The sequence below is a fragment of the Triticum urartu genome, chromosome 3 (assembly GCF_003073215.2).
Source record: "Triticum urartu cultivar G1812 chromosome 3, Tu2.1, whole genome shotgun sequence".
Classification (NCBI taxonomy): Eukaryota; Viridiplantae; Streptophyta; class Magnoliopsida; order Poales; family Poaceae; genus Triticum; species Triticum urartu.
In genome coordinates this window covers 74,700,414-74,844,592 of record NC_053024.1, presented here as the reverse complement: position 1 = coordinate 74,844,592, position 144,179 = coordinate 74,700,414, and the positions used below count along the sequence as shown (strand labels likewise).

The 144,179-nt window shown below is 45.5% G+C and overlaps 2 protein-coding genes and 2 long non-coding RNA genes across 12 annotated transcripts; 1 reads left to right on the top strand and 3 right to left on the bottom strand.

Annotated features, from left to right (window-relative positions):
• Window positions 1–5,263: 5,263 nt before the first annotated feature.
• LOC125548013 lies at window positions 5,264–6,200 on the bottom strand. The gene is made up of 4 exons (XR_007300869.1): window positions 6,118–6,200; window positions 5,909–5,978; window positions 5,744–5,831; window positions 5,264–5,647 (listed from the first exon to the last, which is right to left on the bottom strand). It is a non-coding gene; the product is annotated as an uncharacterized LOC125548013 (long non-coding RNA).
• A 77,623-nt stretch (window positions 6,201–83,823) lies between these two features.
• Window positions 83,824–86,600, top strand: LOC125542968. Of its 3 annotated transcripts, none has more exons than XM_048706203.1 (4): window positions 83,824–84,539; window positions 84,610–84,718; window positions 85,050–85,195; window positions 85,898–86,102. In XM_048706203.1, exons 1-4 carry the CDS (start codon window positions 84,492–84,494, stop codon window positions 85,904–85,906), a joined length of 312 nt encoding a protein of 103 aa, XP_048562160.1. In that variant the 5' UTR covers window positions 83,824–84,491; the 3' UTR covers window positions 85,907–86,102. The 3 variants fall into 3 exon arrangements, 2 of the variants coding, with proteins under 2 accessions (XP_048562160.1, XP_048562158.1); XR_007298210.1 differs by adding an exon at window positions 86,182–86,600 and having other exon boundaries at window positions 83,825–84,539; window positions 85,050–86,102; XM_048706201.1 differs by having other exon boundaries at window positions 83,825–84,539; window positions 85,676–86,102.
• A 4,660-nt stretch (window positions 86,601–91,260) lies between these two features.
• LOC125542966 (extracellular ribonuclease-like) lies at window positions 91,261–93,776 on the bottom strand. Of its 4 annotated transcripts, XR_007298209.1 has the most exons (8): window positions 93,294–93,776; window positions 93,126–93,190; window positions 92,972–93,036; window positions 92,775–92,861; window positions 92,482–92,612; window positions 92,012–92,117; window positions 91,724–91,848; window positions 91,261–91,554 (listed from the first exon to the last, which is right to left on the bottom strand). XR_007298209.1 is itself a non-coding variant. In XM_048706198.1 (7 exons), the coding sequence occupies exons 1-7, from the start codon at window positions 93,711–93,713 to the stop codon at window positions 91,334–91,336; spliced, it is 1,095 nt and encodes a 364-aa protein (XP_048562155.1). In that variant the 5' UTR covers window positions 93,714–93,776; the 3' UTR covers window positions 91,261–91,333. The 4 variants fall into 4 exon arrangements, 3 of the variants coding, with proteins under 3 accessions (XP_048562155.1, XP_048562156.1, XP_048562157.1); XM_048706198.1 differs by lacking the exon at window positions 91,724–91,848; XM_048706199.1 differs by lacking the exon at window positions 91,261–91,554 and having other exon boundaries at window positions 91,575–91,848.
• Window positions 93,777–108,083: 14,307 nt separating this feature from the next.
• On the bottom strand, window positions 108,084–137,284 carry LOC125542965. Of its 4 annotated transcripts, none has more exons than XR_007298207.1 (4): window positions 135,106–135,708; window positions 134,733–134,984; window positions 110,419–110,486; window positions 108,084–108,155 (listed from the first exon to the last, which is right to left on the bottom strand). It is a non-coding gene; the product is annotated as an uncharacterized LOC125542965 (long non-coding RNA). The 4 variants fall into 4 exon arrangements; XR_007298208.1 differs by lacking the exons at window positions 108,084–108,155; window positions 110,419–110,486 and adding an exon at window positions 137,011–137,280 and having other exon boundaries at window positions 134,494–134,984; window positions 135,106–135,355; window positions 135,493–135,541; XR_007298206.1 differs by lacking the exons at window positions 108,084–108,155; window positions 110,419–110,486 and adding an exon at window positions 137,011–137,284 and having other exon boundaries at window positions 134,494–134,984; window positions 135,106–135,541.
• Window positions 137,285–144,179: the final 6,895 nt, after the last annotated feature.

The window sequence follows — 144,179 nt, the reverse complement described above, 5'->3', positions numbered from 1 at the left end:
CATTTGCCGTCATAGGACGTAGTAAGCCGAGGCCTCTTTCGTTGCCGTGTGTCTTGGCCCTAATACTCGGCTTACACCATCATAAGCGGAGTAACCGATAAACCACACCCGGCTTGCAAAGAAACAGAAGAAACATATGTTTTTCCTATAGTGCTACAAGTCACTACACGCATGTGTGGTTCCACATCACCCCAGTTATTATTAGCCATTCGATCTAAATTGATGGCATCAATTGAACCAATTACCCTTTGTCCTCCCAGGGCATGCATGTCGGTCCTCGGTGAAACATGTCAACTAATTCATTTCCTGCCACCTCTCAATTTGATTGATTGATTGGCCATTAATTCTTTACTGCGCATTATTTATTTTTGGAAGAGAATCTCACAAAAACTTGTCAATGCAATTCGAAGCTACTCAATGCATCTGGTGTGCCTAAGTTCAACCACTTCCTTGACAACACAAAGCGATGTGATGTTATTTATTTTTTGTGTTTCACTTTGGGAACTATAAATTCTAGAGACGGGACTTCCAATGCTCTTTGCAGGGACTGTACTGGTAAGTACTTGAGGGCTTCTGTATGGGTGTCCAACCCGGCCACACTCGAAGCCTTCTCAATCTGGGAAGCATTGGGTCTTGCACAGGATTTGTCGTTATCACATGTGATAATTTTCTCTGATTGTCAGGGAGTGATCAGTGATATACCCAGAGATACAAGAGGGTGATATGCTACAATCATCAAGGGGATTCAAGCCACGTCAAGCCAGTTCATCAAGCGTACCTTCATTTGTGAAGGACGTGAGACCATAAAGGCACATAGCCTTGCTAGACACGCTTTAGGACTTTTGACAGGATGTCATCTTTGGCTCTTAAACCCACAGATATGAATTGTATCCTAATGAATCTTAATTTTGATCAACAATAAAGAAAAGTGCGTTTAGATTAAAAAAAACTTTAGGATACTAAAAATTATTTGAAAAATGATATTCCTTATTAATCATGTGTCTACAAATTATCTATATCATCGTTTTTACTCGGCACAAATTCCGGCAACAACGCCCAGGGCATGCATGTAATTTAGAAAACGCACCTGAAACATCCACCGTCTCATTCATAATAACCTTATATAAAAATAAAAAACTCAACACAAGTAGGCGATTACAAACCATGGACATCAGGTTGTACTAGAACTTAATAATAATAGTAATTGGTAGAGCAGACATGCAGAAGCTCTATATACCTACATATACTTATTTTGGACCGGAGGGAGCAACAATCGTCTTCCAGCCTCAACCTCCATGCATCATACATTCCTGCTGAATCTTCTAGAACCTTAACAATAAATAAAATTAAGATTCTGACTAGTTAACAAGAAAGCACAAGCAGACACTCTCTCCACGTTCCACCTGGGTACTTCTCGGATGGTGGGTTGGCATGGGCTGAAAGCAAAGAAACCGTAATGATGGTATGGACCTCGAAGGCAGTCATACCCAAACAAATCACCTACTGTGAGTCCAGTCCATGGCATCCCCGACATCACTCTTCCCCCCTTGAGCTGGGTTAGTGGTGGCAGGCTGCTGCTGTGGCCTCTTGCAAGAGTAGGATCCCAGAGACACCGGAGCTCGTCATTTCATATTCTCCTTTGAAACTGCACAAAGAAGAACATATTTTTGGTGTGAGAAAAAAACCCTTGCCCTTATCATTTAAAATCACAACCAACAAAGTCCGGCAACGCGATAAGAGTCTAGAACAACAATGGCAGCATATCTCGTGAATCCGATCTTATTGTGTATCCATGTATCCCTGTGATCTCAGCCATTAACACTAAATCATGCGCCTCCCGTGCAGCAACAGGAACATTTACAATTAGCCGCCCGCTTTTGGACCTAACAACCATTTATTTTGCAGCAAACTCCCGAAAGTCCGTCCTCCACGATCCTCAACCGAGGTCCCCATGTCGTTTCGTGCTGCCCCAAATCCTCTGATCCTCTGCAGCCAAATCCCGCACGCCGTCGCTCCAAAATCTAAATCCCAACCCAAAGGCCTCGTACGATAGAAACCTTGGGCTAGACGGCCCCCATGAAGTCCTTTGGCGACGGCAACCAAGAAGCGACGACAACAGCGACCAGCGACAGCAATGGAGATCCGGTGGCCGTCTCAACGATGAAGCCATGGCGAATTGATGGTTCCGCGACGGTGACAACTCGTCCCAAATGCGGCGCCAACACCCCCTGGATAGCCTCCTACAACCACGACAGTCCCGATGTTGTAGCATGACGTCTGTAGGAAGCTGTTTGTTGACTGTAGCAGATGTATTAGTGCGATGCTTAATGGCATGCCATGCTTAATTGCTTTGCTTATATAGCCTGTAGCCTGTAGAGATGTAGGCTGCCGAAGATGTACTAGTGCAGTGCTTGTATCCTATATGGAGTCAGTTTGCTTATATCCTGAAGCTGTAGGCTGTAGTAACAGATTGTACTAGTGCAATTCTTGCTCACATGGTCATATTAGTGAAATTCCTGTCAGTTTGCCTGGCATTTGAAAAAAAAAACCCTTCGCTGCTACTGTGAAATAATTCTGTGACTAGTTCAGTTATGCATTGAAAAAATTGGTGACTTCATGTGGTCAAAACATGTAGTGATCAGTAACCTTTTGACTTAAAGGAAGTGGTCTGCAACAGCATTGTCCGGTTTTGAGATCAATGCCATAAGCAAAAAGTCAGTATGAGAGGTTCCCATGAAGTGACTAGATCCATTATGTGTTGAAACTTTCTGAGTTATCGTGGTTGAAGCAAATACTGTTCAGTAAAGCTTCTGAACTATGAGAAGTGGCTTGCGATGTGTTTGTTCAGTTTTGAGATCAAACATATAAGCGATGCGACACTATGAAAAGTTTATTGAACATTTGCCCTAGGTCTTGGTTGATCAAATAAATTGACAAAACTGCATTGTTTGTCCTTGTACGATGCTAGTCTGAGGAAAAATATTGGTGCAACAGCAAGCATGGTCAACATTTGAAATCCTGAACTTCAGCTTCATATTTAACCATCTAACGGATATGAAGGGGCAATAAAAATGCATGTACTGCCACTATACAGCCTCTCAAGTTACATAGAAACCAGAAATGTCATCATGCTTCACTTGGTAGAAAAACATTAAGTGGATACATATGTTCAATATTCTATAACAATTTGACAAGCATCAAAACTTGTCAGAAATCAACTAAACTTTAATTGGATATAACACAAATTCTGATCCATTATATGACTTCAGTATATCAAATTGCAAATAATATAACATAGATTAAATCATTATTTTCTTGGACAATTTTTCATATCAGGAAGCACCATTTGGTTGCACATCTTCCGCAATCAAGCTCCTTTTCCCTTGAATAGTTTTGCTTGGACAATTGCGACTATCATGAAACACCATTTGCTTGCATGTCTTGCACAAGCGTGCAACCTTTAACTTCGCTTCTTAGTCCTTCCTTTTCCTATCACCCTCCTTGATCTCCTTTCCACTCTTTATTCTTTTGCATCTCCCCACGGTACGAACATCAGTTGGTGGATGTATATCAACTTCTGTAGGAATATTACAACCAATAAAAGCCTCATATTCGTCTTGCCTAGTGTTCTGTGTGGCTGCAGGGACCATTTGGTCTAAAGGCGCCTCAATGCTCAACACACTTGATGTTAAGAAGTCCATGCCTTCATTTGAGTGCTTTGCCTTTTGAATCAACTCTTCCATCTTATCACGTACAGTCGAAATCTTCTTTCTCGTGGCTGCATCTAGTGAATCTGTGGGCTTTTCTTCTAGTAGGTTCCCCTGTTCATCATAAACATTCTCCCTGCAAAGGAAATAAGATATTGTTAGTCCTATGATTTTGAAATTAGAATAAGAAATTGATTGGCATGCATTTTTTACCTCTTGCACCGTTTCTACCATCTTTTCATAATGTAATAGTTGGGAAGTTCATTTTGGTTCTCAATCCTCAACACTTGGATAATATGTCGACATGGAATACCGATTGACTCAAATAACTTGCACGGACAATTTGCTATCATGGTTGTAGTGTCATAGGAGACCTCCCTAACCTTACCAGATCAACCTCTCAGGGTCACCGTTTTTAACCCCACACCTTGTGTAATACCCTGAACACAACAATGATCTCTAGCAGCAATAACTTGTAGCTGAAATTTCTCGAATACCTCATATGTGAATACCTCACTACCTTGTTTCTCCATTGTCCATGGCGTAAATAGTTGTGGGGTGGTATGCATGCTTCTGTTGTCTGCCATTAATTCTTCCTCACGTTGGCATTCTAAAGCTGTGTCGAACCTAAGCCAGAACTCAACAAAAGCAAGCCTACGATGAATGAAACGGTTGAAAAAAGAATTTGCACTTTCTGACCTTGAAGTGGTTCGGAGCAAGCCCGCAAGAGATATATCCATAAAGTAGGCTGGTATCCATGTATCTCTAATGGTAAACCTCTTAGCTAACCACTCGTTATCCTCCAACCCAAAATCTGTAATGATGGAATTCCATTGTGACTCAAACTCACTTGTAGTTTCTGAACCCCAAACACATGAGTTCAACCTCGGCCAAAATTCAGAATCTTCCCTAATCAAAGGTCCAACTTTTTCAGGCACCTTTTCCATTATATGCCACATGCATAACCTATGCATAGTGGCTGGAAGAACTTTGTCAATACCATTCTTGATGCTAGCAGCTTCATCAGTTATGATGAGTCTAGGTGCTACCCCTCCCATTGCTTTTAGGAAGGTCTGAAATAACCAAATGTATGACTCATCCTTCTCATTTGATAAGAATCCAGCACCAAAAAAGACACTTTGTAAGTGATGATTAACCCCTATAAATGGTGCAAATATCATGTTGTACTGATTAGTGGTGTATGTAGAATCAAAGGATATCACATCACCAAAGTGACTATAGTTCTTCCTGCTTGTGGCATCCGCCCAGAACACACGCACCAGGTTCCCCTCATCATTCACCTCAAAATCATAGAAAAATGTTGAATTCACTTCCTGCTTTCTAGCTAATTGGGCCACAAACATTTGAGCATCTGCGTCTCTGATTTTATACCTGAGTCCGCGATAGTAATTTTGCAAGTCCCTCTTTGTGCACCCAGCATTCGGAATTCCACCCTCGCTAACTTGCAGGAGCCTGTATGCCTGGGAGGTTCCAATGCTTGCCTTATGACATGTGTATAAAGTATTCTTTGCCCTCTCACCAACTCTACGATTGGATCTGATCAAATGACGCTTATCAGGTGATACAAGACCATGAACATGATGCTCAATCCATGAGTCTATCTTGTAGGTGTTCTCCCCACAAAGTCTAACAAATATATGAGCATCACAACCGCATCGCGTGTCTGTCTGCTTACGTCTTTTCCTCAAGGGGTCATTAATCTCCTTAATATCTTTTGACTTGAATCCTTCTCTACTACACATGAAACGCTTAGTCCGGACCACCTTATTCTCAATCTTTTTCTGCTGTCCGATACGAACGCCAAAACCTGATTGATGTGCATATGCCTTGTAGAACTTCTCCACGGCCTCGAGTCCTTCAAATGTCATACCCACTTTAGGCTTCAAATGCTCATCACATTCAGGCGTAAAAGAAGAAGACTGCAATGTCAAGAATAAACGGAAATAAGTAATTTCATGTGTTCAGTATTTTTTGGCAAATGCATGCATAGTTTCAGTTAGTGCAAACTGACTTACAAAGAGAGGTATGGTTGTGTTCTTTTTGGGCGTACTAAATCCCCCGGGGCTCATATGCATTTGAATGTTATTGATTGGATCCATACTTCTGCACATGTAGCTACACAATTAGCCTTGCAAAATACACTATGTATACACAAGGACTGAATTTGTCGGTTGTTTTACCTCAAAGTTTTGATGCCCACGTGTCTCTGATTGCAAGGGGTACTTGCTACTTGTCCGTGTCTAGTCGCCGCTGCAGCAGAATATTTCAGTTATACATGAGATGGATCAGATCGGGGAAGTACAAGCATGGGGCACTTGTTGGTGCTTATCTGGTTTGTGTTAAGTGTTAACATGGGAGTAGAGGAGCACGTAAAGGATTGGGATGCTACCTGCATGGGGGCGGCCGGGTGGGTGCCGGTGCACGTCAGGATCAAGTCGATCCAGATCAGACGTATGTGCAGTTCGGCGGCGGCGCCGGCGCACGACGCATACAGAAGTTGGGGTATTGTTGCAAAATTAAGTTGCTGCTTTTAGTCGAAGGGCGGGCGTGTAAGTGTAAAATTACCGCGAACTCTGATAATTCGTACGATTAAGATCGTGGGGGTGAAAAGAAAAGGGATACACGGACACACAAATAGCTCGGATTCACTAGATATGCTGCCAACAACAATTTCTAGTTCTAGAATGTAGTAGTAACATCCATGCTAAGAGCATCTCCAACAGCCGCGCTAAACAAGCATAGTGCTGCAAATTTGGCCATTTTAGCCAGCGCGCAACCCTCCGGGTGTCTCCAGCGGGCGCGCAATAACCACGCGCACGGTATAAGGAGTTGGGCGCGCTGTCCGATTCGCTATCTCGCGCCATGTATTTGAGGTGCCCGCTTCCGCGCGCGGCACACTCGAGCGCTCGCGCCGCACTCTCTCCTCTCCGCCTCCTACACCCCGCGCGCGTCGGCGCCGGCGAACTGCACCCCATGGATGCACGCGCCGGCACCCCGCTCACCTCATCCTATTGCCGCGACCCGTCCACCGCCGCCGCCGCCGCCGCAAACCCTAGCACCGGCACCCCGCTGGAGCTCCTTCGACCATCGGCCTCACGCGCGGCCTCTTCATGCCGCCGCGAATGACCTCGACGGCGGGTGGCGTCGCGCCGCGTCGCCTCGAGCCGCCGTCCCCCTCCCCCCCTTGAAGCTTCCCAATGCGGTGCGGCCGAAGAAGGGCAAGGCATCGGCGAAGAACAAGGCGGCGGATGGCTCCGGCACCTCGAAGGCGAGGAGGAAAAAGCTTGCAGGGCGTGGGACGGGAACGGCGGCTACCGAAGCGCCGGCGAGCTCACTCGTTAAGCCAGCGGCCGAGGCGCACAACGTGTTCAACGAAATGCCCCCAAGGTAAAAAAAATCAACGTTTCTTTTCTTGTTATTTTTTGAATGCATTCATATAGATAGCTTATTCGCATTGTTCAAAAACTTTGTAGTCTCAACGATGATGCATACATGTCAACTATGGGTGTTGGCTCCAACAATTCACATTGGTCTCAAACCAATGACATGCATTTTGAAGACCATGAGTTCGAGGTGGACGAGGAGGGTGAGGGCATTGTCGACGCGCCAAAAGGAAGAGCGGGCAATTACACCAACTCCGATGACATCTTACTATGCAATACTTGGTTGCAAGTGTTGAGGGATCCATCCGTTGGAGGTGATCAAAGTAGAGATGCTTATTGGGGGCGGATGAAAGAACACTATGATGTTCACAACGTCAGTGGAATTGACCGCTCCGAGAAACCACTTCGGTCCTGGTGGTCGACAATCAACTCGGATTGTCAAAAGTGGGCGGCTTGTCAAAAGGCAGTTGACAAATTGAACCCAAGTGGCACAAATGAGGACGATAGAGTAAGTGGCATTTCCATACATGTTCATCATACTTGTTGTTGGTGTTCGAAGTGCTAACTTGCTTTGTTTTCATGTAGTACCACATTGCACAAAACTTGTTCAAAGAAGAGGAGAGGAAAACCAAGAAGGGGAAGATCAAGAAAGGAAGGGTTTTTACCTTGCCTCATTGCTATAACGTGTTGAAGGATGATGAGAAATGGAAGAAGCGTGAAGATTTGGATGATTTGAATTTGAGCAACAAACGCAAGCGAACAATTGAGTTGAATGATGATGATGATCAGGAGGAGGATGATGCATCAAGTGACGGCAAGAGAAGCCATACACCCAACTCGGTTTCATACTCGAAGCCAAAACGACCGGATGGGTGCAAGAAGGACGCAAAAAAAAAAGAAGAAGAGGAAAGGAGATGATGAGCTCAAAAATGCTATGGAAGCTATTGTGAAGGCAAGAAAAGAAGCCAACGAGGTGAGGAAAATGGTAAGGAACCAAGATGTCGCGGCCGAGGAGAGGAAGTTGGCGGCCGAGGAGAGGAGGGTGGCTTTGGAGGAGAGGAAGGTGAGCAATGAGGAGCGAACTAGATTGTTGGAATGGGAGAAGCACTTGTTCTTCTTGGACACATCTATCCTCAATGAGGTGCAAAAGGAGTAGTCAATCTTGCCTGTGAAGAAGTCTTGATCCAAAAAAGAGCCATGATTCGCACAATGGGTGGCGGTGGCCTTGGCGCCATGGGTGGCGGTGGCCTCGACGCAATGGGTGGCGGTGGCCTCGGCGCCATGGGTGGCGGTGGCCTTGGCGCCATGGTGGCATGGGTGACTTCGGAGGTTCCGTGGGAGGTTTATGTGCCATGGGAGGCATGGGTGGCTTTGGAGCACCCCCCGATGTTATGGCCGCCATGGGAGGCATGAGTTTTGCTTCTCTCATGGGAGGCATGGGTGCACCTTCGGCCGCCATATGCGGAATGTCTTTCGATGTGCCTCCTCACACACATTCCCATGACGGTGCCGTTGAAAATCTTGCCAACACCGTCGGAGCTTCACGTGATTCGGTGCACGATGAGGAGAGGGAGGAAGAATCATCTTCGGATGAGGCAGAATCGTCTTCCGAAGATGAGGACGAAGACGAGGAGGAGGATTGATATGTCTTTCGTTTGTGTCTTGAACTTGGTTTGCATTTTGAACTTGGTTGGATAAACTTGTGGGCATGATTTTGAACTTGTGGGCATGAACTTTTATTTATCAACTTGTTTGTGTGAAAATTTATATGCCATGTTCATTGCATTTTGAATGTTTTCAAATCCATTTTGTGTCTAAAATGCCATATATGCAATGCCCCAGCGATTCGCGCGCGTTGCATTTTTTGCACGCTCCTGGAGCGGCACGCGTGCTGCATTTTAGCGCAGCGCTGTTGGAGCCAGCGCTGGCGGCCGCGTAAAACCAGACGAACGGCGCGTGACAAATAAGTTTTTAGCACGACTCGTAGCGCGGCGGTTGGAGATGCTCTAAGAAAGGAAATTTTTTAACAGGAAAATCTTGTGGTCACCAAGTTAAGGTTTCGATTTTGAGGTCATATATATATGAACCTGTTACCAGCTATGTTTAATTAACCACCAGATTGACCCCAAATGATAAAACTACAATTCATGTCATGGTCTACATCTCGAATGACTTTGAGCAAAGCATATCGCCGTAGTATATTTATCATCAGAGCATCTCCAACAGGCGTCGAACGCACCGCACGCAAAAAATAGCTTTGCCGCGCGCCCACCGCCTAGTTTGGCGCGGCACGCAGCGCTGGCTCCAGCAGCCGCGCTAAAATGCAGCGCGCGCGCCGCTCCAGCAGCGCGCGCGCCCATCTTTTACAACATTTTCAGAAGCATAGATAATAAAAAACGATAAATTTACATAGATAAAACGATAGAGTGCATAGATAATAAAAAACGATACGAATGTATTTTACATCGGTGCAACTAGATAGATATTTCGAAAGCATAGATAGATAAAACTACGATGCAATTACATAGAAACTACTATGACATACATAGGTAGAAACTACTCCAAGTCGCTACCATCATCACCATCATCATCCTCGTCGGTGTCGTCCGAGGTATCGAGCCACATGTCCAACCAACGTTCATCGTCTGACGTGAAGATGGACCTCTCACCTGCTGCAACGATATCGGACAGCGCATTCGCCAATGCCTTCCGCCATCGCCGGTCCGCCATGGCTCGTCGATGACGACCTCCGGGTGGCGACGGCGCCACTCCGCCATGGCTCGCTCGTCCTCCTCGGCAATGAGGAGGCAGCGCTGCCGCCGAGCGTGGTCGGCAGGGTCCATGTCGGTGATGAGACGCGGCGGAGGGGCGACGCGCTGCGCCTGCTCGCGCGTGAAGACGTCCCGGAAGTTCATCTACGACCGGGGCCTGTCCAAGCGCCACGCCGCCGCGTCGTACGCGTGGGCCGCCTCGTGCGCGCTCTGGAACGACCCGAGGCCGAGCCGGACGTCGCCGGACCGGATCTCGGCCGAGTACCAGCCGTTGGGGCGCTCGCGGACGCCGCCGTAGCCCGAAGAACCCCGGCGGCGCGGCGACATGGTGGCGCGGTGGTGGCGCGGAAAGCGGTGAAGCGGCGAGGTGGCGAAGCGCCGAGGTTGCGAAGCGGCGAGGTTGCGAGGGGAGGGCGCGTTGCTGTGTTCTATGCGCGTGGCGAGCGCAGGATTTTATAGGGAGGCGCGCTTCGGTACAACCCCCCTCCCCCAAAAATGTATAAAGGGTAGGGCGGTCATTTCACACGCCGTATGAAAATACCCGCCCGTCGTACGCACGCCCGCGTCGCCGTACGGCGCTGTCGCGTACGCCCGCCCGTCCGCGCCCACGTCCGGTGTACGCCTTCACGCATGCACGCCCGCCCCACTGCCTACGCCCGAGTGATTAAAAAAACCGGTCGGGCGAACCCTATCTTCACGTCGCCTCAGGCGCCGCCACCGCCGCCGCCATCTCCGGCAGTACCTGGCCGATCGGGCGATACCGGACGCCGAGAATCGCCCGTCGTCAGCCCGGCGTGCTGTTCGCCCTCGCGTTGTGTGTGACTAGACGCCGACAACCGCCTCGGTCGGGCAGACGCCTCCGTCGTTGCCAGCTCGTAGCTGTTCACCGTCGAGTCTTCGGCGAATCCCAACACTATTCTCATGTCTGACGAAGGCAATGAGGTACGCGAGGCGCTGGCATAGTGATTTAAAAACGGATTTTAAATGCAAAGATGTTACGTGAAGTTTGAATGAATCTTTGATTATATATGAACGTGTATAGATTGAGGCTGAAATAGGATATGACGGTGATGATGGCGGTAGCGAGGACGGATCATTGTCATTGGATGAAGACGAACATGACGGCGAAAATTATATGAGTTTGGATGAGTCTTACAGTGGCAATGTAAGTGGTCTGCATGTTGTCTTACATATTAAATACAAGCATCCGCGATGACAATAACATGTTTGAATTTTCACAGATAGGAGGGGATGATGACAATGAGGATATGGATATAGATGATTCATATGGTGAAAGCGGAAGCCATGTAGGTTTAGATTTATGTATTGTAGTTTTTTTAAAGTGACATGAAAAACGCATCAAATCTTACATATCATATTTACAATTTGCGCAGATGGAAGTGGAAGGGTACTATGAATGGAATTTTTTCGGTGATGCCAATGATGAAAACGATATTGATGCATCTTATAATGACAGCTCGAGCAAAGTAAGTAGTGGAAAGTGAATACATATGATAGTCCTTATACAACTACTTACTGACATATAAGGTTGTTTGTAATTTTTTCCAGGGAGAGGTTAGTGGCGCGTGCAAAAACGATGATGATGCCGATGGTGATGAGTGCAATTTTGACACTGGGTACGATGAATACCAGCAAGAATCACTGGACAGGCATTGGACGGTGATGTCCACGACGTTCAGGACAGACGAGGAGGCATATGATTTCTATAACGATTATGCGAAAAAGCGTGGATTCAGCATTAGGAAGGACAACTTGAAATATGCAAAGGGTATCTGCGCACCTAGGCGCTTGAGGAGGTTTCTGTGTTTAAGGGCTGGGAAACGACAGGCCAAGTTTTGTACCATGAAAGGGAAGAAGCGCAGGTTGAGAGCGGAGACTCAGTGCTATTGCGAGGCCCATCTAACTGTGAAGCTTGACAGGGAGCGCTCCATTTGGTATGTCAGTAGTTTCAGCGATGATCATATTCACACTCTTGCTAGACCGGATGAAGTTATATATCTTCGATCCCATAATCAGATAAAGGAATAGCAAAAGCTCGAGATCTTAGCAATGGCTGGTGCTGGGCTCAAAAAACATTGGATTTATGACAACTTCGTTAGTAGGTATGGATCATATGCACGGGCTGGTTTCGGCAGGAGGAAGCTTTATAACATGTGTTATAGGGAGAAAATAAAGTTGCTAGCAAAGGGTGATGCGGACACTGCGATTGGTATCATGATGACGAGAAAGGCAAGGGATCCAGACTTTTTCTTTGAGTACACTGTTGACGCAGAAGGCAAGCTGAAGAACATGTTTTGGTGTGATCTCAGTCACATCGGGATTACCCTGACTTTGGTGATGTAATCGTATTTGACAACACTTACAAGATGAATAGGTACGGAATGCCATTCATACCTTTTGTTGGTCTAAACAATCATCGTTGCACCACTGTGTTCGGTTGTGCTGTTGTGTCAGATGAGACGGAGGATACATATGTTTGGGTGTTGCAGACCTTCTTGAGAGCTCATTGTCAGAAGAAGCCGAGGTCTGTTATTACAGACGGAGACGCTGCCATGATAAGGGCTGTCAGGAAGGTCCTTACTGACGTGTGGCATCGACTTTGTTCGTGGCATATAGAGAAAAACATGCAGAAACACCTCCACCACAAGTCCCTTAAGGAGTTCAGAGCTCTTATTTACTATGCCACTACACATGATGAGTTTGAGGTGAGATGGACAGCTTTTACAGCTAAATGGGAGTCGGAGAAAACTGAAACATGGTTGCATAGGATGTACAGGAAGAAAAGGCTTTGGGCTGCATCATATCTCACCGGTGGGTTCTTCCTTGGTATGCGGAGTAACCAGAGGAGCGAGAGTATGAACTCTTGCCTTCATATGCATCTTGACTCTGGCATGACAATTGTTGATATGGTTGTGCATTATGAGAACTGCATTGTTCGGCTCCATGAGAACGAGTCACACGACGACTGCTTGTCCACACAGACACTCCCTGTACCAGTACTCGACGAGTTCAAATGCATTGAAAAAGCCGCTGCCCGTGACTTCACTGCGGTGAACTTTTACCTCTTGCAGAAAGAAATGAAGAAGGCAGCGGATCTTGAGATCATAGATATACTCGGTGGAGCCGTCAGTAGGAGATTCATAGTGGCATGGAAAAATAACAGGCAACTGAGATTCAAAGTGGACTATACACCTACTAATTCAGAAGAAACAGTGAGGTGCAGTTGTAATTGTATGAAACGTAAAGGTCTTCCATGCAAGCATGTTCTTTATGTTTTAGCCAGGTTGAACGTGAAGGACTTACCTAACTACTTAGTGCTGCGAAGATTCACCAAGAATGCTAGAGGTGGACTGCCCGTTGAGGGAGTCATGGATTAGGGGGTCTCCGGACAGCCGGACTATATCCTTTGGCCGGACTGTTAGACTATGAAGATACAAGATTGAAGACTTTGTCTCATGTCCGGATGGGACTCTACTTGGCGTGGAAGGCAAGCTAGGCAATACGGATATGTATATCTCCTCCTTTGTAACCGACCTTGTGTAACCCTAGCCCTTTCCGGTGTCTATATAAACCGGCGGGTTTTAGTCCGTAGGACAACATACAATCATACCATAGGCTAGCTTCTAGGGTTTAGCCTCTCCGATCTCGTGGTAGATCAACTCTTGTAATACCCATATCATCACGAATAAATCAAGCAGGACGTAGGGTTTTACCTCCATCAAGAGGGCCCGAACCTGGGTAAAACATTGTGTCCCCTGCCTCCTGTTACCATCCGCCTTAGACGCACAGTTTGGGACCCCCTACCCGAGATCCGCCGGTTTTGACACCAACATTGGTGCTTTCATTGAGAGTTCCTCTGTGTCGTCGCCGTTAGGCTTGATGGCTCCTACGATCATCGATAGCGATGCAGTCCAGGGTGAGACTTTTCTCCCCGGACAGATCTTTGTGTTCGGCGGCTTCGCACTGCGGGCCAACTCGCTTGGCCATCTGGAGCAGATTGAAAGTTACGCCCCTGGCCACCAGGTCAAGTTTGGAAGCTTAAACTACACAGCCGATATCCGCGGAGACTTCATCTTCGACGGATTCGAGTCCCTGCCTTGTGCGTCACACGGTCACGATGAGTACGATTTAGCTCTACCATCGGACAGTGTTCAGGAGATCGCACCAGTTGCGCCGTCCATGGACGGGTGGATGGACTCCCCACGGAGGCCTTATCCTCAGCGGCGATCGAGCCGAATATCGACCTTACCCTGCACGAGAGCCGTGTTGTCAGACTGTCGGATCCTTCTCCGGCCACGTACTCCGAACCGCCTACGCCCGTTCCTAGAGAATGCAATTGGGCGCCGATCATGGAGTTTACCTCCGCGGATATTTGTCAGCACTCGCCCTTTGGCGACATACTGAACTCATTAAGGTCTCTCTCCTTGTCAGGAGGATCCTGGCCGAACTATGACCGGCAGGATTGGGATGCGGATGACGAAGAAATTCGACGCCCACCCACCACCCACTTAGTAGCCACTGTCGACGACTTAACCAACATGCTCGACTTTGACTCCGAAGACATCGACGATATGGACGACGATGCGGGAGACGAAGAGGAACCACTGCCCACAGGGCACTGGACAGCCACCTCATCATACGATATATACATGGTGGACACACCCAAAGAAGGCAATGGCGACGAGACAACGGAGGATGACCCCTCCAAGAAGCAACCCAAGCGCCGACGTCAGCGGCGCCGCTCTAAGTCCCGCCGAAGCAAAAGTGGTGAAACCTGCACAGGAGATAATAGCACTCCGGATAGGGACGAAGATGGCAATAATCCCCTCCAGCACGATTTAGGGCAGGAGGATGGAAAGGCCAGCCCTCCTGAGAGAGCGGCAGACGAGGAGGAGGATAATTACACGCCTCCCTCCGAAGACGAGGCAAGCCTCGACGATGACGAATTCATCGTGCCAGAGGATCCCGTCGATCAAGAGCGCTTCAAGTGCCGGCTTACAGCCACGGCAAATAGCCTTAAGAAAAAGCAGCAACAGCTTCAAGCTGATCAAGATCTGCTAGCTGACAGATGGACTGAAGTCCTGGCGGCCGAGGAATATAAACTCGAACGCCCCTCCAAGAGTTACCCAAAATGAAGGTTGCTACCCCGACTGGAGGAAGAAGCGTATGATGCGGCTGATCGGCCACCCCGTGGCTGCGACAGAGAGGCATTCCAGCCAAAAGCTCAGCCCGCACCCCGACACCATTCAAATAAAAAGGCATGGGGAAATACGCCAGACCTTCGAGACGTATTGGAGGACAAAGAAAAACATGCAAGATCAATCTAAGGATCACGAGGGCGCGCCACTACGCGAGACGATAATCGTCACGCCGGATACAGTAAAAGTAAATCCGGCCGGGCCGGGCACAGCAGATAAGACTCATTGGAGTTGCATCGCGACATTGCCCAGTACAGAGGCGCCGCACACCCCTTATGCTTCACAGATGAAGTAATGGATCATCAAATCCCAGAGGGTTTCAAACCCATAAATATAGAATCATACGACGGCACAATAGATCCTGCGGTATGGATCGAGGATTTCCTCCTGCATATCCACATGGCACGCGGTGATGATCTACATGCTATTAAATACCTCCCACTCAAAATCAAAGGACCAGCTCGGCATTGGCTCAATAGCTTGCCAGCAGGGTCCATTGGCTGTTGGGAAGATCTGGAAGCCGCATTCCTCGACAACTTTCAGGGCACTTATGTGCGACCACCAGATGCCGATAACTTGAGCCACATAATTCAGCAGCCAGAGGAATCGGCCAGACAATTCTGGACACAGTTCCTAACAAAGAAAATCAAATCGTCGACTGTCCGGATGCAGAAGCCCTAGCAGCTTTCAAACATAACATCCGCGACGAGTGGCTAGCCCGGCACCTTGGTCAGGAAAAGCCGAAATCTATGGCAGCCCTCACAACACTCATGACCCACTTTTGTGCGGGAGAACACAGCTGGCTGGCTCGCAGTAATAACATATCAAAGAACCATGGTACTTCGGATACCAAGGATGGCAATAGCAGGTCACGTCGCAACAAACATAAGCGCCGCATTAACAGCGATAATACTGAGGATACGGCAGTTAATGCCGGATTCAAATGCTCTAAACCCGGTCAGCAGAAAAAGCCATTCAAACAAAGCACTCCGGGCCCGTCCAGTTTGGACCGTATACTCGATCGCTCGTGTCAAATACACGGCACCCCAAACAAGCCAGCCAACCACACCAACAGGGATTGTTGGGTGTTCAAGCAGGCCGGCAAGTTAATTGCCGAAAACAAAAATAAGGGGCCACATAGCGATGACGAGGAGGAGCCCCGACAGCCGAATACCGGAGGACAGAAGAGGTACCCCCCACAAGTGCGGACGGTGAACATGATATACGCAACCCACATCCCCAAGAGGGAGCGGAAGCGTGCGCTCAGGGACGTATATGCTTTGGAGCCAGTCGCCCCAAAGTTCAACCCATGGTCCTCCTGTCTGATCACCTTCGATCGCAGGGACCATCCCACTAGTATCCGTCACGGCGGATTCGCCGCACTGGTCCTAGACCCAATCATTGACGGATTTTACCTCACTCGAGTCCTTATGGATGGCGGCAGCAGCCTGCACCTGCTTTATTAGGACACAGTGCGCAAAATGGGTATAGACCCCTCAAGGATCAAACCCACAAAAACGACCTTTAGAGGCGTCATACCAGGTGTAGAGGCCCATTGCACAGGCTCAGTCACACTGGAAATGGTCTTCGGATCCCCGGATAACTTCCGAAGCGAAGAGTTAATCTTCGATATAGCCCCGTTCCGCAGTGGTTATAATGCACTGCTCGGGCGAACCGCATTTGCGAGATTCAATGCGGTACCGCATTATGCATACCTCAAGCTCAAGATGTCAGGACCTCGGGGGGTCATTACAGTTAATGGAAACACAGATCGCTCTCTCTGAACGGAGGAGTACACTACGGCCCTCACAGCGGAAGCGCAAAGCAGCCTCTTAAGGAAATCCACTAGTTCGGTGTTTAAGGACCCGAACACCTTCAAGCGCGCCCGGAGTAATCGGCAATAGGACCGCCTGGCACGTTCTGAGCTCGCATAGCAATGCGGCCCCCACCCCAGTCCCAGCCAAATGGCGAAATCCGTGCCACGCGTACATAATTACGCATTAAAAATACCATGGGCACAGGCGGGGAGGGGGGCACGACTGCGGCACGCTCCAAGATGGGCTTAAACCGCACTAGGGGCTTCCCGCTTTGGTATTTTTCTCTTTCAGGACTTTAATCTCTGGAAACCCTGTCCGGCAGTATGATTGCCAAACACATGATGCAGCAACCAAGGAGGCAGAAAGCTACGTCACACCATGGAACTCCCAGGTGGATTACGATAACGAGTGAGATATTTGCTTTAATATTATTCCTCAGCTTTCCCTTAGAAGGGACATGTCAAACAGTCCTACTTTTTGCTTATCGCACTACTTGTATCATTCTGCTTTAACGCACCTTTTTGAATAAACAATGCATAGCATTAAGATTATTATTGCATTCTTATATATATATATATATGTTCATTCGTGACATCCAGCACCCGTACACTCTGGTACGGCCAATGCGCTAGGGGCTTAAGCATACCCCATAATACGGCGTGAGAAGTCTGAACACTTTCAACAGTGCGGCACCCCAAACTTATAGCATTATATGCATCAGCTCTGAATCATGTCTTGGGTCAATAGTTGGGTTTGCCCGGCTCCCATGTTTTGGTACCTTACGTTCCGCTATATCGGCTAAGGTAGCACTGGGAGAACTACTGCGATTGTGCCCCGGTTCTGCTGGGCTAAGCACCTCAGTAGAGAAAGCTAAAACTGACTGTCATGATAAGGCGAGAGACTGGTCGCTGTTCGAGAGGTTTTCGAGTCCTTAAAGACTTATGCCGCTTAGAGCGAGGAGTCGGCCCTGTCCGGCTTAAGGCGTGTATCGCGCCCCAGATTCGGCCTTCCGAATACTAGGGGCTTCGCCGAAATTTAAAATTATAGAATTCTATGGCTAAGTGAGAGTGATAACGCACTATAGTCTGATTCCCTTGTTCGTTGTGCTGAGCACCTCCCTCGAAGGACCCAAAAATGGGAACAAGAGTGCTCAGGTTTATCCCGAACACTCCGGCACTCGTGGCATGGGGGCAGAAGCCGACGACTAGCCATCTCTCAGATTTGATAAACGGCCAAACAGAAGGTAATATTTTAAATTCAAACAAGCGTTGCATAGCGCATATGAACAAGTTTTCATAAATACAGGATTACACGGGCGACTTTACTCAAATATTGTATCTTTGGTACACTCGTCCGCTACGAGACGGGTACCCTTCAAGACACCCTCATAGTACATCTCGGGGTGGCGATGCTCCTTGCCCTCTGGCGGCCCTTCCTTGATCAGCTTCACGGCATCTAGCTTGGCCCATTGCACCTTCACACGGGCGAAAGCCCGGCGTGCACCTTCGATGCAGACGGACCGCTTGACGACTTCCAGCCATGGGCAGGCATCCACAAGCCGCCTCACGAGGCCGAAGTAGCTGTTTGGAAGGGCGTCGCTAGGCCACAACCGGACTATAAAGCCCTTCATGGCCTGTTCGGCCGCCTTGTGCAGCTCGACCGGTTGCTTCAGCTGGTCGCTCAGAGGCATCGGGTGTTCGGTCCCAGTATACTAAGACCAGAACAGCTTCTCCGTTGAGCTTTCCTCCTCGGCCTGGTAAAAGTATGCGGCATTCGACACGCTGCGGGGCAAATCTGCGAATGCTCCTGGAGAGCTCCGGATCCGGGTAAGTAACAAGTAATTTACTTTCACATGCTTGCTTTGCATATAGAATGCCTTACCCGCCGCTATCTTCTTCATCGCATCAATCTCCTGGAGGGCCTTTTGGGCTTCGGCCTTGGCATTCTTTGCGCTCTCAAGGGTCGCGGCAAGCTCGGACTCTCGCGTCTTCGAGTCAAGCTCCAACGCCTCGTGCTTCGTCACGAGAGCTTGGAGCTCTTGCTGCACCTCGCCCACCCACGCCTCTTGTTTTTCCCGCTCGACGCGCTCCCGGGCCGCTTTGTTTTTGGCCTCGGACAGCGCTTGCTTCAGCGCTGCCACTTCGGTCGTGGCCCCTGGAAAATTCATGATGATCCTGTCATTTTGCAATCGCATCTTTTTTATATATATAGCTATAGACTAGGTATTACTTACCTTTGTTCTCCTCGAGCTGCCTCTTAGCAAAGCCGAGCTCGTCCTTGGACCCTTTAAGGTCCTGCTTCAGTACGGCGACCTCCATAGTCAGTGCGGCAGAGGCCAACAGCGAAGCCTGCATACGCATATAGACATACTTATATTAGACTCCTGCGATATTGTTTGATCCTCTGTTCGGCTTTTCTTTGTGAACACCGAACAGAGCATCAGGGGCTACTGTCTATGCGGTAATATTTTCGTATATTTTAAATACTAACCTCAAAGCCTGCTAGAAGGCTCGCACATGCTTCAGTCAGTCCGCTTTTGGCGGACTGAACCTTCTCGATCACCGCACTCATAATAGTGCGGTGCTCTTCGTCGATGGAAGCGCTGCGAAGCGCTCCCAGCAGATTGTCCGGTGCCTCTGGATGGACAGAGGTCACCGGCACAGGCGTCTTGCCCCTCTTGGAAGGAGGCCGCCTGCTCGGGTCCGGAACCACTGGAGGTTCCGGCGCGGTGTTCGGCTGAGGGCCGAACTCGGAGCCCTCGGGGGCTTTGCTCCCTCTGTTCCCGGAGTCCGAAAGGTCGCCTTGAGGCGCCTCCGGGGCTGTCTCCCCTCGACCCGGTGCCTATTGAGACAATACCTCGGCGTTGTCTGTAGGGCAAGGGGAGGTGGCGGTCGGAAGAGGATCGCTATCCATATCCGACGAGCCCAGGGAGCCGTCCGACGATACGTCGATACAGGCTCGTGGCGGTCTGCATAGTCATAATTCGGCGTTAGGAGAAGCAGTTCGACAAAGGAATGCTAGGAGTTACTCTGGTACCCAAATACTAACGACTTCGCCAGGGGCTTGTCCCTGAGCAGCCACTCATCGTCGCCTTCGGCGGTGGTGGTGGAGTGGTCCGGAAGGAGAGTCCTTCCCTTCTTGGACCCTTCGGCCTCCCCAGATGGGGCGGCCTTCCTTTTCTTGTCTCCCCCGGCTGGAGGGGGAGCATCTTCATCTTCCTCCTCGTCTTTTGGGGAGGAGTGCTTCGTGGAGTTATCGGGCGATGAGTCCGATACCACCTGGTGTCGAGAACTCTTTCGGGTTTCCTTGGCCTTCTTGGTCTTCTCCGGCACCTTGTAAGGAGCCGGAGTCAGCATCTTCGTCAGGAGAGCGTCTGCTGGGCCTTCGGGCAAAGGAGCCGGACAGTCGATCTGTCCGGTTGTCTCCTGCCAGTCCTGTCAAAGGTACGGGAGCTTAGATCCCGCATGGAGTCAAACTATGAAAAACAAGTATCCCGTGAGAGGTAAAACAGCTTACCGCGCTAGCTTGGCGCTTCGCGCAGAATCCGCGATCCTCGGTAGTGGGAGGGGGAACCTCGGCACCCTTGAATAGCACCTTCCAGGCATCCTCGTGAGTTGTGTCGAAGAGCCTGTTCAGAGTTCGGTGCTGGGCCGGGTCGAACTCCCACAAGTTGAAAGCCCGTTGTTGGCACGGGAGGATCCGGCGGATGAGCATGACCTGGACTACGTTGACGAGTTTGAGCTTCTTGTTCACCATGTTTTGAATACATGTTTGGAGTCCGGTCAGCTCTCCCGAACTACCCCAGGACAGAACCTTCTCTTGCCAGGAGGTGGGCCACGTGGGGATGCCAGATCGGAACTCGGGGGCCGCTGCCCATTTAGGGTCGCGCGGCTCAGTGATATAGAACCACCCCGATTGCCACCCCTTTATGGTCTCCACGAAGGAGCCCTCGAGCCATGTGACGTTGGGCATCTTGCCCACCATGGCGCTTTCGCACTCCGCCTGGCGGCCGCTCACTACCTTCGGCTTGACATTGAAGGTCTTCAGCCATAAGCCGAAGTGGGGCTTGATGCGGAGGAAGGCCTCGCACACGACGATAAACGCCGAGATGTTGAGGATGAAGTTCGGGGCCAGATCGTGGAAATCCAGGCCGTAGTAGAACATGAGCCCCCGAACGAATGGGTGGAGAGGGAATCCCAATCCGCGGAGGAAATGGGTAAGGAACACTACCCTCTCATGGGGCCTGGGGGTGGGGATGAGCTGCCCCTCATCTGGGAGCCGGTGCGCGATGTCGTCGGGTAGGTATCCGGCTCTCCTCAGCTTCTTGATGTGTCCCTCCGTGACGGAGGAGACCATCCACCTGCCTCCCGCTCCTAACATGGTTGGAGAAGGTCGAGGTGGGAAATGCGGACTTGGGCGCTGGAGCTCGAGTGTGCGAAAATGGATGAGCAAAGGAGGAAGAAGGCGTGGATGAAAAGGTGAATCCTTATCCCTTTATACAGTCGGCCAAAACTATGCGCCCCCACTAGCCTGGTAAAACTCGCTTATCCCCCAAGCATCGTAATCGATGGCGCGGTTGGGTTACCCATGCCCGTATTGATGAGAATCCCGTAATAAGGGGAACACAATCTCTACTTTGACAAGACGTGTCAAAAAACTGCCTCGCGTTATGTGCGGGGCTAGTTAAAGGAAACGGTTCGAATAATCACCGGGTCATGGCATAACGTTATGTTGCAAAAACAAGTCAGCAGATTAGATTTGTGGAAATATTATTCTCTCTACGATGGAATGTGGAACTTATTTTGCAGGGTCGGACACTATCCTTGTATTCAAATTTTTCTGTGGTGTATTCGGAGGAGGAACCCGCCTTGCAATGCCGAAGAAAATACTGCGCGCCAGACTCATCGTCATTGAAGCCTGGTTCAGGGGCTACTGAGGGAGTCCTGGATTAGGGGGTTTCCGGACAGCCGGACTATATCCTTTGGCCGGACTGTTAGACTATGAAGATACAAGATTGAAGACTTCGTCTCGTGTCCAGATGGGACTCTACTTGGCGTGGAAGGCAAGCTAGGCAATACGGATATGTATATCTCCTCCTTTGTAACCGACCTTGTGTAACCCTAGCCCTTTCCACTGTCTATATAAACCAGAGGGTTTTAGTCCATAGGACAACATACAATCATACCATAGGCTAGCTTCTAGGGTTTAGCCTCTCCAATCTCGTGGTAGATCAACTCCTGTAATACCCATATCATCAAGAATAAATCGAGCAGGACGTAGGGTTTTACCTCCATTAAGAGGGCCCGAACCTGGGTAAAACATCGTGTCCCCTGCCTCATGTTACCATCCGCCTTAGACGCACAGTTCGGGACCCTCTACCCGAGATCCGCCGGTTTTGACACCGACACCCGTGAAACGCACTAGCGATCTCTTCGCATGGGGATGGGCAGGTACTGAGGAGAGAACTAAGTATAGTGAGTTGACTATTTTGTCAGCGGAAGCAAATCATGCGGCATGTCATAGACCATTCCTATTTGATAAACTGAAGGCTGCTCTGGAGGATGTGATAGCAAACAAGGACGTTGAGGAGGAAGATTATGTGAGACAGCATAGGGTTGCACAAGACGATGCTTTTGTGCCGGATCAAGATCATGTTTTTGTTGGTGATCCAGAGAACATCAATACGAAAGGAGCACCGAAAGGGCAGAATAACAAAGGCCGTGATAAGGAACCTGGCGTGACTAAAAACGGTAGACCTAAAGGTTTCGATGAGAAACCTCCTGTACGCCTATGCGGTTTATGCAGAATAAAAGGTCATTTCAAAAACAATTATCCTCAGAATCCTAAGTATGTGCATACATTTTTATTAATGTTCTTTTCTTGTTAAGTTTATTCTTTACAAAATTATGACGTATATTATGATCATTGTATGCAGGAACATGGCATGATGATCATAGCAAGACTTGTTCGAATAAGAAAAACAACTTCTGAATAGAGTTGACGATTTATTTGGTTGTATTGAATAATAGTACTTATATATTTGTTTCGGAACATCGATACAGGGGACTTGTAATCGCTGTTTACTTATGTCATATTTGTTGGCACTATACTCGTTGTTCTTAATATGATATGTGGCATACACATTTTACGTTATAATATATATTTTTTGGTGTTATAGGAATTGTTTTTAATACGATATATGATGTATACATTATTTTCGTAGAAATATATAATTTTGTATATAAAACATGCATGTTGGGCAATTGGAGGCGTTGTACGGCCGCCCATTGCTCTATTTTAAAATAAAAACATTTACAGCCGGGGGGGCGAGTGGCGCCAGCGGGCGCAAATGGGCGGTACGTACGAGGACGATTCTGCTGCCGCCGCACATGGCGATCCCGAGGCAGACGCCGCCCTCGGGCGCAGAGGGGCGCATGCGGGCGGAAAGGGAAAGAACCTCGGGCGCGGCATAGGCGAACCATGGAGCGACGCACGGCGCGGGCCGGCTGGCCAGATAACGCGGCGCACGTGTGCCATGTCGCGCCGATCACGTGGTGTGGCGCGGGCGACGGTCGCCTCGAACGGCGCGGGCGAAGCTCGCCTCTATACCATATATCAAATTCGCGAGAACACTCATTCAATGTAAAATATAAATTAAATTCTAAAAAATCAAATGATTAAAATATACTTTAAATAAATCTGTCAGTCTACATAATCTGGACATGCGAAATATATTTGGAACTCACATAAAAAAATAAAATCATCCACACTCAATCCTCACTCATGAATATATCATGTTTCGAAAACTACGTAGAAATCTCGTATGAGATTTTTATTTTTGTTTCCTCTTTGCAGGTCGAATTACTTTGTTCTTCACTTCTGTAAGCTTATTTTCTAGGGACAAAATAATTCCAGATATCATTCTTTCTCTCGAACTGTCAATAAATTCCTGAAAAGGAATAAAAATAATTTTAATTTCATCACTTATATATAATATGATGAACTAATTTTTCATACTAAAAATTTACCCACCTGAGAAATAGCAGTAATAAATTTTTCTCCGTCCCAGTATTGAAAACAGTGAAGGACGAATAGCCCACATGAATTCCTGTGTTTGAAAATCATAAGTGTAATTTAAAAATCACGTTAAATAAGATAGCACTAATCAATTAATGTATTTCAAAAGCACGTGCAATATGTAACTCACCCATCTTCTTGTTGAGGCATGTCATACAGGACTATAGGCCATACAGACACATCCGGGAATGACATAATTGCACTATCATTTGCATCTTGGATATCTCCTGCAAGTTGCTCTTCTGACAAAAAAATTATAAACCCGTTGACTACATACGATAAACAAATTATACGGTTAATTGTACACACATGAATACAACTTACAAAATTTTCAACAAATTTCCTGGTAGCTTCAGAGATATTTTCTTCCCCCCTCAAAGAATCAAGAATTTGGAACTCTTTCTTTCTAGTGTGCATAACACACGTAATCCAATGTTTTTATCCTTATTTAAAGCAAAATAACCCTATTTCATAAGTTAAATATTGTTATTAAGCTCGCATATGATAATAATGAAAATACAATTCTGCAATACAAACGGTACTTTCGGTTTTGCAAAATATTCTGTCATGCATTTGTTGAGAGGTTCATTTGCATGTGCTAAACCTTCTGGATCATCTACCGACTTCCCTCGTCTTACTAACTTTGGACGAGTGTTTAATAACCAGTAAGACCTACGGGTGGGTACAAGATACTGTCCTTGACGATACTTGAATCCGATATGTACGTCGCATATGCGTCAATTACCTGAAATAGATGACTAAATTTAACATGGATGCAATATACTTAACACATGAAAATAAGCATGACAATAAAAGAACATACATCACCGGATAACCATGCATGGTTAAGTATCTGGCAAACTCTTGCCGCAGAAAGTCCTTCATGTTTACCGTTGTTGAATATTTCATGGTTCTTGTGTTTTGGTGAGTGCTCGTACGCTTTCACGTGCTGCACAGCGGCACGCACCGTATCATCCACAGAATGATCGAACTGAGGGGTTGTTTCATTAAACAGTTCTACAACAGAAGTCAATATAATTATCATACAAATTTGTAATATATAAGTATCAAAAAAATATTCATACCATGTTTAACTTACTCGCTTTCGCGCAATGTTTCGCACGTTTTCTCAGAATCTTTTTAATATAAGGATATTTCTGCCACTTTGATGCACTCCGCTTTCGCTTCCCTGGAATCACCTCCATCTTCTCTTCTATCTCGCTATTACCATCTGACACGCCCTGTGACACTTCTTGCTCATTTTGTTGCACTTGCCATCTTGTTGCTTCTATTTCATCGGTTTTTAGAGATGATACTTCTTTTTTTTGAATGCTGTGGGACATCTATAGGATCATCCTTCTCACCTTTATAGCTACTCAAGTGACCAGTACTTAGTTTGAACGAACCCCCTCCTTCAGAATCCAAATCATAATGTCCACTGCCATTTCAGCCATTAGGTGTGTGTATGTCATCATATTGAAATTCTTTTTTAGGATACTTGTTTTCATACCTGGACTCACTATTCTGTCCAAACAAATTTTCTTCCTCCTCTGCCATTGTGCCTGGTTTGTACCGTACACCTGTTTTATTCATTTTCTCTAACAATCTCTGCAAAAGTAAGCCCAATTACATGTTATATCTTTTTGTCAATTTATCGAGTTTAATAGAGTGCATAATAGAATTGCTACATTTTTACCTGTGCGCATAACTCCGGCATACGAAACAATTCCTTACGAATTTCCTTCATATTATTCATAACCCGGTCCATAAAAGGCTTTAGGTTAGCAGGGACCTCGGACACACAGTCCACTTTTTTCTTTCCGTAACGGATGACTTTCGGCTGCTATGTTTCTTACTGCTTTCAGCTTGTTCATCTGCAAGTTTTTTCATTCTATACTCTTTCGTAATGCAGTCATCTATCTACAAAGTGAGTATGCAATGAAAACATGAGTACATGACATTATCAATAGATAATTAATGTATTGTTAAAGAAACATTACAATATTACCAATCCATGACCACGACCATTTTCCAGGTCGTACTTGTCTCGTTTCTCCGCTTTAGATTCAGTCCAGTTTTTCATTAGGGGAACTTGCAACGACAACGGGTCATTTTTCGGGCCGGTGGTTGGCTGCACCTTCTCGCAATACAAGTACTACAAAACAAATCACATAATAAATTACTAATGCATAACATGAAGGAATATTAAATAGCATTAATTAATACCATACCTGGAGTAGGGCTAGGTTACCACATGGCCATTGCCTCACACGGCCGTCCTGCTTGAGTTTACCAATCTCCGTCAAACAAGTTCGCAAAGTGAACATGTTAAAATTCAACGTGCTTATCCGCTTCATGTCATGCACCAACGCGTAGTACTCCTTTGGTATGGAGACAGCCAACATCGGTACAATAATAGTCCCCAACAAAACAAGAACAGCCATCCGAAGAAACTCATCATCAGCGGATTTATTCCTCACAATTTTTTGAATCAAGTCATCTATCATCATCTGACCATTTTTTTTGTGAACGTACTGAGTAGGAATTTTCTTTATTAACTCTTTTCCTTCCGTCGCAAGAATGCCAAAAACATCCTCACCTTCATTCTTAAACCTAAATATTGAAAACACTTCGTCCGGTCTAAGTGAAATAAGGCCTTTACTGCCACTATCTTCTTGTACCATGAATTTTTTGTTGTTTGGGTTGTAACCTAACATCATAAAATGCAGCAAACAATCCCTCATTTGTACTGACGGAATGATCAACATCTCTTGCAAGTTTGTTTGGTAGAACTTAAATCGCTGAGCGGTTGTTAATTTCTCAACAAGACTTATCCACTTCTCTATGGAACATGGAATCACACCATCGATGTCCATACTGCATGTTACATTTTTCCTATTAATAAATTTAATTACGCAATAGCGTCCGAAGAAATTATACGAGACGGGAAAACGTGACCTTAATCCGGGCGGCGGCCGCCGAAACAACGGCTATGCCGGAAGGTAAGCAAGCAGCCGAGCGTCGCCGATCTGCGCCGGCAGACTCGGGGGCCCAATACGGCAACGTGCGGTCTTGACGTCGACGGCAATGGACGGCGATGGACGGCGCTGCGCAAACGGGGCAATCGTGGTAGGGCGTCTTGGGGGCACGGGGTGGCGTACGGGGGTGACTGGTGGGGTTGGGTAGGGTTCCGCCCGTGCGTGGCGGTATATGGCGATGGAGAGGGAAAACGGGCGTCGGGCGCCGATTGGGCCAGGCCCGATACCGCCCAACCTATCTGTGCGACGGTGGCCACCGCCCGACCTGCTAATGTTTAGCCTTGTTTATTTATTTTTTATGTTTCCATGAAACGTCACAATTTTTTTATACTTCAGTAGGTGTTCCCTTTCGCAAAGTCATGAAACGCCGGGATATTTTTTTTCACACGCTACAGTATGGCACACAAGCACGCCTGCAAAACTTGGGTGCGTTTCGACACTCGATGCATTTACTACGATTTTCTTCGTGAAAATACCCAGAAAACGTCTCCCGACGTGACGCAACTTCCGTTCGTACTCCGATTCCGTCGTAATCTGGCGTGGAAGACCGTGGGGGTCACTGACACGCGCACGCAAAAGTTGGGTGTGTTTTGTCCATGTTGACATGTAGTCACAGTACAAACCGATGATATCGGTTTGGGGTGTGATATGCATTCAGTATGTGTTCCCTTTCGCAAAGCCATGAAACGTTGCCATTTTTTTCACACGCTACAGTGTGGCACACAAGCACGCCTGCAAAATTTGGGTGTGTTTGGACACTTCATGCATTTACTACAATTTTCTTCGTGAAAATACCCAGAAAACGTCTCCCGACGTGACGCAACTTCCGTTCGTACTCCGATTCCGTCGTAATCTGGCGTGCGAGACCGTGGGGGTTACTCACACGCGCACGCAAAAGTTGGGTGCGTTTCGTCCATGTTGACATGTAGTCACAGTACAAACCTCAGATATCGGTTTGGCGTGTGACATGCATTCAGTAGGTGTTCCCTTTCGCAAAGCCATGAAACGTCGCCATTTTTTTCACATGCTACAGTGTGGCACATAAGCACGCCTGCAAAATTTGGGTGCGTTTCGACAGTCGATGCATTTACTACGATTTTCTCCGTGAAAATACCCAGAAAACGTCTCCCAACGTGACGCAACTTCTGTTCATACTCCGATTCCGTCGTAATCTGGCGTGGAAGACCGTGGGGGTCACTGACACGCGCACGCAAAAGTTGGGTGTGTTTCGTCCATGTTGACATGTAGTCACAGTATAAACCGATGATATCGGTTTGGGGTGTGACATGCATTCAGTAGGTGTTCCCTTTCGCAAAGCCATGAAACATCGGGATTTTTTTTGACATGCTACAGTATGGCACACAAGCATGCCTGCAAAATTTGGGTGCGTTTCGACACTCGATGCATTTACTATGATTTTCTTCGTGAAAATACCCAGAAAACGTCTCCTGACGTGACGCAAATTCCGTTCGTACTCCGATTCCGTCGTAATCTGGCGTGGAAGACCGTGGGGGTCACTGACACGCGCACGCAAAAGTTGAGTGTGTTTCGTTCATGTTGACATGTAGTCACAGCACAAACCGATGATATCGATTTGGGGTGTGACATGCATTCAGTAGGTGTTCCCTTTCGCAAAGCCATGAAACGTCGTAATTTTTTTCACACGCTACAGTGTGGCACACAAGCACGCCTGCAAAATTTGGGTGCGTTTCGACACTCGATGCATTTACTACGATTTTCTTCGTGAAAATACCCAGAAAACGTCTCCCGACGTGACGCAACTTCCGTTCGTACTCCGATTCCGTCGTAATCTGGCGTGCGAGACCGTGGGGGCCACTCACACGCGCATGCAAAAGTTAGGTGTGTTTTGTCCATGTTGAATACAAAATATAAATTAGTGCATGAAAAATACAAAATATGCAATGATTTTTTTAACAGTCGGCGCGCGCGGTGCATACTGCCGGGCTAGGCAGGCGACCCACGGCGGCCACTTGGGCGCCGTTTGCGGCGCACACGTTACGAACCATGAAAGCCGAAAATCCACGGCGGCCACCGCCCAACCTGTTAATTGTTTAGTCCCACATTGCTTTTGAACACGCTTATTCATCTATTTATATATCGTTCTCTGTGTACCGTATTAATTCCTTTAATGTTGCGGTCTTTCCTCGTGAGGATAATGTGAATGATGCTATGGCACTCCATAATCATGGAGTGTCACAGCAAAAATTCACATTAATCTTCTGTGGTAAATCCGTCAACACTACAGGAATTTTTATTCTGTTTTTTAATATTTACAAATACAGTACTTTTTGGACACATTATTTTTATATTTATTAAAAAAAAGTTCGCCCATAAAGGCCTGAAAGGCGCGCAGGCGCGACCCACGGCGTGCATGGGCGAAGAGGTGGCGGCCGGCCGTGTGTGCGCCTTTAGTGGCGCCAACCGCCCACAGTGTTGTGTTTTTAGTCCCACATTGCTAGTTTTCACGGCTAATAACGTGTTTAAATAGCTTCATCCATCTACAACATCAAATCTTTAATCGTGGTGGCCATACCACATTATGCTTATGTACGTTCTGCTATGTCACTTAACAATTATTGTGGACTGATCTAGCATGACCTGTATAAGTGTTGTAATGTATGACTATCCGCGCTTAAAGATTTTTTTGTACGCCCCGACGGAGAATTTTGTTACATCCTTCAAATTGCGTATGGTTATTTTGTGTGGGAGTGCTCTTCGTATGGGAGTGGGCATACTAACTCACATGCAAAATTTCAGGCCATTCTAAAGATGTCAAAAAATTGACCTCCTTCTCCGTAGACCGTTCGGATAGGAGCAAAGGCCCTGTCCGAAAACGAGGTATTTTTCGACATCCTTCAAATGAACCCAATTTTTTCCATAGTCTTGTAGCATCATGAATATGATGCATGACAAGTTTCGTGGCTTTTTTCCATTTTATAAATTTTCTATAATTTTTTCGGTCGAAACACTTATAACGCTGACCGGACGTGACGCAACGTGCTCTTCGTATCGAAATACCATAAATTTTTGGATTCTGTGTGTCAGTGTGCTACCTCTTGAGCTTGCGTTGGATTTCTCCGAAGAGGAAAGGATGATGCAGCAGAGTAGCGTAAGTATTTCCCTCAGTTTTTGAGAACCAAGGTATCAATCCAGTAGGAGGCCACGCTCAAGTCCCTCGTACCTGCACAAAACGATAGCTACTCGCAACCAACGCGATTAGGGGTTGTCAATCCCTTCACGGTCACTTACGAGAGTGAGATCTGATAGATATAATATTTTTGGTATTTTTGATATAAAGATGCAAAGTAAAAAGTAAAGGCAAAGTAAAAAGCAAAACAATATTAAAGTGATGGAGATTGATATGATGAGAATAGACCCGGGGGCCATAGGTTTCACTAGTGGCTTCTCTCAAGAGCATAAGTATTCTATGGTGGGTGAAGAAATTACTGTTGAGCAATTGACAGAATTGAGCATAGTTATGAGAATATCTAGGCATGATCATGTATATAGGCATCACGTCCGTGACAAGTAGACCGAAACAATTCTGCATCTGCTACTATTACTCCACTCGTCGACCGCTATCCAGCATGCATCTAGAGTATTAAGTTAAAAACAGAGTAACGCCTTAAGCAAGATGACATGATGTAGAGAGATAAATTCATGCAATATGAAATAAACCCCATCTTGTTATCCTCGATGGCAACGATGCAATACGTGCCTTGCTGCCCCTTCTGTCACTGGGAAAGGACACCGCGAGATCGAACCCAAAGCTAAGCACTTCTCCCATGGCAAGAACTACCAATCTAGTTGGCCAAACCAAACGGATAATTCGAAGAGACTTGCAAAGATAACCAATCATACGTAAAAGAATTCAGAGAAGATTCAAATATTATTCATAGATAGACTTGATCATAAACCCATAATTCATCGGTCTCAACAAACACACCGCAAAAAGAAGATTACATCGAATAGATCTCCACAAGAGAGGGGGAGAACTTTGTATTGAGATTCAAAGAGAGAGAAGAAGCCATCTAGCTACTAACTATGGACCCGAAGGTCTGAGGTAAACTACTCACACTTCATCGGAGAGGCTATGAGGATGTAGAAGCCCTCCGTGATGACGGCCCTCCTCCGGCGGAGCTCCGGAACAGGCCCCAAGATGGGATCTCATGGATACAGAAAGTTGCGGCGGTGGAATTAGGTTTTTGGGTCCGTATCTGTTCGTTTGGGGTACGTAGGTATATATAGGAGGAAGAAGTACGTCAATGGAGCTCTGAGGGGCCCACTAGGCAGGGGGGGTGCCCTAGGGGGGCGCGCCCCCCACCCTCGTGACCGCCTCTTTTGTTCCTTGGCGTAGGTTCCAAGTCTCCTGGATCACGTTCGGTGAGAAAATCACGTTCCCGAAGGTTTTATTCCGTTTGGACTCCGTTTGATATTCCGTTTCTTCGAAACACTAAAATAGGCAAAAAAAACAACAATTCTGGGTTGGGCCTCCGGTTAATAGGTTAGTCCCAAAAGTAATATAAAAGTGGAAAATAAAGCCCAATATAGTCCAAAACAATAGATAATATAGCATGGAGCAATAAAAAATTATAGATACGTTGGAGACGTATCAGGCATCCCCAAGCTTAATTCCTGCTCGTCCTCGAGTAGGTAAATGATAAAAAGAGAATTTTTGATGCGGAGTTCTACTTGGCATAATTTCAATGCAAATCTTCTTAATTGTGATATGAATATTCAGATTAGAAAGATTCAAGACAAAAGTTTATATTGACATAAGAAATAATAATACTTCAAGCATACTAACGAAGCAATTATGTCTTCTCAAAATAACATGTCTAAAGAAAGTTATCCCTACAAAATCATATAGTCTGGCTATGCTCTATCTTCACCACACAAAATATTTAAATCATGCACAACCCCGATGACAAGCCAAGCAATTGTTTCATACTCTAACTTTTTCAATCTTCACGCAATACATGAGCGTGAGCCATGGATATAGCACTATAGGTGGAATAGAATGGTGGTTGTGGAGAAGACAAAAAGGGAGAAGATAGTCTCACATCAACTAGGTGTATCAATGGGCTATGGATATGTCCATCAATAGATATCAATGTGAGTGAGTAGGGATTGCCATGCAACGGATGCACTAGAGCTATAAGTATATGAAAGCTCAAAAAGAAACTAAGTGTGTGTGCATCCAACTTGCTTGCTCATGAAGACCTAGGGCAATTTGAGGAAGCCCGTCATTGGAATATACAAGCCAAGTTCTATAATGAAAGATTCCCACTAGTATATGAAAGTGATAACATGAGAGACTCTCTACTATGAAGATCATGGTGCTACTTTGAAGCACAAGTGTGGTAAAAGGATAGTAACATTGTCCCTTCTCTCTTTTTCTCTCATTTTTTATATGGCCTTTCTCTTTTTTATGGCCTTTCTCTTTTTTGGGGCTTCTTTGGCCTCTTTTTTTCGTCCGGAGTCTCATCCCGACTTGTGGGGGAATCATAGTCTCCATCATTCTTTCCTCACTGGGACAATGCTCTAATAATGATGATCATCACACTTTTATTTTTCTTACAACTCAACAATTACAACTCAATACTTAGAACAAGATATGACTCTATATGATTGCCTCCGGTGGTGTACCAGGATATGCAATGAATCAAGAGTGACATGTATGAAAGAATTATGAACGATGGCTTTGCCACAAATACAATGTCAACTACATGATCATGCTAGCAATATGACAATGATGGAGTGTGTCATAATAAACGGAACGGTGGAAAGTTGCATGGCAATATATCTCGGAATGGCTATGGAAATGCCATAATAGGTAGGTATGGTGGCTGTTTTGAGGAAGGTATATGGTAGGTGTATGATACCGACGAAAGGTGCGCGGTATTAGAGAGGCTAGCAAAGGTGGAAGGGTGAGAGTGCGTATAATCCATGGACTCAACATTAGTCATAAGAACTCGTATACTTATTGCAAAAATCTAGAAGTTATCAAAGCAAAGTATTACACGCATGCTCCTAGGGGGATAGATTGGTAGGAAAAGACCATCGCTCGTCCCCGACCGCCACTCATAAGGAAGACAATCAATAAATAAATCATGCTCCGACTTCATCAAATAACGGTTCACCATACGTGCATGCTACGGGAATCACAAACTTCAACACAAGTATTCTTTAAATTCACAAAAACTCAACTAGCATGACTTTAATATTATCACCTCCATATCTCAAAACAATTATCATGCTTCAATCTTTTCTTAGTATTCAACACACTCAAAAGAAAGTTTCACAAATCTTGAATACCAAGCATATTATTATTAGGCAAATTACCATGCTATTTAGAGACTCTCAAAATAATTTAAGTGAAGCATGAGAGATCAATAGTTTCTTTAAAACAAATCCACCACCGTGCTCTAAAAGATCTAAGTGAAGCATATAGAGCAAAATTACATAGCTCAAAATATATAAGTGAAGCACATAGAGCAAAACTACTTAGCTCAAAAGATATAAGTGAAGCACATAGAGCATTCTATCAAATTTTAATTCATGTATGGCTCTCTCAAAAGGTGCGTACAGCAAGGATGATTGTGGCACACTAACAAACAAAGACACAAATAATACAAGACGCTCCAAGCAAAACACATATCATGTTGGTAAATAAAAATATAGCTCCAAGTAAAGTTACCGATAGAAGTAGACGAAAGAGGGGATGCCTTCCGGAGCATCCCCAAGCTTTGGCTTTTAGGTGTCCTTAGATTATCTTGGGGGTGCCATGGGCATCCCCAAGATTAGGCTCTTTCCACTCATTGTTCCATAATCCATCAAATCCTTACCCAAAACTTGAAAACTTCACAACACAAAACTTAAAGTAGAAAACTCGTGAGCTCCGTTAGCGATAGAAAACAAAAGACCACTTCAAGGTACTGTAATGAACTCATTCTTTATTTATGTTGGTGTTAAACCTACTGTATTCCAACTTCTCTATGGATTATAAACTATTTTACTAGCCATAGATTCATCAAAATAAGCAAACAACACACGAAAAACAGAATCTGTCAAAAACAGAACAGTCTGTAGTAATCTGTAGCTAGAGCAAGATCTGGAACCCCAAAAATTCTAGAATAAATTTCTGGATGTGAGGAATTTATCTATTATTCATATGAAAAAAGAATTAACTAAATAGCACTCTTCAAATAAAAAATTACAGCAGTTCTCGTGAGCACTAAAGTTTCTGTTTTTTACAGCAAGTTAAACAAGACTTTCCCCAAGTCTTCCCAACAGTTCTACTTGGCACAAACACTAATTAAACACAAAAAAAACACAACCAAAACAGAGGCTAAATAATTTATTTATTACTAAACATGATCAAAAATCAAGGAGTAAAAATAAAATTGGGTTGCCTCCCAACAAGCGCTATCGTTTAACGCCCCTAGCTAGGCATAAAAGCGAGGATAGATCTAGGTATTGCCATCTTTGGTATTAGAAAAGGAAAGAGCAGGCTTGTTATTATATAATTAATCTTTCTATTTTGATAAAACACATGGCCATTAATGGTAGAAGATTAAGTATGTTACGGAAGTTTGTATCTAAGCTAGCCTTTATCTCTTTAATAGATTCGTTTTGGTAAGAAAGCAAGAGAGATGTGATTTCAGTTTTCTCATTAATGGGGTGCCCAAATATAGTTTTCATCCTCTCATAGGTATCTATGGGGTCCCCTTCAAGAAAACCCCCCTTGAAAATAGAATCTAAAACTTGTTTGAACGAAGCGGGTAGCCCAACATAAAACTTTTTAAGTAAACATCAATTTGATATTGGGGTACATAGCTAGCCCGGATCCTTAACACCCTATCCCAAGCATCTTTCAAGGATTCATCAAGTAAATAGCGAAAAATTTCAGAATCATCTTCATCAAAATTACTAAGGTTCTCATTGATAACTCCGGCAAGTTGTTCTATAGCATTCCGATTCATGAGTTTAGATAAGATAGCAGGATTGTCTAAAGCACTAGAACTTGGGAGAGAACCCCCAACTCTTTTTGGTTCTGACATGACGAGGGAAAAGGGGCAAACAGAGAGGGAGGATAGAGAGAGAGAGAGGGCGAATAAAACGGCAAGGGTGAATTGGGGGGAGAGGAAAACGAGAGGCAAATGGCAAATAATGTAATGCGAGAGATAGGGATTGTGATGGGTACTTGGTATGTTGACTTTTTGCGTAGACTCCCCGGCAACGGCGCCAGAAATTCTTCTTGCTACCTCTTGAGCTTGCGTTGGATTTCCCCGAAGAGGAAAGGATGATGCAGCAGAGTAGCGTAAGTATTTCCCTCAGTTTTTGAGAACCAAGGTATCAATCCAGTAGGAGGCCATGCTCAAGTCCCTCGTACCTGCACAAAACGATAGCTACTCGCAACCAACGCGATTAGGGGTTGTCAATCCCTTCAGGTCACTTACGAGAGTGAGATCTGATAGATATAATATTTTTGGTATTTTTGGTATAAAGATGCAAAGTAAAAGTAAAGGCAAAGTAAAAAATCAAAGCAAGATTAAAGTAATGGAGATTGATATGATGAGAATAGACCCGGGGGCCATAGGTTTCACTAGTGGCTTCTCTCAAGAGCATAAGTATTCTACGGTGGGTGAAGAAATTACTGTTGAGCAATTGACAGAATTGAGCATAGTTATGAGAATATCTAGGCATGATCATGTATATAGGCATCACGTCTGTGACAAGTAGACCGAAACGATTCTGCATCTACTACTATTACTCCACTCATCGACCGCTATCCAGCATGCATCTAGAGTATTTAAGTTAAAAACAGAGTAACGCCTTAAGCAAGATGACATGATGTAGAGAGATAAATTCATGCAATATGAAATAAACCCCATATTGTTATCCTCGATGGCAACGATGCAATATGCGCCTTGCTGCCCCTTCTGTCACTGGGAAAGGACACCGCAAGATCGAACCCAAAGCTAAACACTTCTCCCATGGCAAGAACTACCAATCTAGTTGGCCAAACCAAACGGATAATTCGAAGAGACTTGCAAAGATAACCAATCATACATAAAAGAGTTCAGAGAAGATTCAAATATTATTCATCGATAGACTTGATCATAAACCCACAATTCATCGGTCTCAACAAACACACCGCAAAAAGAAGATTACATCGAATAGATCTCCACAAGAGAGGGGGAGAACTTTGTATTGAGATTCAAAGAGAGAGAAGAAGCCATCTAGCTACTAATTATGGACCCGAAGGTCTGAGGTAAACTACTCACACTTCATCGGAGAGGCTATGAGGATGTAGAAGCCCTCCGTGATGACGGCCCTCCTCCGGCGGAGCTCCGGAACAGGCCCCAAGATGGGTTCTCGTGGATACAGAAAGTTGCGGCGGTGGAATTAGGTTTTTGGGTCCGTATCTGTTTGTTTGGGGGTACGTAGGTATATATAGGAGGAAGAAGTATGTCAGTGGAGCTCCGAGGGGCCCACGAGGCAGGGGGCGCGCCCTAGGGGGGCACCCCCCACCCTCGTGACCGCCTCTTTTGTTCCTTGGCGTATGGTCCAAGTCTCCTGGATCACGTTCGGTGAGAAAATCACGTTCCCGAAGGTTTTATTCCGTTTGGACTCCGTTTGATATTCCGTTTCTTCGAAACACTAAAATAGGCAAAAAAAAGAGCAATTCTGGGTTGGGCCTCCGGTTAATAGGTTAGTCCCAAAAGTAATATAAAAGTGGAAAGTAAAGCCCAATATAGTCCAAAACAATAGATAATATAGCATGGAGCAATCAAAAATTATAGATACGTTGGAGATGTATCAGAGTGGCATACTAACTCACATGTAAAATTTCAGGCCATTCTGAAGATGTCAAAAAATTGACCTCCTTCTCCGTAGACCGTTCGGGTAGGAGAAAAGGCCCTGTCCGAAAACAAGGTATTTTTTGACATCCTTCAAATTAACCCAATTTTTTTCCATAGTCTTGTACCATCATGAATGGGATGCATGACAAGTTTCGTGGCTTTTTGCCAATTTATGAATTTTCTATAATTTTTTCGGTCGAAACACTTTAAATGTTGACCGGACGTGACGCAACGTGCTCTTCGTATCGAAATACCATAAATTTTTAGATTCTGTGTGGGAGTGGGCATACTAACTCACATGCAAAATTTCAGGCCATTTTGAAGATGTCAAAAAATTGACCTCCTTCTCCGTAGACCATTCGGGTAGGAGCAAAGGCCCTGTCCGAAAACGAGTTATTTTTCGACATCCTTCAAATGAACCCAAATTTTTTCCATAGTCTTGTACCATCATGAATATGATGCATGACAAGTTTCGTGGCTTTTTGCCATTTTATGAATTTTCTATAATTTTTTCGGTCGAAACACTTATAACGCTGACCGGACGTGACGCAACGTGCTCTTCATATCGAAATACCTTAAAATTTTGGATTCTCTGTTGAGTGGGCATACTAAATCACATGCAAAATTTCAGGCCATTCTGAAGATGTCAAAAAATTGACCTCCTTCTCCGTAGACCGTTCAGGTAGGAGCAAAGGCCCTGTCCAAAAATGAGGTATTTTTCGACATCGTTCAAGTGAACCCAATTTTTCCATAGTCTTGTACCATCATGAATAAGATGCATGACAAGTTTCGTGGCTTTTTGCCATTTTATGAATTTTCTACAATTTTTTCGGTAGAAACACTTTAAATGCTGACCGGACGTGACGCAACGTGCTCTTCGTATCGAAATACCATACATTTTTGGATTCTGTGTGGGAGTGGGCATACTAACTCACATGCAAAATTTCAGGCCATTCTGAAGATGTCAAAAAATTGACCTCCTTCTCCGTAGACCGTTCGGGTAGGAGGAAAGGCCCTGTCCGAAAACGAGTTATTTTTCGACATCCTTCAAATGAACCCAAATTTTTTCCATAGTCTTGTACCATCATGAATATGATGCATGACAAGTTTCGTGGCTTTTTTCCATTATGAATTTGAAACAAGTAAAACGCTGACCGAACAAAAATATTACAAAACTTTATGTATTAATAAAACAAACTTTGCGTAAAGTGCTAAACTATCAAAAATAAGATACATAATAATGATGTGATCTCAGTTTACAATGCACTAGCAGCACTACCGCAGCTGCCCGGACAACACTGTCCGGGCAGCTGCGACACAGCTGCCCGGGCAGTGCAAAGTCAAATCACATTATCACTATCTATCTTATCTGCTAGGGTGCATGAATCCGCCTATTTAAGCCGGTCTGGGCGTCCTTCAGCGGGCGAGGTGGGACTAAACGAAACCATCCATCGTACCAACCCCCGCCCCTGCGCCCTCGACCGCTCGCAGGCGCGCCTTCCAGCGACCCACTGGGCCTACTGAAATCGGCCCACCTTGCCAGTCAACGCGCAGCGCCGCGAGAGGCCGCTCGCACGCGTGCCTTACAGCGGCCCACAGAAATCGGCCCACCTAGGCGGTCCACGCGCAGCGCCGGGATAGGCGAGCTCTACCTTTAGTCCCACCTCGCCTGCCGGAGCTCGCCCGCACCAGCTTAAATAGCGCGCCCCACCCTACACCGACATGATCCGAAGAAAAGTAAATAGACCGCCTACTTTCTCTACGCCGCCTGGTTGGGCCGATGGGCCATGCGGGGCCGAAAAGCGTTCCCTTTCGCCGATCGGCTTGATCGGGATCGACTTACTAAGCCTCGCTCGGCTCCAGGGCGGCATTCTTTTTTTAAAAAGAAAATCTTCTAACTTGTTTTGCGAATATTATGTCAATTTTTTATGGTTTGGTTTTATATTTACTTTTCTAGTTTTCATATGTTTTTTTCAATTCAAGTTTAATTCTTTTTAAATTTTTTATTTTTTACAATAGAATTTTTTTAAAAAAAAATCTTCTAACTTGTTTTGCGAATATTATGTCAATTTTTTATTGTTTGGTTTTATATTTACTTTTCTAGTTTTCATAGGTTTTTTCCAATTCAAGTTTAATTCTTTTCTGATTTTTTATTTTTTACAATACAACTCTTTTCAAAACTAAAAATAACAGTATCGATTCAAACACTTGATTCTTCAACAACATTTAAAAACCATCCATTCAAACACTCGATATTTCATTATAGTTTTCATAGCTATTTTACATAGTACTAGAAATAAAACTTAACTAAACAACATTATGAAAATAATTAAACATTACTAAACGACATTTTGAAAGTAACCCTAAACTGCTCGTCCTCCACGCCGCCGAAGTCTGCCTCGTCATGGAGCCTGTCGCTGTTGTCGCTGCTGCTGCTGTCGTCGAGGGGCACCACGGGAATGGCCGGCGCAACCATCGAGTCCTCGAGCGCGGCGTGATACCCGGGAAAGTCCTCCGGGTCCTCCGGGTGGACGGCGCCCGGGGCGACCTGAATGTACTCCTGAACGAGAGGCGGCGGCTGCGGCATGTTCTCCGACTCCCGGAGCGCCGTCAGGTAGCCCGGCATGTCGTCCGGGTCGCCGGCCTCCGCCGCCAGCCGCTTGTACTCTGCCACCAATGCCGGCTCTGGCTGCTGCTGCGGCTTGGGCGGAGGGGCAGGGCTGGACCCGGCGCCGTTCCTGCCCGCAGTACGGCTGGACCTGGCGCCGTTCCTGCCCGCCGTACGGCGATCGCCGGGGCTGAGGCGGACAGCGCCGCGGTCACCGCCTGGGCCTCCGCGGGGCGCGGGCGGGTGCATGGCGCCGAAGTCGATGCGGGCGCGGGTCGAGCGCGCCTCGCCGCGGCGGTACAACTCAAAGCTGTACCCCGGCGGAGCTGGCACGGTGCCGGCGACCGCCTGCGCGCGGTACGGTGCGACCACCTCCTCGAAGGTGCGCCCATCCCAGAGCTGATGCCGCCGCGCGCGGTTATGCTTCATGGGCGGGCGCGGGACGGCGTAGGCGTGGAGGCAGCGCAGGTGATCGTCGGCGAGGCGGTCCGCCCAGTCGGGGTTGTTGGGGGCGTACTGGGGGTCGGCGAGCTCCTCCGATGACAGGCAATCCCTGTACAGGCCGACGGCGCGGGCGAAGAGGTGGGTGCCGACCTCTGGCACCGGCGCCATAGGCACGCCGTCAACGCTCAGGCGCCACCTCGCCGGCAGGCGCACGTCGGGCGCGGCGGGATGACGAAGTGGGCGAGCTCCTCCGCCTCCTCAAGCGTCAAGTTGGGGCGTGCCATCACCGGCGAGAGGGAAAGGTACGACGCGCGAGGGGGGAAGGGTGCAAGAGGGCGATGTCGGCGACAGGTGGAGAAGGAGAGGCAAGGCGAGGGTGGTGTGCGAGCCGACGAAGGGCGCGAGGCGCTCTTTATAGGGCATAGTGGTGGGTGGGTGGGGTGCCGGTGATCAATGCCGGGGGCAGCCGAGCGGGCGGTCAAGGGCGCAGAAGGGCAGGCGGCGGCGTGTGAATCGGCGCCGTCGATTAATGCCTGGTAGACGAGGGAGGCGGCGTGCGCGGGCGCTCAAGCGGTGGCCTGCGCAGGCGCGCGGCAGGCGGTCATGCGGTGGCGTGTGAATCCGCGCCGCCCGCGGACCGATGCGACATATCACTGCGCCGGCGTTAATGGATTCGCCTAATCCGCGCTGAATTAATGGATTAGGGTTTAGTACGTGTGGGCCCGCCCTCCTCCTCACGCGGCGTACACCACCCACGTACGGGCATACAGCGGGCCGTATGGACACGCGCCTCGCTATGCCGCGGTGAAGGAAATATGCCCTAGAGGCAATAATAAAGTTATTATTTATTTCCTTATATCATGATAAATGTTTATTATTCATGCTAGAATTGTATTAACCGGAAACGTAATACTTGTGTGAATACATAGACAAACAAAGTGTCACTAGTATGCCTCTACTTTACTAGCTCGTTAATCGAAGATGGTTATGTTTCCTAACCATAGACATGAGTTGTTATTTGATTAACGGGATCACATCATTAGGAGAATGATGTGATTGACATGACCCATTCCTTTAGCTTAGCACCCGATCATTTAGTATGTTGCTATTGGTTTCTTCATGACTTATACATGTTCCTATGACTATGAGATTATGCAACTCCCGTTTACCGGAGGAACACTTTGTGTGCTACCAAACGTCACAACATAACTGGGTGATTATAAAGGTGCTCTACAGGTGTCTCCAAAGGTACATGTTGGGTTGGCGTATTTCGAGATTAGGATTTGTCGCTCCGATTGTCGGAGAGGTATCTCTGGGCCCTCTCGGTAATGCACATCACTTAAGCCTTGCAAGCAATGCAACTAATAAGTTAGTTGCAAGATGATGTATTACGGAACGAGAAAAGAGACTTGCCGGTAACGAGATTGAACTAGGTATTGAGATACCGACGATCGAATCTCGGGCAAGTAACATACCGATGACAAAGGGAACAACGTATGTTGTTATGCGGTCTGACCGATAAAGATCTTCGTAGAATATGTAGGAGCCAATATGAGCATCCAGGTTCCGCTATTATTGACCGGAGACGTGTCTCGGTCATGTCTACATTGTTCTCGAACCCGTAGGGTCCGCACGCTTAATGTTACGATGACAGTTTCATTATGAGTTTATATATTTTTATGTACCGAAGGTTGTTCGGAGTCCCGGATGTGATCACGGACTTGACGAGGAGTCTCGAAATGGTCAAGACATAAAGATCGATATATTGGACGACTATATTTGGACACCGGAAAGGTTCCGGGTGAGATTGGGACAATACCGGATCACCGGGAGGTTATCGGAACCCCCCAGGAGGTATATGGGCCTTATTGGGCCTTAGTGGAAAGGAGGGGAAAGGAGCAAGGGAGGGGGCGCCCCCCCCAAGCCCAATCCGAATTGGGAGGGGGGTCGGCCCCCCTTTCTTTCCTCCCTCCTTCCTCTTCCTTCCCTCTCCTACTCCTAATGGGAAAAAGGGGAGTCCTACTCCCGCTGGGAGTTGGACTCCCCCCCTTGGGTGCGCCACCCTCCTTGGCCGGCCCCCTCCTCCACTCCTTTATATACGGGGGCAGGGGGCACCCCATAGACACAACAATTGATCATTGATCTCTTAGCCGTGTGCGGTGCCCCCCTCCACCATAATCCTCGATAATATAATACCGTGTGCGGTGCCCTGCGACGGTAGAACATCAAGATCGTCACCACGCCGTCGTGCTGACGGAACTCATCCCCGACACTTTGCTGGATCGGAGTCCGGGGATCGTCATCGAGCTGAACGTGTGCTAGAACTCGGAGGTGCCGTAGTTTCAGTGCTTGATCGGTCGGGCCATGAAGACGTACGACTACATCAACCGTGTTGTGCTAACGCTTCCGCTTCCGGTCTACGAGGGTACGTAGACAACACTCTCCCCTCTCGTTGCTATGCATCACCATGATCTTGCGTGTGCGTAGGAATTTTTTTGAAATTGCTACGTTCCCCAACACGCGGTACGCCTCCCCCACCTAAATTTCCCATCCTACCCCTACTCACTTATCCTCATGAAAGGGTATCTTTTAATCTGGACCGTTGATGTGTCCAGGGGGGTTGTACCGAAGAAGAAGTGTTTTATAGGCGTGCGCGAAGCGGCGCACCAAATCTACCGCGCCGCGTGCCGCTTTCTCCCCCGCGCGCGCAAACGCTTCCCGTGCGCGGTAAGTTCTCGCCACCACTGGAGCGCGCGGAACCAGCCGGCGCGCGCTAAAACCAAAATTTACCACGCGGGCGCGCCTTTTGCCGCGCCTGTTGGAGATGCTCTCAATAACGGGGAGGCGATGGTACGGTACGTGGGGGCTTGAGATAGCTGGAGATGGTAGTGCCCCTGTAGGTGTTGGGTCTTCGCATACCAAATTCGTCCACCTTCAGCAGCTTCTTATTCTTGGTGTCAACAGCGATCACTCGTGAGTTCCTGTCGGTTAAGCTGCTGGCCGTGGTCCAGAGGTACAAGATGCCATCTGTGTGGGAGCTGAGAATGGGGTTGGAAACAAAGACAGATTTGGGCAAATCGTAGTTTTCAATATCACAAGAATGGACTTCATGCTCCGGCTTGAAACACATATCACCCAGGGTTTCCGAATCCCTACGGAGCCCCTCCATTATCCATGTGACCACCGTCCAGCCACTAGGGGTTTCTGAGCAAGGGTCGGGTTCTGCATGGACCTGAAGGTCGACGAACCTGTTGATGCCAGTCTCTTTGACAAGGACAATGTCCCGAAAGGCGGTTGCAATGTCGACGGCAAGAGGGAGCCAATTTGGCAGCTGGCTCGGCTCGGGAAGGGGGACATAGCGGAACAGGTGGAAGGGGGTGTCGTCGGCTAGCACGTCGGAGAGGAGCATGCCACTCCAGAGGTCGACCCAGCCCACGATGCCACCGTTGTTGCCGCCGATGGTGATGGCCATGTCGGAGATAAAGTCGGACGTACGGCGGCGGCAGAGGCTGTGGAATAGCACCTGCCTTGCGGGTCCAGGCCCCGACCTTGGAGTCGTAGATGCACAGGTAGTGTGGGCCATTGGCATCGTCGTGGAAAAAGTCCTTGCCAAGCGCCGCGATTCTGTAGGCATCACAGGCATCATCATCATCCTTGGGAGAAGTTTTGTTGCTGTAAGGCACGACAGCAATGGAAGTGGAATTGAAGCAGTGGGATCTCCTATTTGGCAACATCGTCGGGGCGGGGTGCGGGAGCCGGGTGAGTTCCTCCTCCCCTGCTCGATACACCAGGTATTCATAGTAGTTCTTGTTGTTGTCTATGGCGGAGGGGTGGAATTTCCTGTGGCAGAGGGTGATGAGTGCAAGGTCACCCTCCATGGAGAACATGGACGGCTCGTCGCAAAACAAGCGTGTGTCTTCTTCTCCGTGATCGTCGATGTAGTAGGCGTGGCAGCAGAAATAGGAGACGAGAGGCGGCGGGGCGAGGCACAAGGTGACCCACATTTCCACCTCCCTCTCGTCCAGAACGTCCATCCTGAATCAACAGCGGGAGGAGGTGTGGTTTACCTTGTCGACCATGTAAGCCGCGCGGTCGAGGAGGGCCTCCCCCCAGTCCCACTTTGCCGCCGCCGCAAACACATCATCCGCGGCCGGCCGACGCAACGAGGCTTCGTAATAGCCTTTGAGCGACATGGTGGATCTTGTGTGATTTCACACAGGCGTTCGTACTCCTGGCTAGCTAGGAGCCTTGGACTAGTAGTGTCGGGGATATACCCCGCAGTATGACCCGGCTGGAGTTGTAAACCGGCTGGGATTTGGTAAACCGGCGGATGGTAAACCGGCGGAGAGTTAAGACAGAAAGTCAAGACAGATGGCTAAGGCAGACAATGTTAAACCGGCAGACAATGTTAAACTGGCAAACAATGTTAAACCACTAGACAATGTTAAACCGGCAGACAATGTTAAACCGACAGACGTTAAGAAGCCCAGGAAGGGAAGTCAAAATAGTTTAAGTTAAAGTCCGAGTTGGACTCCACATGTAACCCGCCCCTTCAACATATATAAGGAGGGGCAGGGCTCCTCAAAGGGGGACGAGCAAGAAACAATCTCTAGGGTTAGATACAACTAGAGGAGAGCCGGTTTACGGCGACTCCCTTGTGATGATAATGAGATCTAGCCTCAAACAGTATGTAGGGTTGTTACCGGATGATGTTTCCCGGGGCCCGAAGCTGTCTAAACCCTTGTCTTGTGTTGCGTCTCTCGATTCCGCTCAACCCCTCTCAAGCTACCACATAGATGCGTTGGCCTCACGACTAAGTCCTCACACTAAGGACATCTGACGTGTTAATTCCACGACAGTTGGCGCCCACCGTGGGGCCTACGCACGGTGGTGTTGAGTTCTTGAAGGGATCTCTTTAGGGTTCGAGAAGCTACGGCCCGCCGGTTCAACAAATATCGGCAGGGAAAAATTCACATCAACAATGAGTTAATCAGCAAAGATTGACGAAGCGTTTTGCGGCGGAGGATATGAGATTAAGATTCATAGGGATTTTTTGGTTTTGCGTGCGGTTCCGGCGATACGCTTTCAGTGGGAGGAGACGTTCCCGTCGACGACGAGGCGCCTACGGTGACTTCGTAAATCTCAAGATGATATGCCGGCTCAGTCTCTCGGAGGTGCTCATAGGGGTAGGGTGTGCGTGTGTGCGTTCATAGGGGTGAGTGTATGCACGTGTATATGAGCGCTTGTGTCTGTACTGATGCTCAAAAAAACTAGACCGGACAAGAGTCTGATTCGGCGTCATCAAATAAGCAGGGCTTTGGACAGCTGGGCCCCGGTGCTGACTCGGCCTCGCCATCACCTTAGAGACGACCTCGAGCCGACCGCGCCGCAACCCGCTTTTGCCTCGCATCAATCCTCCGCTAAACCGGTCGTTCTGCTATTAGTAAAACTAGATGATGCCCCGCGCGTTGCTGCGGGAAGTATGAACAAATAATTTGTAAGGAATAAATGCCAACTACATGATATACATGTGAAAGAAAATAAGGTAATAAAGCAGAAGCACCATGTTGTATTATCAATGCATCAAATGGTGTTTCGAAAATTGAGAATAATTCAGTTCATCCAAAAAATGTGGCTCACCCGCAAAAAAAGTGGTTGATAAAAATTGATCTTTTATGTCCATGCTTCAAGTTAGGCTAAAGGTTTCAGTTACATTACATCCTCTCAGCCATTTAGATGTATGTAGATGTTGGTGCAAAATAGATCACTTTTAGATACAGCACATTCACAAATCCTAGTATTACATGACAATAAAATAAGTAACATTTGTTGATATTATGTACACGCATCAATAGATTTTGCCAGTCACTAAATGATACTCCCTCCGTCCAATAATACATATATAATTATGGAACCGAGGGAGTAATCCTGAAGCCTTCGGATGACCAACATTACCAAGTGTATCAGGTTTGTTCTCTCTCTCCAATTTAGTCTCAATACTGCGATATGGAACAAAAAAAAGCAATATACTATCAGTAAGTGTTGGGGAAAGGGGAATCGTCACCTGAAATCAAACAACTTCTACTTATATCTGCTATAACATAACTGTACTACAATAGGTAATATACTTGAGTTACTATCAGTATAAAAATAGCCATTTCATAAACCTGTTTGAACCCCTGTATGATCTAGTTGACGGAATAAGATAGAGGGAATTAACTTGGACAAATCATTGCAGACGTATAACTGGTTAGAGCAAGCAAAAATAGCTACAGCTAGGTGACAAATATTATAAATATTAATAAGGAGAGAAACTTATGTACCTTCTCAAGAATTCCAAATTTGGTTCATTGCAGACTTCTTGCCACACATCATCAGGAAACCTATAAAGCTTGAATCAACAATTTTTAAAATAGAAATGTATAGAATAAGCATCAATTAGTAAATTCTTGAGAACCAAAATCGGAGTACATTCATGTCAGCAGATGCCATGGTCCAAGTTGTAGCATGAGCAGGGAACAAAAACTGTTTTTCGGATTAATTAGAAGTCATCGGAGAGCAAACAACGGTTGTGGGATCAGGCAGGCATGCCATTGATGCCATGCTTGAAGGAGACTGTAAGTGGTGTGTGGTGTCGGCGACAGATGCGGTGATGTTAGCTCTTACACAAAGACCGGTCACAAGAATTCAAATGAACTCCGAATTTGTAGTCAAGGAAACAAATAGTAGACACGAAATGGATCTGACAACACTGGGCAAAGCCTGCACCATTATGTTCTCACGGTTTATTTGATAGTTTTGAACTTCTTTTAAACAAAATTGAGATTATTGAAATTGTACATACTACTGCTGAAAAGAAACTACACGATAATTCAAATGGTCATGCCCTCAAAGTATGCAAAGAGAGGGCATGTGAAACGGTTATAATCTTCTACAGGTGACCTGATGAAAAAGAGATGTTTCATTATCGAATTTGCCATTCATGAAAAAACAAAATTCATATAAGTAAAGCTCACACTAAAGATATCACGTATTAAGCAGGCCAATAATGTTGAAAAGATATCCGTCAGCAACCAAATGTATTGTATTCTGGTGAAATCTCTAACAACAATGACGATCTCTAGAAAGGTACCCCAAACACACAGTACACAGGGTGCTTGTATAGAATGCAAGTTTACATATCCAATCAAAGAAATATTAATTCAGATTTGAATGAAGCAAACAAAAATGCAGAATTAGCAATGGAGAGGAAGTTCCATCTTGATTTTCGGACGAAAAAAACGGATTTCGGCCGAATTTCGGCCATCTCGGCCTGAGGCGAAAAGTATCTTTAGGCCGAAATTGGTCAAATTTTGGTCAAATTTAAGTCAAATTGCAGTCAAAATTTGGTCAAATTTCAGCCGAAATTTTTGAAAATGACCGAATTTCGGCCATCTCGGCCTAGGGCGAAAGAAAGCTCAAACCGAAAATCAAAACACAGGAGGAACTTGGGAAGAATATACCAGTAGGAGACAAAAATCTGCAAAGTATGCATATGCAGTGATCGGGCCGACCAAGATGACTACTTGGTTGTCGTCTAGCACACACCACCTGAGATCATGGGAAGACGAAGTGAAGCACCATCTCGGATATTATTAGGAGAGGGAGCGCCAAACATCAATTACTGAATACCTACAACAAAAGTTATAGATGAGAGAGGTTGTTGTTTCTTCAAAAGTAGGCTGTTAAATATAGAAGGCAGAAGGCGTAAAGCAGTGGGTGTGTACGCCTGTACGGTTCGTCTGATCTCTTTTGAATAAGATTTTTTTTAAGACAAAATACCAAATTCGTACTGAAGAACAGGTACTGAACCTTGCAAATCCATCGCTGATAGAAAGGAGCCAAACTTCCTGCGCAGATGCATGAGGTCAGCTTGCCCCAAAACAAAAAAGGCACCATTGCTGCAGTAGAATGCCACTTGCCAGGAAGGGCCACCATTGCCGCAATCAATGTCGTCTCTGATCAGTCGAGGCGGCACCTGCGGGAGGACGTCGATCTAGCACTCCTGCAAGTCATGGCTATCAATGGAAGCCCTACCCGATGTCACCACTACCCCAGCCCTTTGAGGCCGAAAAGAAAAACGTCCACCGGCTGGAGACCTCCCCGGCGCGACGTACACTCCATGGTTGAGTTGCCGGGAAGAGCGTCCATCCAAGCGAGAGCCCAGCGGATGCGTGGTGGGGAAGTTGAGCGGCACCGAGAAGGGTTGGCCGCACCACGGGGAGCCTTCCTGGCCTTCTGTCGAGGCACCCGACACACGACGGCAAGGTAAACGCCGAGAGTGGTTGGGGTCGATGTCGGCGCAGTGGCATCCGCCGCGAGGCCCTCTTCTTCCAGGGCGGGGGCACCTACGTCGGGGAAGCCGGAGGCAGGGCTGGGACGACCGCCTGTGGATCTCGTTGCAAGGGGGCACGCCCTCGCTATCGCTTACCTTAAGAAATCGCAAGCGCTCCGGAGAGAAATACTACCAGATTGTAAGAGCAACTGAATCGATAGAGTAACTGTGTAGTGGGATTTGATGGAGATTGGAGAAGACAAAGAGGAAGGGGAATCCGCTGCCGTGGGGAATTGATGAGGCGCTCTGTTGGGAAGGATGCGATGGGAATCGCCACAGACGGAAATAGACGTGTGTGGGCAGCCTCTCTCGCAGGTCCTACCCGCATTGACTGAAGCTAACATGGCTGTTTTCTAGTGTGGTTGGTCCCACATGTAATCCTCTAACTAAATGCTGATGTGGCACTGATGATGATGTGGATAGCTTGCATGTCAAGAGAAATAGAATAATGGGGATGAACTATTTAGGTATTATAGATTATAGATGTGTGCAACTCCCGTGGCATGCACCCATGCATACCGGCTGTTAGGTTGCCGCTTCACATGGGCGTGTCAAAACAGAGACAAAATCGATCTAGTAGTAGGAGTATACTGGAGGAGCACGGGAATCAGTGCTACATTAAATAAAAAGGGACTAGCATGAAGTAGTACTTCCCACGTGCAGGCAATGGTCGTGCTTAGTGTTTGGATAAAAAAAAAGTGCTACTAGAAAAAGACTTTGCCCAAGCCTGGGAAGTACCTCCCTCACGTGGAGATAACGGATTCTATCTTGCGAGATGCAAGTACCAGGACCCCAGTCATCAAGGGAAAATTACTATTGAAAAGGGGAGGGTCACGACTTGGAGGTTGAGGCGGATGTGGATTCGGAAAAAACATGCGGCCTGGAAACAGACTTGACCGCAGGCCTCTGCTGCTCACGCCCTCGCGTCGCCTGAGCCGTCGTTGCCGGGCGGCTGCTGCTATTTTCATGTTGGTCAAAACAAATCATCTTAAACCACTGATGTTCAAAGTTGCTGTGAACCGGCCGGCTTGATACAATCACTGATGTTCAAACGTCCAGCGGAGGCTACTGGCTCGAACTCCTACGATTCGCCATCGCCGACCCGCAGCCGCGCCTCTACGATCCGCCGTTGGTTCAGTCGCGCCTCGCCGGCCGGCTGCTTCGAGCTGCCCTCGTCAAAACCGCCCCCGCCTCTACTGTCATCGCTTGCCTAAGCCTATTGGCCTGTCTCGTCGGTTTACCTCCGCTGTCCCAGCCTTGAGTACATGCAGCCGCTGCCATGGCTCGCCTCAAGACCGGCCCTGCTTTTCGCTACTGCTGATGCCACCAATTCGCCAGGGAGCCGGCCCGGTGCTTCGAGTCACCCTCGACTCCGCGACTTCGCTTCGAGCCGCCCTCGGCCTCAACAGACCAGCCCAACCTAAACCGTACTTCAGCCTGGCCGAATCACCTCCTCTGGGTTGTCGCAGGTCGTGGAAGAGTGCCTCTGAGACCGCCCCGGCTTCGCGTGCTCAGCTTCCCGGCCTCGCGCTCAGCTTCAAACCGCCAGGACGGAGGTGCAGGAGATGGGTGTCTTCTCCATGGTGGAGCGCCGGGAGATTATGGAAGCCTCCTCTGAGCCGTCTGCCATAATTCGCCACTTCTTTAGACACGTCGGGCCTTCCTCAGCCTCTTCTGCTGCTGAAGACCGGCGCCGGGTTATTGCCGCTGCAGAACCGGCGCTGCCGTGTCCACTTTGACGCATTAAGCCGCCATACCTTTCCGCTGCCATAACCCACTGCCGTCGCACGGGTTGTCACCGTCCCTGCCGTGGTTGGGTCGCCGCCGACGAACCGTCGACTCCCTGGCCATCCGAGCCACAACTGCTGCCTTCGCTGCAGCAGCAACCTGTTATTGCTCCCGATTGAGTCGCCTCCGTGTGCGTGGAGACGCAGTCCTGGTGTTGAACCGGCGCCAGATCAATTCGACACCAGCCTCATTGCTTTGAGCCGGCACCCCCGAGCTACCATCTTCAAATCGCCATGTCCGCTAACCGTCTTGAGCTACAGCCGCTTCCTACGTTGAACCGGCCATGTCCGCGCGTCATTCCGCCTGGTGCCCTGCTGCCTCGACCCGGCTGCGCCGTTGCCTTCACAGCCTCATTGTGAGTCACCACCCGCATCAACCCGCCGGCGACCCCTGCACTGGCTCCGTCATGCATTACCGCGGCTTTGAACCGCCATCGCCGTTTTTTCCTCATGATGCCCTGGGTCACTACGTTGGACGCCGGCCCGTCTCCGCTTCCTGAACCGTCTTGAGCAGCCGCGAGTCTCCAGTGAACAGTTCTGACTTCCGCCGGTTCACCTTTTCTGCTACGGGCTCGGCCAATGTGACCCGTCTTCTGATTATTGCCCCACCAATCTGTGTTGAGCTATGGTGTTATTCTGTGGAGATAACGGGTTCAAGTGGCAGGAGGCCTGGTGATTAAAATACAAGGTTGGAGGTGGGGATGCTAATAATAAGCTGTGTGTGTATGCGTGCCACATCAAAAAGCAAATCATGTCAAAAGTGAGAGGGAGCAAGCCCTCACACAAAGAAACAAGCTAAAGGATTCACGGTCTGAGCTAAGTGTGCTACTGATTGATGGGAACGACCCATTTCAAAATTTGATGGATAAGTAGTTAGTTGATTGGACGTGAAGGCTTTCACTCGGTCAATAGTTACTACCTTCGAAAAATATATCAGGTGACCCTGTCCTATCTATTTCATCTGTGTACAATAATATGTTTCTTACAATTATTCTGTCTTGCAATGTTTATGCAGGATAGTTATTTGTGACGAAAGTAATGTTATACCACGGATACGGAGCACATACCAATATTCTTTTGTACTAGCACCTGTCCGTGTCGTGATGCTCGATGGATACATACCTTCACCGTGGTGATGATCAGCTCTGTGGTGGATAATTTACTAGCCTGACATATCAGGTGAAATCCATCCAATATCTTTTTTATATTGTTTTCTTTAAAAAGAGCAATCACTCCGGCTTGCAAGGTTATCTAAATGCAGGACCTTAAAACCGCCATATTGGTGCAAATTTAAAGGCCGTCAGAAAATTTCCGGCTTAAAAAGAGGGATTCCGGTTTAATATCTGGTTTAAGGGAAAGTTATCTCCCACCAAGCTTTGAAGCTCTCGATAGCCGGGTCAAAATACCAGTTCAAGAAGAATTTATCTCTTGCAAAAAGTTAAAGGTTGCCAAAGAGGACCTGCTGCTCTGACGCGTGGTTCAAACATGGGTATCCCGCCTTATTGGCTTATCATATTATTTTTTACATGGGGGCTTCAGCTTACAAAGCGGAGTTCTGTCCATTAATCCGGCTATCACGCCACAACAAAGCTTGGGAGCTTCACACCCAAGGGGCCAAAGAGAGTATTGTTGCTCAAGCACAACTCAAACATAGGCACCCATTGAGCACAGCTCACAAAGTTACTTGGAGGCTCTTTGTGCAACGCAACAAAGAGTTTGAAAGGACCCTTGTAATTGGGTATCGACCCACGACTTGGAAGCCTGGTGTATTCACCTAAAACCCCGGGTTAATCTGCCTTCATCAAGTAGCCACTCTTATCCACGTAATCCTGGCATGACCCGCCGAACGTTTGACAGTTACTCTCATTGAGACCCTGAACTTGTCAAAGTTAAAACGATGATTGGTTAGTTGGAGGGCCATCTTAAAAGGCTTTGTCAAATGGTTTAACTCAGCGGCCTGGCAGCCCATGAAAAGCCTCGAATTTGGGCCTGGCAGCCCTTGAAAAGCCTCGACTACACGGTTTTATTTGCCTTTGTCAAGATTTTTCTCTTTTGATAAATTTTATGTTGAACCGGTGTCCATTGACCAGGGATGACTATCAGTTATCAAATTAACCCGGTGTTCGTTAACCCGGCTCGGCTTTCAACTACAAGTTGTCAGTACATAATCACTTATAATCCGGTGTTTATTGACCCGACCTGGCTTTGGACTATAAGTCGCCAGTATATATTTGAATTGCGCCATTGGAATTATGCGCTTATAAATCATTGGGTATATATCATTCAAATAGCCAACATGGCTGGATTTTTATTATGGTTATTAATAACCAGTATTATGATTAAGGTTTCAAAGTCGCTTTAGCGCAAATGGCTATCATCTTATCAATAGATATGATTACAGTTGCTACAGGCTTACGACCCGACACTTGGGGGCTACATTATTTCAGTTGAAATCTTATATATCTAAATAGGAGGCCCCCACTAACTGATTTTCCTGACTTCTCGTGCAGCCACGTCACCCCTATTATTTTTAGCCATTGGATCAACTGCGAACACAATGTACACGTAGCCACCTGTTGAGTGCATGTGGGCTGCCCAAGCCAGGTACATGGGCTTCTGCCCGAGTCAATATTTCGCACGTGGGCTGTATGGCCCATGGGTGTCAACTGGCACACTGGGTCGCTCATCTTCTCCGCGTGACTCCGATCGCCGCTGCCGCGACCGAATCTCTCCCGACGCATTCATCGCCCCTCATTATCTTGCCCTCCGTTACAGGAAGAAAAGCTAGATTAAACTGCGTGGCCACCGCCTTCGCGTCTACAAACCTGTCCATGCTAGCATCCTCCCACACCATCGCTGGTCTGCCTCTGTTCCAATGCATCTCTGGGTGCGGGTAGGGGTAGGACGCGGTTCCGTTGCCGACACCCACATCTTCGAGGGACACGCCGTTGCTCTGCTCCGGACCGCCTCCCGCACGCCCGCCTGTCTGCCTCGCCTCCCTCCAATGTGTCTCTGATCGCGGGAACACAGAACGGGCCGGCGGCCGCCGGCGGCGGGAGGAGAGGTGGGGATTCCTACTCAATCGCCAAACAGGACTTCCAGAAGGACTCCACCTTTGGGGCTAACACATCAGCTTATCAAGTGAGCATTTCCGCACTTACATTTGAATACCATACTTCTGTGTAGTCGGTCATTCCACTTCTACCTTTCCAGTCACTTCCCAGTTCATACTCTGCAGTCTGCAACATCTGTTCATCCGCTCCACACGGGTCCGACACTCCCAAGGCCAGGCGATCAGCTCGATGTGCTTCCACATGGACTTCATGGAGATTCTATTTCACTTGGACATAAGGTAGCAGATATCATTTTAGACAATACATGAGATTTTGATTTAATTTTCCCATTTGTCTCACACAAGTGTTTGATTGCTAATAGATGTCTCTCAATTTCTCATGCCTTCTCAACAATGAAGATGCTCTATCACTTGGACATAAGGCAACATATATCATTTTAGATTATGCAGTGTAATTGTGATTCACTTTTTTCTTTTGTCTTCCACAAGTGTTTGATTGCTAATATATGTCTCTGAATTTCTCATGCCTTTTCAGCAATATTATTGATGTCTAATGCCATCATTCGTACCAAGGGGTTGGAAAAATTGCAAGCAGGTTGTGTTATATATGTATCAGTAATGCCTCTTTTATTGCACCTCGATAGAATTTGTTATCGTGGCAGTCTAAATTTTGTTCCACCCCAATTAAACTTTCACTTACCATCTTTGTTCCAGGTTATGCTACGGCCATTCTGCTACACACGGTCCAGCCGAGTTTGTTTTTTCCCTTTTGATTATTTCGTGAAAATGAAGCATCACGCAATAAAATGTCTTCATGCATAATCAAGATTGGTTCGTTGATATTCCAGTATCTCTTCTGTTCTTATATTCTATTTATTCAGCATCTAGATCCATCCCATTCATTGAGTTCTTTTGGATAACCCAATACACATGCATCTCTTGATTTATCAGCAGGCTGCATGCCATAGCAATCCAACAATTTTTACCTTATCTAGCAAGTGGAGGTAAGCACTCGATCATGCATCAACGTTAATTCCTTCCCCTTCCCTTAGTGTTGTTCACTAGGACGGTCTATCTACCTGCCACTTTTGATTTCTCTGAAACCTTCTGATCACTAGCAATCCTATACATCATAGAGGTAGGCATTGTTGTTTCCTGCTTCATTTTAATTCTTCTGCTAGGATTAAATCTATCACTGTATGATGAGATAATCCAGCCTATGTTTCTATATTATGATCTGGTTGTGCTAAAAATAACATGATTGTTTGTTTATGCTTGCAGTTACCCAGTGGATTGTAGGCACTCTTTTGTATTTACCCAGATCAATACGACCACACACAACACTGACAACCAACAACTTTCTTTGCTCCTTCACATTTGAATGACTGACGAAGATTTTCTCTAATCTGGAACCTGACTAATCTTTATCAATGCAAACTTCAGTCACTTTCAGGTTTGCTGCTAAAACTAATCATCCATTTATTTAATTTCCAAATGCATTGTCCATGTATCATCCCTTTGGGTATATTGTCATTACCACACATTCACTGGCCTGCCGCTGAGACAAGACATGACAAGTGGACGGCTTAAGTATAAATAAATGGCATAAAAGTGAATCTTATATAGCACACTCTGGACAAGTTAAGAGTACATGCCATTTTCTTAATTTGAAATTATAAGTACATGTTTAAAATTGATATAGAAATGATTCAGCTTCTAATACATTATCAATCCCATCCAAGTGATTTATGCAAATTAGCGTCTATGAAGAAGAAAGTGAGGACTTGCGTGATTGTCCCAGTTGTATAAACAGGATATTAAATGTTGATTTCGTATGAAGAGAAAAGGGTTGAGAGCTGCAACGAAGTCTAACAGGAATAAAATTCACATCATAAGTCCCATCAGAATATACCATATCGAAGGAAAATAACATAAAATTAATTACAGATAACTGAATGATTATATAACACTGAAATAGAGGTCTAGAATTACGTTTATTATCCCTATGCTATGATATGATGTTCTGGCAATAACATGGTTTATTCATCTATGCTTGCAGGTATCAGTGTATGTAGTCTATGCATTATTTTCTGTCATCCCCAAATCAGTATGACCTCACATAACAATGATGACTGAAACCTTCGTTGACCTTTTATCATGCGCCCACATACGTCTGGCATATGGACAGTATTATTTACTCTTGAATCCATCTAATGTTTACCATTGCAACACTTGAACTATTTTCAGGAAGACACTTAGCTTAACCACCAGAGTTAATGAAAAGTACCTGCGTCGTGACATACTACAGACCATTCCGTATCATTCCAAAATAAAATGTACACATAACATGCATATTTTAATCACACCTCTTACATCTATGTAATTCTACACATGTTTTGTATCTCCAACACATCGTATGGAGGGAGTACTAATACCTCACTGCAGGCTAGGATATGTATTTCTGAACTTATTTTCCTTTTCGTTCAGAATATTGTTTGTCAATGCTAGGGGATAAGATTTCTCATATGGAATTCCCAAGATTCTATATTTTCATTCCTAGACATTAACGCCATGGACAATGCCACCTCCCAATACAAATCTTCAAGGAAAAGTAGTGTGAGCAAAACTAAGTGCAATCTTACTATACAAAACTGCAGAGATGCGAGGTAGTCTCTCAATTTCACCCTCATTGTTTACTATGCTATAAGACAAATTTGCTTGAATTTCCTAAAAGGGACAAGAGGCCCACCAGAACGTGTCCCCATGGATTTTGTTATGCTACTTATATGTAGCATTTATTATGTTTTAGTTCTTATAATATCAATTCAATCAATTCCCGCAGCAACGCGCGGGGCATCACCTAGTTACATTAAATACACAAGTCTCATGTCGCTGCAAGCATGCACCATGACACTTGGGGGCTAATGCAAAGTCATTTTTTTGCTCACCTTATTGAAGACCCGACTCATCACATGGTAATGAGCCGGCCCTTGGGGGCTACCAATTGCCTCTGTCAACAATTTAAGGTACAAAGCTTTTTATCCATTACATTGAAGGGTCCACTGCTCAGTTGGTAAAGCACAAGGCTCTTAACCTTGTGGACGTGAATTCAAGCCCCATGATGGGGGTTACATCATATGATGTTATTTTCATTGAAGAATATATCAAAGTCCCAGCTCAATATTATCTTACTGAGCCGACCCTTGGGGCTACACGTTGATGATCAAAGTTTACAAGATTATATTTACAAAGTCCTTGCTCATTATTGCATAAATGACCCGGCCCTTGGGGGCTACACTGGTTGAAGTTTTTATGAGAATAAGGCAATTTCAAGTCCCAGGTTGCTGCAAGCATGACAACCCGGCACTTGGGGGCTACATATGTAGAATACTCAATTCTGACTAGTGATTGATGAACAACCTGGATTTCTTCAAGATTGTGATATTCATATTGAAGCAAGTCTTAAGCTGATGCTATGCTACCTTCTTAAGACTTGGGGGCTACAAGTGATAGGCATATAAGAGGTATATTTTCAAGCTTCATGTTTGAAAGGGCATTTCCCTACTTTATATTTTGGATGATGATGACAACCCTTTGTGGTCTAAACGTGTGCTATATGTTTCAGGTTCTCGATGCTTAGGCTTACATCGGATTGCTATTACCTCTCGAAGGAAAAGATCGAAGACGTGTCCTCTACGTTTTTATTTTCTTTGGTCGTAGAGTACCCGTACTATCAAGAGGGAATCCTCATTAGGAAGCTCTGGGGGAATCAGTTCACGTACATTTTTCTCACCCTCTCTTTGCCTTCCACAGGTGTGTGTGAGAGAGAGAGTTTTCCTTGCCTCTTCCCCTCTTTCCTGCTCACTGTTTCTGCCCAGCGGTTGTACCGCTCTCTGGAGCGGTTGTACCGCTGGGTCTTGTCGCTCACCAGCTTTTGCTCGAGCGGTTGTACCGCTGCCTCCGGGCGGTGGTACCGCCACCATGCTCTGCAACAGCTAGGGCGGTGGTTCCGTCCATGTACCGCTCAAGTACCGCTCTCGCCTCTGGTTTGATGCTGTTCTTGGGCAGTAGTGGCCCGGTTGGTCCGGTCGTTCCACGATGACCGGTACCACCGGTGGTCCGAGCGGTTCTTCCGCTCAGAACTTAGCCGCCCAAGAGCTCAAGGCCATGCGGTTGTTCCGGCCAGGCACCGCCCAAGTACCGGTCAAGCTCCTATTTTGATGCGGTGGTTGTGCGGTAGCCAGGCGGTTAGTCCGGTTATCTTTCTTAGCCGGTACTACCGCCCGCCTGTCCGGTTGTACCGCTTGGTAGGGTTCTGCTGTTACACCGTGAGTCCCGGTTGTACCGGACGAGGACCGGTTGTACCGCTGCAGTGCAAAAACGCAGTAACGGTTGGATTTTGAGGGTGACTATATAAGGGAGCTTCTCCCACCTACCACTCCCACCTTTGACCTCTCTCACTCCACCATTGATGCCCTTCAAGCTCTCTTGCCCGATCTCTCTCTCTAGCCACTCAAACTTGTTGATTTGCTAGGGATTGAAGGAGGAGACCTAGATCTACACTTCCACCAAAGGATATTTGGTTCCCCCATACTTTCTTGTGTGGATTTTGTTACTCTTGGGTGTTTGAGCACCCTAGACGGTTGAGGTCACCTCGGAGCCATATTCCATTGTGGTGAAGCTTCGTGGTTTTGTTGGGAGCCTCCAATTAAGTTGTGGAGAGAGCCCCAACCTTGTTTGTAAAGGTTCGGTAGCCGCCTTCAAGGGCACCAATAGTGGAATCACGGCATCTCGCATTGTGTGAGGGCGTGAGGAGAATACGGTGGCCCTAGTGGCTTCTTGGGGAGCATTGTGCCTCCACACCGCTCCAACGGAGACGTACTTCCTCTCAAAGGGAAGGAACTTCGGCAACACATCCTCGTCTCCACCGTCTCCACTCTTGGTTATCTCGTGCCTTTATTTAAGCAAGCTTACTTGTTTCATATCTCTTGCTTGCTTGTGTACCTATCCTCGTTGCATCATATAGGTTGCTCACCTAGTTGCATTTCTAGACAACCTATTTTGATGCAAAGTTTAACTTGTTAAAGAAAAGCTAAAAATTGTTAGTTGCCTATTCACCCCCCCTAGTCAACCATATCGATCCTTTCAATGTTAACTACAATTATGACCTGGTGCCATCAATATTTATAAACCGACAAGTTCAAGTCTTAAACTGGCACAGTTCTACATTCTTAAACCGGCTGAAGATCAAATGAGTATTTCAAAGGCCAATATTTTTGTTAAGCATTGGGAGCTGAAGTCAAAGGAGTTATTCTTCACAATATTTCACTATGACAAACCGATGTCAGCAAATTGATTATGAAGCTGGTCTATTAACTCGGATTTTATAGAAGAAGGAAGTGACAAGGACTTAAGGATAATCAAGATCAGTTTAACATGGATAAATCCAAATTAAACTGGGGGCTAATGTCGGGGATATACCCCGCGGTATGACCCGGCTGGAGTTGTAAACTGGCTGGGATTTGGTAAACCGGCGGATGGTAAACCGGCGGAGAGTTAAGACAGAGAGTCAAGACAGATGGCTAAGGTAGACAATGTTAAACCGGCAGACAATGTTAAAACCGGCAGACAATGTTAAACCAGCAGACAATGTTAAACCGGTAGACAATGTTAAACCGGCAGACAATGTTAAACTGGCAAACAATGTTAAACCACTAGACAATGTTAAACCGGCAGACAATGTTAAACCGACAGACGTTAAGAAGCCCAGGAAGGGAAGTCAAAATAGTTTAAGTTAAAGTCCGAGTTGGACTCCACATGTAACCCGCCCCTTCAACATATATAAGGAGGGGCAGGGCTCCTCAAAGGGGGACGAGCAAGAAACAATCTCTAGGGTTAGATACAACTAGAGGAGAGCCGGTTTACGGCGACTCCCTTGTGATGATAATGAGATCTAGCCTCAAACAGTATGTAGGGTTGTTACCGGATGATGTTTCCCGGGGCCCGAAGCTGTCTAAACCCTTGTCTTGTGTTGCGTCTCTCGATTCCGCTCAACCCCTCTCAAGCTACCACATAGATGCGTTGGCCTCACGACTAAGTCCTCACACTAAGGACATCTGACGTGTTAATTCCACGACAAGTAGTGTACTTATTGAGGCCTTTTTTGGTTTGTAGGAATGTCATAGGATTTCTATAGGATAGGATTTGCATAATTTTTTTCCTTTGAGGCCCTTTGGTTTGTAGGAATGGATTCCTATTTCTATGTAGGATAGGAATCAATTCTTCACATTTTGGAGGAAAAAAACATTAGTTGAGACTCAATGGAAAAAATTCCTATCCTATACATCAAATGACATCTTTTTCTCTATAGGAATTGTGATGCATATCATCTCATTTCCTATGATTTTCCTATTCCTACAACATTTCTATCCTATCAACCAAAGGAGGCCTGAGAGAGGGTTGTGGTGAGAAACAGATTCACAACACGAGAAAGAGACCGGGAGTCCTCTGGTTAGATAGATGGCGGGGGCAGAAACATCTTTGGACTCCGCCTACTGCAACAATCCGGCTTCTCTCATGGCTAGCGACGCGTTGGATTGGCAGAGTTTCCTATTCGGCGCGAAGGAAGGCCCTCCAAGTGATATGGGCCGGGCCATTTAGACCGATTTTTTTCTCTGCTCATGTATGAACAGCAGGTTTTATGCGAAATCACTAATTAAGGAGTACTCGTTGCAAAGAACACTCCACTTTCCCAGGTTGTGACAAGTGGCGTACATGCAACGCGCCACTTGTCGCAACCTGGGAGTTTTCCCTTTTTTCGTAGATCCGTTTATTCAAAACGTTTTATCTTTTGAACCGTGTGTCCAAATCTCGAACCGTTTTCATCGTTGGATTCCTCGCGTCAAGATCTTCAAAACTAGATCCTATGTTGATAGGTTTTGACGAACTTTTTTTTTTCATGAAAAAACCGAACGAAAAACCGGGCAAAAAAACCGAACCGGGAGCATGGTTTTTTTCCCTTTCCGATATAGGCACGCCTGTGCCTCTCGTGAAATCACACACGTGTCTCTTGTGGAAGCAAAACCGTGATTCTCGTGGAAGGAAAAAAACCAGAAAACGCATTTTTTTCGTTTCCGAGAGGCACGGCCGTGACTCTCGCGAAAGCACAACCGTGCCTCTCGTGGAAGCAAAATCGTGACTCTCGTGAAAGAAAAAAACAGAAAACGCGTATTTTTTTCCCTTTCTAAGAGGCACGGTCGTGACTCTCACGAAAGCACAACAGTGCCTCTCGCGGAAGCAAAACCGTGACTCTCGCGAAAGAAAAAAAACAGAAAACGTGTTTTGTTTTTCCCTTTCCGAGAGGCACGGCCGTGACTCTAGCGAAAGCACAACCGTGCCTCTCACGGAAGCAAAACCATGACTCTCGTGAAAGAAAAAAACAGAAAACGCGTCTTTTTCCGTTTCCGAAAGGCACGGCCGTGACTCTCGCTAAAGCACAACCGTGCCTCTTGCGAAAAAAACCGTGACTTTCGCGAAAGAAAAAAAAGGAAAAAGCGTTTTTTCATGCAAAAAAAATGTTCTCGAATTTTTTTTGATCAAAAAGCTAAGGAAGACCGGGAGAAAACCAAACGTCGAAAAAATCCAGGAAAAACCGTTTAAAAAGCCGAAAACGCGTGCAGAAAAATAAAAAACAAAAGCCGGAGGGAACGTCCAGAACGCGACACGTGGCGAATGGCTGAGAGCACGCCAAGTGGCGCTGATCGTTGCGAGGCTCCCGAAGGAGCGCTCGTTAACTAGTTACTCCCGGTTTTATGTTCTAAAAAACTAACACCATGTTTTCTTTGGTTTTCATGGATGTTGTTCTGCTTTATATTTTATTTTCAAGTTTTTCAACAGGCTTTCTGTACAGTTTTTAGTTTCTTCTACATAGACAATTTAATTCAAGAATAATTATAAAATTCATGAACTTTTTTAATTCATAAACATTTTGAAAAAGATAAATATTTTTCTATTCTTAAATGCTTTTAAAAATTCTTGATCATTTTCAAATTTCATGAATATTATTTGAATTCACATTTTTAGATCTGTAAATATTTTACATATGTGAACATTTTTTTACTGGATTTTTGACCTAGATCTATGGGTTCTCGAATGGTGAGGCGCAACATCAAAATATCGAACATGAGCAAGCTAGTCGAGCGAAGGGAGGGAGAGGGCTATTGGGCTATAGCTTAGGTGCGGGATATAGCGACGATTGCATGCTAAAGGCGTGTATTAGGAGCTCTTCATTTGGGAGCATCCACAACACCTCTCAACATCAATGGGGTGTGACGATGTTGTGGCACCCGGATAGGGCAAACGAGGCACAACACCATCCCATTGACCATATGACCCGAGGACTCGTGCCCATCGGCTAGGCGGGGCGCTTCCACCTTCTTGAGGAACAAGGCAGCAAGCCGGCTGACTCGGCGACCTTGGGACCGGTACAATCCGGTAGCACACACATCAATATGTAAACCGACCGAGCTAAGTAACTAAACACAGAAATAACTTGCATTATACTTAATATAACTAAAACATGTAAATTCATCATGTGCCTAACATAAGGAAATTCTGATGGGCCGGAATACTAGTTATGATATACCAAATAAGCAAGCTGATATAAGTAAATACATTAAGTTCCAACATATCACTAAAGCTCAATTTACATGAAACAATTGGATACTTACGCAAGCATTTAGTTAGAACAATCCTTGCCTTTTTTATGAAACAAACTGAATAGAGATTGCAAAAAGAATAAGAAACTAATTAGTAATATATCTTCAATACACACAATGATTTATGAAGTGGATATCACATGCAAGAAAAATGTACAACATCTTTACCAAAGTAATCATACCCACCAACCCTTCGTCAACATACTAAGAGAATAACGAATCATCTACAGTCTCACTCAAGAAATCCCCTTTGCTGCCGACAATATTATTAGTATCTATAGCCATTCCCATGCTTTAAAAAAGCATCACTATTACAAACAATCAGAGCAACTAAATAATTAGCAAAAAATGGTTAACTACAACTTCCTCTCCTACACATACACAAGTATATATATAATCCACTTTAATAGGCATGACTAATTTGACACAAACATTAGTTCATCAAAATACTTTTTGGTGAAAGGTGCATTTTAGACCAAAAACTAAAATCATATAGCAAGTCATCTACTGTTATGGGCTGCTTAGCTATTAAAACTATAGAAGAAAATAAATTAAATGGACAAAAAATAATTGAAAATCTATTTTTGCTCATAGATAGAATTCAACTACTCAAAGGTTGATCTAATACTGAATTGCACATGCATGTACCAATAGTTGCATAAAAGCAAGTAATTTCTATTTTCATGCCCCTGGTCCCTTAGTTGTGCTCAGTTTTGCCCAAGCCAACTAAGAGCATCTCCAGCCGTTGGCCCCCCAGGGGGCGCCTAAAATCGCCGCCTGGGGGTGAGCCAGCGCAAAAAGTGGGCGTGGGGGTGAGTTGGTCCCCAGCCGCCGGCCGCAGGGCCGCCCCCAGGCGCGTTTAAACATAAAATTTGTATAGCAAATTTGGCATAGTTCAGCGAAGTTCGGCTAAACACGATAAATTTCGGCAAACTTGGGCATATATTAGACATGTTCGCCGGTTTTCATTACATAGCAAAATAGATAATTAAACTAAAAGAGAAACTGGCTGACCGCCGAGTAGTCGCCGTCGTCGCCCCCGTCGTCGGACTTCTCCTCCTTGACGCGTACGACCTGGAACGTACGACCTCGACTTCCTCGGCGAAGTAGTTGGGCTTGTCCACAGCGTCGGGCAACGGGGGAACGGGCACTCCCCCGTCGCTGAGCCTCCACCTCGTCGGCCCGGCCCGCATGTCCGGCGACGCCGGGATGTTCGCCTGGAACAGGAGCCAGGACTCCTGTTCGCGCAGCGAACGGCGGCCGAAGCCGTTGGCCGCCGCCTCGTCTCCGGGGAAACGCTCTGCCATGGCGACGGGCTCGGGAGAGGTAGAGAGGGAGAGGGAGGGGCTAGGCGGCGGCGCTCGGGAGAGGCAGAGGGAGGGGCTGGGCGGCGGCGAGGGGCGGGGCTGGTGTGGGCACAGGCGAGTGAGGCCACCGGCTATATAGCCGCGCCGCACCCGTGTGAACGTGTGCGAGGGAGGGGAGGCGTCGGCGCGCCGTCCCGTGACGCGCCGCCCGTGAGGAATCAATGGCAAGGCTGACCGGTGGCAACCTTGCCATTGATTACCCGCGGGAACCGAGGCCGTTGGGGGAAGACGAGGCGCCGTGTCGCTGACGCGGCTGGCCCGCGGCTTTTTCGCGCCAAAACAGCTCGCCCCGACGCCCCCCAGCGCGCCGGGTTCGGCCTGGGTCCGCCGGCGCTGTTTTCGGCCCAGGCCGGCGAAAATCGGGCTCCTGAGGGCGCGACTGGGCCGTTTTTTCGGCGCCGGCGCGAGAAAATCGCCTGGGGGGGCCTTCCTGGGGGCGCGGCTGGAGATGCTCTAACCTTGCTCACTTTTACCCTCCCCTGCCATCACCTGCTCACAAAAACCCGACGCTGCATTATTGTCCGGTCAAAGCCTTTAATTGTTACCTCATGACTAGTTTTTTAGGGGTATCTCCTGACTAGTGATGCCGCCTGATATCTTGACAGGTGGGGCGGAGGCAACTTACTACGGGTGGACGTCTCTCTCTCTCTCCATTTTGAATAGCCCGTACCCGAGTCGTTCCACCCATTCAGGAGGTGACACATGGCGCCAATATGCTGACGACACATATCCGTGCCATGTGGCGCCTCCTGGTTGGTTCCTATTCGACAGTTATGCCAACGGCCAAGCCACCGGCATAACTTTGCCCTCTGGCGGCCATTGGCCGTCGGCATATCTCTATCTATGCCGACAGCCCCGACAAAAAGCCGTTGGCATAGAAAATGCCATCAATATATAGGGTTATTCCAGTAGTGAGCGAAGTCTCGTGTCCGGTTGGGGAAAGAAGCTAGGGCGAGAATGCAGAAAGAGATGGAGAGTTTAATTACTCACCATTTAACAAAACAATGTTAAATATTCAAATTAATTACTCCTCAGATCGGTAACACTCTTAGTTCGAAACTGTGACACTTATCTTGGAAGGTGATGCGGATGCAACACTTATGAAATGCACAATCAATTTAATAAGCAGATTATCTATGGGATTACTCTCCGGCTGTTACAGGCACGAGATAGCTGGAGATTGCAGTGCGCATGTAGGTGTTGGGTCTTTGCATATCGAAGTCCTGCACATCCAGCAACTTCCCCTGCTTGATGTCGACAGTGATCACTCTCGAGTTCCTGGAGGTTCTGCTGCTAGCATTGGTCCTGAGGTACAAGAAGCCATCTTCGTGGGCGCTGAGAATGGGGTTGGTAACAAACAGAGACTGGGGCAAGTTGTAGTCAGAGATATCACGAGAATGGAGTTCGTGCTCCTGTCGGAAGCACAAACCACCCGGGGTCGTTCCCAAGCCCTCATTGAGCCCGTCCAGGATCCATGTGACCACCATCCAGCCACTAGGGGTTTCTGAGTAAGGGATGTTGGGGTCGGTGTGGATCTGCAAGTCAATGAACCTGATGATGCCGGAGTCTTTAACAAAGACAATGTCCCGAAAGCGGCATCCAATGTCCATGGAAATAGGGAGCCAATTTTGCGGCTGCCTTGGCTCCGGAAGGGAGACATAGCGAAGCGGGCTGTAGGGTGTGTGGTCTGCGAGCACGTCGGAGAGTAGTATCCCGTTCCAGAGGTCGACCCAGCCCATGATGCCACGGCTGGAGCCATCGATGGTGATGACCATGTCGATGTCGCAGATATAGTCGGGATGCAGCAGCGGCTGTGGAATAGCAGCTGGCTTCCGGGTCCAAACCTTGGCGTTGGAGTCATAGATGCACAGGTAGTATGGGCCATGAGGGCTATTGCCAGAGTCGTGGTAATAGTCATAGGCAAGCGCTGCAATTCTGTAGGCATCGAAGTCGTCATCCTCCTTGGGGAGGGGGTGAGCATCATGGGTGGAAATGTTGCTGTTGTAACGCACGACACCAATCGAGCTGGAAGGGATGCAGTCGACTCCCGTACTTGGCAACATGCTGGCGGGGATGTGCGGGACCCAGATGAGTTCCGGCTTCCCCGCCGGTGAGGGTGGTGCCTGGTAGACCAAGTATTCGTAGTTGTCCTTCTTGGACCCGAAGGCGGAGGGACAGCTGCGCCCGTGGCAGAGGGTGATGACGGCGAGGTTACCCTCCACGGCGAACACGAAAGGCTCGCGAAAGAACAAGCGGGTGTCTTCTTCTTCTCCTCCATCGTCGTCAGGGCAGTAGGCGAGGCAGCAGAAGTGGGAGACGCGAGGCGGGGGCGCCAAGCACAAGGTCACCCGCATCTCCAGCCGCTTGCCGTCCAGGTTCCTGGTGAATCGACAGCGGGTGGAGGTGTGGTTTTCGTGGTCGACCATGTAAGTGACGCGGTCGAGGAGGACTTCCCCCCAGTCCCACTCTGTCGCCGCCGGCGCATCATACAAGGCCGGCGGACGCAAAGAGGCTTCGTAATAGCCTTTGTGCGGCATGGTGGGTCTTGTGCGACCTCACACGGGCGTACTCCTAATCCTCCTATCTAGGACTGGTGGTGCTACTTATTGAGAGGAGGGGCGATCGAGGTCTAAGAATCGGAATCAGGTTCTAGTCGGAGCCGGATTCATGGACAAACACGAGATGGAGAGCAAGAGCCTCCCTCCGGTCAGAAACTTATTTTGTTACCAATCACTTGGTCATGGCCGACGCGCGCTTGCCGATTTGTCTCAAACCGTGGACAGACAGAGTCACCGCCCAGCTGCTTCCTGATAGATACTGTGGATCGGTTAGGCTAGGATTCCGGCAACATTGATAGGTATTACCTTTCCTTGTGGCTCGAGGAGCTCCGGTTGCCGGCTATGGCACCGGTGCCGGTGTGATGGCAGAGAGTGATGGTGGCGGTGCTTCCCATCAGCACTGCACTAACCCTAAATCGGTAGGGGATTAGGTGGGGTGTACGGCGCTGCGACAAACCTCGTGATGCGAGCCGCCGGCCCCCACCTCTTTATATAGTGCAGGTGACAGGGGCCCATCACCCATAGTGGGTTGAGTGCCCCCGATCAGGGCGCGAATCTAAGGGCCCGGTGGGCCGTTGGGCCCACACGGTGGAGATCCTCCTAGCATTCTCCCCCTTGATCTCAACTTTTACTTTTGACCTTATACTTTTACTTTACTTGTTTCATAACAGATCAATACATTGAACATGTTTCATCGTCACAGCTCAATTACCGATAGAATCAGACAGCCACAACGTACCTCTCTGTTTTGAAAAAAATTCTTTAACCTTGGGCCCTTTTATTGTACGGAAATTTTAGACTATACCATAAAACCCATGTCGACTGTGTGTTCTCGAAACACACTGGGCGGTAAGCCTTTAATAAGCAGATCTGCAAACATTTGTCTGTTGCTTTTATGCTTCAAGCATTCCTACATAATTCCGGACTTTCTCCTTTACAACGCATAACTCTGTGTCAGTGTGATTGGCATCAACACTTGACTCGTTGTCATAGGAGCGAAAGACTTAAAATAGTTATCGATGTTGTCAACCATTATCAACTCCGGGTACAGGTCTCCTTAACCATTTTGCCTGTCCCTCAGCCTCATATCAAGCTATAAAATATCGTTGCATCACATTGATGATAATTGCTTCATTCTTTGGAGCTTTTCCACACAAAAACCTCCAAGTATGAAAGTTAGCAATAATTGTGGATTTCGCTATACATTTCACAAGTCATGTCTTTGTACTCACAATCTTTTGAGAGCGCTTATTTCGTTCAGCATGAGGCCGATATCTTTGACTCCATTCCAGTCATCTATATATGGACTGGACATTGCCAAAACAACCCGGATACGTGAACTGTGCCAGGGTAAAGTATTGAGCTTCCAACAACTGAAGCATATGGTACCATATCCGTTTTCAATCTTTTCTCATCAACTCTTCGAACACCATAGTTTCCAGTTCCATTACCCTTGACTATAAGAACAGGCGTAGGTTTTCTCGCATGCATACTTTAGAGACCTTTCTTAGCATGTCCATTCGACATCCCTAATACCCCCTTTTATTCTTTTCTTTGTGAATCTCGCTACTTATAACGAGAGACACTCTACCGAGAACATTCTTTTAACTTTGAGGACAAGAACTTCTTTTCTCCTCCTGCAGTAGGTTGACATCACCACTAGCAAGTAGGATGTCATCCACATGCATAGGATTAGGAAATGAATTTCCCATTCTATAACTTTGCACGAATACAATTGTCCTCTCATTTTCTTTAACCCAAAACAACATTTGATTGCTTTAGTCCATAAACGACTTCTTCAGGCAGTATCCCCTGTGTTCTTTACTTTCATCTGATGTAACTCAGATCATGATGTGCTACCAACACTCATTGTAATCTATTCAGTGCAAAACGCGCAAAAACCTTTTGATTTAAGTCATGTTTTACACCTTTACATATTTCCTTTGGAGTCACATTGACCTTGTAGACCCTTTACCGCCTACTGTTTATGCTCCATTGGAAATTACTTATGAGTCCCAAACATCGTTGGGATTCACCAATTTTATTTCATCTCACATAGTCTCTTATCATTTAGATAAGCGGACACTTCTCAAAGCTCGAATGAGCCCTTTAAATGAGGTGGGATCAACCTCCATTTGAATTTCACTAACATAGACTTTATAGTAATCAGAAGTATCTGATTTTCTCATTCCTTGAGACCATCAGTGTCTCAGGTACTGGCACTTCTTTCATATGGGGATGTTGTTGCTCTGTCATTGCAAGAGGCAAACTAATTCTATAGTCTTTCATTTCCAAGAGGCAATAGGTTTTACAGGGACCTGTATCACAAGATCCATGTTTACTCATTCATCCTTTATAGAGCTAACAACATGTGTTGTATAGGTCATACAACATGCTCCCCCAGATTACTCCATCTTCACTAAAAATGGCGTATCTTTAAACTTTATAATTTGGGTTTATTCTGTTAAAACTTTCTTTATGGCACTTTAAGCACCGTCTTAGTATTCCTTACTCTGCTTTCGGAACTGTAAAAGATCCAGAAATACAACTATTTCTTTTCTTTAGGGGTATTAATATGACCGTCATACTCCCCCAGACGATCACATTCTTCATCACATTATCTAAAGTATAGGGGAGTTTCAGCATTCTTAATTTATCTCATATATCTTTCTCCCCCTCGAAATGTGGCAAGAACTTTTCTGCCACAATTTCGAAAACCATTGATAACTTTTGTGAATTGAGGAAACTTTTATTATCTACTTCATTCATCAGATTACTTCATACGAAATGAAGTTATCTCTTCATACAAAATGAAGTTATCTTTTAACTAGTATGGGAGTACTTTTTCCTCATTCCATTTCAGAAAATCAACAGAGTTCTTTATCGTTAGTACTTTTGCAAGTCACACTTGCATATCATTCTTATCTTTAGTTTCGTCTGTAACTTTTATTCTCTTCGGATTTATTGAGTGCTTAATGACCGTTACACATAAGATGTACGGTTGATACTAGGAAAGCATAATAGCTACTCCATATTTTTCTCCCAGAGTGGGACACATTAAAAGCACATGAGTCATCATGTCTTTCTCCTGTCACACAGGATAAGTCTGAGAAAATTTCTGCCGCCATACGGGTTACGCAGGGATTTTCCCAGAATTATCCTGCCATGCGGGATTTATCATAATCATCTTTTCCCGCCATGCGGGTAATTCCCTGCAAGGGACATAAATGCCAGAATTGGCTCTTTTGACTGCATATTCAATCATCAAATTTATAAATAAATCCGAATGCTCTTTGACACACATGCTTGATCTGAAGTTGGTCAAATTAAACACGCATGTTGCTTGTTTTATCTCAAATCATAGAGAGTACATGAAAGACATTCGTCAACTAAGACTCTCAATGATCTATCTGTTTTCTTCTCTTGGATTAATATCCAAGAATTCTTTTCTTTTGAATCCGTTCTTTAGAGAGAACATACTCCCTCACGTTATGACCTTTCCTGGTCATCTTTCGGGTCACAAGTACCCAGTCATTCGCTTTCATGAATGAAAGCATGAAAAACTTTTAGTCTGAGACAACATAGCCAATAATCAACAATAATGAGCATAAAAATAACCCTACGTTGGTCTGGTTAAAAAATATGCACATTAAACTTTTGTAAAACTTCATTTTTATACTCTAAATCACCGTTGTGGTAGAATTAGAATAAAACTCATTCTTCTACATTAATTCCATATCACCGTTGGGCGGAAATGAAAATAATGCATATAACTCATAAACAATGTGATGATAGTATTCCTATTAAACAACTTTGCTAAGAAATAATCACCATCATCAACTTTATTGCAGCGGAAAACGAGCAATATACATTTCTCAGTCTTTATCAAATTCTCTGAAAAAGGTCACTTTGATACAAAATTTATCAGAGATTTGAACTTTTAAACATAAGACTCATAGAAATATAGTATTGTTATCATCAACGTAGGTCAGAAAATAACAATACTATATTTTAACTTTAAAAGAAATATCTTTCTTTTATCATATCGGAAACTATGTGCATCGTATTTCACCCACAGGGAAAAACATTGCTAAGAATAATTCTTCCAATTAATTTAATTGAAGGATAAAACTTTTTCTTTGCAGTAGAAACTTTACAATATTCTAATCAGAAACAATTCTGTACTCTTTTACTCTCTAAGCAATTTTAACCGGTTTGTTCAAAATTGCATTAGAGAAGCAACAATTTAATCTTTTACTTTAGTTCTATTCACTTTTAGAAGAGCACTTTTATCTATTTGCAGCGGAAATCATGAATAAAAATTCATCAACTTTATTGTTTTCATCAACTTTTATTTTACTTTTCTATTTTCTAGACAAAAAAAATCTCTGAATAATTTGAATAGAAAAACCGTGTCATATTTGCCCAAAAAAACTGGACAAAAACAAAAAAGGACAGTGAAAGTGTTCTGTGCGCGCGCGCCGCTCGTGGCCCACGGCCTGCTGGGCGAGCTTCGTTCGGCCGCCCGAGCTCCTCGGCCCACGGCCCACAGCGGCAATGTGGCTGCAGCCTGGTCCGCCGGACCAAAGACCCGCCTTACTTTCGGCCCATAAGACCCGGCTTCGGCTAGGGTTTTAATCACGGCCGTCCGTGACGATCCGACGGCCCAGCGCGGATATCGCTGGTTAAACCAGTCCCGATCCGCCTGGGAAACCCTAATCCCATTCGATTCTTTCCCGTCACTGGCTCTTTCTCGCACGCCCGGCCACCGCGCCGCGCCCGGCCGCCGGCTACGGCGTCGACGACCAACACGCCGCGCCAAGGCGCCGGCGACGGCGTCAACTGCCACCGCGCCGCTTTCTACTTCTCCCTCCTGTTCTTTCCCTACCCACCGTCATCCACTGGCAGAGAGGGAGGGACGTGCTTGCGCCCTCCTCTGCTCCCCTTTGCGCTCGACGGCGCCCTTCTCTGGTGGAGTAGCGGCTGGGCACGGCTGCGCCGGCAGCAAAACCACCGCGCCACGCGAGCGACCTCCCCTCCCCTCTCCTTTTCTTCCTTCTTTTCTGTGGCAAAGAGAACGAGAGAAGGAGAGTGTCGCGGCGCCGCTGCGCCCCCTCTGCCCCCTTCCCATCTGCGACGTTGCCATCCCCTTCGCCGGCTGCGCGTTCGCCTCGCGGTGAGCGCGCCGCCGTCAAACGGTTTGGCCGCGGTGCCCCTTTTTCCTTTTTTTTATTCTTCTTCCGACGCCTCGGCTTACCGATGCGCGTCCGGATCGAGAGGAACGGCGCGGCCTTGCGGCGGCGCTCTTTGCAGGCGAGCTCAAGGCCCTGCCCTGTGATTTTCGGGTTTTGCCCTGTCTAGAGTTCTTGGGGGGAAAGGAGGATCTTTCTTTCTCTGTATATGCTTTGTACCGAAGATCTTAGCCTAACATGGCTCTGAAACCATTGATAGATACTGTGGGTCGGTTAGGCTAGGATTCCGCCAACAGTGATAGGTATTACCTTTCCTTGTGGCTTGAGGAGCTCCGGTTGCCGGCTATGGCGCCGGTGCCGGTGTGATGGCAGAGAGTGATGGTGGCGGTGCTTCCCATCAGCATTGCACTAACCCTAAATCGGTAGGGGATTAGGTGAGATGTACGGCGCTGCGACGAACCTCGTGATGCGAGCCGCCAGCCCCCAGCTCTTTATATAGTGCAGGTGACAGGGGCCCGTCACCCATAGTGGGTTGAGCGCCCCCGATCAGGGCGCGGATCTAAGGGCCCGGTGGACTATTGGGCTCACACAGTGGAGATCATCCTAACACTTCCATCTCCGCGGTAGAGCTGCATTTAAGCTTACGACCTTGCTGCATGGAGCACGCCGAGACCTCCTTCCTCGTCGCGGGAGAGCCACAGCCGCAAGTGGTGCAGCGGACCGAGGTCCAGGGCCCAGCGAAGGGTGGGGGCGGCCGGGCGGTCCCGGCGATCCTCTCGCTCGTGGTCACCGGCGGCTTAACGTCGGGGCCGTACTAGACGCGCGACCTCGAGCTCGTGGTCATCGCCACCTACCTCCCCGTGGCGCTCTGCTGCTGCCTCCGGAAGCTCGTGCTCCTGCGGCGCGAGGACGACCCGGCGGCCGCGCCCGAGCGGCGGGGGCAGTGCACTGGTTCTCCATGTGGGCGGCCTCGCTGGCGCTGGGGTGCATCATCGCGGCGTGGGTCCCGAATGCGACGCCGAACCATGCGCTCAAGGTCGTCATGTGGGTGCTCGTCGGCCTGGCCATGGGCCTCTCCTGCTACCTCTTATATGCCCGCGGCGGCGGCGATGCCCGTGCGGACGGCGGACAATGGCCGGAGAAAGCTCCCCACGATGTGTCCCCGGAGGAGAGGGTAGGATTTGAGCTATACGTGTCGTGGACTTGCCATTGCTTCATTCTTTATTTATTTTGTAATTTTGTTTACTTGATTATTATTGGATGGTAAGCTTTCGAATGAGTTTCGGCTTTCGGCTTTTGATGTTAGGCTTAGGTGAGTGGTTTGGGTAGTGGCCTAGCTAGCACCCCTTCATCATATTGGATGGGAGTAGCGGCATATGTTGTCAAGATGGTGAATTCAGGCGCATTGTTGTAATACTTTGTACGGTCCTCGAGAATAATCAATAAAGTGGCCGTATGCATCTCCCAGATGCAGAGGCCGAGGGTCATCCTCCTTTTCTAAATAAAAAAAATTGGATGGTAAGCTGTTCATATATTGATTGGGTATGGGGACATACGGACAACCCGAACATACGGGGACAAAATGAAGGGTCCAGTTGAGTGACATTTTTCTTTCTCTCTTCTGTTCAAACAGTTATCGGATTGTCCGTCTAGATGTTTGGGTAAAGTTTAAGAAGACCAATTATAGATGTTCTAAGCTTCCTAGACTTGAAGTCTTCTAACGTGTCCGAAGCCATGGAGACGTTGCGGTCCAATGAAAGAGTGTGCCTTGTTGGTTGCGTGTTTTTGTTTGTTTCTATTTTCATCAATTTTCTTTTCTCGGGATTTTTTCTCTTTCTTTTTTTCACGTTTTAATTCATGAACCCTGGTGTGTCGGGTTGTGGCATCACGTGTGCCAGTAAGGGTGTGTGTCACTGGTTGTTGGTCTGTTTTTTTACTGACTTTTCTTCTCTTTATTTTGAATTTCTTTTTCACATTCTTCATGCACTTTATTAAAACAATTAACATTATTTAAAATCCTCGAACATTTCTGAAATGCATGAATACTTTTAAAGTTCACAAACATTTTTAAAGTTTATTAATATTTTTAAGTTGCGAACTTGTCTTAAATTGAAAAATAATTTTGAAATCCATGAATATTTTAAAATTCCTGAAACATTTTAATTCATGAATATTTTGAAATCCACAAATAATTTACAAACATTTTTATATAGACCTCACATCTACTCTTACCATGTCAATATGTGAGGTGGTACAGTATTCAAGTTACTGTCATAGTGCGTATACGCTGACTGGCTGGTGACCATACTGCATATAAAAGAATAAAAGGAGTTGCGACCTACTCACTCAGGTCCAGGGAAAAGTTAATGGACAGACCAAAGGCCCCAAAAAGCTTGTAATGTAGTCATTTTTCTTGCACAGGTTCCCTACTAAACACGATCATTTTTCTTGTAAAGCACTCATTTTTCTCTAAAAAAATGAAGCACATCTATAAACAAAGCAAGGGATGAATCCATGCATGCATATATACCGTTTGTATAAACAAGTATGTGTTTTTAGCCACAAATCTTGCAAATTATTATTATATTATTTTCAAATTTGCATCAATTTTGGTTATCATGGTATATATATAGCGAAAGCATATTGAAATAATTTGATATATATCAAAATCAAATGGTATTTCAAGTTTATATTATATTTACAAATCAATACTGTGTAAATAAAAAAAACCATAGAAACTGAACCATAGATATTAGAAACTAAATAAACCAAATGCACAAGAAAGTCAGAAGTTGACCACGGTTTGCCAAAGAAAAGGATAACCGCAGGAAGAGTCATACGCGCATGTTAAATTTTAACTGTGATTGTGAGAGGACGTGCTTCCATGGAGCTTCCGCAGAAAGAGTCACACTTGCGGATGCAAGTGGACGCCGTTCGCATGTTCGTGACCATCCGCAAAGCGAAAATTGCACTAATATGTATTACTTTATTTAATAATCATGTTAGTTTAATTGACGGTCTTGTCTTCGTAGGCACGCATCTACTTAGTACCCCCTCTCAAATTTTCATAAGATTTTTATATATGAGTGTGGTTAGATCTCTGTTAACTAAGACTTAATCAAGTCTCAATTAAGTGACAAGAGATATATAAAAAATTACACGGATCTTCATGTAAAATTCCATAAGTATAGCATCGACTGAGACTTTAAATCTCAATCGACTTAGATTTAATAGTCCCATCTAAATCTACATATAGATTATCAAAATACTTCTTTGTAAAGAAATTGTATAAGAGAGCGTTTAGATCACTGAAACTTTAAAGTGATCTAAACGCTCATTTATACGTCCACACAGTTGCCAAAGAAAAGGATAAATTTTCAAATAGAGCTCAGCGCAGCAGAGAAACAGTCGAGCAGTGCTCCTCGATCCGTCCCCGCCGGAAGCCGCTCAAATGGTGCCCGCGACGTACGCCCCTTTCCCGCTCGCGCAAGATCAAGAAGCGTTGTCGGGGCCGCCGCAGACTGTACACCTGGGCCAGGCGCCACAGCGCGGGGGTGGCTGGCGCGCCTGGGCACGCCGCGCGTACACGGTGATCGCCCTGCTCGCCTTCACCGCCGGCTTCGCGTGGGCGGTGCGCCGGACGCGCCGCAGCCCGTGCGACCTCGCGTTCGTGATCACAGCCTACTACCTCGTCGCCGTGCTCTGCTGCTGCGTCAGGAAGCTGCAGCTCCAGCGGCTCGACGACGACCCGTCGTTGGCCCCCGAGCGGCGCCGGGCCAGGCTCGCCGCGTGGGCGGCCTCGGCGCTCTTCGTCGTCGCCTGCTTCGCGTGGGCGGTGTACCGCGCGCGCCGCAGGCCGCGCGCCCTGGCGTTCGTGATCGCCATCTACTACCTCATCGCCGTGCTCTACTGCTGCCTCAGGAAGCTCGAGCTCCTGCGGCTCGAGGACGACCCGGCCGCGGGGCCCGAGCGGCGGCGGACCAGGCTCGCCGCCATGGCGGTCTCGGTGGCGCAGGGCAGCACGGTCGCGCTGAGTGCCGCGGACAGGATGCCGAACCTGGCGCTGAAGCTGGCCGTGTTTGGGCTCACCGCCATGGCGTTGGGCCTCGTGTACTTCTTCATTTTCAGCCGCGTAGATGGGGAGTACGGGCGTGCTCAGTCGGAGAGGCCTTTGCACGAGCAATCCCCGGAGCAGAGGGCCTAGCTATGTGGAATGCGTGCTCGTTGCATTTTGGACCGAGGACCGTATTCGTAGATTGCATTCTGTATAGACAACTTTATTGTGCGCACGGTAACAGAGAATATGAGTATAGTACACGTGTAGTGTAGTTTCAAAAAAGAGAGTACACGTGTAGTGTGCAAAATGGAAAGTCAAAGTGAAAACACTTTAGCTGTATATTGCCTGATTTTCAAATTTTAATAAGTCATTTTTTAAAATTTTGTCAAAGATTTGTGATGTTTTTTTTATTTCTTGTTGTTTCATGGTTTTCTCGCTGAATAAAACAGTGCTCACGTACACACAGAGCTTCATGGTCGAAGGCACCTCATGGTCATGGGGTACTCCGAGGTCGAGCGGCAAAGCATTGCTGGCCGACTCGATTGTCGGATGGGGATTACCTATCTCTTAGTCCTTCTGTTCCCAAATTGATGGCATATAAATTCAGCCAAAAAATCAATCTCTCTAAGTTTGACCAAATATATAGTAGAAAATATCAACAACTATAATACTGCATACATAGGTTATGAAAATATATCTAATGATGAATATAATGATATTGATTTGATACTGTTTATTTTCATATAGACTTGGTCAAAATTAAAAACATTGACTTTTCTTTATAGAATTTATACACCAACTATTGAGGGGCGGAGGTAGTGTCTGGCAATCCCTATTAGCGAGTCTAGCCTCTCTATTACCGATCTGCGTCCAATTGTGATCAAAATCTAACAAAGAGTCAAGCCTTGGCAGGCAGGTGACTCTTCAAGGCGGCAAGAACAGTGTTGATTTACCCATTCATGTCGAGTCTTCTCATGTTTATTATAGGTTTCTATAACTTTTATGAAACCCTACACCACGAGATTGCAAAGTTTCAATCCAATTTTTTCTGGGCTGACAATAGATGGACAGACATTTGCAAGCCTAAGAAAGAAATACAGTAAATTCCTTTAGAGGAACAATAAATTTCTAATCATAAAAATCATCTTCAGACTAAGTGAGTTGAATTATTCAGAAACTATTTTTTAGTTATCACCTGGCTATCCCATGACCAAATCTGAGGAGAATTATTATTCAGACGCGCTTGCCGATTTGCCTCAACCGTGGACAGAGTCGCCCCTCAAAAAAAGAGAAAAAAACATGGACAGAGTCGCTGTCCGGCTGCTCCGTCTCACCATGACCATATATGAAGGCCAGCGCTGCTCGCGACAGAGAAACATCCTCGCAGCACCGACACCTGCATCGCAACCCGTCCACTCGCGCAGTTACGCCGGCCGGCATCAGGTGCACCCTTTAAGCTCACGACGACCTTGCCCGGCGGCCAGTGGCGTCGATGGAGCCGACAGAGACCGCCTTCCTCGTCGCCGGAGACACGCCGCCGAAGAAGACGGTGCAGCTGGGCCAAGGTGAGGGCTCTGCGAAGCCCGGGTGCGGACGGGCGTTCTGGGCGATCCTCTCGCTCGTCACCGGCAACTTAGCGTGGGGGTTGTACCGCGCGCGCCACAGCAGCGCGCATGACCTCGCCTTCGTGATCATGGCCTACTACCCCACCTACTTCTGTCTCTGGGGGCTCTACGTCTGCACCAGGAGGCGCGAGCTCTTGCGCCGCGACGACGACCCGGCGGCGGCGCCCGAGAGGCAGCGTGCCAGGTTCAGAGTGTGGGCGGCCTCACTGGCGGTGGGCGCCATGATCGTGCTGCAGCTCGCGGGTGACACCCCGGACCTGCCGCCCAAGTTCGCCTTGACCGTGATCGGCTGTCTCGCCATGGCACTCGCCTGGTGCTGCATATACGCCGGCTACAGAGCCCGTGCGGACGCCGCTGGAAGCTGGCCGGAGAAGGATCTTCACGAGGTGTCACCGGAGCACAGGGTTTGAGCTTTGAAGCTTTGAACTGTACATACGTGGAAGCAGCAGGTTGTTTATATTCTTGTTAATCTTGTAACCTTTGTCTCTTGATACTTTTTTTTAAACTGGTATCTTGAAACTTTATTGGTGAACTGTTCCGTCGGCGTCTGTCTATAAACCATACTACCTCTGTATCATAATGTTTTACTTCATCTGTCATCTGTCCTAAAATATTAGTGACTCAACTTTATACTAACTTTGTACTAAAGCTAATATAAAGTTGAGTTACTTATTTTGGGATAAAGGAAGTATAATATAAGATGTCTTTTTGACATTTTAAGAAACATCTTATATTATAGTAATACAGAGGGAGTAACTAGTTGTATGTGTCTATTCTGTAAAGTTTGGCTGATGATTATATTTTTGAGATTTTTTACATCTTTCCGCTGTTGTTTTTTCGTCTCATTTCTTCAACTCTTTCCACCATCGCACAATAATACAGGAACACCCGCCTGCCAACAATGTAATCCAACACGACACGCAAAAACATCTTGTCGTCAAAATGCGCTTCTTTTCTCCTATGTGTTTCATAAGCAAAAGTAAAAAAACAAAACAAGGAAACCAAAACCATGTATCAAAATTCTTCAACAACTGTCACGCCATGAAGAAGAAGACGGCGAGGGGGATGGGGGCGACCATCCCTGTTCTGACCATAGAACCAGAGAGGCCTTACCTTAATAGCTTCTTGACAAAGTCGAAGCTGACCGTGCATCGTCGAACAGAGAAGCCATCTTCCCCTAATAATAACTAGCAAAAGAGCCCGTGTGTTGCAACAAGAGAGAAAACATAACACACGTTCTTAACTCAACAATCATCACTCAAGACCACAATAGGTCCATCTCCTTTATTTTTGCGAGGCATCATATTTGTGTTGCCGCTTATCCTCCTTCTCATCCTCGCCGGTGATGGCATCAGTGTTCACACAAAACAACAAAAAACGTGTGTTGAATATGGTTAATCCTAAGACGTCTCTCTCTCCCTCTCTCCTCCATCTACCCCTCTCTCTCTCTCTCTGAGAAATCTGTTGTTTTTCCCTGCGACATTTTTCAGAGGTATGCATGCGTAGTTATCGATGTTTTCTTTTCCCTATATGGTTATAGTGGGGTGTTTATTTGCAATCTGGATCGCCGCCGGTATGAAAAAAATGATCTTGCACTATAAATTATAAGTTTGTTTCCATAAAAATATTTTAAAAATATTTAACAGGTAAAATAAACATCATATTTAGATTCAACACATTTTTCTAATAAAATTTCATATATAATATGTTAAAATCAAAATTACAGTTTAAAAGATATAGATAATTTATAGAATCATCTGGTTTGACTCAAATATATTCTAAAATAATATTTTTAAAATACTTAACAAGTAAAAATAATCTCATATTCATATTCTACATATTTTTCTAATCAAATTTCATATATAACATGTTCAAATTGGAGTTACGGTTCAAAAGATATGGATGATTTAAAAAGCATTTTTTTGATTTAAATATGATTCGTTGATGAATTACCTAAAACATTAGGGGGGTTTTTGAAAAATGTAAAATAACGGTTCGGGTGTGACTTAAATCCGGACGGCGGGTTAATTTCAAGAAAAAAGACAGGGACTTTTGTGTAAAATATGAAAATAACGATTCGTTTTAACTTAAAACAGGACTGCGAGTTGAATTCTCTGAAATAGAAAGACTTTTCTAAAAAACGCCATGACGGCGTTCGTCATAGCATCTTTTTAAAAAAGTCCCTCTATTTTAGAAAATTCAACCCACAGTCCTGTTTTAAGTTAAAATCAATTGTTATTTTCGTATCTTTACCTAATAATAAAGCAAATTGGATTTTTTCGTTCGTCATAGCATTTTTTTAAAAAGTCCCTCTATTTCAAAGAGTTCAACCCGCAGTCTTGTTTTAAATTAAAACGAATCGTTATTTTCATATTTTACACAAAAGTCCCTATCTTTTTTCTTGAAATCAACCCGCCATTCGGATTTAAGTCACACCCTAATCGTTATTTTACATTTTTCGAAAACCCCCTTGATGTTTTAGGTAATTCATCCGCGGATCATATTTAAGTCAAACAAATGCTTCTTAAAATCATTCATATCTTTTAAACCGTAACTCTGATTTAAACATGTTATATATGAAATTTGAATAGAAAAATATGTAGAATATGAATATGAGATTATTTTACCTGTTAAGTATTTTTAAATATTATTTTGAATTATATTTGAGTCAAACTAAATGTTTCTAAATTATCTGTATCTTTTTAAACCGTAACTTCGATTTTAACATATTATATATGAAAGTTTATTAGAAAAATATGTGAAATCTAAATATGATGTTAATTTTACCTGTTAAATATTTTTAAAATATTGTTATGGAAGCAAACTTATAATTTATGGCACAAGATTTGTTTTTTTCATACCAGCGGCGATCCGAATTGCAAATAAACACCCCACTATAACCGTATACGGAAAAGAAAACATCAATAACTACACATGCATACCTTTAAAAAATGTCGCAGGGGAAAACAACAGATTTTCCATCGCGAGAGTGAGAGAAAGCGAGAGAGAGAGAGAGAGAAAGAGAGAGAGAAGGAGAGGGGGGAGAAAGGGAGAGAGAGACGCCTTAGGATTAACCATATTCAACACACGTTTTTTGTTGTTTTATGTGAACACCGAGGCCATCGCTGGGGAGGGTGAGAAGGAGGATAAGCGGCAACACAAATATGATGTACCAGCTCAGAGCCTAAGTGTTGCAAAACGGTCTAAGCCACGTATAAACGCGTACTGATGGTGTATCTGACCGCTGGGACCCGTGTGTCAGGGGATGACGTGGCATGCTCTTTTACAAAAAGAACCCTTACTTTTTATTTAATCACGCATATATCCTCTGTGTGTTAAAAAAAGGCCTTGCCACAAAAATAAATGAGATGGACCTATTGTGGTCTTGAGTGATGGTTGTTCAGTTAAGAGCGTGTGTTATGTTTTCTCTCCCGTTGCAACGCACGGGCTTTTTGCTAGTAATAATAACCAGCGATTGCTTCTGGTTGTCTGTCATCGGCCTTTTTGCAAAAAGTCCCTCAGTTTCTGCGAAATTAACCCACAGTCCTATTTTAAGTGGGTATATGAGAAAACATTTATTTGCAGGAACACCCCTGCATTTGAGAGTATTCAACGCGCGATCCTTATGTTTCTTTTTTTCCGAGTTAATTGCAAGGAACTACCACACTTCAGCACGTCGTAACGAATCAGTACCATTAGTCATTTTTTTTGCCATGCAGTACCAGCTCAGAGCCTAAGTGTTGCAAAACGGTCTAAGCCACGTATAAACGCGTACTGATGGTGTATCTGACCGCTGGGATCCGTGTGTCAGGGGATGACGTGGCATGCTCTTTTACAAAAAGAACCCTTACTTTTTATTTAATCACACATATATCATGTGTGTGTTAAAAAAAGGCCTTGACACAAAAATAAACGAGATGGACCTATTGTGGTCTTGAGTGACGGTTGTTCAGTTAAGAGCGTGTGTTATGTTTTCTCTCCCGTTGCAACGCGCGGGCTTTTTGCTAGTAATAATAACCAGCGATTGCTTCTGGTTGTCTGTCATCGGCCTTTTTGCAAAAAGTCCCTCAGTTTCTGCGAAATTAACCCACAGTCCTATTTTAAGTGGGTATATGAGAAAACATTTTTTTGCAGGAACACCCCTGCATTTGAGAGTATTCAACGCGTGATCCTTATGTTTCTTTTTTTGCGAGTTAATTGCAGGGAACTACCACACTTCAGCACGTCGTAACGAATCAGTACCATTAGTCATTTTTTTTGCCATGCAGTACCGGCTCAGAGCCTAAATGTTGTAAAACGGTCTAAGCCACGTATAAACGCGTACTGATGGTGTATCTGACCGCTGGGACCCGTGTGTCAGGAGATGACGTGGCATGCTCTTTTACAAAAAGAACCCTTACTTTTTATTTAATCACGCATATATCCTCTATGTATTAAAAAAAGGCCTTGCCACAAAAACCATGTTTTTCGGGAAATAACAGCCCGCGCGTGTGCCGCCGGGTTTCAAACTCGCGACGAGCTGTTGGAGGGGGAAGCTCGCTACTGCTGCGCTACTACTCTTTTTGCGGTAACAAGCACGCGTAAATATTTTTGTACTTTGTGTCATTCGGTTTTTTCTACAAAGTAGAAAATCGCGTGTCGGTCCGCCGGAAATCTCGATCCCGCGCACGTTTGCTTGAGCATCCTATGCGTCAACGTATGGGTATACGTCTTTAAACTCCGTGCCATTCCGGTTTTTATACGATACTAACAAAAATATTATATGACATTAAGAAAAGTTTGCCGCGCCGTATAATTGAAAATATGTTCATTGCATAGTATATTAAAAAGTTCATCGTATATATATTGAACATTTTATAATATACAACGTCTGAAGAATAAACCTGCTGGTCTCTGCCTTGTTTTTGGTTGATGTTCAAAATTTTTAAAATTACTCTGAAAGGTAAATAAAGTGTTTGTGCATTTGAAGAAAAAATGTTCAGAACATTTTTGGGAAATGTTGAACGCGTATTTAACAATTGTAAATGTATTTTATAAAATGTTCGTCATGCATTATAAAATTTATTACGATTACACAATAATTTTTAGTACATGTTATCATTTTTTTGAATAACTGTGCATTAAAAAAATACAACAAATATATGCAGTAACTGTGAGTTGGGCATATAATTTTTTTAATTGCGTATTTCAAAAGTATATTGATGATGCATAATAATTGTGCATGCGTGTGATCCTGAGTGAAGACACATAAATTTTTTCTTACATTTGTGTTTTAATCCACATAAATTTTAGAAAAAAGTTCATGCTTGGCACTAAATAATACTAATCCACATAAAAACTTACCGTGCGTGGGTTTGGTGCTTTTCACTAAATAGTACTAACATATAATTCCAAAACAACTGATAAAGAATGTGCTGGCCTCAGAAAAAAATATGTTGGCCTCACTGGGCCACGATTGGGCCGTCCTGCAGCCCATGCTACGCTGGCTCGTCTACCTTGAGGGGATCTGGGACTCGGGGACGAGGCACACAGCGGCGGGGTTCGGATCCAGCGCTGGTTTCCCGTTCGGGCACCGGCGACCACGCCGCTGCGCGGCCCTCAACCCTCGTCGCCTAACACCAGATCTGGGCGACGCCCACGCCACCACCATCTCCAACCCGTGCGTCCCACCAGCGTCGCCAACCACCACTGCCCTGGCGAGCTAGCAAAGAGGAGAGGAAATAAAGGAGAAGGGAGAGGGGCACCGGGGCTCTGGCGAGCCAGCGGCTGCTCCGGCGAGCCAGCGACTGGTCTCCGGCGAGGGGAGGCCGGCAAGGTCGAGGTGGCAGGGGACAGGGGAGGCGGCGGGGCTTTGAGTGATTAAATTTACAACAAGGGTGTTTTCTGTAAAAAAATATGCCAAGTTTGCTCCTGACACACGGGTTCCAGCGGTCATATACACTGTCAATACATGTTTATACATGGCTTAGATCGTTTTGCAACACTTAGTGGTTGTTTGGATACTGAGTATTAGTGATAAGATTATAGAAAACGAATCTTTAGCTGATTTCTAGGAAAACCGGTTTTGCTATCCTTTTTGTGGAAAACGTGTTTACAACAAACTTTGTTTGGGTTAGAAAAATAATAAACTGGCTCCGTAGAGTTTTGTGTTTGGATAGCAAACATTAGTCTTATACTTCCTCATTTGTGACCTTCTTTGCTTTGCGACTTCCAACCTTGACATCATACCGTATGAGTCCACCGTCTAGACTGCTGCTGTAGTTTCTTCCGGCCTCCATAACTCCGCGTGCGACCTTCAGCGGGCGCTTCCCCTGATATCGGAGGTCATCTCTTCGGGCTACTTCTTGCCTCCCCACGGATTCCACTGACTCAACGCACGGCCGACGGCAAGGGCTTCCGTTAGCCTCCGAGGTTGTCGCCCTCCCCTGCACTGACTCTTCCTCCCGTCGCTTCCCCTCCGACCTCCACTTATTCTGAACGCAGCCGCCGGCGAGGGCTTCCGCTGGTCCTCAGTTGGTCATCCCCCTGCACGACTCCGCATGCAGCCACCGGCGAGGGCTTCCGCTGGTCCTCGAGTTCGTGATCCCCCTGTACTGACTCTTCCGCCGGCTGCATCTCGCGTCCCCTCCGGCCTGTACGACTCCGCACGCAGCCACCGGCGAGGGCTTTCGCTGGTCCCCGAGTTCGTCATCCCCCTGTACTGACTCTTCCGCCGGCTGCATCTCGCGTCCCCTCCGGCCAGCACGACTCCATACGCAGCCGCCGGCGAGCGATTGCTCTACTCCCCGAGGTCATCGGGCTAAGCACCCTCGTTGTGCCCCCTTCATCCCGGCTAGGAAGCGCGCTCTGTTTTCGTTAGAATCCATATTATGTAAATCGCGTTTGTGGAAAAACAAATAATAGTCGTTTTTCCATATACCTGAAATCTGGGTTTTTGAAAAACTAAGTTTTCTGCATACGCGGATTAGTTGGAGTTGCCAAGCAGGATTTTAGTTTTGTTACACTGTTTTCTTAGTTTGTAGAGATCCAGTTTTGTATATACTACCTATTCAAACAACGCCTTAGGCTCTGAGCTGGTACTGCATGGCAAAAAAATGACCAAGTGTGGTAGTTCCATGCAATTAACTCTTTCAGGGGGCGGCCATGGGGAGGGGAGGCGATGCTGTGCTCCGGCGCCGGATCAAGCTGCGGGGGAGGCGGGAGCCACGCGAGGAGACGAAGGAGGAGAAAATGAAGAGGCATGGAGGAGAGGCGGGCGAGCGGGAAGGGCTGGGGCGTCGCCCACGACGCCGAGCTTGACGGCGGCCTTGCGATGGTGCAGTCGGCGAGGACCTGTCGGATCTGGCCGGATCCGGTGGGAAATTGCGCGCAAGCGGCGGATCTGGAAGGAAGACGGCCGGAGCTTGGAGCACAATGGCTGGTGGACGCGCCATGGCCCACGCCGGCGAGAGAAGAGAGAGATGAGTGGGAGAGAAAAGAGAGGACGGGAAGGAGATGAGAGGCCAGAGGGAGAGAGAAGGGAGTGGTGGTCACTTCAACGGGCTGCAGCGTGGCACCGCCCCGGCCGCTGAGCCCGCCCGACCGCCCCATCGCCTAGTCGCCACCCCCACTGACTGCCCCGTGCTCGCCCTTAGACCAAGTCGAGCCAGCGATCGTTGCCCACATCACCGAACCTCGCTCCCCTTCTCCACCCCAGCAAGCACACACGCTTGGAGGCGCCAAGGAGCTCGCCGGCAACACTCAGCAGACGTAGGAGAGCTGCGTGCATGGTGCGTTTGAATGTGCGGACGCGAGGCAGTGGAGGGCTCAGCAAGGTTTGGTTTCGGCTCCAAATTGTTTTCAGAATCATCTTCTAATCTAATCTAATGGCCGTTTCTGCTGCAGTTAGCAAATTATATTGCCTTGTACTACTTTTTAACAACTTGGCTCCTACGAAGACTAATGGAAGGATCATCAGACCAACGTAGTCAAATTGGCTGCTTCAAATTTTTGGGTATGTGCATTGACGGTTTACCTTAATGCCAGTAATTCTTGATTTTCGCTTCATATATGAAATGGTTTAGCTAGCTCTTGATGAATATCTTTCGGTACACCTGTAAGTTCTGTAGCAAATGGTTCTTAGCAATTCTGATTGTACACTGAAATTTAGGTGCTTTTGGAGAGCTGATTGTACAATAAAATGATGTACCTTGCAATATCATTTTTCTCGCAAATGATGAAATTCAGAGCATCTAAGTCTTAAATTTATCTGCTAAAATATTGATATCTATCCTTCATGTTGTCCGGTAAGTTGAGATGTGCATTGCTTAATTATGTGATTACAGCCTTGGAGCTGATCAGCAGCACGCGGACATGCATCAGGAAGCCGACGGACAGCCAGAGCAGGAAGGCGTGGATCTTGAGCTGCAGCGACAACAACAACTTGGGCGTTGCCTGCAAAAAAAACAACAGTTCAAGTGCTCAATCAAGTGTAAGTTTGCATTCAGTCAATTATTGCAGTTCTACAATGACACATTCAGATTCTTGCATCCAAAGTTAGATAGGAACAGGGAAAGAATCTCCAACGCTTATTTACATGGGAAAGAACACTCTTGTAACTTTGGTTCAGATCCTCAGTCTATCTGAAGCACCATAAATTGAGTTTGCAAGCAAAAGGATCACACAATCTGACATTACAAGGAGCAGTCTTTTTCTTCACATCTTTGTTTTAGCTTGCATCCGACAGTTGTGTGATCCAAGATTAGGCAACCAAAACTGAACTTATGACTACATGAGTGCATGAAGAACTGTTAATAACTCCTATTTGACTAATCTTTGGAGATTCTCTGGCTTTGGGGATGGTCCTTTGGCGTTCTATTGGGGTTCTATTCATGTGCACTAGGCACTTCTCAACACTTCAATAATTATTCTAGAACCTCTTTAAATTTGCAATGCTCATCAGATTGTACAGGTTTTGCAGTCAACTATTCAGATTATTGACTAGGGACGATATTTTCAGTCCTACTGAGTCTGCAAAGGATGCGCCAAGCCAAGATTAATTATGGTTTTTGTAAATTGCATCGGTTTACTTATGTACCTGCTCCTTAGATGATTGTGAATTTGTGATTCAGTCGTGGAAATTTTGGTGCTTTCTTGGAGTGTCCTGAAAAATGGTTCAACGCGTGTTTGCCAGAAACTGTAGATTAGCAAGACTAACGAGTGTTGAGCATGTCAATCTATGTGTGGGCACGAGTGAAAATGTAAATCATGTTAGAGACGAGTTTCTGGAAAAAGTCCCGGAGATGCGCTGCTGCTGCTGCTGCTCTTGATAGCCAAAGTGGAGGCTGCAGTTCTAAGACTTCAAGGAGGAAAGGAATACATGGTTGCTTCTTGGAAAGGTGAGTTGTTTCCCTGCAGAAAAATAAATCTCTTAGAGTTGTTTAACTGAACCTGTTCCACTGTCATTGTTGTGTTCAGATAAAAATTGTTATTGGTCACTCAATCCTAAGCTGTTGTGGATTAATTTGATTTGAATTGGATTGTACTCCAAGAGTCCACAAGATGTCATTTCCGAATGTGGTACTAATTTCAGAACATAGCACCATTTTCTAAAAATAAGGCTGGGCAACATGAGCCAACCACATGGATGTTTCAAGAGGAATAAACTCACTGTAGCTGCCGAATTGGTATTAGTAAGTTGCTGTTCCAACTTCCTAGAGAACCACAGTTTTTTTTTTTACTATTATTAGCTGCAGCACATGGCGACAATGACGAGCACTTGTATTTTTAAGTGTTGCACCTCTTTTTCGTTGACCTTTGATTCATGTATATATGTAAATTATATTGAAATGTATCATAGCAAATGTGAATACATAACTCTATGGTTGATGTCTCTATTGATATTGATGTGTCTATTAATATTAAGTTCTTTTTTCATTGGTTTCTTATTTTTCCTGACAGTTATACCAGACTGGGATATATCACCTCCCTACTTTGCCAAACTTTTTTTTACACACTACTTTGTCAAACCTGACACCCACATAACCCTTGCTCACAGTCCAACTATGAACACATCACTTAAGTATCCCACTAAGAATATTTTTTTGCATTGTTAAACGTGCATCGCACGTGCATTGTTAAATATCACATGATGTGGGTTGTGCAAAAAACAGCTGCAGAAAAATATATTTTCAAAAAACAAAACATTAAAAAAATATTATACAGAAAAATGCTATTACACCTCAAAAAACAAAACATTATTGCCCCTAAAAAAACTCTTTGCAAGAAAAGCATCTGTTTGAAAAATGATCTTTTTCATAAATGTGTTCACATTTCATAAAAATGTTAACTATTCTTAAAAAAATATTTCAATTCTTATGTAAACATTACCTTCTATTTTAAAAAAGAAAATTTTAACATTTAACATTATCATTGAAGTTTATTACAATTGGATATAAAATGGTGCATAATGGCACCGGAGGCAGGTTCTGCCCTTTTTCGCCCGGGTGCAACGCACGGAGATGTGTACTAGTAAGGTCAAAACATGATCCGTTGACATCCACTCCGCCAATCAACGCCGGCCAAGAACACCTACCTAGACGAAGCATAGACATAAGCTAGACCTAAGACCTGGCCCTTACTGAAGCTCCACATGTCCTTCACAAAACACTAATCAGCATCGTCGGACCGAGGACAGGAAGGAGACATCTTATTCCATGCCGTTGATGACATCATCGTCTCGCCACTAGCGACCAAACATCTAGATTGAGCCATGCCCAAAACTAGGACGACCCAGACATGGCCACTCTCAAACCAGGGTCACCAAAGCTCGTCGACGTTAGAAGGCATCCAGAGGCGAGAGCGGAATCGGAGGTGGCGGCGCTTACATGGAATTAGGGCATCTTCAGCCGCGCCCCTAGCAAGATCTCTTCAGGTGTTTTTTTTACACCGACATTGAAAAATTGGCCCAATCGCATTCCAGGAGCCCGATTTTCGCCGGCTTAGGCCGAAAACAGCGGCGGCGGACCCAGGCCGAACCCGGCGCGCTGGGGCGTCGGGGCGAACTGTTTTGGCGCAAAACAGCCGCGACCCGTCGTGTCAGCGACTCTACCCTCTTCTCGGCCCTTCGTCATCCTCATCGCCCCGTTTCCCGCAGCGAATCAATGCCAAAGCTGCCGCGCTGCCGCGCCGGTCAGCCTGCGCCATTGATGCCTCACGGGCGGCGCAGTGAAGACCGGATGACGCGCGTCCCTCGCCCTCCCTCGCCCGCCACGCGTACTCACGGCGGCTCGCGCACGGGCGGTGCCTCGGCCTATATAAGACGCGCCCTAGAGCACTCGGCGACTCGTACTCTCTCGCCGTCGTCGTTCCTCCCTCTCCCCTCTCTCGCCGTCTCCAGCACCCATGGCCGAGCGCTTCCCAGGCGACGGCGCGGCGGCGAACGGCTTCGGCCGCCGCCATCTTCACGAGAGCGAGGCTCGCCTCCTTTTCGAGGCCGAGTATCCGGTCCCGCCGGACATGCGGGTACCCGGGGCGTGGAGGATCAGCGCCGGCGGGGTGCCGGTGCCCCCGATACCCACCGGCGCGGCGCGGCGTGCGGAGATCGCACACATCCGCTCGTCCCTGCCGCGTGCGGCGAGGGAGGGGCCACGGTACGTCCCCGACAGCCCGCTCTGGGAGCCCTACTTCCGCCGCCGTCACGCCGAGCAGCTCGAGGCCACCAACGGCGTCGAGCCCTCCGACAGGCTCAACGCCGTCGGCCGGCGTCAGTGGTGGGGCGTGCCCAGGCGCACGTTGGAGGCCGTCCTCGAGTACATCGAGGGCGGCAACACGCCGCGCCTCGAGTACCCCGCTCCCCCGTTCGCCACACGCCGCCGGGGAAGCTCCTGGACCCCGAGGCGCATGGAGACCGGGGGGTCCTCCTCCTCGTCCGGTGGCTCCCCCTGCCTCCACCTCCGCCCCGTCAAGCCGGAGCCCCAGGGCGCTCCTGTCAGCGCGCGCACCCGCAGCTCCGGCATCCGCATCGGCGACTACGCCTCCCCCACTCGCTTCGTCCTTGTCGAGCCCAAGCCGGAGCCCGGCCTCCCCGTGGAGTACGAGGAGATAGCCCGGCGTGGCTTCTCCGACGAGGACGCCCTGCGGTGGGCGCGGGATGACTACCTCCGCGACGAGATGGTCCGGCAGCGCCGGGCCCTGGAGGAGATCGTCGCCCGCAAGCGTGGGCGCGAGGACGAGCACGGCGTCGTGGTCCTCAGCGACGACGACGACGACGCCCCCGGACCGTCCAACCCGCCGCGCCAACCGGGGGAGGGATGCAGTAGGAACGGCAGAGGCGTCGGCGGGGGCGACAACGACGACGACGACGACGACGACGGCGGTGACTACACGCGGTTCTACTGCCTCCTCGGCATGTAGAACCGCGTGGGCGGGCGGCGAGGCGGGCGGCGAGGGAGACGGTGGGGATAGCCCGCGGTAGTTTTTCCCTTTTTTTATAAAATATGTTTAAATTTGAACGAACTCGCCGATGTTTGCGTTAAATTTGAGTCGTGTTTGCGCCGTATTTAACTTTTTTAAAATCCCATGGGGGACCGCGACTGGGGGCATCACGCCCTCAGTGCGCGGTTTAGCGCCGGTGCGCCTCCAGGAGACGATTTTTTGCCCCTCCTGAAGGGCCAACGGCTGGAGATGCCCTTACCACCTTTCTTTCTAAAAAGGTAGAAGGCGAGAGATAATTCATTGCATATTTCTTGTGTTGCTCTTTTACATGTGCCGGATCACAATATGTCTATCCAAAAAAATCAGCAAAAGTAAAAAAAAAACCTTGTCACTAAGCGAGTTGGAACTTGGAAGCTAGTACCCAGTTGGCCATGATCATATCTGAGGAGGCGTGGGGAGCGTTCGAAGTATCAAACGCGCTTCCCGGTCTCGTCCTATCGTGGACAGAGACTAGTCAGTAGTCAGTAGTCAGTACAGAGTCGTGCTTGATGGCTACTACTCCCTCCGTTCTGAATTACCTGTCTTAGATTTGTCTAGATATGGATGTATCTAACACTAAAATGAGTTTAAATATATCTATATTTAGACAAATTCAAGATAAATAATTCGAAACGGAGAGAGTAGATATCAATCATCTCTATACGCACGAACGTTTTTTCTATAAGGTGTTGCTACTTCTTCGACTGAGATATTGCCGGGACTCATTCTAACTCACCGGCCGTCGGATCAATGAAATAATTAATTAAGAGCGTGTTCGGATGCTCTCCGCTTCTCGGCTTCGCTTCAAGAGTTGGTGAAGCGACGCCGAACAGTCAAACTCTGTAGAGCTGAAAATGTGGAGCGAAGCTGGTTGCAGCGCAATTACACGGAGTAGCAATTTCCGGGCTCTCAGATCCTTAAATCACGGAGTTGATAATATTTACGAAGAGACTGCCACTGCCAAGTGAAAACGGTTCGCATGGCCACACCCAACTTGCTCGTTTCTGTTTCCTCACCCAACTCGCTCGTTTCTGTTTGGCTCCATATGAATCGAGAGCTGCTTTCAAAAAAAAAAAAATCAGGAGCAGAGCTACCTACCGAACATATTTTACTAGCACTATTTTCTACAAGGAGCTGCATTTCTGGTGGAGGAGCGGAAGTTGAGGATCCGGAGGAGCTGGACCATTTCCGAACACGTCCTAAATGTTCGTGTTCACGATAAATGCGTTCAAGTTGCATGCATAGGCTTGGGCTTTTTCTATTTTCTTCGTGTGGCCTTTTGTTTTGTTGTATGGGCTTTATCAATAGGTCATCAGGTCTCACATGCTAGTATTGTTATCTTCATTTCTTTTTTCAGTTTTTGTTTTTATTGGGATGTTGTTGTGGCCCATTTCTTTTTTGGTAAATGCATTTGGTTGTACCTTTCCGAAACTGACCCACGTGAGGTTCCTACATAGGCGGACTTTTTGGTTTGATCTTCTTTTTCTCTGGTTTCTTCAAAATAAATTATGTTTTCCCTTTTCTATTTCCTTTCTAGTTTTAGTTTTCTTTTTCTTTTTCTGTTTTCCCATTTCATATTTACTAAACGTTTTTTTTCAATATACATGAATAATTATAAAATCATATACAAATATATAAAAGTACATGTTATATGAAGAATTAAACACTATTTAATACGTATTACACAATTATTTATGCAATTTCTCTCGCGCATAACTATAGTTGCCCACTCCTGGGTTGTGCGTAGTTGGATGTTCACCCCCAGTGTGCAACTCTTTTGCTAAATTGTTTAATATCTTTTTTCAATATTTTTCTTTTGTTCTCTTTTATTTGTATTTTTAATTTCTATCTTTTTTGCCTGGGCTTATTCATTTTTTTCCCGCCCAAATGTGCCTCTGACTACAACCGCATGTCTTCAAACATTGGCAGAGATGGCGGCCTCTGTGATTAAATTCCCCATAGGTTTCCCTTTATAATTTCTTCGAACTATAATATGTTGCATCACATAACTAGTAATTTGTTGTCACCTGCAAGTGTGTTCACCATTCATTTCAAGGAGCTATAATCAAACAAAACAAGAAATACCAGAGAAAATAGGGTCAACCAATGACCGAGCACCTCATTCTCATATTTCCCTTTGTTTTTGTAGTGGAACTCATTGACCCAAGCCTTTCACTATTTTTCCGGTCACACTTGGAATTTTGCTAGGTGTGTTCCTCCATATAAGATTAGCATACTCTGGATGATCGACAAAAGGATTTCGGTTGTGCTGGTAAAGGCTACAAACTCTATCATTCCGACGTTGCTCTGATCTCGATGGTGGATCTAGTTCATTCCATTGTAGAAGAGCTGAAAGGAGGCCCATCCTCCTCCTTTCTAAATAAACAAGCAACAAATATTTGGCATTACTAAAGAAGCAATGCAATGTGACTGAAGTATGAAATAATTGACATATATCATGTATGCAGCTAATAATACATGTGTGTGTCAGGCCAATATATCTCTTATATATCTATATCTATACCAATACAAAAATCAGCACTACCTTGAAATCTGAATGATCTTCTGCAGCCATCTAGCTATAACCAGGCAATTCTTAAACTTAGTTTTATTTCCCTCCCCCGCCGCGCTCAACTAACCCCCTAACAATGTAACCTTTTTGTTGACCCTCTGTACAATGAACATTAATTTTTAATTTAAGAAAGCACTAGGAGCCTCTCCTGCTGCATTGTGTTGCTCAAAATGAGATGATTGGTGAGAATACTACTAATTTATCTCAGCTAGTCAAAAAGAAATGTTATGAAAAAATACACCAGATGTATGAACTACTTACGACTACTTGGCGAATCAGAAAGTTCTAAATGTGGAGCTGCATCTTTTTGTCCGGATCCATAGCTCACAGCCATGTACATCAGGGACCTAGCTACATCTCCACGCACCTGAAGAAAGTAAAAAAAAAAAAAAAAAACCCTGGAAACATTGGTACTCTGAATTGTGAAACCTTACAAGAACAATTGCTCTTCACGTATGGTCAAAGCCCAGTGGTATTCATGTGCAGATGCGCTATTGGACTTTCACTGGTTGCAGTTGACATTCCAACTAATTTATATAATCTGAAACTTGAAACCCATTTTTAGAATAAGTCCCTCCTATTTATGGCACATAAGTGCAGTTCTCAGTTCTTGCAACTGAACATATTGCTAAAAATGAATATCCTAGGTCATATAAAATGTGACACAAATATGGATGAACAATCTTGATAACACATGTGTGTTTCATTATTTGGACAAAGGTTCTTAATACCTGAAAAGGAGGTGCCCATCTTTCACTGTTTGTTTCAGTGTCAGGTGCAGCTTCACGATTTGCTGGCCTCGAACATTTTTTTGACGTAGCAGCACATCCTCCATAATACTTGTTTCCCCTGGACGAGTTCACTGAAACAGGATTTGCATATTCAGATAAACATTTGTTTCTCCTCATGCAAAAACGTGAACCATTAAATCTGTCACTGATGGAGCACTGTTATCGTACTGAAAGAGGAGTTCTGTATGCTCATGGGGTACTTCGGATCAATTATACAGTACAAACCAACTGACCATTAGCATCGGCAGGACGAATGTTGTGCAGATCGGTTAGAGAAGGACGGCGGGTTAGCCCATATGATCGCGGCCAGAGGTGTTCTCCTACACAGAAAAATGCACAAAATATGGCTAGGAAATAACGCAAAGAAAAGATGAACCCATCCTGTCTTGACAAGTCGAGCAAAATTTCAGAATGCAATTACGCAACTCACTGTTCCATCCATCCGACTTGCCTGCCAAGAGCTTCGGCACGGCTCTCTGCGAGTATATCTCGATCCTGGAACAAAGCACCGCAGCTTAAATCAAGTGAGTAACCAAGAGCAAGTGATATATTAGACTGTTATAGACTGTTGGAGAGAAGCATACACTTCAGAGGAGGCTTCTGGGTGGTCTGCATCAGCTGCATCCAGAATCTTGAGCGCTTCCCACACCTACTAAAGATCCATACATCACTTGTAATCATTGTCTGCTCATTCCAACCCAAATGTATTTCACCAAATGAGCACGAAAGCAGATAGCTAGAGGCAAACCAACATCTTTGTAGCGCAGTGAGGCGTGAGGCGAGACGACAGCGCCGAGCTTCGCCATCAGCACGTCACCGGACAAGCCCTCCATGCCCTCGTAATACCTCCGGACGTCTTCGCAGGGATACGGGGTACTCGGCTTCAGACGCTCGCCCATGGAGGAGGCATGGGCAGGGATGATATCCGGAGGACAGAGCACGAGCGCGAGAGCGGCGCCGGCGGCGGCGAGCGCGCGGAGGCAACGTGGCACCCATGGCCGGCGGCAGGAGCGCGCGGATCCCAGTGAGAACAAGATGGACTGGGGTGGTTCCGGGGTGGTTTTCTTAACGCATCGAGCGAGGATTGGGCGGGAGACAGAAGGGGAGCGGATTGTTCTACCGGAGAGCGTGCCGGGAGCGGGGGAGAAGATAACGGCGGCGAAGGCCAACATTTCTTCGTCGCCGCCCGCGGCGGCGGCCGTTCAAAGGCTCCTCTATCTCGAAAATGTCCAAACTTTTCCTGAGCCATTCATTAATTAAGGAAGAGATAAACACCCAAATATCCTAGTAAATATCAAGAAAACAGTAAACAATACTACGACAGAAAATAATATAGGAAAAAAAGGATCATCGAAAACATAAAATTAGATAAAAAATTATTGTCTTTTTTTAACACAGTACAATCGAAGTCACACGAGCATATATTCATCTTTATAAATGCATGCACAACCGTCTTCTTTCTTTGACAGTACAATGTCTGTGAAGCTTGAAAAACACATCGAACTAATAATAGTAAAGAAAAAGACGCGTGCAAATGGCCTTGTCATACCAAAATATGAAGACCGCAATAGGCATTCGCTGCTAGAAACAAGGTCTAGTTATTTAAGAAATATGGGTTGGACATCACCTTCACAACACATGCTTGCGACAATTCACTACTGGTTCAAAGGTTGAGGATGGAACCTTACTAAAGCTGGCGATGAAGACTCGCCACAACGACAAGCAACAAACCGGTTGTGTGTATCAATAGATGGCGGTTGGGGGTCAGTACTAGTGGGTGGGTCGCCAATGGGGCGATGCAATACGACGCCATCACAGATTTCTGTCCCACCATCGAGCGCCTTCCGATTTTTTCGGCCTAACCAACCCTCTGATCCAGCATACTCAACCACTGGTTTCTGGCATGAGGATCAACTACTCTAAGAGTGAGTTGATCCCAATTAACATGGAAGACTTTTATCTCATGCATTTTCTTACTATCCTGGATTGTAAAGAGGGGTGCTTCCCTATTAAATACCTTGGCATCCCTCTGCACCATGACAAACTTAGGAAGGAGGATATCCAACCTCTTATAGATAAAATTATGAAAAGAATTGCTGGTTGGAGAGGTAAGCTCCTCTCTTATAAAGGTAGGCTCGTTCTGATCCAGGCTTGCCTGGCCAGTATTCCAATCTATCTTTTATCCTTCTTCAAGTTTCCAAAATGGGCCATTGAGATGATCAACTCTCAAATGGCCAACTGTTTGTGGAATGATTTTGAAGGCCATAGGAAATTGCATCTAGCCAACTGGAAGATGGTGTGTATGAAGAAAGACTTTGGAGGCTTGGGAATCCCAAACCTCCAAGATGTCAACCATGGAAAATGATCATTGATCACAAGTACATGTCTGGTAAGATTAACATATTTGCTCCTAACCTATCCCCCAGTGCCTCCAGATTCTGGAAGGGGCTGAAAACCATCATCCAAGCACTGAAACTTGGTTATAGGTGGAAGGTTGGGTCTGGTGAAAAAGTTAGATTTTGGGAAGACACCTGGTTTGGTACCTCCCCCTTAGCAGTGCAATTCTGGCCTATCTACTCTATATGCAATGAACAAACCAAAAGTGTCAGGAAGTATGGGATGGTACACAACTTAAGCTCACTTTTAGAAGGAATTTTGATGACAGGCTCATGGAGCAGTGGTATCAGCTAGTGGAGATAACTAGTAGCCTGACCCTTACCAATGAAACTGATGCCCTTATCTGGCAGCTAGAGAACAGGGGAGTTTACTTCACTAGCTCACTCTACCATGTGATTAATTTTAGGGGGGTGCAACCAGTCTTCATCCCCTCGGTGTGGAAGCTTAAAATTCCACCAAAAATTCATGTCTTCCTGTGGCTCCTTGCCAACAACAAACTAATGACCAGGGATAACCTCAGGAAAAGACAGATTATCAAGCCACTTGAGTGTGTGTTCTGCTCTGAGGCTGAAACATGCTCGCATTAGTTTTTTGACTGTGTGGTCTCTAGACAGATCTGGCCTCTGGTCTCAAACCATTTCGGGGTGGATACTGGAACTGATTTTGAATCAGTGGCCAGACTCTGGATTGCTAACAAAAAACACTCTTCCCTCAACACAGCTAACGCTGCTGTACTTTGGTGTATTTGGAAATATAGGAACTCTATGATTTTCAATAACACCTTATGGACGTCCATTAAGCAGGCGACGAGGCTGATTCTAAAAACTATCAAGAGCTGGGTGATCCTGTCCTCGGATGGGGCAGCAGAAAGGCTGGAGGCCTTCAGAACACACCTCGCGACCAATCTGAGGCAACCACTGATGATCAGTGGCTGATCATGAAGCATGCTGGAGCCCCGTTGGTGACTCCATGGGACAATATGAAGATCTCGGACGACGCAGTGGGCTTCTCGTCCCCCTCCAAGAAGCGTTCAGAAGCTACATCGATGCCGAGTCCAACCTCGACCCTGGTGGCTGCCTGGTCCCCTCAAGCGGTGGCCGCACCGCCACTGAAAGCGCGCAAGGCATCCCAGGAGCTTATCTGCATTTGATACTGCGTAGTGCCTGTGATCCGGTTGCATTAATTCTGTACTGGCTTAAGCCATTGCTTTCTTTCTGAACTGCTCCTCTTAGTGAGCTGCTGTAATAACTGAATTTGGTTTCATTAATATAATGGAACCGGGGAGGGCTCCCTGTTCTTCTAAAAAAATCCATCCCACCCCTCCGGTTCCTCCTCACATCTCGTATGCCCCCGTTAGGGTAAGCGGCGCTGCCATCGCCCCCGTCCTCCCCTCCTCCCGGGCCCTTCTTCTGCGTCGGCGTCCTCCTCCGATCTGATGCATCACAACGACTCGCGGCAACATCCAATGCTTGCAACAGCCGTGGATGGTGGCGTACAAGACCTGCGGTGGGTGCCGATGTGCAAGAGATCAACATGAGTGCCACTGTCACGAGATTCGTTGTCAAGGTCCATGTCCTTGATACGTCTCCAACGTATCTATAATTTTTGATTGCTCCATGCTATATTACCTACTGTTTTGGACTATATTGGGATTTATTTTCCACTTTTATACTATTTTTGGGACTAACCTATTAACCGGAGGCCCAGCCCAGAATTGTTGTTTTTTTGCCTATTTCAGTGTTTCGGAGAAACAGAATATCAAACGGAGTCCAAACGGAATGAAACCTTCGGGAACGCGATTTTCTCATCAGATAAGACCCGGGAGACTTGGACCCTCCGTCAAGAAAGCCACTAGGCGGTCACGAGAGTGGAGGGCGCGCCCCCCTGCCTCGTGGGCCCCTCGAAGCTTCACCGACGTACTCCTTCCTCCTATATATATATCCACGTACCCCCAAACGATCAGAAATGGAGCCAAAAACCTAATTCCACCCTCGCAACTTTCTGTATCCACGAGATCCCATCTTGGGGCCTGTTCCGGAGCTCCGCCGGAGGGGGCATCGATCACGGAGGGCTTCTACATCATCATCCAAGCCTCTCCAATGAAGTGTGAGTAGTTTACTTCAGACCTACGGGTCCATAGTTAGTAGCTAGATGGCTTCTTCTCTCTTTTTGGATCTCAATACAATGTTCTCCCCCTCTCCCGTGGAGATCTATTCGATGTAATCTTCTTTTTGCGGTGTGTTTGTTGAGACCGATGAATTGTTGGTTTATGATCCAGTCTATCTATAAATAATATTTGAATCTTCTCTGAATTATTTTATGTATGATTGGTTATCTTTGCAAGTCTCTTTGAATTATCAGTTTGGTTTGGCCTACTAGATTGGTTGTTCTTACCATGGGAGAAGTGCTTAGCTTTGGGTTCGATCTTGCGGTGTCCTTTCCCAGTTACAGAAGGGGCAGCAAGGCACGTATTGTATTGTTGCCATCGAGGATAACAAGATGTTTTTTTATCATATTGCATGAAACTATCCCTCTACATCATGTAATCATGCTTAAGCGTTACTCTGTTTTTAACTTAATACTCTGCATGCTGGATAGCGGTCGATGAGTGGAGTAATAGTAGTAGATGCAGGCAGGAGTCGGTCTACTTGTCTCGGACGTGATGCCTATATACATGATCATACCTAGATATTCTCATAACTATGCTCAATTCTGTCAATTGCTCAACAGTAATTTGTTCACCCACCGTAGAATACTTATGCTCTTGAGAGAAGCCACTAGTGAAACCTATGGCCCACGGTCTCTTTCTCATCATATCAATCTCCATCACTTTATTATTGCTTTGCTTTTACTTTGCCTTTTACTTTTCACTTTGCATCTCTATACCAAAAATACCAAAAATATTATTTATCATCTCTATCAAATCTCACTTTCGTAAGTGACCGTGAAGGGATTGACAACCCCTAAACACGTTGGTTGCGTTGAGCTATTGTTTTTGTGTAGGTACGAGGGACTCGCGCGTAGCCTCCTACTGGATTGATACCTTGGTTCTCAAAAACTGAGGGAAATACTTACACTACTTTGCTGCATCATCCTCTCCTCTTCGGGGAAATCCAACGCAGTGCTCAAGAGGTAGCAAGAAGAATTTCTGGCGCCGTTGCCGGGGAGGTCTACGCAAAAGTCAACATACCAAGTACCCATCACAATCCCTATCTCCCGCATTACATTATTTGCCATTTGCCTCTCGTTTTCCTCTCCCTCACTTCACCCTTGTCGTTTTATTCACCCTCTCTCTCTATCCTCCCTCTCTAATTGCCTTTTTTCCCGTTTCTTGTTTGCTCACACTAATAGAAAAACCCCCATTCGTCCCGGTTGGTAAGGGCCTTTTGTCCCGGTTTGTGAACCGGGACTAAAGGGTCGTTACTAATGCCCTAACCCTTTAGTCCCGGTTCTTACACGAACCGGGACAGATGGGCCTCCACGTGGCCGGTGCGCCGAGCCCAGGAAGGAGGGCCTTTGGTCCCGGTTGGTGGCACCAACCGAGACCAATATGCATCCACGCGTCAGTGTTTCACGGGCTGGGGTTTTTGTTTTTTTTGAAAGGGGGGGGGGGTTGGGGGTTTAATTTAGGTGTTTCATATATTGTGTTAGCTAGCTAATTAATAGAGAGAAGTGTCCTCTCTTATGTCCGTGCTTGGTCGACGCTATATATACGTATATATAGAGAGGACTAGACACGCTAGCTAGTAAGCAAATGAAGGAAACAGAAGATCGTCATGAACATATGCATACAGAGAGAAGTGATATCGACCACCTCTCCTTCTCCGAGAGATTGGTCGAACAACAAGTTCTCGTATATCTATCCGACACTACCGGCTACATATATACAATAATTATCTCTTACAATGTAATTAATGTCCTAATTATATATGAACATAGGGGCCACATAGTATTCTCCGTCTTCAGCAATCACGTGGTCAAGGAAGAATGCCGCCAATTCCTCTTGAATTGCTCGCATAAGATCTGGTGCTAGGAGTTCATCCCGCATCCAAAACATCTAATTTGAACAAGGGGGTTAATACATATATATATATATATATATGAATAAATGAAACTCAACACAAATGATGGTAATAAAATAAAATTATGAATATTATTGCTTACGCACTTCATATTGTTCATCAGAGTAGCCCCGTTCACAGGTCATGTGGCGGATGGACTCGCAAACGTAGTATCCACAGAAATCATTCCCTTGTTCCTGCCACAACCACTTTACAAGAAATAGAGGTCAATCAAACTGATAAGCAAGCATGCCAAATGGTATTGATGAAACTAGCGCTTGAATCACTAGGAGATGCGTGGAACATGTTACCATAGTACTTACTTTTGGGTGTCTAAATTGCAGCTTCTTCGGCAGTCCCGGAACTTTTTTGGTGAATTTTCTCCAAACCCTGCCAGACAAAGAAAACAATTACTTGATATCAGGAAATGAACAAAGTTGCTGATATGGTGGATAATGATCGATTTAACTTACTTCTCGAGCATTTGAATCATGTCCGCATAGTCCTGGGGATCTTTTCGTCTCCTCGGTATCTTCGGCACGATATTTAACCTCATTTGCATCTATGAGATTTGTGTTAATGAACCCAATATCACCGATTTGTCTTTTCTTCAATTCGGCGATCTTCAATCTGCATAATATAGTGAGGATAATTATAAATACATGCAATGAAAGAGCTGACCTATATAGAGAGACTTAATGACAGAAGTAATACTACTTACAGACAGTAGCAAGTGACCGTTGCTTTATCGAGGGCCTTTTAATTGAAAAACTGGAAGAACTCCTCAAATGGAACATTCAACAGTTCAATTCCAACAAGGTCATGCTCCTCTCCAACTCTCAGCGTCAAAGTATTCCTCCCCCCAGACTCTTTGCAGGTTTTCATGTACCGATCATGGAATCTTCGCATCATCATTGTTAGAGATCTTTCATCTTTGATGAGAGGCTTCCCGTACTCGTATTTGTGTTCCTCCACCTCCAAGAACTCATAACGTACATCGTCGGGCAGGTAATCTCCAAGATTGCTATAACCGGGCACCATCCTCGGATCATTAGTAGGCACCTTGAGCGGGGGGCACGATTGGTTCGCTTGTTCGCCGAGCTGGGGAATTTTTTTCCCAGCTCGTCGTGCTTTTAACCTTTGATCACTGACAGTACTTCCTGACCGCTCCGCTTCGACAAATGACTTTGCAATAATGCGGTCATAGTTGCCTTTTGGCGGAGACTTTGCTGGTTTTTTCAGGGCAGCCAGAGTGCGCTTCGCTTTCACCGAATCTACCTTCTCCTCCGGAGGTGGACGTTTCTTTGCGTTCACCCCTTCAAAGAAGTTCCTCACTTCGGCTCGTGCGATCTTGGCGTTCTCCTCTGGGGTCCTCTCGTATGGTAATTTCTCTAGAGTCTTCAGAGAAGGACCGAATCTGTATTGCCTCCCGCCTCTGGCTGTACTGCTAGACGCCGGCAGAGCAGACGGAGCGGCTGCGGCTGTCTTCTTTCCTTGCTTACGAGACGGAGGAGAAGGACTATGACGCGCCGGAGCAGCCGGAGCGGCGGCGAGTCTCTTCCGCCCTTGCCGACGAGGCAGAGAAGGAGGAGGCTGGCTGCTCGGGCGCGCCAGCGCAGGCGGAGAAGGAGGCGGAGTGCCGCCACGCGCCGAAGAAGGAGGCCGAGTGCCCTGATCGTCACTCGCCGGAGGAGGAGGCGGTGGAGGAGGCGGAGTGCCCTGACTCGCCGGAGGAGGCGGAGGCGTCCAGTTCGGAAGGTTGATGAGCTCCTTCCGCCATAGGCATGGAGTCTTCAGAGCAGAACCCAGCCGAGTCTCCCCTTCACCGGTAGGGTGGTCAAGCTGGAGGTCCTCAAATCCCTCCGTTATTTCATCCACCATCACCCTAGCACATCCTTCTAGAATCGTCCGACAGTGAAAAGTTGTGCCGGGTTCAGTAGGAAAAACAGAGCCAACAGTCGCCTTGACCTTCAAATTCATCCATTGCGTCATAAGGTGGCAATTTTGAGACTCCGTGATAGCATCCACGGGATAGCTGGCAGGAGCCGTCAAGACATGCTCCGGCTGAAGCAGCTCGGTGGAAGCCACGCTGCTTCTCCGCCGAGATGGCGGAGTAGCTTCGAGGGAAGTTTTGGCAGGTCGCTTGCTGCGATTTGCTTCTCGTTCCCCTATCGCTTGTATCCTTGCGTGCAGCGCCTGAATTTGGGCATGCTCCACCTTTCTCCTCCTCTCCTAGCATTTGTAACCGCCTGCGTCCGGAAAACTTGCATATCACGGAACGGAGCCTGCCGTGCCTCGTGTCCGTCCAGGGTGCTCAGGATTCCCGAGGGCCATTGTGAGCTCGTCGTTCTCTCTGTCTGGAACGAACGTCCCTTGCTGCGCTGCATCGATATAGTGCTTTAGCTTCTTGACTGGTATGTTCATTTGCTCGTCCGTCCAAACGCATTTCCCTGATACAGGGTCCAAGGTTCCGCCAGCCCTGAAGAACCAAGTCCGGCAACGGTCTGGCCAGTTCATTGTCTCTATGAATGACCTTTCATGGCTGCTTTCTGACACAACATATTGACATCAATTAAAAAATGGAATTGGCTTGTGACAGGAGGCTCTTTAGGCAACACAGTATGAAGTCCAAATGTTTTGAAAGATTGTTTCACATGCTAGGCGCTCTCCTGCTTAACAGATTAACCAGCTGCGAAGACCACCTCTTTGACACATACTCCGATGACGTCTGTTTTGAAATCAACAAAATCCAAGGCTGGAGCAGGGGCAAAAATGGCCCTCCTGAACGTAGATATTGCTTGTTGGGATTACATGCATGGGCGATCTGGACAAGTCGTAATGATTTAGGTTTCCGTAACCGGTTTTCCATTCCCCCTGATCAGGCACTTCCATGGCTTTGTCGCTTATTGTGCATTGAAAGCAGCCTGGAGCAGCCTGGTGATATAACTTTGTCGTTGTTTGTGCGTGTGTAGTAGCCTCGAGCTGAAGCAGAGGCAGATTCCTGAGTGCCAAGTGGCTGACTAGTGGAGCTCATTGATAAGCCGCAGGCCGTACACGAGGGCCTGACCACGATCACCGAGGTATGGTATGCTCTCCTCCTCTCCTTCCTTTCCCTTCCCGCCAAGTGCTTGTGTGCAATGTCACTGTTGTGAAGACCATCATAAGCTTAATCTGAAGGCATTCAAAGTTGTAATACACTTATTACCAAGTTAGATGTTGCTTGGCTTGTCTATGTTGTAAATGTGATCAAGAGAGAGATTGGAATTTGAAGAGGATGGTGAGTTCCACAGTCTAGACAACCTGTCATACCTGACTGACTACATGTCGTGTTAAATTGGAGACAAAGATAGCAAATTTATGATGGGACTGATGCTTCGCAGGAAGATGGCAATTTTTTTTATCTTGAACTTGTGACCCTTTAGGTTTGATCTTGTCTTGGTGCTTGGATTTTGTTGCGATTTGATGCTTTCGCTCACTGGTGATGTGACTATGTTTTGGTGTGTGTGCAGCCCAGAGCGGAGCAGAGGTTGATGCTGATTCCTGAATGCCAGGTGGCTGATTAGGTGGTGCTGACCAACGCGTGGAGCTCTACTGGCTCCCAAGAGTGCAGCCAGATGTATGTTCCTACTGCCAAATCGGGCTTCAACTCCTCAACCTCATTGTCTGTCTGTGATAGGTGCCGCCGCCCGCCACTTCCTGATGCTTGTAAATAGAGTAGCAGGTGAGTTCATTCGTAGCTTCTTGTCCCTGGTGGTGTGATTATTTGATTATAGCAAGCATTCTTGTTCACGGGGAACATCTGTAAAATCATGCCATGTTTGTGTGCTGCAATCCGAAGCATGGAGTCAGTATATGCTGGTGTGCCATTTTTGTTGATCATGTGGTGAAGTAAGTTTAATTGCTAGTAGATAGATGTTGAAGTGGCATCCTGAATATAAACGCTTGCATCGCACCAACGGCCGTTGTGGTTAAATTGCTGAATGTTGAAGAGGATATTTTTATTTTTGCTGTCACCGTGAGATTGAGAACGATTCTCAATATTTTGCCGGCTGGCAGTTGTTTTGTCATGTGTCCTCATATTGCCGGCTGGCAGTTGTTTTGTCATGTGTCCTCATATTGAGCGGTTTCCTTGTGGAGAATGGTTCTTCTGCACCCACTCTCAGTGCATCCACACAAGAAAACATATCAAAACATTTCAAAAAAATCTGAAACTGCATGGAAATGATCATCAACAAATATTAGAGAGGCTTGCAAAATTTGGTGGTCAAATAACATTCGAAAAACTCTCTACAAGAAAGACAAAATTGCAAAATCTGCTCAAATAGTGTACTTATATTTTGACTAATTTTCAGTGAATTTGTTTTTTTTGTACAGACCTCCTCGAATGTTATTTGACCACCAAATTTTGCAAGCCTCTCTAACATTTGTTGATGATCATTTCCACAAAGTTTCAGATTTTTTTGAAATATTTTAGTATGTTTTCTTGCGTGGGTACAGCGTGGGTACATCGAAGATGGGTGCAGCCACTATTTTCCCTTCCTTGTGTTGTGTTGTTGGCGAGAGGGACCCCTCTCTTCTTTCTTGGTGCAGAAAAAATAGAAGCATATGAGAAACATACATGCAAATAGACGTGTTGAAGCTGCAAGTACGTACGTACGTGTGCATCTGAGAAACATACATGAAAATAAGATGAGCCCTATAAATCGAAAAAATCTTTATCTAATAATAAAGCAAATTGGGTTTCTTCCGTCCGTCATGGCATTTTTCAGAAAAGTTCCTCTATTTCAGAGAATTCAACCTGCAGTCCTGTTTTAAGTTAAAACGAATCATTATTTTCGTATTTTACACAAAAGTCCCTATCTTTTCTTGAAATCAACCCGCCGTCCGGATTTAAGTCACACCCGAGCCGTTATTTTATATTTTTTGCAAAACCCCCTAATGTTTTAGGTAATTCATCCGCGGATCATATTTAAGTCAAACAAATGCTTTTTAAAATCATCCATATCTTTTAAACCGTAACTCTAATTTGAACATGTTATATATGAATTTTGATTAGAAAAATATGTAGAATATGAATATGAGATTATTTTTACCTGTTAAGTATTTTTAAATATTATTTTAAATATATTTGAGTCAAATCAAATGATTTTCTAAATTATCTGTATCTTTTAAACCATAACTTCAATTTTAACATATTATATATGAAATTTTATTAGAAAAATATGTGGAATCTAAATATGATGTTAATTTTACCTGTTAAATATTTTTAAAATATTGTTATGAAAGCAAACTTATAATTTATAGCGCAAGATTCGATTTTTTTTCATACCGGCGGCGATCCGGATTGCAAATAAACACCCTACCATAACCATATACGGAAAAGAAAACATCAATAACTACACATGCATACCTCTGAAAAATGTTGCAAGGGAAAACAATAGATTTCTCATCGCGAGAGTGAGAGAAAGCGAGCGAGCGAGCGAGAGAGAGAGAGAGAGAGAGAGAGAGAGAGAGAGAGAGAGAGAGAGAGAGAGACGCCTTAGGATTAACCATATTCAACACACGTTTTTGGTTGTTTTGTGTGAACACCGAGGCCATCGCCGGCGAGGGTGAGAAGGAGGATAAGCGGCAACACAAATATGATGCCTCGCAAAAATTAAAGGAGATGGACCTACTGTGATCTTGAGTGATGATTGTTGAGTTAAAAGCGTGTGTTATGTTTTCTCTCCCGTTGCAATGCACGGGCTCTTTTGTTAGTAATAATAATAAAAAGATAATCCTTATAAACCGGAAAGGAGGAAGTATGCAATTGGCTGCATGCACTTTTTCTCTTGTGGTTTCCCGAGTCCAGTAAACAGCCAGAGGTTGGCATGCACTAGGTGTTGGGGCGCACCCGTGGCGCGCCTCTTGAGGGGGGAGCTGGGCGGTGCCTGGTTGTAGTCGACCCTTTAACACTTTTTTCTATTCTAATTAGCGTTTGGGATGATTGCTTTAATTAACAAACTTAGCAGCAGAAATAGTATATATATATATATATATATATATGTGTGTGTGTGTGTGTGTGTGTGTGTTCAAAAGCTTGTGATAGGGCCAAAAGAAAACCATAGGTTGTCACAGGATAGAGCATAATTGAAAGTACTTAGTGCTAGATTATATTGACACAGGGGTTGCAGTGTCTTTGATGGTGCATCTAGAGGCGGTGCACGATGAAAACCAGGCGGCGCCTTCAAGTGATCCTGAAACCAAATGCACAGACGTCTCTTTCGCGAATGTTAGCACGACGACGAAACTCAGACCAGTTGGTGGGTATAGTGGCCCTCTTGTCGAAACTAACGTTAGAACACCGGTTTCCAAAGCTGAAATACAAAGTTAGTTTCAGAGAAGCAACATAGTTTACTATTAATAATATATCATGTAATTATTAGTCCGTGTGTTCCATAAGAAAATACATTATCCTGCTAAAACAACCAAGCTGCGGCAGTAAGAAAAGTACCCAGGAACACATATGCAGGAGGTGATTATCAAAACAAAAGGACTGGTAAATTTAGCATCAACAAATGTATAATTTTTTGTTTTCAAATTCATAGTTTAACTCGAAAGCAAAAAAAGATGGGCCAGAAATCAACATATGTTAAACTGGTGCTGCCAACAGTTCTATAGTTAATCGCTAATCATCAATCTAATCTAATTTCACTGCATACTCTTGTTGGGGAACGTAGCATAAATTCAAAATTTTCCTACGTGTCACCAAGATCTATCTATGGAGAGATCAGCAACGAGGGGAAGGAGAGTGCATCTACATACCCTTGTAGATCGCTAAGCGGAAGCGTTCAAGTGAACGGGGTTGATGGAGTCGTACTCGTCGTGATCCAAATCACCGATGACCAAGTGACGAACGGACGGCACCTCCGCGTTCAACACACGTACAGCCCGGTGACGTCTCCCACGCCTTGATCTAGCAAGGAGAGAGGGAGAGGTTGAGGAAGACTCCATCCAGCAGTAGCACAACGGCGTGGTGGTGGTGGAGGAGCGTGGCAATCCTGCAGGGCTTCGCCAAGCACCACGGGAGAGGAGAAGGACTTGGGAGAAGGGGAGGGCTGCACCAGAACATTGGTATGGCTGCCCTCCCACCCCCCACATATATATAGGGGCAAGGGAGAGGGGGAGGCGCAGCCTTGGCCCTTCCTCCAAGGAAGGGTGCGGCTAGGAGGAGTCCCTCCTCCCCAAGGCACCTCGGAGGTGCCTTCCCCCTTTAGGACTCTTCCTTTCCTTATCCTTTGGCGCATGGGCCTCTTGGGGCTGGTGCCCTTGGCCCATATAGGCCAAGGTGCACACCCCTACAGCCCATGTGGCCCCCCGGGGCAGGTGGCCCCACCCGGTGGACCCCCGGGACCCTTCCGGTGGTCCCGGTACAATACCGGTGACCCCGAAACTTGTCCGGTGACCAAAACAGGACTTCCCATATATAAATCTTTACCTCCGGACCATTCCGGAACTCCTCGTGACGTCCGGGATCTCATCCGGGACTCCGAACAACATTTGGTAACCACATACAAACTTCCTTTATAACCCTAGCGTCATCGAACCTTAAGTGTGTAGACCCTACGGGTTCGGGAGACATGCAGACATGACCGAGACGTTCTCCGGTCAATAACCAACAGCGGGATCTGGATACCCATGTTGGCTCCCACATGTTCCATGATGATCTCATCGGATGAACCACGATGTCAAGGACTTAATCAATCCCGTATACAATTCCCTTTGTCTAGCGGTACGATACTTGCCCGAGATTCGATCGTCGGTATCCCGATACCTTGTTCAATCTCGTTACCAGCAAGTCTCTTTACTCGTTCCGTAACACATCATCCCGTGATCAAACTCCTTGATCACATTGTGCACATTGTGATGATGTCCTACCGAGTGGGCCCAGAGATACCTCTCCGTCACACGGAGTGACAAATCCCAGTCTTGATTCGTGCCAACCCAACAGACACTTTCGGAGATACCCGTAGTGCACCTTTATAGTCACCCAGTTACGTTGTGACGTTTGGCACACCCAAAGCACTCCTACGGTATCCGGGAGTTGCACAATCTCATGGTCTAAGGAAATGATACTTGACATTAGAAAAGCTTTAGCATACGAACTACACGATCTTGTGCTATGCTTAGGATTGGGTCTTGTCCATCACATCATTCTTCTAATGATGTGATCCCGTTATCAATGACATCCAATGTCCATGGTCAGGAAACCGTAACCATCTATTGATCAACGAGCTAGTCAACTAGAGGCTTACTAGGGACATGGTGTTGTCTATGTATCCACACATGTATCTGAGTTTCCTATCAATACAATTATAGCATGGATAATAAACGATTATCATGAACAAGGAAATATAATAATAACCAATTTATTATTGCCTCTAGAGCATATTTCCAACAACTCTATAGCACTGAAAGCATATTGATGAAGTGACAACAAGTCCATATCTCCAAAAACGACAACTCCTTGTAAAAAATTCTTTCCCAGGATAAGGAGGAGCATCAAATAATAAACATAGATCCATGCTGGTAATATAAAATGCATAGGTCCAACATATCTATTAATCCATCTAGCTAGAAGCCTAGAACTTCATATACATGTTCCAAAACAGTGAAATAGCAAGATCCAAAACACAAAATCAGATCCATGACTATGTATGTGTGGGCTCCAGTCACAAATATGTTGGAAAAAATATTAAGCATCGGCTGGAAGCAGTGTAAAAATTCAGAGACGTTCATGGCATTGTAGAAAAAGGATAAAATGCCTTCCTTCGCCAAACCAAATGGACATGGCTTGCTGATCCAAACCCGAGTAGCTCCCAAATTCTCTATGTTTTGCTGCATCAGGGTAGAAATGAAGGAGAAGAGACACGAGAGAACAAATCGCTCAATTCATTAGGACTACAAAAAAGGTTCTTCGGGAATATATATGTTTAGAAAAGCACATACCACTCTGTCTCCCTCCGAAAGCCACCACGAGCAACACCACAATGCACGTCCAGAGCAGCACGGTGGTACCACCCACAGGCTAACCCATGCCGCCGGCCACGCCTTCACGAAAGCGCCCATCTGATCGGTAGCGCCTCGCGGGGAAGATCCGCAGAACAATAAAAGCAACTACATTCTTCGGCATTATATTTATGTGTACTTGATGTAGAGAGAAAGCTACAATAAATACATGGCTCTTCTAATTGGTAAATCTGCATGGATTATGTAAACATCAACCAGATTGGTGCACAACACTCCCTAGAAACATCTATCTAAGTAAATAGCAGTAGTAGAAAAAGGGGCTTTTGTCCCGGTTGGTAAGGCCCCTTTAGTCCCGGTTTTCGAACCGGGACTAAAGGGTCGGTACTAATGCCTCTCCCCTTTAGTCTCGGTTCTTACACGAACCGGGACTAAAGGGCGCGGCCACATGGAGCTCCACCTTTAGTACTGGTTGGTAACACCAACCGGGACTAAAGAAAATTTTATGATTTTTTATGATTTTTTTTTGATTTTTTTAATTTTCAAATTTCTGAATTATTTTAACCTCTAGTGTGTAATCACCACCCCTCATCACTGCTCAACTTATCCTCTAATTACCCCTCATCATTCCAAATCATCTAACTTCCCGAACGGTCACCCATCCTCCCACTCCCCCAGCCTGAGCACGCTTAACTTCCGGGTTCTATTCTCTCTCGTTTCCAAGTCTGCACTTGTTGTTTTCCTGACAATAGTAAGATGTCAATCCTATTAACCTTCATGAATTTTGCTTGAGCATGAAGTGACACATTTCACTGTTTGAGTTTGAAACTATTGTTTTAAAAACAATAATTATTTAGTAACACTAATATTTCTTGAATAATTAGTTTGACCACAGTTTGACCAGATTTGACCAAAATTCAAAATAACTGAAATAATTATTTAGTAACACTAATATTCTAGAATAATTAGTTTGACCATTGTTTGACGACAGTTTGACCAGATTTGACTAGTAATTTTTTCGATTTTTTCCACTCTAGATCTTAAAAGCCCCGTAACTTTTTTTTCTGTTAGGTTTTTGAGAATTTTGAAAATGTTTAATGGGGTTCCCCGTTAAATTCGGATGTAACTTTTTGAGTAGATGATTTTTCATATAAATTTTTTTTAATCCGAGTTCGTATGCAAAAGTTATGCCCATTTTACAAATTCCAGAGAGATTTTGCAAATAAAGTCGAAATTCATATTTGTAAATTTTCCCAACAAGTAGACCACATATCACATGGGAAACTTATTTTATTTTATTTTTTGACATTTCCATCATTTTCTTTTGTTTTTTCTAAAACTGAAAAGGCGGTCCGGGGGGGGGGGGGGTTTGAAAATGGGACCTTTAGTACCGGTTCGTGCCATGAACCGGTACTAATGCCTCAAAACCCATTAGTACCGGTTGGTGGCACCAACCGGTACTAAAGGTCTAACCTTTAGTCCCGGTTGACCTTTAGTCCCGGTTGGTGCCACCAACCGGGACTAATGGGCATCGCACCCTTTACTCCCGGTTCGTAGCACGAACCGGGACTAAAGGGCCCAGGTGAACCGGGACTAATGCCTTAGCCGCACGAACCGGGATAAATGCTCACGTTAGTCTCGGTTCTTGACTGAACCGGGACTAATGTGAAAACTGCCCCGTTTTCTACTAGTGTAGGTACAAAATCTCCTATAGTAAACCAGAACGAATGATTTAGGATCAGTAAGCATACATATTCTAATGAACATAAAAGAAACCCTCCCTAGAAACACATTCTGATGCAGGTGCAGTCATCGTGACCTTCCATATAATTCAGGACAGAAACATCTATCTAAGTAAATGACAAGGATAAAGACAGACGAAATTAAGTTGATTAGCTTGTATAAGTAAGGATAGTGGCGAGCTCAGGTAGCTTTAAAATATGTTTTTTTAGAAGAAATTAAGTTGAGTATAGTTGTATATACCACCTGAAAATAATGCCTTTAGTATAAACTATGGAAGCAATTTCATATGGCATCGCTTAGGCCGAGTTTGGCATTGTATTTTTTTTTTCAAAATCATACTACTCTAAAATCATAGTATTGTGATGATGAGTTTCATCAACCACCAGATGTGTATTTGGGAGGAAATTTTCAATCTGTAATTAATTTTTTACCTACGAAATCAGAACTTAAACTTTGTTGTTGCTTCAATACAATAAAGAGACCTGCCCATTCAGTTTTAATTTGCAAAAGAATGGCTTTCGTCACTCAGTTCTCTTTCTAAAACTGAATGTCGCAACTAATCACAAACCTCACACAATTTGACCAGTAAAGCTAAAAGGACGATATAAAATAATGTGTGCATCCATACGTCAAGTGCAAACTATGAAATAAGTGTCTTAATATAACTTACGTTGTTCATAGTTTGCACTTCATCAGAATCCAACGGCTCAGCTCAGGCCATCAATGGAAATCTAAACACTGATTAGTAAGGAGGTTAAATACATTCTATACAACAAACTCAGTACACTTCCAGATAGTAGTATCCAGCTTTAAGTTCAGACATTAAATATAGAATTGCATCAGCCATTTTGGATAAACAGAAAAGCATACGCTATTCTAAAGATCATTCTGTATATGTAAGATCTGCCTTGCTATAAAGCTGACAAAAGAAAAGATAAGCCAACTTTCTAAATCCTAACAAATAGACATGTTAGTATCCAATTTTAATGAGTGCACCTTCAGGATAAGCCAATAATCACCATTGACTGATTATTAGAGCTTTTCAAGTCTCTGAATATATTTTGTTTATTATAGCCCGACTCTTCCAAAAAGAATTAATAAAGAAGGGCACACTCTAGTTTATTCATGAATTTAACACATATGGCAACATATCTGTCATGAAACAGCGGGAGAAGATTAATCTTGATATCTACTACCACCATTCCTAAATTACAAGTTTTAGAGTGGTTGGGCTTTTTTAGAACCGTTCGTTGATGCCGATTTAACGGCAGACAAATACGAAGTACTGGGTAGTACTCCGATGAAAGTACGCGAAAGTACTAAAACGAGTGGGACCGGTACTCATGACAAGGCGGGGACGCGTTTTAATCTAGGGGCAGTTTAGTCCTAGGAAAATTTGCACGCGCCGCCCCTCTCGTCGAATGAATAACCGCCGCCATGGTGCTACACATTCCACAATTACTCATCGGCGGCCATCTCCTCCCTCTCCTCCATGTCCACCGCAGTCATCTCCTTCTTCTTGCCGCTGCAACTTCGCTCCACTCAGGCAACCCCCCCCCCCCCCCCCCCCCCCCCCCCCCCCCCCCCCCACCCCCTCTTCGATGGCAGATCGAGCTGATGGCCGGCAGTGAGAACACCGACTTCGTGCAGATCGCCGGCGGCGACCAGGTCAAGTTGGCCACGTTGAGGGAGATCCGTTCTTGGTTTGACAACACAAGGCAGATGAGCTGGACGGCAATTGCCACTCTCAAGAATTTGACGAAGAAGGAGAGGGCAAAGCTTTTCCCCCAGCCCGCGCAACCGATTCAGAAGATCGAGATCCTCCTCTGGGTGATGGAGCAGGCCAATTCGTCCAGCGAGTGGACCAGGCGGAGGTGGTGGGTGTTCAGATCCAGGGTAGAGCATCCACTGGATCAGGAACCCACCGTGCACGAGGTGCCGTTGCAGATTGTGCAGCCTCCAACCGAGTCACCGGAGACTTCGAAGCGCAAGATGAGGAGGACAATGGTCGCGACCTCGCTTCCCCGCCGTTCTCCACGCTTCCCTCGCCGCTCTCCTCATCTGAACGGCGGCGGTAGCTATGTTTAGAGTAAGCTTCCCCACTCCTCATCTTTTTACTGCTCGTGCTTACATCGTGGTGATACTGATCATAATAGTTCAGAGAGGGAATGCTAGATGGCATTTTAATCTCAATGAATTGCATGAACATTTGAGTACATGGATTTGGAGGATGGATTATGATGTATGTGAACCCTAGGCATCATATGAACCCTAGGAAAAATTAGTAATGTTGTAGTGGTAGACACTGAAATATTTCGGTACACACCGGTAGACACTGAAATATTTCGGAACTGCCCTAGGCAAAATTTGTAATGTTGTAGTGGTGGACACTGAAATATTTCGGTACACACTGGTAGGCATTGAAATATTTCGGTACTGCCCTAGGCAAAATTTGTAATGTTGTAGTGGTAGACACTGAAATATTTCGGTACACACCGGTAGGCACTGAAATATTTCGTTACTACAATTTCAGTACACACCGATGCACACTGAATTATTTCACTACTGCAGTTTCAGTACACACCGGTACACACTGAAATATTTCAGTACTGCAAATTCTATACAAAGTTGGCATTTTGTCATTTATGTGTGAATTAATCCATGCATCATATGGCCTAACTTTGTACATGAGTTTGGGTCAATTTCATGTCTATTTATTGTTAAAATTATTGTCATGCCATGAAACACAAGACAAGTCATTGACCCAAGCTTGCAAACATGCCATATCAATGTTGCTGATATGAAATATGCATGTTTTCACCTAGTCTTGTGTCTGAATTAAAACTGAGCATTTTTTCTTGATGGTATCCATGGATCTAGAACTCCTATGAATTTGCTCATGTTGGATATTTTGTTCTCCATCATTTGTACTAGCATTCCGTTCGATTAGATGCCATGACAAGACCCCTGGCATATTTATTTTCTTGCCTCCAACATCACATGTGTGTTTTGCAGGAAAAAACCTGGAGTTCACCAGGCTGGCTGAAGTTGTGAGGCTGGGAGGCTGATGGTGCTGCTACTGGCTGATCCTTCTTCTTTCAGTTTTTGTTCGTCATTTCTCAAGCCATTGGACCAGGGCTACTTCCCTATGTGCTGTTAATGTATTAAGTAGTTCCTTCGAATTTGTAGTATTAGTTAGTTTGAATGTGGAAGTACCTTAATTTTTAGGAACGAAATGTTGCTATGTATGACCAAGGGTTTCATACCTCAATCTTTGGATAATTAATTATGTGAACTGTTGGATGTGGCGCATAACGAAACGCCTCTACCATTGATACTAGTTCAACATGTCGGTCCAATTAGAGACCAGCCACTACCATATAGAACAGTTAGCATTTCATACTACAACCTGGCATGTACAAAACATCAAACAGTGGAAGCACATCCCTAAGCACCTTGCATTGTACAAGGTCTTAGAGACAAGCCTCTACCATATATAACAGTTACCATGTCACACTACAGCCTATAAAACATCACACAGTGGAATAATCATAGCTAGTAGAGCATTAGGTACCAGTTAATATGAGTAGATATAGGTACGGTAATACACGACAAGTACTCGCAAACAAGAGCTAACATAACAAGTTCATTTCAGATTGATACATGGCCCACCGCAGTTCTAAATGAGGTGGATGGTGATCATCATCCTCAAGTCATGGCGACGGGTGTTCGCAACAGTGAGTAGGATGGCCTATCCTACCCGAAGATTCTTGGCACGAAGGAACTTCTTCCACCCTGCCCTGCTCAAGACAGTGCGACCGTCCGTGTCCACTGCATAGGCACAGCTGGTGATGGAGCCCGTTCTGGTAAGGCGTAGTCCAGCAGCCATGCCTTCTTCGTCCGGGTCGATGCCACAGCTATCAAGTAACCTCTTAGGTAATTTCTGAAAACAGTTGACATGATCATATACATTAGTGGAAATAGCAAAATAGTTGACATGATATATGATCATGTCACGTGCAATTATCAACAAAGCATACACTTCAAGACACATATATCATTGGATTCAACACTGAGCATATATATCATCACATCAGTACACTATACGCCAAGCATCAAATTACTATAGTAATTAGGCATATCATTAGATTACTGCGTACACTAAGCATATCATCGCATATTACTACACTACATGCATGTCATAAAATTCTTCACTAAATGAATTCTAAACTAGGCCTCTCATCACAGTACTACAACATGCATATCATATGAACTACTACACTAACTAAGCATGTATATCATGTAATTACCACACTAAGTAACATACCATGATATGCCGTTTAACATTCGTCCTTGTGAGGCGGGTCACGAATGGCTTCCCTAGGTAGTCTTCACGTAGCGGAAGCATGTCCCAGAGGTTGCCAATTTCCTCGTCGCCCAGTCTGAGTCCTTGGGCATACAGGTATTCAACAAGTGGGTTCTCATCATCATCAGAATCGTCATCATCTGAATCAGCACCATCTTCCTCCTCATGAACTTCATCCTCACTATTCAGAATCAAATTTAGATAGATAACAGAAATCCTGGGCCTATCTTTTCTGAAGGAGAAGCTGATCAATTCACCCCCACTAAGACGCATGCGGGCGATGAAACGATCCCAATCATCTCCTCCTATTTGGGTTATCTTTCGCCCCTTCTCGACCTGCATAGTGTATGGGCCCCCAAGAGCATCGAAGGTCACGGTGTCTGCGACGAGCTCACTGAATGCCAATCTCACATTGCATGGTACGATCTATGTAAGATAAAAACAAATAACAAACACAATACATTAGTGGAAATAGCAAAAAAAAAAGAATGTACTGTCAGAAGGTTCATATAAATTGTTACCGCTGCAAAAACAAAAGAAGGCTGGAAGTAGATGCCGAACAGCGTGGCAGTAGAAAGGCTGGTCCGGCACCGTGAGTTGCAGCGTCCACATTGTGCTTCCTCCATTCTACACAGAACGTGTTGAACTCTAAGTTGAATTGTACATAGTACAATACAAAGATCATACATATAATAAATCATAGTGATAACCTATACTGGCAATGGCCAATCAATCTATTTTCTATCATCTACGTAATAAAGCAATGCCAATGACAATGGCAATGCCCGTCTCATCTAAACCTGGGAATAGTTCGGCATCCAAACTAAAACCAGTCCAATCCACAGCACACATCAAAACCAAACCAATCCAGATATTTTCATTTAGAATCTAGACCAAACCGAACTATACATGCTCGTCATCCAACCCAGTCCAAACCGTTTTCAACTTTTGGATTGAATCCAAAGGTTCAAACCATGGACAAAGCCATACACGAGGGCACGTAATGAATCTAGGTCAGACATGGCGTCAAAGCTCGAGAGAGGCGACGAGCTCCGGCCAGCAACAACGGCTCTTGGATTTGAAGCAGTAGTAGGTGGTAGTGGTGGCTCAAACTAATTGATTGATTTGGTCTCAAACCATAGAAACCAAATCAAGATCCAATCCAAAAACTAAGTTTCAGTCCAAACCAATCGGCTCAAATCCGCCTCCGTAGGGAGACGCGGTTGGGGAAGGGAAGAAGAGGGGAGATCTCACGTACTTGCCGGAGTTGGCGGCGGCCGCGCACCGGCAGCTAAGAGAGGGGTCGTCGAGAGATGGCGGCGACGGCGGCGGCGCTGGTCGAGAAGGGGAGAAAGAAAGATATGGAGTGGTCGAGACGGGGAGAAAGAAAAATGTGGTACATGTGGTGGCTCGGTTGTGTGGATGACAAGGGGACCCACTTGTGAGACCGATAGCAATTGATGGCAAACCGCAGGAGGTGCACGACCGCGTGCACGACCGCCACGTCCCCACGTGGAATGGGGACGGCCGGGTGGGTGTGTCAAGTCAAATCAGCACCCGCGGCTTCTCGGTAACTCCAAGAGGCAGGAGCAGTGCATTTCTTCCCCAAATCGGGTAGAAAACCCTCATCCTCTCCCCACCCTCTCTTCCTTCCTCACCACCTCACCACCCTCCCCTCCTTCCTCACCACCCTCCTCCCTTCCTACGCCTCCCTCCTCCTGTCTTCGATCGACGATGAAGCGCGGGCGTGAAGATGCGGCGGACGAGCCGGAGGCAACCATCGGAGCACAGCAGTCTGCTGCCGTGGCTGTAGCCGTGGGTGCAGCGGCTGAGTCCGCCGTAGCGGTGGAAGCTGGCGGTACAGCGACCGTTGTGCCTGCTCCCGCTGCCATCGCAGCCGTCGAGGCACCCGTCGGCGAGCACAAGGTCGGGGAAGATCTGGAGGAGGAGGAGATGAGAAGGCGTAAGCGCAAGGTGCATGACGAAATCGAAGAGCTCATGGAGGAGAACGCCATAAAGGAGTTCGACCTAGATAGCAGGAAGGGCAGCGACTTCGACGAGGATGCCATCGATGAGCTAACTGAGGTAGTACTCTGTTTTTTGCTCTGTTTTTTATGACATTGGGGTTTTTCTTGTAAACTAGATGAGCATCAATTTCACTTGGGCGTGCTAGTTCTACGTATGTAGGATTGTAGGGATCTAGCATAGATCTTCATGTTGGATGTGGATTTTTAAATCTGATTCATATTCTGATTCCAGCAGATACTCTGGGTTTTTTCATGGCATTGGGGTTTGTCTTGTTTCTTTGGCTCAATTATGTATGTGCACATACGCCTTGTTTCTAGCAAATAGATAGTTGCCATGTTACACATGTGTACTTTCAAAACATTGTAATTAAAGTCAATGTACCATAATAGATTAGCTGAGTTCTTCTATGTGTACTAATTCACTAATTCACAGGAGGATGACGACGACGTGGACTACAGCATGGACAGTAGGCACAGCAAGAGCCGGTACACCCTGAGGCATCTGATTGCTGGGAAGATCAAGTACCGTTTCTTTGGCAAGATTGGATGCCCTTTCTGTTGCAAGGTGATCGGTGGCGGCATAGATGGCATGATCCAGCATGCCTTCAGCACTGGCAATGGACATGGTAAGAAGCATAAAGCCAGTACTCTGGCTAAACATGCTGCCTACGCACGCTTCCTCGAGATTGTCAAAGTCAATGAGCCCTACAACATGCATTGAAGAAGGGAGAGAAGTGATGTGCTGCTAGAGTGCTGCTGCTGCCCCAGGACCGCCGTGTCCTATTATGTTATGTATGTTCGTTTGTTGTTGGACTCTAAAACTGATGTCCTATGGTGTGTCTGAACCTATGCTGAGCGGTGGTTGATCTGCTGTTTATGTTAAGAGTTTGCTGCTACTCTGGTTTAGTGTTCCTAGTTGTTAATACTATTTTGGTGATGCATGTTTAAGCCTTGTACAATGCTAGATGCTTAGGGTGGTGCTTAGAAAAATAAACAGGGTATTTCTGAAGCACCAGTGCCTATTTCTACAGGAGAGACGCCTAGTTATGCGTCTACCCTGTACAAATAAGCACATGTGCTTAAGAAAAGCCTGGTTTATTTCTATAAGCAACTCCCCTAAGCACCTTGCATTGCACAAGGCCTTAGCAACTCAAGTATAGTACGGTGGTCTATGTTATGGTTGCTGTATTATTCTGCCGTACGGTGATGCATGCTAGGAACTCTCATAATATGACTATGGTAGTTATAGCTTGGCATGACTATGTTTAGTGTATAACTCAGCATGTTCATGCCATATCTATGAGCAATTACAACTGAACTATGCATTAATTTTTGACAAAATTAAAGCATGCAAATGATTGCCAATTCCACCTATTGCCAAATCAAGCTTTGTATTGATGATGCATTAGATATTGCAATAAGTAGAGGATGCTCATGATTGCCAAAAGTACCTATTTCCACTTTCTGATAAGAACTAAACGTGTATCAAATGATGCTAAAAGTAGAGCATGAGCATGAGAATGTATCAATGCATTAGATATTGCAATAAGTAGAGGATGCTCATGATTGCCAAAAGTACCTATTTCCACTTTCTGATAAGAACAAAACGTGTATCAAATGATGCTAGAAGTAGAGCATGAGCATGAGCATGTATGAATTGATGATCAATTGATGCTACCTATTTGTGTCTGAATGGGCTCAATAAAGCTGGTGCTGGTTTATGCTCTCTGCGTGACCGTGATGGTAACGAAGACACTTGGTTGGCTATGGTCTTGCTGTCAAATTTAAGTTTCAGTTCTTTAAGACTCTTTGTTTTTGCTGCTTGCTCGGGATCGACTAGCTTTCTCGGGCGTCCACATGCTCTCTTCCTTTTGGGGGAGTTGGGTGCACCATTATTGGGGGAGTTGGCTGCACCGGTATCCTTCTGGGAGTTGGATGTGTCAGGTTCGTTGGAACCATCGGGATTGTTGACTAATTGTACGTCCTCTTCTGAAGCATTAGGTAGAACTGCTTGCTGGGCATCATACACCTCCTTCTGTATAAGAGAGAGTGCTGCGTTAGTTCTAATCATGAGACTTATGAAATAAATGATATATTCTTCATGTAGCGCTAACCGTTATGGGGAACTTATATGATTCGAGATGAAGCGCATTGCAATTTGAATGCAGTAAGGCTGTACATATTTTCCACCTGAAAATATCTATCCTTGCCTATATTGGATAACCGACACTGACGTCAGCATAGCTTTCAAGCTAAACAAAGTACAAATTTAAATTAGGCATTCAATTACCTGGTTCAAAATATCGGTCATTTCATCCCCGAACCATGACAACATGTACTGCAGTGTCCAAACCGCACAGGAAGTCCTGCGATGTTTAGTTAAAGATCAGTAATCTTATTCGTGTACGCACATAATAATTTATGAGGCCATGCGTACCCATCGGTCTGTTGTGGTATGTTCTCATAGCGTTTTTTGGTCCATTTGGCAAAATTGATGTTATTAGCTGGTGATATCAACCCTTTCTTGACAGCTTCGTCAATGCAGAACTGAATCGAGTCCACCTAGGGTACGACGAGTTATACATAGGGTTACGGTACTTTGGGAGCTCATGTTCCATGCGGATCAAAAGAGGCAGCAAGAGAACACTTACAAGAGAATCTTCCTTGGTCTTGTCGCAATGATAATTCATGGAGTTCAGAGTCTGAATTTCTTTTTTGTCAAAATTAAACATCATTAGCATCCAATGGTTTTGGTGTACATTGAGTGGGACATGCACCTGCAGTAAAATTTGGGTTGGGTTGAGAACCGAAATTTGTCGTGTACAGTGTGTACGTAAACTATGAAAGTGTGGAAAACGTGTACCTTTCGGCGCCCTACAAATTTTCCTGCTACACGAGCTAACCATGAGGCTGCACGTCCAACAGAAACCACCCCCTTCATTTGTAACAGCTTTTCGGTTTCTTGAGGGGATATGATTGAGGTAGTATCATTCTCAATTTGGCTAATGCGAGCATATGCCATAATAACCTGCCAAATTTTCAATCATACAATAATAAGACAGTTGTTGCAGTAATGATGTAGAATAGAGTATAATGGGCTTACATCACCATAAATGTATTTGTCGTCCAAATTTCGCTTCAGATTTTCTGCTGTGAGGGAAATGTCTCCGATTCTAGCTATTTCAACAGGGTCATATGTTCCGCGGATGTAAACGGCTGTCTCTATGTCCTCATCCGTGAACTTGTAATCATTACCAAAGACAGGCTTCATCGGAGTTAATTGTGGTTCCTCATTGTTTTCCGTCACATGTCTTGCACTTGGTGTACTCGAAGTCCCTGTCGTGAATTGGCTAGCCCTAGGAGTTCCTGTCAGGGATGAATTGCACACATTGACTTGATCCTACAATGAACAAAGGTAGTTCATCATTAGTTTGTTAATTTTAGATATTAACGTGTTGGGCCAATTTTGATCACCTGCATGCCTCCTTTCTGTGACACTGATTGTCGGTTCCTTCTAAATTCGTATTTTAAGTCCTGTAACAATGCAAACAATAATGAACATGAAGGAACATATTCATAAAAAATACAAAATGCACAGTATGACATACATGGAGTTCCCTCCTTAAGTCTTTAATTTCGTCCTCGGCCTTCGACAACCTAGGCTTAGTGCCAGTTTTAGTCTTCATGTCGATCAAGTCTTCACCTAGAGTCTGGTATTTGACATCAAATCTGTGCTCAATTTCCATTAACTTCCTACATACCTTCTTTTCATGATCAGCAATGCGTGCATTCATGACTTCAACTACCATTTCAATCTGTGTAAACAAAATAAAACCCCGTTGATAACAATAGCTAAATGAATGAGGTTCCATGACACCTATTTGTGATATTGCAAAAACAAATAGTCTTTGGAGTATATACTTGCTGGCTACTAAATTGCTGTCCTTGTGATGGTGCTCGATACGAATCATGTTGATGCACATGTTCATCTTTTTTTCTTGGAAAATTAATAGAATTCTCGGACGGTCATTGAGGAGCACAAATTTCCATGACAGCCTATTTTTTTAAAATATAATGAACCATTAGTACCAAATAAAAAATCGGATATAGAAAGTTCAATTGTAGATAGGTACCAGCCCGTTATGAAGACCTCCTTTCTCGTAAGCATCACTTCTTAAAGTAGCCATCATTTCGTCCCATCGTGCGATCAATGGAGGGGGTCTAGAAGCATACATTAATCGGCCACTACGCACGTGCTCCCAGTACCAATACTACACAATAAATTAGTTCATCACCATACAGATATGCAACAGAACAATAATTAAAGGACATTAAGTAGTGATCTATCACTAACCTGGAGCAGAATTAGATTTCCTTGTAGATTTACGTGATCTCGATTTCTAAACTTGTGAACGGACTTGAAGAAGTGATTAAGTGTGAAACATCCCCAGTTAAATTTTCGAAGGTTTTCAAGATTTGTAACAAGGTTGAGAAATTTTGAGTCCACATAATGTTGTGCTGTTGGTGCTAGAACAGTACCAATTGCGTACAGAACGAACCGCCTCAGGAAATCGCCGTCTGGGGCTTTGGAAGCTCGGATCGCCATTTCAAGGTCAGAAATCAAAATTTGCCCATTGTTTGCATAGGCGGTAAACAATTCTGTGTCGATTTGCATTTCCAGATGTGGCTCTATATCCTCCCCTTCTATCGGAATGCCAAATATACCTTGCACGTCCTCTTTTGTTATAGGAATTGGCGTTTTACCGATGGTAATGGATTGCGTGTCCATATCTATGCTCTTGGCTAGTCTAACCAACATTATGCGCCGTAGAGTCACTTCATGCATCTGGGTTAGACCACCAAGACTGGTTTCTAATATGATGTACTTTTTGTGGTCTTGTGACAACAGTTTCATGGTTTTTCCGAACCTTGTCTGTGAGCATACTAACTTCATATGACCATGCTTTTCGGCGAGTTCCTGTTACATGCCATTAAATATTACTGAGTACACATGAATTATGTGTACGAAACGATTGTACACAAACAGTAAATTACTTACTGCATCGGTAATTTCAGAGATGGGCTTTTCTCCATTATTAAGGTTCGTATCTGAAACTGACATTGCTGCCTCGTATGCAATGATAAAATCAAGCTCAATTAATCTGAACAAAATTGGAAAATGTATAACAAAATTAGCAGAGAATTAATTTTAACAAAATTAACTGGGTCATTTAACATATGATCCACTTATGGGTTTAAGCACAGAACCTATTTGGGTGCAAAACCTATGAGGGTTCAACAACTAAAGCATCGGCGGACAACGATTATAAAGAGTTACGATCAGCTAATACCTTATCTCGGAGATGGTGCCACCGAGTAGCTGGCGGCGGTTAGTGCGTCGGAAACTATAAGTGTCGGTATAGCGCGGTCGACGGCGCAAAGGAAAAACGGCGCGTTCACGCGAGGAGGAGGCGACGAGAAGAACACTGACGTCCGAGCCCTCAGATCACGTTGGCGGTGGGCGGCGAGTGCTGGCCGCCGACTCCTGTATTCCGTGGGCGACCGGCGTCTCCGATCTGATCTTGCATCGGTCGTGGGAGGTGCGGACGGCCCGGGTGGTTAGAATGCAGAGCTGTAATCGCGGGATTTAGGGAGGGGTGGGCCGCATGAGTTATGTGAGATTTGGATAAATGATATAAAGAAATAAGAAAATCTTGTGAACTCGGTGTGGGGTTTACGGGGTTTAGGGTTATTAGGGTTTAGGGGTTTAGGGGTTTAGGGGTTTAGGGTTATCAGGGGTTAGGGTTATCAGGGTTTAGGGTTGAGTGTTTACATGCAAGCCCGGAAATGCGCGTGTCAGAGAACGTACTTGCATGTATATGTACTAATGATCCCAAACTTTCTTAATGGCATCCCATGACCACATAGAGAATGAATGCATAATGGTTTCCATGTTGGGCAAAATTTTGAATGTTTTTACGGTTTAGTGGGGGGGGTTAGGGTTATCAGGGTTTAGGGTTTAAGGGTTTTAGGGTTGACAGAACTATGTTTGTCTTACGGTGGACGTATCACACACACCGGACATTGATGGAGCGTTGGTTTACAATGAATTCCCTCCGGTACCATCGATCCGGTCCGTTGACTGGCTCGGCCGACAAACTTCGTGCCACATAGAGCATGCATCCATCCACTGGACCGGATCGATGTTTGGTTGGTTTCATACAGGTGAGGAACCCAGCTAGTGCTTTCGGGGTGTTGACATGCTAGGCCGGAAATGCGCGTGTCAGAGATCGTACTTGCGTGTATAATCCCAAAAATCTTTCATGGCATCCCATGACCACATAGAGAATGCATGCATAATGGTTTCCATGTGGGGAAAACATTTGAATGTTTTTACGGTTTAGTGGGAGGGGGGGGGGTTTAGGGTTATCAGGGTTTAGGGTTTAAGGGTTTTAGGGTTGACGGAACTATGTTTGTCTTACGGTGGACGTAGCACACACACCGGACATTGATGGAGCGTTGGTCTACAATGGAGTCCCTCCTGTAGCATCGATCTGGTCCGTCGACTGGCTCGGCCGACATACTTCGTGCCACATAGAGCATGCATGCATCCACTGAACCGGATCGATGTTTGGTTGGTTTCATACAGGTGAGGAACCCAGCTAGTGCTTTCGGGGTGTTGACATGCTAGGCCGGAAATGCGCGTGTCAGAGATCGTACTTGCGTGTATAATCCCAAAAATCTTTCATGGCATCCCATGACCACATAGAGAATGCATGCATAATGGTTTCCATGTGGGGCAAAAATTTGAATGTTTTTACGGTTTAGTGGGAGGGGGGGGTTAGGGTTATCAGGGTTTAGGGTTTAAGGGTTTTAGGGTTGACGGAACTATGTTTGTCTTACGGTGGACGTAGCACACACACCGGACATTGATGGAGCGTTGGTCTACAATGGAGTCCCTCCTGTAGCATCGATCTGGTCCGTCGACTGGCTCGGCCGACATACTTCGTGCCACATAGAGCATGCATGCATCCACTGAACCGGATCAATGTTGGGTTGGTTTACATGTACATGTACAGGGACCCGAAATGCGCGTGTCAGAGATCGTACTTGCGTGTACATGTACCATCCATTCCATCCAGTGGCTGGGCCGACAACCTTCGTGCCACATTGTTCACATTGTCCAATTAACACTTTGTATAGATTTTTTTGGTAAAAAATGAACGAAATAATGCAACTAATCTGAACGTAACGTTTGGCATGTATCAAACCAAGTTGCCACTATTCCTCAAAAAAAAGAACCCAGTTAGCCACTAATTGCGCCAAACATATCTCGTAATTACGAACGAAAATGGGTTGACAATTATATCTGGAAATTCTTGGACTGAATTTATTGCTCTTCCTTTTTTAGAGAACAATAAGTTAGAATGGTGGGCAGCGGGTTGGCACGGGCACGGCGATGGCTCGGTCTTGTGTGATATGTGGTTCGACCCGCGGTCAGTGCACATGTTTTCGAAGCCCCGGAAAGATCGCGCTCGTTAAAAAAAACTTGCATCGAAGCGCATTACTTCAAAATAACTAATTAACCCTAAAATCACAGATATATACCTTCCCATTCTACCGCATATCTACCCTATCCTAACCACCCCCATCTACCTTGTTTCTCCTCACATAGACATCGCCGGGATCGCGCCATCGCTTCTCAAGCGACCACGCCGATGCCGGATTAAAAAGGTCTCCTCCACAGCTTCTCTCATCTTTGATTGCAGTGCTCATTATTTTTTCCATTGATTCGACCAACAAGTAATTTCCGAAGAGATTAGAAAATCCAGCTTTTGCCATAGTTGAGTAGTTCTGGTGTGATTCGAGTACAGGATGTCATGCAAGAGCTTTTTGATTGATAGTTTGTACTAGTTGATCGTACGAACTGATTATGAATATTTTTTCACGGTCATATTGTTTCGAATTAGTTGGATGAGGGTGTGGATACAGTTTTCATACTATGGGTATATGTGTCGCTGTAGGGACCATGGTCTCAGAGGCGCATAACAACCGTGCGGAGTACGACAAGTCTTTGCATGAAGCGCGTCGGGAGATCGACTTGAAGGTGCAAAAGGATCGCGCCGAGGTAGATAAGAAACTAAAAAAAGAACGTTCATACGTGGACAGGATGATAAAGGAGGAGCGTGAGGAGTTTTCCCGTAAGATGGCGAAGATGCGTCTTGAGATTGAAGAAAAGTATAAGAGGGACTATGAGTACATGGAAAAAAAGTTTGTCTTAGGCTACAAGGAAATGCATCAAACATTGCAGAAGGACCGGAAGCTTGTGGACAGTATTATACAGACAGAGCGAGTCAGGATGGATGCCTATGTGTTGCAGGCACGTGCGGATATGGACAGTAAGCTGCTATAGGAACGGTCAGACATGGATTATAAGGCCATGCTGGAGAAGGTCCGCTTGGAAGGACATATGTTAGAAGACCGTGCGATCTCACGGCCACCCCGGCAACATGTCTTCAATTATTCTCCCCCTGTAAGTATCTCGCACCGATTCTATATATTAAGGACCTACGTATTCTATGATACAAACATCTTCAATTTGTGGCAACCTTATGTCGGCGATTGTATGTAGGCTAAGCATCATGAGACGACACAGTCGCCATTCACTCGAGACATTGCGATAGAGTCACCCGTTCAATGCCACATCAGTCCACCCCAACAACATATCGTCAATTCTCCCCTTGTAAGTACCTCGCAACGATGCATACCCAAGATATGGTATGACCTTTCAAAACTTGTGTGTAAACCCACTATCGATGTTTCATACGCAGGATAAGAAACCTGTGATGGCAGAGTCCCCAGTCACACCACATGAAGGATACATTCCACATAACAAGGTGAGAAGGTTTGAGATGGCACAATCCCCAGTCACTCCACATGAAGGATACATTCCACAAAAGCAGGTAACAACGCCGCAATGTTGCTATGCACATAAAAAATTATGTTTGCCCCTTTACTCATTGAATGTATTAACTCTGATGTGAGATACTAGGTGCTGGTCATGGAATTTTTTGTTAGTAGGGATGATGAGATGTCACATGTCCCGAGAGCATACTTTGATGAACACCCGGCAGAAGTCAGAATTTTTGAACCCGCCAAAGTGACCTACGATCTCATTATGAGTGAAATGAGAGATACTTTTGGTTGCAAACTGGGAGCAGAACTGTACTACTTCTTACCCGGGTCTGCGTGGAAGCTGCCAGAAGGAATGTTCTTGATTGCAGGACCAGATGATGTACAAAAAATGCTTTCTGATCTGAATGGCAGCAAGACATGTCACCTGTACATTGTGTACAATAGAACTACGGGTTATTTTCCCGAGGATGACATTGATTCCGAGGTTCAAATTTTACATGTTACATGCATCTAGTTTATGGCTACGTCTTTTTTGAGTTCTTCCTAATACAATTCCTATGGTTTTCTACAGGAAGTGAGAATCCAAGAAATGGAGGGTCTTGCTAGAGAGTTGGCAGAGAAAGACCAAGAACAACTTAAGTTGTATGGTTAATTGATGTTAAAGAGAAAAAGATTGAAGCACATTGGTCGTCGCCAACGACGCAACGCAAGAGGTCACTGGATTTTGGCAGTGCAGAAGACAATATGGAGTAGGCTCAATTGTTTTTCAACCAGTTTAAGCTTCAAACCAGGATTATTTAGTTGCAAACAAACATTTTGTTTTCTGTTTCACACTATGTTCGCAATTATGGTACAATTTATTCATGAGACAGTTCTTTGAACAACAATGCATGTGTTTTATGATCAATCATACAGTTGTTTCTGAGTTGTTTTTGAGATGGCATTGTGTCTAAAGAAGTTTCCATCTATAAAACTTGGCACGCAGTCGCATCGGAATCGCGTATCACGCGAGAGGCGTGCGTCGCACGGGAGCGCGTCGCACGCGAGCGCGTCGCACGCGAGCTTGATTTCGGGTAGAAATCATAACATATTTCGGATAGATAAAGTTCACGTCCGCCACCCGCGCATGCAAACCCACGTCGCCGCCATTCCCATGCATGCATGCCTCAGGCGCAGACAACGAGACGGCCCATCCAAATTAGGCCCATCCGAATTAGTCCCATCCGAAGTAGGCCATTAGAACCCTCCCCGCACTCCACCTATTCCCCTCGCACTGTGGCCTCCCTCCCTCCATCGCCAGATCCCCCACTCGTCCCCCTCTGTCCGCCGCCCCTGCACGCCGTCGGCGACTCCACCCCCGCCGCCCCCGCGCCCCCCGAACGGGATCGGCCGGATCCATCTCCTCAACCACCGCAGGACAGCGCAGGTACCCCAGTTTCTGTTCACGTCTCAATGGTATCCATGCTGATAATGCTAGGTAGATCGACTGAGTGTAGCAATTTTGTGCCACCAATCCACTTTTCTGGAAAATACTTGCTAGAAAACCATCTGAAACTTGTGATGCTTGCTACTGTATAATATAGGACTTTTCAAAGTTCTGTTATGATGGCACTATTGGACACATACAGTAGAGCTGCGTTTTTAGTTGTTATACTTTCAGTTACCATCACTGCTTGGGAAAGGCCGAATTGGATGCATTCAGGTCTGCAGTTGATTGTGTATCATCATAATGTAGGTGCTGTGTTGTGTGATTCTTCATGCTGACAACTTCAGCTTTTTCAGTTATAGTGAAAGGCTTCTGTATAAAAAAACTACTAAATGATCACAAAAACTTCTAGACAACATTCTGTATGATCTGACCAAAACTTGAACTAAATGATCACCAAAAGTTGAAGGATTTTGCATCACATCACAACCATAAGTGTTCTGCACCAGCATCGTAACAATCACATAACTACATAACAAAAGCAAACTTGTTCATCATTACAAAAGCAAACTTGTTCAACATAACAAAAGCTAACTTGTTCAACATTACAAAAGCAAACTTGTTCAACCACATAACTGCAAACTGAGACACATAATACCACAAATAACTCAATATCCCCAGTAGTAGGGGTCATCCCAATGATCCTCCGCCTCTTGCCAGTACTCCAAACCTTCTTTGACGATTTCGATTTTCTTCCATGCCTCGTAGGTGACGTACGCATCTTTCGCCGCGTACTCGATGAGGTTGTTTGGCAGTGGGCTGTCCCCCCATAGTTTGTGGTCCAATTCCTTGTTGATCTTCTGCTTCATTTCCTTGTACGATTGGTGGATGAGGCTGGCTGCAAACTCAGCCAAAGCCTGCCACTTCTTTCCATTGTTTGCAACTCTCCATTTGCGCTGCATGTCGACGTACTTGTCGGGGTTGATCTCCAAACCAGACAATTTCAGCTTCTCCTTGTCACCTCCAATGGAGAAGCCAACAAAGGTGTACAGCTTCTTCTCCTGCAGGAGCGGGCGGAGTTCCTTGGGCCTGCATCAAATTAATCTGGTGCATCAAATTCATCTACTTCAAAAACTTCAGAAACTACTAATTAGACATATAATTCAGAACTAGTATTACATCTACTCCAGAACTTCAGAACTAGTATTGCATCTACTTCAGAACTTCAGAATTATTGCATCTACTTGAGAAACTTCAGAACTATTGCATCTACTTGAGAAACTTCAGAAACTACTAATTAGACAGAAACTTCAGAACTTCAGAACTAGTATTGCATCTACTTCAGAACTTCAGAACTATTGCATCTACTTTACAAACTTCAGAAACTACAGAAACTACTAATTAGACAGAAACTTCAGAACTTCAGAACTAGTATTGCATCTACTTCAGAACTACAGAACTATTGCGTCTACTTCAGAAACTTCAGAAACTACTAATTAGACAGAAACGTCAGAACTTCAGAAACTTCAGAACTGGATGTTTTTACCATTTGGTTGCCGCGGTGATGTGGTATACCAGGACGAGATCCTCCACGCATAACTGTAGAACTGCAGCCTTTTGCGGAGGTTCATCTTCCCTCGTATACTCGACATCAACACCGATCGACCGAGAAAGCATGCCGCTGAGCCTCCTCCTGATCTCGCGGATCCTCTTGTCGGCTTCGTCTGGATTGCTAGTGCATACGACATCCAGCTTCTCCTTCTTCAGGTGGATATCAACCATGAGCGGCACGGTGTAGTCCTGCTTCTGCCCGGGGACCGGAACGTCGTCGTCGACCACCAGCGGCTCCTTGCCAGACGCCTCACCTTGGTGACGCTTGGCAGACGGAGGGGAGTTGCTCCACGATGCCTCTGCCATTCTCTTGGCAGACGAAGGGGAGTTGCTCCACGATTCCTCCGCCATTGCCCTCCTGGCCAGCGATGGTGGAGGCAGAGGGGAGTTGCTTGATGGTGGAGGCAGAGGGAGGCAGAGGGAGGAAGATGGAGCGGCAATGGAATGAGGAGGGAGGCAGAGGGAGGCAGATTGAGCGGCAATGGAATAGAAGGGGAGTTCCCTGCGTCGTGGGGAGTTGCCAGTGGAGGGGAGTCGTGGGGAGTTGCCAGTGGAGGGGAGACGTGGGGAGTTGCCTCGAAAACTCAAACGTCCTGCCCTTTGGCCGTCGAAAAATCTGGAGGGGAGACGTGGGCCCTTTGGTTTGTCCTGTTTCTGAAACAAAAAAAAAATAACAGCCATATTTTGCTCTCACTGCAACCATATTAAGAGATCAAAAATGGCACCAAAAAGTCACTGCAGCCATCCTAAATGGCACGAAAACAGCACCAAAACAACATCAGCCAAAACAGCAAAAAATGCATCCATCGATCGTTCTTTATTTCTTCTAACATTCCGTGTTCTGTGCAGTGAGATAGACACAACGCTACAAATGCAGGCTGACAACGCCCGCGATTTCATGACCATCAGGACAGACGGCGGCTTCATCCACGCTCCGGTCCCATGAGTCGAGTCGAAAGTAGTGATGCTATGTGTAGTTCTGAAACATTGATTGGCTCATGTTGTAATTAAACTTTAATGAATTGTATGTCTCTTTGGTTTGGACAGTCGTTCAACTTAGATGTAATTGATGCTATTTATTACTAGGACCATGAATTGTGCTATTAATGTCTTGCTTTTCTCTTCCGATCCTTTTGTTGCATACTTATTTATTGCTTTTGTATTGTCTGTTGTTTGGCTTGTGCATAGAGATGCCGTCGTATGTCGTGTACAAGGGTAAGGTTCCCGGAGTCTACGACGACTAGGAGGAGTGTCGGAGACAGGTTCACCGTTTCAGCGGTAACAGTTACAAAGGGTACACCACTAGGGCGGAGGCGGAATCTAGATACGCCCGCTATCTAGCGGGAGAGAGGAGGGAGCGTTGGAGGAACCGGATGAAGACCAGTTTCATTGCGATGATGCTCATCGTGATGACCGCAACTCTCTTCTATGTGATGGTACTTTAGATGATCGATATCGACTTGTAATGTGAAGACAAACTCGCTACTCGCGGTCTCGAGACTTGTAATGTTCTATCTTTGTTCGGTCTTTTGAATTCGGAGACTAATATGATGAATTGTATTCGGAGAGCTATCTTCTATTATATTGGATGAATGTGCTGTTGCTGTGTGGTGCTGTCTATATTCTTGTCTATATTCTGTCCAATAATATATTTTGTAACCTGTGAAAATATCAGAAATGTGCATTTTCGACCACCTCCAAATCACCTCAGTTTTGGCACACATGATCTCTTCCACAAACAAAACTAGGTTTCCAAGTTTTTGTATTTTTTTGAATTTATAATGCCCTCTAGACTGACTGCTGAAAACATCGGTCTATGCCTCAAGGGGGCATTGTAAAATAATTTTTTTCAAAATTTTCTTGCATACACATGTTTTGCACATGTGGGTGACCATGTACAAGAAAATTTGGGTGATTTGGAGGTGGTGGAAAAATTCACAGAAAAATTCACGTTTTTTCAAAAACTGGCTTAAGTGACCAAATGGTCCCTCCGGGAATGCGGGCATTTTTTCGACCACCTCCAAATCACCTCAGTTTTGGCACACATGATCTCTTCCACAAACAAAACTAGGTTTCCAAGTTTTTGTATTTTTTTGAATTTATAATGCCCTCTAGACTGACTGCTGAAAACATCGGTCTATGCCTCAAGGGGGCATTGTACAATAATTTTTTTCAAAATTTTCTTGCATACACATGTTTTGCACATGTGGGTGACCATGTACAAGAAAATTTGGGTGATTTGGAGGTGGTGGAAAAATTCACGTTTTTTCAAAAACTGGCTTAAGTTAAAAGACCAAATGGTCCCTCCGGGAATGCGGGCATTTTTTCGACCACCTCAAAATCACCTCAGTTTTGGCACACATGATCTCTTCCACAAACAAAACTAGGTTTCCAAGTTTTTGAATTTTTTTGAATTTATAATGCCCTCTAGACTGACTGCTAAAAACATCGGTCTATGCCTCAAGGGGGCATTGTAAAATAATTTTTTTCAAAATTTTCTTGCATACACATGTTTTGCACATGTGGGTGACCATGTACAAGAAAATTTGGGTGATTTGGAGGTGGTGGAAAAATTCACGTTTTTTCAAAAACTGGCTTAAGTTAGACCAAATGGTCCCTCCGGGAATGCGGGCATTTTTTCGACCACCTCCAAATCACCTCAGTTTTGGCACACATGATCTCTTCCACAAACAAAACTAGGTTTCCAAGTTTTTGAATTTTTTTGAATTTATAATGCCCTCTAGACTGACTGCTGAAAACATCGGTTTATGCCTCAAGGGGACCTGCATGCAAGAGTCGGGGACCTGCATGTGAATAGTGATTCATCAAGGCCTTGACAGCTACTAGCACAGCGGCTGCCGCCCGATTTGCATGCAGCAAAGATGAACGTGCATGGAGGTTTTTCAAAGATTTCCAAGCACACCCCAGTGGGCCCCGCTTATTTAAAAAATACGTCAGCCATTATTGCTTTGTAAATGAAGAATATGCATGATGGTTATGAATATGCATGACAACCATAGTAAGGGTGAAGAATCATAGTGCCCAATTTGTCGAAATACATCATCATTCTTAAAGTTGGACATCAAATGATACACACAGAAAATTGAAACGAAAGATGTCGAACTAATACAGTAACATGGCAGTACAACCACACTTCACTAAATTACTGTCACGATGAAATAGAATGTAAAGACCACGTCACACAAAGCTGAATGGCACACGACTTTCTCTGGCTCATCGTCGGTTCATGCTGTATGTAGATATCACAGTTCAGCCTCGAGATCCTACACAGAAGAATACAATAAATCACATGGACATCAATTATGAGTAAAACACATGCAAAAAAATATGAACATATTTCGTACCTCTAGCAATTTAGCACATTTACGTCAATTGTGACCTGGTTTCTTGCAATAGCCACATATATTCTGTGATCTTGACTTCTTTGTCTTTGCCTGCAGCCTTTTCTTCGGTGCACCTCGTCCTGGCACATGCACGGGATCCAGAACCTTATCAACTTTCTGCGAGTGCGGCATCAACGGGCCAAACCTAATGCTGTTATGCTGAGCATTAGTTGACTCCTTGCTGTCAGCTTGTTCAAAACTTGATTGCTTGCCATGATGTTGTGCTTGCAAAAGCATCTTTAGACGGTGATAGTCCTCATCAGAGTGGCATGCCTGGAAACTTGCGGCGTGACTACAATTCTGCAACTCGCGGTACCTCTGCAGGCTTACCGAATAGTCATACATCTGGTTTTTTCTGGTAGGTGCGTATGCACATTTTGCATTCATAGTCCACCTAGTGGGAACGCAACAACCGGGCAGAATTGTTTGTTTTAAAATCTCCAATATGTAAAAAATGTGGGAACATGGTGTGCCTGCGCATTCCAGCTTACGGCAAGAACAACTCACCCTGTGCAAAAGACCTCCTTGCTCTTCAATGCGCACTCCAAACTTTTTATCCATTCTTTCCCGCTTGGACACAACATAAGTGGAATCTTTTAATCCATCTAGTATCTCTCTAATCTGACATTTGCTGACAACATCTATGCTCCATAAGACCATCTTAAAGACACTAGGTGTGAAACTGTTGCGGCGTGTTTCTCAAGCGGTGAAGCATTTTCCTTTGTAAATGGAACGGACTGCAAGGCTTCGACGTCATGCAGAGCTTCGTTAATCCGTCGCGACGCAAGGCAACGCTCATAGTGCTCTAGCATTTCAAACAACGACATCTTACCCTCAAGATGTGTATGTAGCATAGAGTTCAAGCTCTCACTCCTCTGATTGCTGCTCAATCCTAGGAAACAACGCCCCTCAAGATATGGAGCACACCACAACTTTCTCACCTGATACATCTAATGCAGCCAAGACTCCTCACTGGTTACTTTATTCCGTTGTAAGAATTGTATCCATTTTATCTCATGCTCTTCAATGGAAGAAGTATCATAAATGAAAGATCTGAATTCCTCCTTTACGTCGTCCTCATGCAGATGGCGTACAATGTTCTGCTGAATGTGCCATATACATAGTCTATGGTTTGAGTCTGGCCAGACCACCCTTATTGCTCTCTGCATTGCAAGGTCCCCATCTGTGATCACAGATATCGGATGCTTCTGTGCCATGCAATCAGAAAAGGTCCGCAACATCCACTCGTATGCCTGGCTTGTTTCATGAGAAATTATACCACAGCTAAATATAACAGTGCTGCGGTGGTGATTCAACCCGACAAAAGGCACGAATGGCAGATTGTATTTGTTGGTTCTGTATGTGCTATCGAAAACAATGACGTCTCCGAAAGCCTCGTAGTCAAGTCGCGATTGACTATCAGCCCAGAACAGTCCCTTCAGATGGCCATGCTCGTCTACCAAGTACTTGAAGAAAAAAATCCACATCTCGCTCTCGCCTCGCCATCATGTGCATGATTACCGTTTTAGCATCACCGGCACTGATTGTCTCCTGCTTATTAGCATGGCAGAAATTATAAACGTTCCTCTTTATGCATCCAACATTATCAAATCCACCGTATTGAAAGCACAAAATATCCATAATACGGTATTTGCGGATCCCACATTTTTCCATGTCCGCAATGTCCGCTTTCTGCTCATCGCTAATTCGTCTGTGCGAACGCAGCAGACAAGAAAGATCCCGTGGGGCTAGAGGATGGCTGTGCTCATCGATGAAATCCTTGACAAACCACTGACCGGTTTCCTCCTGTCTCGTAATGACCAATTTAGCATTACACCCAACACGAGTTAAACTTTGTGGCCTCCTTTTTCTATCTTCCATCTTTCTTTTCATGTGCTTATCTTCGCGAAACCCTTGACGACTACACACAATTTTCCTTAAAATTATGTATTTGTTGGATCCATCCCACTCAACGTAGCTTTTCCTCACACTAAAACCTTTTTCAAGAGCATATTTGTTGTAGAATTCATAGGCTTCAGCCTCACTATCAAACATCTTGCTGACAACATTTACATACTCGAACATACTCTCATCACTTGCATACGCCATGTCTTCCTGCATATGACATGTGAGGGAAACCAATCATCAACATCTTTCTGTTTATCAATGTTGCAGGTGTAAAATAGCTCATAGGCAAAGACAAGTGCATGGAAAAGACTTTGCTGGTTTGACATGTGAGGGAAACCAATCATCAACGTCCAACAAGTAGTATCTCATCTTCCTTTAAACTATATTTCATGCGCTATGCAAACCTAAAGTGATGATGACTTTAATAAACTAAATTAAGTGAACTATGGAACCAGTATCTCATCTTCCTTTAGTATATCTCATCTCAAACGTCAACATCTTACTTAAACAAACATGATGCGATTAGCTCAAGAGAAACTATGCCACGATGAAGCTTTCCATTCGTTGTTCTAGTCCGTACCCGGATCTTGTGGGGTTGAGGTTGTACTGCATGCACGGTGGAGGGGCGCAACGGCCAAGAGAACGAGCAGAACGCCAAGCCGAATTCATACCTTAAGGATGGTACGCGCGAAGAGATGGGATCGCCCGCCGCGGTCGCCGCCGATTCAGCCGGCGCAGATCCGGCCTTCTTCTTCTTCGGTGACGGCGTGGGGGGCTAGGGTTGGTTGGGTGGAGGACGAGGACGATGAATTTATTCCTCTCGCTGGGCAGGTCGAGGACGGAGAAGGTCAGGAGCGGCGAGCGGCGAGGAATAGATCGGAGGAGGATTCTGAACTGGATCGAGTAGACATGGATCTGGTCCTCAGGTGATCGGTTCAAGAAAAGATATTTCCCCCTGGACCATTATGCCCTTATTGCAATTAACATATTAAATTTAATCAATTAAAATTCCCCACAAGATCTGACGGCTAATAAAAATCAGACGTGATCAGACATGTAAGTGCTGCTAAGTACTCCGAGTACTAACCCAATCACCGTAAAACAGCTCTTCCTAAATATAAGACTTTTGGACAGTTTAATAGGGTGTTAGGTGTCACCATAAGAGCAAACACCCTATTAAACTGGGGTGTAAGAAGGGAACACTCTAGTAGTTACCATAATAGGGCGTTATCTCTGAAATATTGAGGATGAAAGGATAGCAAATAAAGAATGATCAAGTAAAGGAGAACTCAACATGATCTACAGATTATACATCTGTAGCAATACCATCATGACGCCTTCCGATTGAAATAATCTGCGGCATGTACAGCTGGGTTGGCAGAGAACTTCTACAGCCAACGCTTGAGAGTGACAAAGTGCAGGCTAGTGGTGCGCCTGCATAGTTCACGCCACCTGGTGTCTAGCACACAAGTCTTCAGGGCATCTTCGGGCTGAAGAAGGGACAACAGATGCCGGAGGAGGTCGTCAGTGAAGTCACCGAGGCAGTCCTTGCCACCCTCTACGGCCATCACAAGCTTTCTGTCGAACATGTAACGGGTGTTGAGGGAGCAAGCCAAAAAAAATCAGTAGAAGCACGAGAAAGCACAAAGTCGATCAAGGTGATAGGGTCTCAAGAAAATGGAAGAGAATGCAGCATCACCTGATCAGGAAGCTCTGGCCGCCGGCAGCAGCGGGAACGAACAAGGAGCAAGACGCCTCCTCCCATTCCTCCGGTATTTAAACCACAAGGGAGAGGAGACGATTCGGTGCCGTCCCTCGATTCCCCTGTCTGCCATTATTGTCGTGATCATCTCTTTGAAATTGTACTATGCTCCACTAATAATTGCCGTGATCGAGAAAATTCCTATGAGACGTGATATGGCTTCTTCCCCACATGCACAACAGAAGCTCTTCGAATAGGGAACCAAAAAACAAATTGTAAGTTGTGAAGCACTCGAACTTCAATAAAAACAACCAGGAAAAAGTATATATCTAGCCTGAAATTCCAAGGTATCTGTATAAGTACAACATAAACCGAAGGATTTACCTGCTTCAAAGTAGTTAGCTTTGCTTCTCCAAAAAATAGAAGGATTTACCTGCTCCAATAAGTAAATAAGGTATTGTGCGATACACTGGCAATTGCCACTGACTTCTTCGTGTCGCTTAGTTACTATGATCTTGATATATATTTATTTTCAGAGTTCTCATTTCAGAAGGAATATAATATATATGTAGCATAGTGAAGACTGCAATTCTAGCATTAGTTATTTTTCTCCAATAATTTGTTATTGACATCATCATCAGGTCATCGGAACCATGCACCCGCATAGCCATTGCCTGTCTCTTTGGCGAATTTATACAAAATTCATACAATCGGAAAGCTATTGCTAGAAACTATGATATACAAACTGAATTTACATAAATTCACGGTAGCACAATTTATGATGTCCTAAAAATTTACTCATATCTTGCATAGACAACTAACATAGAAAATTTATATATCTTCAATCACTTTGATCATATTTTGCATGTACTGCAATCAATTATAGAGAAAACTTGATAACGTCGTTGCCGGGCTTGAAGGAAATCACTTGAGTATTCGCTTGGGGAAAATTGTTCACGTATGAATTAAGACTAAGAGAGATGAACCTACATCCTTTTAATACATCTAATGCTTAACAATGCCAAAAACATTTTTTTAAATTGCATAGAAGTACAAATAATAAGCTATATTTAAAAATCTTCCTTGCATGAATAACTAACAGTATACAATCACAACAGTGTTGTCAAATATTATGTCATGTCTTCCTGTGTTTAATTAGCCGATAGTTCTACAGTAATTTCTGGGTTCAAAGCAGAGTACTATGGGCAGCAACTAATTTACTCTTTTGACCTTCCATTTTTACTTTATATGTGTGTGTGTAATATGCCTAGCCTAACCACACGCAAATACCATAAATCAGAGTCTAATCACAGGTAATCAATTGTTTCGTAAAGCAATATAGCAAAAATAGAAGCTAGTATAAAGTATTTAAGGAAATGGGATTGGAAAATGCATCCAACATCAACTGTAATATATCTGCAACAATATAATCCAGCCACCCAAAGTGCACATGCTACTCATTTCTCAAGAGAAGCCACTTCTTACTGTTGGAAAATGACAACAAGTAGGAATAGGATGAACTCAGGTTGCAATCTAGGACCACTGCACTAATAATCTAATATGGCAAGATAAAAAAAAGTTATTTGTAAGCCATTTCTTCAAGCTCTTAGGCATCCTGACTGAGCATTTTCCTGCTCCTTAACCATATGGGAATAACGTTTTATGAAGGATGAATCTGCTGACATATACTAAGTAAGAACTACTGGAATTAAAAAATAATTTGATATCTCGCAAAACCACTGAGTAAAAGAAATAACTTCAAAGGATTGGTAGAATAGTAGGTAAATATCCTTCAGGAGAAGCCCAGATAATCAATATACCTTTTTTTAGGGAAATTCAGTTTTCTGTGTGTTCTGTTAATGCAGGAGGAAAAAATTTAACAATCTCCTTGGTTTTACGTACCTTGAAATAACATAAGATAACTCTGTACTTGTTTGGTTGATTTAGGCATAAACAGCTGATCCAATAAGCTTGATGTTGAACAGTACATTGATGTAGGCATGAACAACCAATCCAATAAGCTTGATGAAGATTGCTAGTCCCCCTTTTGGATATAAAAGAAGACTTGTAATGTGGTAATCATACAGAGATATTAACATGGGGGTGGGGAATCAGAACCATAAAGAAACACTCTAAAATTGTGCTCTTCTTGGATAGACACATTTGATGTACCTAAGGAACCAAATCGAATATAGTCATGATGGTATGACCTGGTCTACAAGAGAATCAAAGACTTGATATTAGTTATCGTCAGCAGGCACCATTAGCTTACACAAATAAATGAGCATATGTAAATAGAGCTGCAGTAGACGAATGGTCATTCATAGAGCAGAGGAAGTTTAGTAGTTTCATATAGATACAAACAGTTCTATATTAACAGAGAACGGTCAGCTTTACAAGGTGAATGGCCGATGACCCAGACAAGACCAGCAATTCAGATCAAGGTTCAATAGGCTCCAAAAGCATATTCTTGTTGTCTTGAATGTAGCCATATACTAAAATAGATCAAGGTCTACATTTGTTGTCTTGTTGTCTTGGATATAAGTTCAGATCAAGGTCTACATTTGTTCTCTTGTAGTAAATATTCATTACAGCCATTCCTTGATGGATTAAAAGGAAAAAAGTGAAATAAGCTTACAACAGAATCAAATTCAGTGTGTACGTATGGTAGTTTGTTCTGCCGTTTAAAAAATAGAGACATAAAAAAGAGAGAGAGAGAGCTACCATTAGATGGAAACCTATATAAGAAAGAAAGGAAGGGAGGAAAAGGAGCGGCAACAACAAAGCTGAGTATACCTGGCTGCTGCTCGCGGTTCCGCATCTACGCACTGGCAAAATAAAGAACAGCTTGCTCAAAAGTGTTCAACTGAAATATAAGCAGAAATTTGCAGGTGGAGTGAAGACGAACCAAAAAAACATAAGAAACTGCTGTATCGAGTTAGAATATATTTGCAGCGATGGATGATAGAAATTAGAACATACCAAGGGCATTTATTTACCTTTAGCCATCAATTTTCAAAAAGAGCAAGCTCGCCAAATATAAACCGAACATTTAATTTCAGTATCTTATAAAATCATGAAACAAACTCTTCGATTCACCAAAATTTATATGGATCATAAGAAGTATTTAAAAAGTGGTAGATGTGTACTTCAAAACCACAAACATTAGAGAGGCTACAGAAAAGCAGATCATTCTAAGTGGCTTGTTTTAACAGGAAGCATTAACTATGATAAAGTGCAAATGAAAACTGAATCTGCAAGCCCGTTTCATTTGTTCTTTCTTTGTACTATACACGGCAGCCTATGTACTTGTACATGGCTTGTTCATAGTAAAATCCAAAAGCCAAATCTGAAATTAGAAACATGTCCTTGTATGTTTTTGGGACAACAGTTTAGAAATCCTAATACTAAAGAAATGGGCTACATTTAGTTTATTTTCTGCTTGGAACCATGTTTGATTTTTTTTTCGAAAAGGGGGACTCCCCGGCCTCTGCATCAGAATAATGCATACGGCCATCTTATTAACCACCAAAACAGTGTCAACATGGTTCCAAGGTCTCCAAACAAAATAAAAACAAAGAAAGCTCACACAGAGCCATAAAGGCTAGAAACATCGACTAGCCAAGATAAGATGCGACAACCGGCTGGCTATAGATAGATAAACTAGATGCCTATCTTATTACATGATCGCCATCCAAACCGGTTGAAGATATCCCGAGCTACCATCTCCCAGCGGAAAGATCCAGTAACCAAATGCTCCCTGGCCTCCGTCTGAGTGAGTAGCGACCACGAACAGATCAGACCCGTAGTGCGGAATATAACCTGCAAAAAATGAATACATGATATTCTGTTAAAGACCAAATCATTTCTGCAAGTCCAGATAGTCCACAACAAAGCGCAAACCCCAACCCGAATGTGTTTCGCTAAGTCAGGCGGAATCCCATTTAGCCATGTCCCAAATAACGCGTTAACAGAATTCGGTGGTTTGATATTGAAAGCAATGTGAACCGTCTGCCAAAGGACTTTGGCCAACGGGCAATCAAAAAAGAGGTGTTTTATAGTCTCATCCCGATCACAGAAACTACACCTAGTAGGCCCTGTCCAATTACGCCTTTTCAAATTGTCCTTAGTTAAAATAACTTGTTTATGGACAAACCACATAAACACTTTTATTTTCAAAGGTACTTTGACATCCCAAACATGCTTGGATGTAGGAATGGAGTTCGAATTAATAACATCAATGTACATCGATTTAACTATGAATACTTCAGACTTAGTCAACTTCCAGCGTAATTCATCGGGTTGTTGGGAAAGTTGGACCTCCATCGGTCTCCTAACTAGACGGAGCCACTCCTCCCAACGATTGCCCGCCAGCGTCCGTCGGAACTGAATATTAAGGGGGATAGATTGAAATACCGAAGCTACGAACACCTCACGTCGTTGAACAATACGATACAAAGACGGATATTGGACGGCCAAGGGTATCTCGCCGAGCCAAGTATCTGAAGGAAATATGCCCTAGAGGCAATAATAAAGTTATTATTTATTTCCTTATAATCATGATAAATGTTTATTATTCATGCTAGAATTGTATTAACCGGAAACATAATACATGTGTGAATACATAAACAAACAAAGTGTCACTAGTATGCCTCTACTTGACTAGCTCGTTAATCAAAGATGGTTATGTTTCCTAACCATGAACAATGAGTTGTTATTTGATTAACGAGGTCACATCATTAGTTGAATGATCTGATTGACATGACCCATTCCATTAGCTTAGTACCCGATCGTTTAGTATGTTGCTATTGCTTTCTTCATGACTTATACATGTTCCTATGACTATGAGATTATGCAACTCCCGTTTGCCGGAGGAACACTTTGGGTGCTACCAAACGTCACAACGTAACTGGGTGATTATAAAGGAGCATTACAGGTGTCTCCAAAGGTAGATGTTGGGTTGGCGTATTTCGAGATTAGGATTTGTCACTCCGATTGTCGGAGAGGTATCTCTGGGCCCTCTCGGTAATACACATCACATAAGCCTTGCAAGCATTACAACTAATATGTTAGTTGTGAGATGATGTATTAAGGAACGAGTAAAGAGACTTGCCGGTAACGAGATTGAACTAGGTATTGGATACCGACGATCGAATCTCGGGCAAGTAACATACCGATGACAAAGGGAACAACGTATGTTGTTATGCGGTCTGACCGATAAAGATCTTCGTAGAATATGTAGGAGCCAATATGGGCATCCAGGTCCCGCTATTGGTTATTGACCGGAGACGTGTCTCGGTCATGTCTACATTGTTCTCGAACCCGTAGGGTCCGCACGCTTAAGGTTACGATGACAGTTATATTATGAGTTTATGCATTTTTTGATGTACCGAAGGTTGTTCGGAGTCCCGGATGTGATCACGGACATGACGAGGAGTCTCGAAATGGTCGAGACATAAAGATTGATATATTGGAAGCCTATGTTTGGATATCGGAAGTGTTCCGGGTGAAATCGGGATTTTACCGGAGTACCGGGAGGTTACGGGAACCCCCGGGAACCATATGGGCCTTAATGGGCTTTAGTGGAAAGGAGAAAGGGGCAGCCCAAGGTGGCAGCGCGCCTCCCCCCTCCCCTAGTCCTATTAGGACTAGGAGAGGTGGCCGGCCCCCCTCTCTCTCTTTCCCCCCTCAAGGAGTCCTATTCCAACTAGGATTGGGGGGGAATCCTACTCCCAGAGGGAGTAGGACTCTCCTGGCGCGCCTCCTATGGCCGGCCAGCCTCCCCCCTCTAGTCCTTTATATACTGAGGCAGAGGCACCCCAGAAAAACACAAGTTGATCCACGTGATCTATTCCTTAGCCGTGTGCGGTGCCCCCTGCCACCATAGTCCTCGATAATACTGTAGCGGAGTTTAGGCGAAGCCCTGCTGCTGTAGTGCATCAAGATCATCACCACGCCGTCGTGCTGATGGAACTCTTCCACGACACTTTGCTGGATCGGAGTCCGGGGATCGTCATCGAGCTGAACGTGTGCTCGAACTCGGAGGTGCCGTAGTTTCGGTGCTTGATCGGTTGGATTGTGAAGACGTACGACTACTTCCTCTACGTTGTGTCAGCACTTCCGCAGTCGGTCTATGTTGGGTACGTAGACAACACTCTCCCCTCTCGTTGCTATGCATCACATGATCTTGCGTGTGCGTAGGAATTTTTTTGAAATTACTACGAAACCCAACAGTGGCATCCGAGCCTAGGTTATTTATGTTGATGTTATATGCACGAGTAGAACACAAGTGAGTTGTGGGCGATATAAGTCATACTGCCTACCAGCATGTCATACTTTGGTTCGGCGGCATTGTTGGACGAGACGACCCGGACCAACCTTACACGTACGCTTACGCGAGATCGGTTCCCCCGACGTGCTTTGCACATAGGTGGCTTGCGGGCGACTGTCTCTCCAACTTTAGTTGAACCGAGTATGGCTACGCCCGGTCCTTGCGAAGGTTAAAACGGAGTCTATTTGACAAACTATCGTTGTGGTTTTGATGCGTAGGTGAGATTGGTTCTTGCTTAAGCCCGTAGCAGCCACGTAAAACTTGCAACAACAAAATAGAGGACGTCTAACTTGTTTTTGCAGGGCATGTTGAGATGTGATATGGTCAAGACATGATGCTGAATTTTATTGTATGAGATGATCATGTTTTGTAACCGAGTTATCGGCAACTGGCAGGAGCCATATGGTTGTCGCTTTATTGTATGCAATGAAATCGCGATGTAATGCTTTACTTTATTACTAAGCGGTAGTGATAGTCGTGGAAGCATAAGCTTGGCGAGACGACAACGATGCTACGATGGAGATCAAGGTGTCATGGCGGTGACGATGGTGATCACGACGGTGCTTCGGAGATGGAGATCACAAGCACAAGATGATGATGGCCATATCATATCACTTATATTGATTGCCTGTGATGTTTATCCTTTTATGCATCTTATCTTGCTTTGATTGACGGTAGCATTATTGTTGGAAATATGCCCTAGAGGCAATAATAAAAGCATTATTATTATATTTCCTTGTTCATGATAATTGTCTTTATTCATGCTATAATTGTGTTATCCGGAAATCGTAATACATGTGTGAATAACAGACACCAACATGTCCCTAGTAAGCCTCTAGTTGACTAGCTCGTTGATCAACAGATAGTCATGGTTTCCTGACTATGGACATTGGATGTCATTGATAACGAGATCACATCATTAGGAGAATGATGTGATGGACAAGACCCAATCCTAAACATAGCTTAAAGATCGTATAGTTCGTTTGCTAGAGTTTTTCCAATGTCAAGTATCCTTAGACCATGAGATCGTGTAACTCCCGGATACCGTAGGAGTGCTTTGGGTATACCAAACATCACAACGTAACTGGGTGACTATAAAGGTAGACTACGGGTATCTCCGAAAGTGTCTGTTGGGTTGACACGGATCAAGACTGGGATTTGTCACTCCGTATGACGGAGAGGTATCACTGGGCCCACTCGGTAATGCATCATCATAATGAGCTCAAAGTGACCAAGTGTCTGGTCACGGGATCATGCATTACGGTACGAGTAAAGTGACTTGCCGGTAACGAGGTTGAACGAGGTATTGGGATACCGACGATCGAATCTCGGGCAAGTAACATATCGATTGACAAAGGGAATTGTATACGGGGTTGCTTGAATCCTCGACATCGTGGTTCATCCGATGAGATCATCGTGGAGTATGTGGGAGCCAACATGGGTATCTAGATCCCGCTGTTGGTTATTGACCGGAGAGTCATCTCGGTCATGTCTACATATCTCCCGAACCCGTAGGGTCTACACACTTAAGGTTCGGTGACACTAGGGTTGTAGGGATATGTATATGCAGTAACCCGAATGTTGTTCGGAGTCCCGGATGAGATCCCGGACGTCACGAGGTGTTCCGGAATGGTCCGGAGGTAAAGAATTATATATAGGAAGTGCTATTTCGGCCATCGGGACAAGTTTCGGGGTTATCGGTATTGTACCGGGACCACCGGAAGGGTTCCGGGGGTCCACCGGGTGGGTCCACCTGCCCCGGGGGGCCACATGGGCTCTAGGGGGTGCGCCTTGGCCTACATGGGCCAAGGGCACCAGCCCTAAGAGGCCCATGCTCCTAGGGTTCACAAAAGGGAAGAGTCCCACTAGTGGAAGGCACCTCCTAGGTGCCTTGGGGGGAGGGAAACCTCCCTTGGCCGCCGCCCCCCTAGGAGATTGGATCTCCTAGGGCCGGCGCCCCCCCCCTTGGCCCTCCTATATATAGTGGGGGAAGGAGGGCTTTTCATCCACGCCTTTGGTTGCTTCCTTCTCCCTCTCCAACACATCCTCCTCCTCCATAGCGCTTGGCGAAGCCCTGACGGAGTACTGCAGCTCCATCACCACCACGCCGTCGTGCTGCTGCTGGAGCCATCTTCCTCAACCTCTCCTTCCCTCTTGCTGGATCAAGAAGAAGGAGACGTTACGCTGACCGTACGTGTGTTGAACGCGGAGGCGCCGTCCGTTCGGTGCTACGATCTCCGGTGATTTGGATCACGTCGTGTTCGACTACCTCATCCCCGTTCTTTGAACGCTTCCGCTCGCGATCTACAAAGGTATGTAGATGCATCCGATCACTCGTTGCTAGATGAACTCATATATGGATCTTGGTGAAACCGTAGGAAAATTTTTGTTTTCTGCAACGTTCCCCAACAATTATAAGATGATCTCTCACTAAATTATCAAGAAGTGTTCTCCCTGAGTATGCACCATTGCGAAAGTTCTTCGTGCTGAGACACCACGTGATGATCGGGTGTGATAGGTTCTACGTTCAAATACAACGGGTGCAAAACAGTTGCACACGCGGAATACTCAGGTTATACTTGACGAGCCAAGCATATACAGATATGGCCTCGGAACACGGAGACCGAAAGGTCGAGCGTGAATCATATAGTAGATATGATCAACATAACGATGTTCACCATTGAAAACTACTCCATCTCACGTGATGATCGGTTATGGTTTAGTTGATTTGGATCACGTA

Excerpts from the sequence above, each read along its gene's own strand:
- LOC125542966 (XM_048706198.1), bottom strand. The coding sequence starts at position 93,713 with ATGTTGGCCTTCGCCGCCGTTATCTTCTCCCCCGCTCCCGGCACGCTC. Across the intron at positions 93,037-93,125 it reads CCAGAAGCCTCCTCTGAAGT|GATCGAGATATACTCGCAGA; the intron begins GTATGCTTCTCT and ends GCTTTGTTCCAG. Across the intron at positions 92,613-92,774 it reads TCGTCCTGCCGATGCTAATG|TGAACTCGTCCAGGGGAAAC; the intron begins GTCAGTTGGTTT and ends ATCCTGTTTCAG.
- LOC125542968 (XM_048706201.1), top strand. The coding sequence starts at position 84,492 with ATGGTGCGTTTGAATGTGCGGACGCGAGGCAGTGGAGGGCTCAGCAAG. Across the intron at positions 84,540-84,609 it reads GCAGTGGAGGGCTCAGCAAG|TTAGCAAATTATATTGCCTT; the intron begins GTTTGGTTTCGG and ends TTTCTGCTGCAG. Across the intron at positions 85,196-85,675 it reads GTTCAAGTGCTCAATCAAGT|GTTTTGCAGTCAACTATTCA; the intron begins GTAAGTTTGCAT and ends CAGATTGTACAG.